Source organism: Haliotis rubra, unplaced genomic scaffold (genome assembly GCF_003918875.1).
Source record: "Haliotis rubra isolate DU_JTF1 unplaced genomic scaffold, ASM391887v1 Scf537, whole genome shotgun sequence".
Lineage (NCBI taxonomy): Eukaryota > Metazoa > Mollusca > Gastropoda > Lepetellida > Haliotidae > Haliotis > Haliotis rubra.
The window spans coordinates 366,640-486,683 of NW_025767232.1; the positions used below are offsets into that span (position 1 = coordinate 366,640).

A 120,044-nucleotide genomic window follows, 5' to 3' on the forward strand; every position below is an offset into this window, starting at 1 on the left:
CTTGGGTACATTTACATCTTACACAGGTATGTGTTATAGGGTACATTTACATCTTACACAGGTATGTGTTATAGGGTACATTTACGTCTTACACAGGTATGTGTTATAGAGTACATTTACGTCTTACACAGGTATGTGTTATAGGGTACATTTACATCTTACACAGGTATGTGTTATAGGGTACATTTACATCTTACACAGGTATGTGTTATAGGGTACATTTACGTCTTACAGAAGCTCACGCGAAGTATTATATGCTACAAAACACACTTTCCCTCCCATGAAAGAAACAAATGGACTTGTAGCTGTTAAAAGGAAGGATGGAGAGATAACACACAAACACATGCACAGGCATACATACACAATAGCTTTCGGCCGTGGGAGCTCAATTTACACTTGTCAGAGGGGTACACGAAGTACGTCATCAAGAGTGGATCTAGATGTCAGACTTCCATTTCTAGTGGAAACCGCGGTTGCTGAGTGGGGATCGTCGACTTTGTGTGCTGGTGATTAGCTGTCAATACCAGTGAAGATCCGGGTTAGAATTGATCTTCAGTAACCCATGCTTGTTGAGGTGACTAAAGGGATCGGGTGATCAGGCTGGCTGACTTGGTTGACACATGTCATCACATCTCAATTGCGTAGATCGATGTTCATGCTGTTGATCACTGTCTGGTCCAGACTCGATTATTTACAGACCGCCGTCATATGGCTGGAATATTGCTGAGTGCTGCGTTAAACAACAAACCACAACAAACCAAACAAACAAACGAACACACCTAAAGCAAGATTTATGGATGTCAACTTCTTTATTGTGAATAACACGACGTTTCGGAGTGTATGCTTACTCCTTCATCAGGTGAACACCTGACGACGTGTCGGAGTGTATGCTTACTCACTAGCACTGTTTGATAGTGGTGCATGAACACATGCTAATGATATAGTGAATGCGTTTAGATGTATGTAATGCAGATATATGGAAATGTTATGATTTGAAAATGAAGATGATTTTCTGAGAGGTAAGAACAATAAATAAGTAAAACGTGCCGACAAATTATCAAACTTCTGAATAATTAGAAAATGGAAAATGTCCTTTTCTTTCGTCTTATCCTTTCCAGTGGCATTTGTTCACAGAAAAGGCGCCAGTAGGAAGTCAATTAAAACTGTCAGATACTTTCGTATCATTTTGTTTTAAAATTCTGTAATGTAAAATACCCCTCTGAGTGTCCAGATTTACACCTGACTGGTTACATGGAGATGAGGCGTGGTCTGGTAGTGCAGTGGTTGAAGTGTACGCTCGTCACACCGAAGACCCAAGTTCGATTCCCCACATGGGTACAATGTGTGAAACTCATTTCTGGTGCCCCTGCCGTGATATTGCTGGAATATTGCTGAAAGAGGCGTAAAACTAAACTCATTCATACATACCTTGCACACGTGTGTATGTTATCTGAATTTTATGTTATATCATCAAACCGATTTTTATCAGTTTTTATGTCGTAGCTGATAGGCCACCATCGTTCCCTGTTGGTATAAATTGTTGTTCATGGTATCAACCATCGGTTCGCCTTGCCAGGAGATTATTATGCACAAGCTACCATGTTATAGTTGGAACATAATACATCGGTATATCTCTCACTTCATTGTTGTGTGTACATTGTTTGTAGGGCGTTGGGGTAGTCTAGTGGTTGAATCGTTCGATCGTCACGCCGAAGACCCGGGTTCGATTCCCCACACGGATAGATATGTGCGAAGCCCATTTCAAGTGCCTCTATCGGGATATTGCGTGAATATAGCTAACAGCGGCGTAAAACCATACTCACTCACCCGCATCCACTTCCAACTAACTCTATATGTTTATTGGCCAACGAAACTGGCAGCAGTAACACGACTACTACACCTTAAAAGTGGCTCACGAAACGGAAATTAAAACGTGACGCCGATCAGAAACGCTAGGTGCCGTGACAATGACGGCAGAAAAGTCTTTACGCCACAACGACAGATCCGACTACTCATGCAACTGGCTAAGGCAGCTTGTGTCTCTCGGGGGTATCTCTTAATACTTAATGTCCAATCAAACAAAAAGGGGAACAGGCTAACTCGCCCGGAGGAGCCAGGGTGACGCTGAGACCTGGATGTATCCGTGCGGGGGAAATGGCGCGTCCCTCAACACAGGGGGAATTACCAGAACGAGAATAAAAACCCCAGGGAGTAGGGTGAGCGAGAAGAATGATTTGTAACACTAATATTTTCCAATTGTGAGTTTTATTCCCGAACCGTGGGAAAAATAACACCCTTAATAAAAGCGGCATATATACGCGAGGGTCTGTCCCGTAGCGCGCCGTGGGTAAATTGTACTTATCATTGACACGGAAACCCCAAGGACAGTGGTAAAAGTTATTGCTGCCTGTTTGTGGACGTGTAGCCATGATTGTACACACAAGTGACTGATCGCTTTCACAATGGAGGACAAGTCTGAGCTTGACTGTCGACGTGTTTACAAGGGTTGGTGTTTACAGGTCGACCTGGCAGTAACTTAATTGTTTTGAAGTGTGTATTTCGCATATCTACCGTACACTTTTGTATCTTTCAATCTCCACATCACTCTCCCTTCCCCATCCAAACTTCCATGCTTAATTAAGCCAGATAATAAATTTTGGGTCGACTTAGCCTTTGCAAATGTGCCCTCTTTTATCCTCCAGACATGAATAATTCTTTTCTCTCAATTTACTAAAATAAATTTAAGAAAAATTAAAATAAAATAAACTCACAGAGAACATTATCCTAGTCAATTTTCCAAGACTTGAATTCTCGTAAATTAAAATTGTTTCAGGATCATAACGTATCCTTTATTGGAGAAAATATCCTTATGAAAAACAAGATTTTACCCACGCTTGTTCCCGAACTAGCATAGCGTTTCGTTAATGTGGTGAATGGTTCCGTGTACCGATCTAGAAATAATATGACAAGATGTGCAATTGTGTGAGAAAGAAGTGCCACACGTAATTGCTTCAAAGAGATTTTCAAATGCTCAGCGTCTTCAGGGTAATGTTTAAATAACCGTGATACAAGGTTTCAAAAGTAACCAGTATTAAATTTTCACCTGGATTAAAATCTCTTTTACCGAGCTTAGCCCAAGCACTTATAGTCCGCTGACCTTATTCAACTCGCTCAGCCCCCATAGGGGATATTTCCTAAACATTTAAGTTTCTCACCATTGGAAATGTTTAATTTTCGTTAAAATTACTTCCACTTATTTTTCAACTCTGGGGCTGTGTCTGTTGTTGGGAGATGATGGACGTGTACGTTGTGATGGGAATATCATATATCATGTCGAGTGTCCCATATATCCTGTATTGTAAGAAGCGGTACTACAGGCAAAGATGTCAAATAACCCAACGCGGGAAACCTTATCGCTGTCTTCGGCTGTGATACACTACCGGACAAAGAAGTATCCCCTTGATAATTGAATGTGACCAAAAATTACAACCGGTATCAAAATATTACAAGACTGAAAACTGTGTCCGAAACATCCCAAACTATAGGTCCGAAACACATATAAGATGACAGTATTAATTGTATCACCACAAAATAACCGTTCTTGTATGTTTTGTTTTTTTCATTTTGAGCAACCATTAAACACTGGTGTGGACTCGGGTTGAAATAACGGGTGTCGAATATCGAATGGAGTGATATGGAAATTTATTAAAAAAATAAATATGACAGCAAAAATAAACACAATATACTTTTAACTGATTATTTACTTGACTATTAATCGTTTAATGTATTTTATAATATTAGAATAATTTCCAGTATCCCCTGGAAATACAATCCGTACAATATGGACCATGACACCACTATAAAGAGGCTCTCTTGACTTTCCTTCGTTCCGGAGCGTGGGATTGTGGCGAAAAAGAACAAAGCGGTGACGTGTCTTAGAAATTTCATGTTACGATTTAATGTGAAATGTTTAAACATTCAAACGCGTAGACATTGTCACAGATGATGATAAAAACTTGTTAATTCAAACAGTTAGGACTTCATGTTTATTCGTGAATATTTATCTCTGGTTGTAAATCAGAGAACCGTTTCAGAATGTCGGTATCATTAACAAACATCGACAAGAGCAAGCGTATATATAAGCTATTTTTTATTTCTGTATCAGCAACATTAAAAAGTCATGGTTAAATATAATAAACACTGCACAATGTTTTTTAAGAACAGTATTTTCGTTAACATATTTAGAACGCACTGGAGTTGAATAATTAAATGCATAAATATTAACGATTATTTAAAAAAAGAAAGTTTAAAGTTTATATCAAACGCTCCGAATTACATATTCTCCTCGGTTAAATGTTTCTTACAAGCATCAGCAGCGATCACAATAAATTAACGAGCAAATACATATTCGTAAAACACTTTAAAACCCTAGAACCCGGAATCAAACATACATTTCTATATGAATCAAGATAAAGTTTATTACTTTATAAGTAGAATACATCGGGTCGAATGCTATTGAATTAATCACACGACATAAACGGTGTAACATTTGGACACTTAAACAGTCCCATATTTACCTCACGACTCCCAATTAAGATTTAATACGTCTTTTTTCTTAAAACATTATGATTGTTTTCAGTTTGACTGACGTGACCTCAGTTGACCCTAGCTATCCCATGGGAGTACGTCTGAATGCCTAACTTACAGTAATGACAGGCTTTTAGGGGAGCCTGGCGTTTAAGAAACCGTGGTAAGATAATGGTGAATTAACTTCACTCGGTATTGTTAAAATTAAACTAACCCTTTTTAATATCAATTTTAATCATAACATATGTTAAAATGCACCTAATAATCGGCCACTGTAAAAGTAATTATAGCAGGACTGGTACGCGTCATTGAACATTGCCTTGTGCAAAAAGCAGCGCTGATGTTAACATATTTGCGCTGCTGGTAGAAACAAATAGGGCTTAAAGTGACAGCCCTGCCGAGGCCAAGTGGAAAGGGCGCGTGGTGTGCTGACTCTGCCACTATGGTCAAGGAGCCGTCGTACAATATGTCGGGGTGGATGCTCGTTTTGTCGTAACGGGAGAGGACGTATTAGTGCCGCGACGTACACATGTGATTTTATAAACCGAAAAATTAATAATGAACTACAGCAGTTGAAGTAGTTAATCATGCTGGTATTAATGATATCATATGACAACCTGTGTGAATGGTGACAAGTAATATGTTGAAGTGATAATTGACAAATTGAAAATTATAGTTTTGAAACTTAGAATCATGAAAAGAACGGATAACAGAGGTTGTGGTTAAAACAACGATAATTATACTCGCATGCACTATCAATCATCCACGTGTCTCCAGATACAGAGGGATATTTCATCGTGCGCATTTATCAACCGAAGTCAATGACTATACTATCGATAGTCACACATGCTATCGATGCATCGATAGTTTTTCGCATATACCATCGATTAATTGCTATTGGAGACTCAACAATTGCAATCCATCGATAGTTCGATGCATCGTTACAAACCTATTATTTACATAGAGAGCAGATGTCGGTTTGAATTAAGTTGGCCATTAGCCTTCGTGTTTCTTGCGAGTGAGTGAGTGAGATGGGTTTAACGCCACTCTAAAAAATATTCAAGTTATATCGCTGCATGTTAACAGGGGAACCCAGAAAAGATACTGCTTGATAAATATATGATGAAAAATGCCCATGTTGAAATTTGGTTTTGAGCACAAGAAGACAGGTGTTGAAAGCCCAAGGGGCGCAACTCCGCACAATACATTGTCCTCATTCAAGACGTAAAGTTCCTCCAAATCTGAAGCTACACATTGGTGGTCAGGACATAAAATTTGTTTCTGAATTTAAATTTTTGGGTGTAATCTTTGATCAAAAACTCACTTGGTCAAACCACATCAACTACATTTCATCAAAATGTACTAAAGCTCTCAATTTACTGAAAAGCGTGTCTGCCACAAAGTGGGGTGCTGATAAATCTTCCTTGCTTCTTTTGTACAAAGCACTAATTTTGTCTAGATAAGAATATGGCTGTCAAGTTTTCATGAATGCTGCAAAATGTCATTTGGCTAAACTTGATCGTGTTCAAGCCAAAGCTCTTCGGATATGCACTGGTGCTTTTCCTACTACTCCAGTTTCTGCCCTGCAGGTGGAATGCTCAGAACCTCCTTTGCAATATCATCGTCTTAAAGTTGCCCTTAAGTACTATTTATCCTTAAAAGCTTCATCTAGGTATCAACCAGCAACTGATATATTGTGTGATTGTGTGGAATATGTCATGTGTGATTGGAATCATGGAAAACCACCGTTTGGATTATTTGTACAACAATTTGCATTATAGTACAAGTTGAACAATCTTCAGTTGAATGCTGCTCGATCTCTCCCTAAAACGGTTCCATGGACTTTAACACAACCTTCGATTTCACAGGATTTATCGGAGCTTGTAAACAAACAAATGTCACCAAGTGTTATTAAAATCCTAACCCAAGATTACATTCACAGCAAATATAGCAATTTTACTCATATTTACACTGATGCTTCAAAGGATCCCAGAACCGGTCATGTTGGTGGAGCTTTTTATATTCCTGATATTGGTTTATCCAAAAGATTTAGATTGACTGATCATCTGTCTGTATTTGCAGCAGAACTGACAGCCATACTTCAAGCTTTAAAATGGGTAAAAGATAATGAACACGAAGCAATAATTTTTACTGATTCGTTGTCAGCTGTACAAGCAATTCAATCAGGTGTACAAGGTCCACGCAGTGACATACTATCCGACATCTTGTATCTTGATACTGTTTTAAACTCCATGTACATCAGCTGTGATATTGTTTGGATTCCTGCACATGTTGGTGTAGCTGGAAACGAAGTAGTTGACACACTTGCTAAGATGGCTTGCAACAGACCACAGCCAGATATTCATTCAATTAAGCCCATTCCAAGAGATTACTGGTTTGTCATTTCATCTTCAATAACTGAATCTTGGCAAAATAAATGGGATAATGAATCTACAGGTAGACACATATACTCTACTTGTCCTGTTGTAAACAAACATTTTAAAATTCGTCGGCGTTGTCGCAGAGATGAAGTTGTTTTAACTCGTCTCAGGCTGGGACATTGTGGATTAAAGGCATATAGAAGTATTTTAGATAAAGACCTATCTCCTCTGTGTGAAAGCTGTAACTTACACTGCCCAGAAACAGTTCAGCACTACCTCATTGAATGTGAATGAAACCCCAGCTCTCTTAAAGAAACTGTGCTAAACAAAACCAAAAAGGCTCTTCAAAGAACGCACTGTGCGATAATTTAATGTATGGTTGTAACAAAAGCCATTAAAATACTCGTTAAAACAATGAACGACGTAATAACTGGCGATAATTTTGTTGTATGGTTGCATATACTTTTAAAGAGTTGTATCTTAGACTTTCCTCGTTCAAAGAAATGGTGGGAAGTATGGTACCTTTAACAAATTTAACTGCAACAAACGACTGCCTCCACAACGCCTTCTATTTGTTAGATTGTTATCATTTAATTATTGAATATTTAAAAGAAATAGGCCTTTAGATAAATTTTGATTAAAGTTGTGTAAACTGATAAATCTTTTATGCTTGGTAGTTTTACCTAAACAACTGATATTAGTCCCAAAACAATTAAAGTAAATTTAAACTCACTACGGTTTTAACTGCAGTATATATGTTATTTTAATGTTATGGCATGATTGTCTAAAATTGTTGACAGCTGAAGGTATGATGTAAATCCAGCTAGGGTCCATGCAGGAAGCAAATGTACTGTAAGTCCCCATGATCCCTAGTATGGTGATCTACTTTCAGTTGTTGGCAATCTATAGCCTGTTTCTTTATGTTGTATTGTTTTTCCTACTTAATATGTTTTAGAATTTCATCGTAGTTTTAGATCTATAACTATGATATTCTAGTTATTTTACTGTCCTTTGCAGACAAGTAAGTATATTATCTAAATTTGTTTTTATTCATTTATAAATTTACAACTCTCTTAGTCACGATACGGCTGAAATACTGCCGATGTGACTAAGTAACTCACTCACTCACAACGCCTTCTTCTGATATTATTACTCCTGCTGCTGTAATATATGATACTGCAGCTGCTACTATTAAATATCAAAAATACACCTATTAAATATGTTAAATATTACGAGTACTTTTGTTTCATCAACAGAAAGCACAAACAGTCGTGTCGTCAAAAACAGTTTGTTACAAAGAGGTACAACGTTTAGAAACCATAAAAGAAATAAATTCTACCTTTATAAGTGAAGTACACAATGCTTTCAATAGATCGAATCAACCAACTAAGGTTGTCAATGATCCGATGGTAACGGTGTGAATGACTAACCCATTCATTCTACAACAAATACAACCATGGGTACTACATTTACCACCTCGGGTACTACATCTACCACCTCGGGTACTACATCTACCACCTCAGGTACTACATCTACCACCTCGGCTACTACATCTACCACCTCGGGTACTATCCATCTACCACCTCAGGGTACTACATCAGGTACAACATCTACCACCTCGGGTACTACATCTTCCACCTCGGCTACTACATCTACCACCTCGGGTACTACATCTTCCACCTCTACATCTACCACCTCGGGTACTACATCTACCACCACCTCGGGTACTACATCTTCCACCTCGGTACTACATCTACCACCTCGGCTACTACATCTACCACCTCCGGGTACTACATCTACCACCTTCGGTACTCTACATCTTCCACCTCGGGTACTACATCTACCACCTCGGGTACTACTACTATCTCGGGTACTACACCTCGGGTACTACATCTACCACCTCGGGTACTACATCTACCACCTCGGGTACTTACATATACTACATCTACCATCTACCACCTCGGGTACTACATCTACCACCTCGGCTACTACATCTACCACCCTCGGCTACTACATCTACCACCTCGGGTACTACATCTACCACCCACGGGTACTACTACATCTACCACCTCGGTCACTACATCTACCACCTCGGCTACTACATCTACCACCTCGGCTACTACATCTACCACCTCGGGTACTACATCTACCACCTCGGGTACTACATCTACCACCTCGGTACTACATCTACCACCTCGGGTACTACATCTACCACCTCGGGTACTACATCTACCACCTCGGGTACTACATCTTACCACCTCGGCTACTACATCTACCACCTCGGGTACTACATCTACCACCTCGGGTACTACTCTACATCTACCACCTCAGGTACATCATCTACCACCTCAGGTATATTCGGTACTACATCTACCACCTCGGGTACTACATCTACCTCCTCGGGTACTACATCTACCACCTCGGGTACTACATCTACCACCTCAGGTACTACATCTACCACCTCGGCTACTACATCTACCACCTCGGGTACTACATCTACCACCTCGGGTACTACATCTACCACCTCGGTACTACATCTACCACCTCGGCTACTACTACATCTACCACCTCGGGTACTACATCTACCACCTCGGGTACTACATCTACCACCTCGGCTACTACATCTACCACCTCAGGGACTACATCTACCACCTCAGGTATAACATCTACCACCTCAGGTACTACATCTACCACCTCTGCTACCTCGGCTACTACATCTTCCACCTCGGGTACTACATCTACCACCTCGGGTACTACATCTACCACCTCGGCTACTACATCTACCACCTCGGCTACTACATCTACCACCTCAGGTACAACATCTACCATCTCAGGTACTACATCTACCACCTCGGCTACCTCGGCTACTACATCTACCACCTCGGCTACATCTACCATCATTCCACCCTCGCTACATCTACCTCATCTACCACCTCGGCTACTACATCTACCACCTCTCTACATCTACACCTCATCTACCACCTCGGCTACTACATCTACCACCTCGGGTACCTCATCTACCACCTCAGGCTACTACTCATCTACCACCTCGGGTACCTGGTACTACATCTACCACCTGTACTACATCTACTACATCTACCACCACTCCGGCTACTACATCTACCACCTCGGGTACTACATCTACCACCTCGGCTACTACATCTACCACCTCGGGTACTACATCTACCACCTCGGGTACAACATCTACCACCTCGGGTACTACCACCTCGGGTACAACATACCACCACCATCTACCACCTCGGGTACTACATCTACCACCTCGGGTACTACATCTCGGGTACTACATCTACCACCTCGGCTACTGCATCTACCACCTCGGCTACTACCTCGGCTACATCTACCACCCCGGGTACTACATCTACCACCTCGGGTACTACATCTACCACCTCGGGTACAACATCTACCACCTCGGCTACAACATCTACCACCTCGGCTACTACATCTACCACCACTACATCTACCACCTTGGCTACTACATCTACCACCTCAGGTACTACATCTACCACCTCGGGTACTACATCTACCACCTCAGGTACAACATCTACCACCTCGGCTACTACATCTAACACCTCGGGTACTACATCTACCACCTCGGGTACTACATCTACCACCTCGGGTACTACATCTACCACCTTGGCTACTACATCTACCACCTCAGGTACTACATCTACCACCTTGGCTACTACATCTACCACCTCAGGTACAACATCTACCACCTCGGCTACTACATCTAACACCTCGGGTACTACATCTACCACCCCAGATACACCGCCTACTATCTCGGAGTCCACAGTAACTGTTTGAACTACCACCACTATTCTACCTCTGTAAGTAATATGTACACAGGTTTCCATGGATCAAGTCAACAAGCTTTGGCAAGCAATACGTATACAAGGTAAGCGCATTTCAACAACTATTAACACTTTTTAAGTGATGAAATAAATATGTTTACCCAGTGTCTAGTCGATTTACTTGGATTAAATCTCGAACCTAGAGATCCGAAAGATTGCTTGGCCAATGTTGTTTCTCCTGGCTGCGTCCTGTCTGTGTGCTGTTGATAACAAACACAGCACGGCGATATAGCCTGGGTGGGACAGTCGTCACAAACTTCTCGTGTATTGTAATGGAAATACTGCATTCTGCAGGTAACAAATTGTGTTTGTCACTTCTAGATAACCATCTAGCGTATTAGCAACATAAACTTCGGGATTAATCATGTACAAGGCGGCTAAATTAGGATTACATAGATTTCTATCGATGAGTTAACACCAGCGCTGAGAGCACGGAGCAGCGAGGGTAGTGACGCAGAGATTGTAACGTAACACTTTCCCCCAAACTGTAAGGGGGGCTGCACAAAGGATTTCAATCATCCCCTCGCTGGTACGGGGACACGTTTCAATCTGATTTCAGTAGCTTTTGTTATAGTTTTAAAAAACATTAAAAACACAGGTGAAAGGGTGAAGAAATCTCTCTGAACATTTTACGAGAAAAAATGCAAAATGTCTCACCTGCATTGGTGAATGCCCTGTAATTGCTACAGCCACATCCCCCATAGTCCCCCTCCCAGATTGCTAGTGGCACTGTTTAGAATACAAACATACCCCTTGATTCTTGAACACAACAACAATGCCCGACCACATGACGCCAGAGCGTCCTCGTCGATTTCATGTATGTTTCATTAATCAAATTTTAACGGAATATATCAAGTCTTAATAATTCCTCGTCAATTTCAATCTCGTTAAGTTTACACCACGGAAAGATTTTATCATCAATTTGTAATCTGATGTTGAGATTTGAAAGCGGCCTGTGAAGGTAACGATATAATGTGATACAACTGTGTGGTACAATCTAGATCGAGTCCAGGATTAATCATAAAATAATACACAGAAAGTGTTTGGGGAGCCAAGTAGAAGCGTTCTTCTGATTACCGATGTGTTACAACACGAATTAATCAGTCCTCATACTTTGTTTTCATCAACTTATTAATTGGAAGAAAACACGTTTTTACGAAAAAATATATTTTCGGTGATACGTAATTTAATGTTGCAGGATTGGGTGTTTTGATGTGTGTAATGTTAAAATGTTATTTTGACCGGTGTATTAACACAAACATTTTCCATCCTTGAACGACATAATTTATACTACTTAAATTGGGTTTTTATCCCAGTTAATAGCATCTCTTATATCTACTAACCAAAAGAAGTTAAGTGCTACTCTTTTCAAACTGCCTACAGATATTACGGCATGACAGATTAACCATTGTGTTATGAAAAATCGGGAAGTCAACGTTAAATGAGCAGTATATTCGGTGAATTTCTTATCCCAAATAATAATGTACACAATACAAAAACATATTAACATAGAAATGTTAAACTTAAATCCTGCAACAGGTACCATCAATTATCAATGCAAAATTTCACATTTATATAAGACTCAAAATTCGTACAAGGAATGTTTAAATTGCTATTCTTCGCATTACTCAATACATCGAGGTATAGTTCCCCTCGCAAATATAAACTCCACACATGAAAACTGAATTTAACAGAAAATTACACACGTTATGAAAAGGTTTATAGGCTAAAAACAGTCGCAGGTATGGTATAGTTATGGTCCAAATTAGAACTATGAAAGCGGTATCTAAAACATCTCCATCAGATAACCATTTCTTGTTTGTTTGTTTGTTTCATGTTAGCACCCTAAAAAGTAAATATCCCAGTATTTGCTACTATTCAGAACAGAACAGAACAGAACTTTTATTACCCTCAAGCCGGAATACTCGGTATGAGAGGTAGAAATATACAGTTGTAAGCGAACATAGGATGGCGAGATAGTTTACATGGTGGATGGTAACAGAATATACATACATATGTGGTTTAAACCACATATTTGTTTACAGTTAAACAATTCGTTCAATAACACATTGGGATTTTTAACATAATGGTTTGAGATATACTTTTTTCCGATGATGTTTGAAGAAAGGGCTGAGAAAAATGTAATGAAATTAATCGCCAACATCACACGTGTCGCAGAGGTTACTCATTCTTTCTTCGGGTGGATTTTTGTGCCACCTACCTACTTCTATAGGTAAACGATGGCAGGAAGTTCTGAACAAGAGGAATTTATAGGGAAAGGGTTATATGTCAAATATTTTTTTAAGGACAAGTCATTTTTTAATACGCGATACGTGGTACCTTTAGAAGAATTCGAAATCTCTCCATGTTTGAGATTTGATATCATGTAACATTAGGGCATTGCGTATTCCTAGAGGTATTGTAATTTGGTTACTAAACATGAAGTAGAACTCGAAAAATAGTCCTGTTTCACAAGAATGCAACAAAGTATTGGCACTAAATGCTTCATCGTAAAACAGATGCTTTCATGTTACCAATAGCGTAAGCTAATGGTTTCATGTTACTGTGAGGCTGGTCAAGGCCTGCTTCCGGCAGAACCGGACATACTTATTCTTTTCGCGAACATCTCTTGTCATCACTGATTTTCAGGGACGGTGGGGTAGCCTAGTGATAAAGCGTTCACTCGTCACGTCAAAGACCCCGGTTTTATAGCCAACATGGGTATAATATGTGAAGCCAATTTCTGGTGTCCCCCGCCCTGATATTGATGGAATATTGCTGAAAGCTCCGTAAAACCTCACTCACTCACTCACCCATTGATCTTCAGCTGTCTGTTCATATTTCGTTATCAATATTTTTCTTTTAACGCCACAAGCGTTAGATGTAGGCTGTTCATTGCTATTTTTCTTTGGTGTTTTATATTTACATGTGCTCTCAGATATTAACCAATAAATACATGACGATGTTAACACCTGTCTAATATCGTTCACACGGAGTATATGGAAAGTCTTTCATGTACCATGTCAAGCGTTATTTAAGTATCAAATACTATCACCGGACTCTGGCATGCCCAAGGGACGCAAATCCGCACAGCACATATTGTGTCGCCTTGTGGGCAACAATATAATACCGAATGATGAAAACAATATTCATGACATACACCCAAGAACGTCATTTTACTTCACCGTTATGTCACAACAGGTTGAGAAGGGGCTCGTGCTGCCCTTCACTGGTTTGTCTGATCCAGATTCGATCATCTACAAGTCGGTGATATATAGCGTCAAATAACAGTGTGATTTTCTTATTCTTCAAGTTCTAAAATACTAGGCAAAAGAAATATCTACCTGAAAATTTGGACTGAAAGCGATCGTCAAAACGCTGCAATAGTAAACTTCAAAACACAACTATATGTGATACCACCATTAGATATACACCAAAAACCCTTTTGCATTTCACTTTTAGACACTTTTTGTATGCGACAGTATTTTGTATTATCTTTTCAACTTTAACTTTACCTAAGGCTGTTTCAGTGTACCGGGTATTCAGCCCACACAAGAGCCACGGGACTTGGTAAACATCGTCCAAAGTGTTGTTTAATGTTTGTATAAAGATCATTGATATCATCAAATAGCCACCTTCGGCTATCCTTAATCATGTACAGCGGATCTATATAATGTCCATATTTACGTAATTTCTAGTTAAATAATTTATTCACGAATGTTAAGCATACTTAAAATGTTTTTAATGCATCACTCTAAATTTATGACGTGTTTCTCATCACGTCGCATGAAAGGAGTACTTCAGTGCCGTGTCAGGAAGAATTATTTTGTGAATACATTTTGTGAATAAGGGGTGCTGGCGGTAGAGCGGGCCATGCTAACCCTTTTGGCGAACACCTGGTGCCATGCTTACCCTTTTGGCGGACACCTGGTGTCATCACTGATTTCAAGGGTCCAGTCATATAATTTTCATAGCTATGTTTCATTTTTACACCAAATGGAACGTGTTTCTGAGGATAGTGAAGACTGGGTATTATTTTGCACTGATGTTCCGTACCTAACATGTGCGAGATCGAAAGCTTTATTTCCGGTGAGGAAAATCAAATAAATGGTCTAAAAATATATCACGTTTGATTATCTCGAAGTTGGTGTCTGGAATTTTAACAATTCCTTCACTTGTCCTTCATTGGTCTTCAGAAACCCATCCGTGCCGTAAAGATGGGATTGACGGAATCAGGTGATCAGGCTCTCATCGGATGGTGCGCCTCTAATGACAAGCATGGGTTGCTGAAGTCCAATTGTAAGTACGATCTTCACGGGGCTCAGAAATATCGATAACGATCGTTAAAGCAGGTGGTAAAATATAAGTGTCTTGGATTTCATAAATAGACTTTTCATCTATCGACAGACAATTCAAAATAAGTGTTTCTCAATGATATTGACATGATACACCCTTATGTACATCTATATTTGCCATGTTAGAAGCTAGTTAAATAAAGAACACTCAACTCTTTCAGATTACCTTAGTAATGTGAAAGAATCGGAAAAGGAATAGGAAAAGTAATACTTTTTCTTTAAAATTTAACATTTTTAGTGGGCCCAATATTAAAATTCGTTTTTTTTATGTAAATCGATATGCTTAGGCACCGTATCTACTTAACTCGTCACAACAACTTCTGCTTAAAACAGTGAGATCCGCGAACCACGCACAGTTTGTAGTTTTGTTTATCCCGCGGAGCGATATCTTGGAGGTCCATGTTTTACCTTAGATGGCAGTGATTAGCCTTGTCAACATCCGATATTCTTCTCCATGAGAAACAGACGAAGGAAATGTAGGCCTTTATCAGGCAACCGCGGGGTGAAATTAATGAAAGTGTTACTCGATTAGATCTTGGTTTTGCTTGCCGTTCAATAGTACTAAATTGTATTTGAATTCAAACATAGTCATTAGTGGTGATTAGCGATCTAATAGCTGTGGGGCACGTGTACCAAGCAGGGCGACATGGAACCCGACTGAGTGATTAATTTCAGGGAGCCCTATCACCGCTCCTTCCTGGATCCAACACTACCGAGGTACGGATTGCGCCGGTGCACGTGCGAAACGCCAATTCGCTGTCCTCGACTGGAGTACTGTTTAACATTTATTACACCGTCGATTACCGCCAAGCCCTCCAGCGATCGAGCAAGAAATAGACGATAGCTTTGATTCTCATTAGAAATTTATGATCTCTCCTAGTCCTGACTTTCGCCATTGTTGGCGTTAACAAACAGTGGTTCTCTTCTTTTAGAGAACTCCTTGCTTCAATATTGATAGGTTTTTACGCTGGGTAGCGCACGTGTTCAATTCGCAGGGTAAAATAGGTGTTTCCGCTGGGTTTTTAAAGAAAGGGGTTAGTTTAGGCTCTTATGATAACATCACATGATTTCTATCAAAGCTATAATCTGAACGTACATTATTGATGATCACTTAGTGACAGTGTGTATATATACCATATACCATACCATGGCAACGAAATGTTAGAACTTGGGTCTGAACTGTGAATAACAGTAACATGCATGTTTTGTCGTCTAAGGATTGCAGAAATTTGAAATAAGTGAAAATAGCCTTTTTAGGTTCCAAAAATAGTCTTTTAAATGACAAAAAAATTCGATTGATTTGTGATTGATGTAGATTGTACAACGTCCTTTACTCATTATCGAACCGGGAAGTCCTGATGGGTGGGGTGAAAGAAAGGAATGGGTGTGCCGGAGCAAATAGAAGAAATAGTGTTCATGTGGGGAGGGTAGGAAAAGCGAGACTTAGATAATCAACGTATGAGATGTATGCACATACATATAGTTACTGGCTGTGTAATGTGTCTGATGCACGAGGTACGACATGCAATTGAATTCTTTGACTTAAAACACAATGCTACGGTAACAAACATACCTGTGAATTATTACCGTCTTGGTACAGTGTAATCTGAAATGTCTGATATTTGTTTATGCTATTAAACAAACCCAGGTTATATCCTTGTAATCAAAATGGACTGACTAAAATCGTTAGTACCCGTAATGATTAACAGCTCCAGTATCCTGAAGGTTTCTGAGAAGATACTTATTTCTACCATTTTTCCATGGCTTTTTGTGTGTTTTTTGGCATATTACTTAGTACTCTACTAGATATTCATTTGAAAACTGTATTTGTTCGCATAAAGTTCTGTGGGTTTGTGGTAGCAAATACTTCAACAATGTCACTAGCTTGACAACGACGTTAGAATCTATGTCGCCTTTCACAGAATAAAGAAGTTGTATATCCATAAAATTATCAGCATTCTTCATCATCTCAAATTCTAAAATGCCCATCAAAGAATGTCAGAGTATTAACTTTAAAAATATATCAATGGATTTTTTCTTAAGGTATAAGCTATCTTCACAAAGTTTAGACTTTCTAGTTATACGCACTTCTTGGCCATATAATAGTGATAGATAGCCTTACGGAGAGGGTTTGTGTCGCAACTCACGCAGCCCCTCAGCTTACTTGAACAGACAGGCAGGGTGATGTCAAAGAATGGTTGAAAATTAATTTCACCTTTTTATGACAAAAGATATGACACTAATGTATCAACGACAAATTTGGCGTCAAAAACCTAGTGAGTAAGTATGGTTTTATGCCGCATTCCCCACCTTCTAGGCAAATCACGGGGGAACACCCAAAATAGGTTTCTCTCATTGTATCCATGATGGAATACAAAATCCCACGTGACGACCGTGTAGATCATTTAGTCCACTCACTGCTGATTAGTGATCTTATACAGTTAATGGAAAATAGTCCTGGCAAACTTAACACTTTAAAGAACTAAACAAATACTACTAGGATAAACATAAAAAGAAATAACTATCAGGATAAACCGATTCGTGTTATACGTCTAACATCGTACTGAAATTTTGTGAATTCATTCCAGTCGAATAAATACTCAGATATGCAGTACGATGCTAGACGTATTGGACGAATCGGTTCATCAATAGTTATTTGTTTTTGTGTTTCCTTTTTTCACTAAAGCCTTTCCTCAGTTATCGCCCCAACCCTCACAAGTGAAGGATTCCCGTTGACCACAGATGACGACGTCCGTACCTAGTTTCCCAAGTGTATGGGATAGCTCCTGGCGGGGTAAGGCTCTACTCCTTATCACCGACGGATACAGGTGCCCGTTGACTCTTTTAATTGCCTCATGCGTGAATATTTTGTATCGGTAAACTACTTTGAAATACAGCTATGTGATGGACCGAGCATCATGTAGGGTTCTACTGATAGGACACCTGTTTCATCGACACCTGGTGACGTCTTTGTAGTCTACACGGATTCTTGAGTGTAGATGCTTTGAATTTGTCACTCTTTGTTCGCAGTAAAATTCTGGACAAAATGATATATACATTTGGAGAAAAGATGTGACCAACAATTACAAACTTTATCAAAACGTTACTAGGAAAAGGTCCAAACACAACCATTACAGCTTTATCCAATTGAATCATCATTGAATAAGAATTTCATGTTTCATTATAACTACCACGAAACATGGATGTATATTCTTTAGCAAAACATCAAATGAATACATACCGATGTGAAAACATTGAATTATGAACGTTCCTGATTATCAGCAATAACGTTATTGACCTAGAATCTTAACGTTACTTTATTTTAATCCCCAAATTCTGTATTATGCAGCATGTTTTTTGCACCAGTGATGATTAAACCACGATTATACAATAGTATCGAATTTCAACAAAATATTTACCTCAAAAGAATATGTGTAGGAGTATTGGGAGGTGGAATTTTGAATTATAAGACCTGTATTAATATATTTGCACGACAAACGAAGTGAGTGATTGAGTAATTAAGTGCATAGTATGCGAAGGTTAAAACACTTTTGACATTATTTCACGAATAGGAAGATGAGAGCAAGTTTTGGAATAAACACACATCAGTAATGCATAAAATTATATTGAAAAGTATATGGTGAAACATATATCACCATAGCCTTGCTTCTTGTGACGGATCCCTACATAACATAACACAGATTACTAGACACCGGACAGTACGATGTGCACATGCAAACTGTCATATGTTATGATGTTAGACATGGAGAAGACTGCGAGGTTAACAGGGATACTGTAGCTATGTAGAGCATACAGTTTGCACTAAAGTCACCTACCACACGCATATGCTAGTATTGTTATCGGAGATAATTTGTGGAACAAACTGATGGTTCACATCTCGAGACTACACATTGATATGACAGATATTTAATTTGCATTTTTAGAAAATTATGTACCCAGCCACCTTTCACTTTTTCTCACGCGCGCTGATCTCTGGAGAGCAAATGTGTCGGATAATGTGTGTTCACATGCTCTACATATAGATGGGATCAGGTTACCGAAAATGATTGGCTTTATGCTCTACGCTCGCTACACATATGCGTTAGAAAATGAATGTATGCTACATACTTAGTAAGGGGAAGATTTCTTTACAGTCTTAAGAATTTTCTGAGTCATTATTTGACTCATGAAACGTCCTCCCATAATATTATCGCGGTAGGTATTCCAAAATAACGTTTACACAGAAATCATCATGGTCGATTTCCTCCTTTCATACAAGAACCCTTATCTGCCCACAAAGGAATTGACTCGATATGTTAATGCGCGTGAGTGTCACTTTCAGATGAGGTGTTGGCATTCTGTCAAGATATATATCACAATTACGATCCTTACAGTTGATTAACTACTCAATTAAGCACCACAGTTAATTGAACAGGTAGAAGTTTATCTTGATAGTTTTTTATGTCTCCGAGAAGAACAGTTGAAAGAAAATGTTACAATATCAAGTTAATGGTATCCAACTTATTTCACACAAAAATAATTATGAAAAGAATCTGTTTACTGCATTATAATTTCTAGATTTATAGGGGTTAACTGGTTCGTTAGGTGCGAAAAGCGCTCATCGGTGTGTTGTTGCTGAGATCTTGATATATGGCATAAAAGAGATAACACCTAATATATCACCTTGGTTCACTCAACTCCATACAGTAAATATTTTGCAGCGGCCCAACCGGGTTTAAAAGATTATCGTATCGATGCCATATTTCATTTATCTTACATGGTATAAATAGTTGTAGTTTTCACTTGAGAAAGCCTGGAATATTACCATATATAACCACTCACCTAGTGGGAAATATCCACTCGGCCCTTTACAGTTGAATATATTTGAGTGCTTGATATAATACAATTTTCTATTTAGTCAAGATGGTAATATAGTGTTCTCCAGGTGTCAGGATGTTGTTGCTCGATTGTCGAACAAATATACTCATCGTATATCATTTGTTTGGACATGACAAATTTCACCTATTAACAGTTGAGACTATGTTTACCAAAAACCTTAAAATTATCTTACAAATATGTATGGAAACCTATATATTTTACTGTACCAGTCACACTAAAATGTGTGTTGTATGCTTTGTCACTAAGTATCTCAAGTACTTGTGTAACTTAATGTTAAACAATACCATAGAATGTCTTTTTGTCGTTACAGACATTCCTCGTCGTGAGCAACCTTCAATTATTTTCGTGATTTTTAATGTTGATCTTTGGACTGCTATTTGGGCAAATGAGACACGCAGAAATTCTGCAAAACCGTCACTTGTCGAAGTTAATTGAATGTTTGAGCAATATTGAGTGTTTTTAACAGGAACAAAGTCATTTAGAAGATAATCTATTTATTTGCTTCCGCAGCGATCTATAGTGATATGCCTTTTTATGATTAGAACACAAACAAACATATAAAGAAATGGTTAGAACGCGGTGCATCTATGTCGAGTCGGAAAGGCCTTTTGTGTTTTGCTGTCAGACTCATCAGATCTTTAAGAATAAAAAAGGCATGACTGCAAGATTTCATTCAGATAGATTTTTAAGACCAACGTTAACGTTTGCCTGGAAGGTAAAATGTGTCATGATATTGTGTAGATAAATGTTACTTGTTTAAAAACTCCAACTTCTATTATTGTTAATTATAATAATAACATGAAAGTAAACGTTTTTCTCCATTAAAGCTGGACGTCCATTACAGTGTATTGACTACTTCAAATGTTCAGACTCACGACGTAAAATTACATATAAACGCCTGGGATTACTTCAAAACGTATTGTCCCTCGGTGTGTTTGATAGGAACGTTAGCTGTTAAATGGAGCCGGTGAATTTGTCGGCACTTTGACTTGTGTCAGCAGTCGCCACCTTATTAACGTTTACTGAGAAAAGTAGATAAGTTCCCACCGAGAACTTCATCGGTTATTGTTGAAAATACCCACGGCATGACTGGCCCAGAGAGCTATTTGTCTTGAGCCTGTAGTTAAGGTGCGATGGATTCATTATATACCACTACCAACAACCATTTACTTTCAGTATTTTAAATGTGGCGAAAACGGACAACATCATAAATGGTAGAAAGAGTATCGCGCAGTGTAAAGCGAGAGGTTGAATTGAAGATCGCTAATGTAGTGTGAAAAGACAAGGGGAAGGAGTCGTCCCTTGTCACAGCGGTATCCTTGCTCCGAGCCGCTGTATAAAAGGCGAATAGCTTGGCTCACCCGGGCGTGCAGACTAATGTTTATATGTCAACGATTACGGATTTATAGGTTTAATTGAAAAGTTTGGAAACTGTAACTATTTCCCTAAATAGTCCCTCGATTGTCTGCTTGCTTGTTCATCTGTGACTTTGCAACACAGATGGTTTTAATGTTGCTCGAATCGCAAACACTTTTGAAGTGGATTTAAGTAGATCGGTTGTATAATTTATGCTGGAACGGTGACCTGGGTCTCTCGTTTTTGAATCTGCCTTAATCCTTAATGAGATAATGCAATGACTCCTTCTGACTTTTGACTTCATAACGATCAGGAAAAATGTCGACGCAAACCCCTTTTTATGTAATATTAAAAATCGGTGATAATTCAAATATTTATTTATTATGTTGAGAATGGTTAGCTCTCGGTTCCGCGTATCGGGTTTAAGACGCAGGGCAAGTATAATTACGACCTGAGTTCTATCTTCATAAAATTATGGACCATGATCTTCTAGCCTGATTTAACAAATGCTTTGTTCCTACAGAGAATAAAGCCCCCATTGACAATTTTGAGTACACGAGGAAAATTTATGAACATTTCTGACACATTGACGGATAATGAACTCTCGAATAGCCTCATGTGTTGTGCACAATTAACAAGTCTTAACGTCGTTTTCATTTTCACTATATATGCATTATTGTTCAAGGTTAAATACTAGTAAATTTGAATCAATGAAACGAATTCATATTTTATGTTCGTGGTGGCAGTAAAAGGATGAAACTCACGTCGTTTAATTTCAGAACGATTAATGCTTTAATCCTACACCAGTGTAATTCGTACACTGTGCCACCCCATAAAAATATAACAATATCTGCGTAACAAGCATCGGAACCACTGAGTTCATATGTGTCACCGAAGCGACTGTCGACTGTCAACGATATAACAGAGTAGGGGTCTCCCTCAATGGGAAGGATAAGCACATAGCCTACTGGTTTGGTATGCCACTGAACGTAATGCTAAGCTCTTGGTGATGTTATGCTAAAATTCATGTATGCTAAAAATCATGTATGTTTTTAATAAGATATAGACTGTAGAAACAAGTGTTTATAGTTTTATAACCTGATTTTATATTAGTTTTATTACCTCGACAAGCTGAGTTTATTTATGAAAAGTGTCAAGAACTTGTGAATGTTTCTAACTCTGACATATTATTATCTGAATTAATTTTGATTCAATTTATGAAAAGTAGGCTTTTATATGTTTTATGGCCTGATATACCATCGTCTTAAAGAACAAATTTAGATTTAAATATTCATAAATCTTTATAAACTGATATATTATGGTTTTAACAAACTGATATGAAAGTAGGAATTAAGATGCAACTAGTCTGTATCTTTGTAGCCTGATGTATTGTTGTTTTCTACAATCGTGGGTTCGAATCAGATACTTACTCGATCGTTACTTGTTTCCTCGGTATCAGTGAGTCTGGATTACACAGGGTTTTCACTGGTGAGTGTTAGAGTTAGTTTTACGCCGCTATTAGCAATATTCCAGCAATATCACGGCGGGGGACACCAGAAATGGGCTTCACACATTGTACCCGTGTAGGGAATCGAACCCAGGTCTTCGGCATGACAAGCGAACGCTTTAACCACTTGGAATATTCTAAAAGGGATGTAAACCTAACTCGCTCACTCAGTCTTAGTCGTTCGATCCTTTATCAAAACTATTAATCAATCAATATAACGGAATCAAGTCCTGGGCTTAGAGGTGAAATGCGAATGGCTGGTGAAGCATCGTTTTAGGAGTTTATCTGTTTTTATTATTCCATCAGCGTGTGGAGTTTTACGCGGCTTTTAGTAGATGTTTACCAAAAGGTTACCCTCTGTCGGTATTCCATCAATATCACAGCGTGGACACAAACACTTGACTTGACATTAAACCCACTAAGGGAATCAAACTCGTTTCTTAGGCGAGACCAAACAACACTTTAACCACTATGCTACATAACCGCACATACAGGCGTGATGCCAATTTGGCATTGAAACCACGCCGCTTCAGTATTTTATCGGTTACATGACAACGTTTCAATTTAATGTTTGAGAAAAGCCACTATTGATACACACTGTACATGTTCACATCAGAGAATAGGGCGATGGGGTAGCCTAGTGGTTAAAACGTTGGCTCGTCACGCCGAAGACCAAGGTGCAATTCCCGACATGGGTACAATGTGTGAAGCCCATTTCTGGTGTCCCTCGCCGTGATATTGCTGGAATATCGCTAAAAGATGTGTCAAACTAAACTCACTCACTCACAGTAGGCGAGATAATCATAGACTCCACGATAAATTCAATTTTACCAGAAACATTATATACATTTTACACCTGAAACTGAAACAAGTTTCTTTAAAAAGACAGTGTACATATTTGATAAACATATGCAGTCAAAGCTACATTGATGCAAAAGTCCGAAGGCGATATATGACGCCTCAGCTCGAATCGTCCTTGATGAAAGCTTCCTGTTTACGCTCAATATAAGCGTGCGGATTTTAGGCTCAACGTCATATTGGACTGAAGCCGTACATTGCATTGAAAAAACATGGCGCTAAAGGTTTATTTTAAACTCGAAACGGTACAATGAATTTGTAAGAAGCATCCTAAAAGTTGTCGAGACGTCTTTATTACCCTACCAAATTACAGGAATTATGTGAAGCATTATTTCCTCAATTCATATCGTATGACGATCATAAGGGTCACATTTAGTAGGCCTTGTTGAACTAACACTAAAATTATAATGATTTTGTTTTTTATGGGTTATTTGTGTTTTTGTTTTTAAAGGCCAATTTCAAACCGTTTCATAAACAATGGCTTGATTTTTTTTCTGTGAAATCGAGTTTCGGCGATGCATGTAATGGCCTGTTGTCTCCACCTGTCTGGACAAACAGCCTCCATAGATACAGTTGACACAGACTTTGTCTACAGAACCGTGGTTAAGAACCCTGTTGGAAAACGGATGGAGCCGTTGTGAAATGGTGGAGACCCCCGAGTAGACGCTGACGTTGACTATGGTGCACGTGTCGGCGATGCTGCTCCCGCCGGGAGAAAGCCTTTCATACCATGTGAGCTCATACAAGGCATTGATGGCCCATTACTTCGTTCCGCTTTCCAGTTCTACTTTTGTAATTTAGCGATAATCGTTCCGGTATCCAGTTTAAGTTTTAGAATCTTAAGCGGAACATATTTTTTGAGAAACATATGCCCCGCACCTGCCTCGTGCTTCTACTTGGTTTCTGCATGAGGTACTCCACAACAGGCTTAACTCTCTTTATTTTGGTCCAATTCATAAAACCACCTCTTGATGGAGTGTGCCTTTTGCAAACCTCGCAAAGAGCGACATGCCCATCATATTGCGGCAGTCGGCGCATGCACGTGTCCAGCACGTGTTATGGGTGTTTGATAATGCAAGAAGTCTATGTAAACATACATATAAAACGTCAACGGCGGAGAATAATCAGTGTCGATTACCTGCCCAAAGAGATTCCATTGGGCGTAAAGGGCATATTAGCAATGATAATTATGTCAATTGCCCACTGATAGTCAGCGCTGACACCAGGTGTTCCTGGAAAGAGTAAACATGTCCTGCCCACCGGCAGCAACCTCCGCTCTTACAATTTGAATTTTAAAATTATCGTTTGTTGCCTGATATAGCAAAGAAGAAACCCTTCCACACGAGGGCGGCCTTATACAATGGAAGTCCTGACCAGACAATCCCGTGACGCCCCAAGAAGGTCTTACATAGTGGAGATGGTGATTTGTAGAAACGTTGTCATCAACAACGCAACAGCTTACGGACTTAAAACAAATACTATATTCTAAAATCAGAAAATCTTGCAAATCCGGTCTAATTTAAGAAAACAGCCAATAACTCATGAAACAAACACTTACATTCTGGGACAGGTAGCTTTTCTAATTGCCTGTCCACCCCAACAAAACCCACGTCACCCGATTCATCCATGCCTCTAGTTAATCACGACGTATCCTGACAACGATCATCCAAATCACCGCCAACATTTTTGCCAAAACAACAACAAACCAACCCCCAAATAATAATTAAAATCAACCTAGGTCTATCTGTCCAATCCCATCTGAACAGCTTCAATATAAGCCCCAGCCGTTTCAACTCAAACTTGTAAGTACAATCTAAATCCTAATCCCATCCGTATCAATGTAATCGACCAATGAATCAATCAATTGTTCTTCAATGACAACCCCGGTTCTATCAATCCAATTTAATCCCTACAGCTTCAATCCAAGTACCATGGCTCTGTATCTTTCCAATCCTATCACTGTACAGCTTCACTCCAAGTCCCAGCGCTATAAATATAATTTCATTAATACAGCTTCAGTTCAGGTCCCGGTTCTATCAATCCATTCCCACCCCTGCAGCTTCAATCCAAGTCCAAGCTCTATCAATCCATTCCCGTCCCTACAGCTTCAATCCAAGTCCCAGCTCTATCAATCCATTCCCGTCCCTACAGCTTCAATCCGTCCCAGCTCTATCAATATAATTTCATTACTACAGCTTCAGTTCAAGCCCGATTCTATCAATTCAATCCCATCTCTACAGCTCCATATCTTTGTCATTTTCCATTAGGATTCTTTCAACAGCCCTACCCTGAAACAGAAACAATCAAAGCGTTAAACACCTAGGTACCTGGTTCACCCCCACCCCCATTCCCCGGTGGCACCCCCCACCCCTTCCCCTCATTCCACTTAGAGGCAGGGGTCACCAAGTCCGGGCGGGATCCGACCGAGCATATCGTGTTGGCGCAGCAGGCCGGAGAAGGTGTTATTTGGATTAGGACTCTAACAAGCTACATTTCTGGAGCGTTCTGGAGATAGAACAGGCTAAGCAGTGTGTGTATCCTGACAAACGTGCCCATTTTATAGTACAAAAATAGTCTCAAACGAGCGCGAAATAAACTTCGCTTCATTGAGCCCTATTTTTGACTGCTTTCGCCCCTTGCCATAAAACGGCTATAAAGTGATGGCGCGACAATCGGAGCCCCTTCAACGAGTGTATGCTCTCTCGGATCCCCTGCGGCGTTTCCCCGGGGGCGAGGGACCCCAGCCATTCTCAGCCACTTCCCCAGTTGGGGACACAAAGACGTCGCCAAATGCAGTCTCATTTACATAGTGAATTTATTCTCTCCCTTCCATGTTCGTGTTCATAGAGTTTCCGTAATGACTGCATGGGGCATATGCTGGAGTCGACCGCTCCCTTACATAACGCCCTGAAGGTTCGTTCACACACTATATAACGGTATCAACATAGCGAGGCTGTAGATACACATTTAATTAAAACATTGAGATGAGTAACTATATTTCTTGTGTAATCATACACTGTTCAAATGTTTCATTGATGGTTTACTTAGGTTTCATTAATGGTTTGAATACATTTCACTGATGGTTTAAATAGGTTTTGTTGGTGGTTTAAAAAGATTTCACCTATGGTGTCAGTGAGTGAGTTTAGTTTTACGCCGCTTTTAGCAATTTTCCAGCAATATCACGGCGGGGGACGCAAGGAATGAGCTTCACACATTGTGCCCACGTCGGGAATCGAACCTAGGTCTTCGGCGTGGGAAGCGAATGCTTTAACTGCTAGACTACCCACCACCCCGATGGTTTTCAGATATTCCACACTATAAAATATGTTTTGAGCAGGGTCTTCCATCATTTACGACCAAAATCATTACTGGAGGATTTACGGTTATATTGCTTTCCTAGTAATATTATCTACGCTTGAAATAAAACAATACCAGCGTCGAGGAAGGGAACCCATGTCCTGCCTGGAAGGTTTCTAAATATTAAAGGACAAACTGACAAGTCACGAATTCCAGGCGGAACAGATTCCATTGGGCGAAAAAGGTAGAATAGCGTTGAAAATTATTTGAACGGATCACTGCAGTAATAACTCCAGCTGTTATATGTAATACGTGAATAAACGTCTACGTCAGACCCACTTGGACTCAAGTCCACGGTGCTGTATAAATTAGACATTAATCCTTTAATATATGACCCCACTTGCACTCTCTACAACCGATTTTTGTATTTGGCAATAAGTAGACGATCTCTTTATCCACTCACAGGTTCATCGTAATGAGTGGCCGGGAATGTGTTCGCTGTTTGCAAGAGCGGAGCAGCTGCGAAAGGCATGGAAAATGTTATCTCCCTTTCATCTACCATAATATCGGCTTGGCCCGAGACAACACCCTCAGTAAAAGCGCTGTGCGTTACTCGTTGCCCTATGCTTCCATTGTTATCTGCCCTCCTCAACCTCTGGGAAACCTAGCATCATTAAGGACCTCTGAGACAAAAAGCAAATCATTGTTTGCCGTGATCGGTAACTGATAATCACGTGATTTTTCACCTGTTAAGGCATAACAACTCGTACAAGAACAGGCACGTGTAAATGTTTAAGCAGTAAACCTACGACGGGAGTTGATTGGTAAAAGCTCAACTGCTCTTAAAGACCAATAGCAATCTCCTTGGCATGTTGGTGCTAAATGCAAGATACGAAATCAATGGCGTCCACTGCGTTAAAAGTCGTTAGGGGGCATTGTGGTGTTACAGATTTAGTGCACTCTTAAGATTTTAATCGAATCTCGATCTAGAGTGCGAATTAAACTTTTACGACAAATCACAGGTGTATTACTATGACCCCGCTCTTTTCCTTCGATCAAGGTCGCCTTGTTCTGATCACAAAGGGCGTGAGTAGGAAACCGTTCACACGGTGTGACAACCACTCTCGGAGACTAATCCACGTGGTTAAAACTCGCCAATTCATAAAAAATATGCTCCTTCTGAAACATTGAACCCACGTCATCTAGCAGACTTGATGGAGCTGCCAGTACAGTTGGTCAAGGATACGGACTCAGTATCTTGTCATTCCATGGTTCCCATATTTATATTTGTCCTATAAGATCCGACCGCCGTTATGGAGTGCCAATATTTGAAACCCATCTTGTGAAGGAGTCTTAGGTATTAGCATTCTTAACATTTAAAAGTTTATGTTCATCTTAAACATTTTTTTAATACATCTTAAACATTGCGCATATTTATTAACTTGTGACTGTCAACTACCATGCATAGTTGTGTTCGTGTATTGTATTTGACTATTCGATAGTCTCTTTTATAATAATCACGTGTTGATGCTTTGCTTTGTTGCCTTTACACTCTCACTGAGGTTAGAAAGTATTATGTTATCTACCTTAAATCTTGGCTGAAGTTTAGAAAATTCATTTTTAACGATAAAAATGCAACAAATCAACTGAAGGAAAAAAGAAAGTATGAATGTGTGTTGGTGGACTAAAATAAAACAAATAATAAACGCTTAATCGACATTGATATATTTTTTCGTCTGCAGCGCGTCGGTGACTGTTTTCAAGTCAGTATATAACGCTTTGATAATATTTATATTTTCAGGTCAAATCCAATTTGAAGTGTATTTCTCATACCCGTCACGTTAACAAAAAAACACCAGTTACTAAAGAAATCCTTTCTGTACGCCTCTCCTTATGGTCCTGAAGGCATGTTGGGATCATATTTATCAATCCAAGTACCTATTCTATCAACTCGACCCCGTGGCTACAGCTTTAATCTATGTACTGACTCTATCAATTCTACAAACATACTTGACATGTGTTTAGGTTTTTAAGTAGAACAGAAATAGTGTGTCTATATCATCAAAATATTGATTAATTCAGGCGTATTTGTGAAAGAATTGAAATTTCTAAAGAGACAGCACAAAACATCTTCAGTTAAATATTATTCTTTATTAGGCACAGGTTGCCCTACGAACCAAAGACTCACTGGGGTGTTGCAGAGAAGCGTTCCGCCAACGTTATTTGTTGTCTTTCCAGTATGCGCAAAATGGCCAACACACGCTGCACTTATAGAAAAAGTCGAATTCAAAAAGAGTTTATTAAAGTAAAACATATTGTATTAAACAACATCCACGAAGCGCCACAAAGACTTCTCCGACGTTCAAATGGTAGCTGGCATTCCTATCGGCAGTTAACGATCCATGGTGTAATTATAAGGAGGTTTCGATATTGTACCCCGAGAAAGGCTTTTATGGACATAATGTCATGTGCAAGGTATGCCCAGTGTCTATCACCTGTCGGGGACAGGTAAACGTCCCGATGATTCTGTCCGATGTTATGCCCATTTCACATATACAGTGTTTGGACTTCTGTCATGGTGGAGCAAATGGGAGTGTTGCTGATGAATGTCTGTTGACGGTTGAACTCTGAAATTAAGTGCTGAAGAATGATTGAAGACTTAACAATTCAGGAAAACTACTATTTTTATATTTGTGTAGTTTTTTCCATGTGTAATCATATCATCAAAATACCTTAGCACAGGTAACAGCAGCTCAGTTTCAAGTTTAATCTTTTTAAACTGTTTAAATGGAGTGGAGTGTCTGTGAAGGATAGTTCCATATTTCACGCATCAGCGGTCAACATAATGTCAGATGCAATTTCCCAACTTTGTCCTCGTGATTTTCAGGCGAACAGTTGACGTACCTGTGCATGTATTTATGACCTTTTCATCCAGCATCATCACTATATGATCAGGGTGATGATACAATGGGAATCCTGGATATGGAAATGTATTCCATCGCTTCTGTTTATATTCATTCTATATATTCTATGAACGTATTTAATAGTATATAATTGCACAGATCGATGCTCATGCTGTTGATCACTGGATTGTCTGGTCCAGACTCGATTATTTACAGACCGCCACCATATAGCTGGAATATTGCTGAGTGCGGCGTAAAACTAAACCCACTCACTAATAGTATATATTTCTCTGTGTGTTTAAATAATGATCAAAACTAAACTGGTACCTGCAATATTAGAAGTCGTTTACCTATATTTTAAGTAAGATTTGTATCAAATCAATATTACACAAATATTGCGTGTGTAAAACCCATAACTGAAGTATAATTGTAATTTATTAAAATTAGATACGCTAACCCAATTTAGTTCAGTGACTGTACGTGCAGTAAATATCCCAGAATAATTAGGTGTTTTTCATAAAAGAAAAGTGATTTTAACACGCCAGATTCAGACTCAAAAGCAGAATCAAAAGCCATATGCAGTATCATTTTAGCTGTAATAATCCCCGATAATCCTGTGCAGATTGAAGTAATTGTCAACATTCTTTGAAGTTCGCAATGCTATAATTTAAAACTCCTGACTGTGCCCTACGCAACTGCATTTATGTGGATTGGGCGGTGTCTCCTTACAGGGTAACAAAGTTCAGATGATATGTATTTGTTCCTTTCTTTGAGTGGCATTTTAAAAGCTGATTATTATATTTGTTCCCGATTACAATAGATACATGGAATGACTGTTAGTATAGTTTGAATATAACAATAGATAAGTGTAATCCATTAAATATAAATATGAAAAGAGCTCAGTCGCAAAACTAATACTCCGCACATCGCGAGTACATGGTGTGATACCTTTAAGTAGGCTACTGTCGCGTGCAGGTGAAACAAGCTCCACACAGAGTCGGAGATAATTAGTGTCGCGCGGCCCGATCGCCAGGCTGGCAAATTGTCCGTGGCATCAATGGACTCCCGCTAAAAGAGATAGGATCGACACCGATTATCAGATTCCCGGAGTTGCTCTTAGATTGTAATGACACATTAATTTACACCAATTACATCTTCTGGGTGATTTTTCGAAAACACGAAAGAAATTGTTAGAGTATCGATCTGTTAGCAGATAAAATGAAATTAACTATTCATAACATTTTAAGGACATTGGGATTGTTCATTCGTGGGCAAGAAGTCAGATCAACATGCTTGTCAAATGGTTAGAGGTTCATCGTGAATAGTAATTAATGAACTTTTATTGCCTGGGCCGTGAATGAGACTACATAGATGGTTCCTTCAATCTGTCGGTTTCTCACAATAAAATCTGTGATGAAACCCTGGCCCGGCGTCCTGCGAGCTTGTCGCTCTTTTATTCATTACCCTCTCAAATTGACAAGTTTCTTTAATATTTCAGTAGGTGGGCTAATATTGGTCGTAAAGATTGAGTATGTTTAAACGATATGATTCAATGGTTTAACAGTCAAAACAAAATTAGTAGTGAAATGAGTTAAGCGTGAACCAGCGAAGCGGCGATTCTGGTCATGATGTGGAGTTGTTGAAACTGTATTTCACCCTTCGCTGGAGTGTGTCGGTCATGAATGTTTGTTTTAACGTGATGAGGATTTCATTAAAAATTGAAACATTTCATCGCGAACTCTCTCACCCGAGATACGGCTTTGTGCATGGTCAAGCGTGACTCGTCTTGATTCCGAGAATATGAAATCTGGTGTCCTTCGCCTTTGTATTAAATTATTTCGAATAGTTACTAGTGATTAAACATGAATTTTAGATTTACGCTTCACATTTCACATCGGGAATTGAAATAAAGAAGTATAATCCAAAGTAATACAGTGAGTAAACTTTAACGTGACCACGTCGGCAAGATGTCTGTCAAATCGTCACAAGAACAATGTCAGTATGAATACGGAATACACTTAGAAAATACCTTTCGACAAAGCACAGTAAAACAACTCGTGTATAACATATCTTGGCCTTTTGGTCGTCTCTACATGTACTTTTCAGCAACCCTGTTTAATGTGTTAGATATGACATTTAAATAACCCAATCTTTGTAACATCTATATGCACATATATATATGTATTGTTGTTTTGAAATGAATGGAAATGTAACCAAAAAGTGGAAATAAAAAATAATAAATAAATAAAATATTATATGAACTAGTATGCCATCATTAAAGATGATATCATTCGGATATCACTATACCGAACGATACACTATAATAACGGGCTATCGCCAACAACTGAAGGGACTATGAATCCAGTAGCTGGGGTCATGGAGCCAATGTAACAGACTTTAAGAAGTCGTGAGTATAGCTACGAAGCATTAACATGTCTCCTGTTGCCCTTCATATTATGTTGACCCGTAAAGGTCCGGGTTAGAATGTGCCTTCAGTAACCCATGCTTGTCGTAAGGGGCGACTAACAGGATCGGGTGGTCAGGCTCGCTGGCTTGGTTGACACATGTCATCGGTTCCCAATTGTGCAGATCGATGCTCTTGCTGTTGATCACTGGATTGTCTGGTCCAGACTCGATTATTTACAGACCGCCGCCATTTAGCTGGAATATAGCTGAATGCGGCGTAAAGCTAAACTCACTCACTCACTCACTCATACTATTGTGGCTGGAAGTAGCCTGTTCCCTTCGTTGATGTTTAATTTGGAATGGATGAGTGACGAGTGAGTGAGGGTTTACCACCTATTTAAACACAATTCCAGTTGTATTACGGAGACCATGACTATGGTGCTGACAAACCCAGGAACATGGTCAGGGATTCGAACCCATGAACATGGTTTCTGACTATGTTCCGGTCGAAACTGGGGAATACCGGTTCTAGAGGGTCATACGCTCCCCCTAAAAGTGAGTGAGTGGTTTAACGCCGCTTTTGGCAATATTCAAGCAATATCACGGCGGGGGACACCAGAAATGGGCTTCAAACAGTGTATCCATATGGGGAATCGAATCTGTAGCTTAGGCGTGACGAGCAAACGCTTTAACCTTACCACTGCTCCTTCAGAAGGACCACCAGATCGTTTGATCCATTACAAGTGGAAGTTTTGTGGAACTGGAACATTAGCGACACCTAACGTGTACCAGCCATTGACAACTATCCAGCGGTTAGGGTTGCCTCTGATATCAGCGAGTATGACTGATAGTCAAAAGCTGTTGTATTGTAAACATGGAATTAGAGACAGATATCAGCGACTATGATTGACAAAACACTAGCTGTTATGACTAACATCAATTTTAGAAGTTAGGATTGCCACTTATATCATGATTATAATCGGCACATTTCATTGTTTATTACTGACATTTCTATAATTTATTATGATTGGCACATATCAGTGATTACGGTTGATGCATAAATCATATATTATCATTGACAGGAATATCAGTCATTAGGAGTGAGTGAGTGTGGTTTTATGCCACTTTTAGTAATGTTCAAGCAATATCACGGCGGTGAAAATGTCGGTGTGGTGATATCATTCCAGAAATGGGCTTCACACATTGTACCCATGTGGGGGATCGAACCCGAGCCTCCGGCGTGACGAGCGGACACTTTAACCATTAGGCTACCCCACTGCCCCATCAGTCATGATGATTAAGACCGATATCAGCATTTAAGTCAGTGAGTGAGTTTAGTTTTACGCCGCACTCAGCAATATTCCAGCTATATGGCGGCGGTCTGTAAATAATCGAGTCTGGACCAGACAATCCAGTGATCAACAACATGAGCATCGATCTGCGCAAATTGGGAACCGATGACATGTGTCAACCAAGTCAGCGAGACTGACCACCCGTTAGTCGCCTCTTACGACAAGCATGGGTTACTGAAGATCAATATTCTAACCCGGACCTTTACGGGTCTCAGCATTTAAGAATGACAATTGTACAGTGATTATGAATGACATTCATACATGTATCAATGACTGATTCCCATATCAGTGATAATGACAATATCAGTGGATACATTAGCGATGATATAAGCGATATCGCTTTGTTGTATGTGGTTACGATTGATACCGTTAATCGACCGGTTGTGACGGATGTCTATACGGTTATCGTTTTCAGGTGTATAAATGGTTATGATTGCCAATATATCCGTGGTTATAAATACCTGATATGTTAATGATGTTGTAGTACACCCTGTCGCGTGCCCTCCACACGCTCTCGCTGTCGTATATGTGTAGTCGACGTGGCTGCATCTACGGCCATGTGTGGTTAATTACTTGATCAGCGTTCGTGGCGGCGTCTGCAGACATCGCCTTTGTAGTCCTGGCCCACACTCGTGAAATTAATTCTCAAACGGAATTGTAGTTCTGGAGCCCAATACCTCATTTCCTGCGAAAATACGAACACGTCACACCCCAGGCACGCACATACTACACTTGCGACTGTTTGGAGATGACAATAAATCTTCACTTAACTGTGCAAAATTGTCTCAGTCCACGCAAAGATAACAACATATCTCTTCTCGCAAGGTAATGGGAGACCGTACCTCGCATTAATACGCCCGTTCTGTCTTCAGCATTTACCATGTTGTTATTCAGCGTCCCTTAGCTGTACCTAAACACTATTCTGGACGAGTTCAGTTTGAAGTCGTTGAAATTTAATTTATGCATATATTTTTGCCAAACCGGTGTCATTATGATGATAAATAGAAGTCATGGTTAATTTATTTTGGAGAATATGAAATATTTTTGGGACATCGTGTAGTGCGTTTGCTCTTGTCTATATCGTGTTGTGCGCCTATTTGTTTTGGCTATTGAGTTATGCGTTTCTTGTTGTCCACATGTGGTGTGTTTGCTACTGTCCACATGTGGTGTGTTTGCAATTGTCCACATGTGGTGTGTTTGCTATTGTCCACATGTGGTGTGTTTGCTACTGTGCACATCTACATGGACGGTGGAGAGCCAAATGGTTAAAGCGTTCGCTCCTCAAGCCGAAGACGGGTTCGAATCCCCACATGGGTACAATGTGTGAAGCCCATTTCTGGTGTCGCCCGTCGTGATGTTGCTGAAATATTGCTAAAAGTGGCGTAAAACCTCACTCACTCTTGTGTACATCATGCTGTATGGGTTTGTCTTCATTGCCCCATGCACTTGCTGATTTCAACATAAAGTAAAACTAATCTGTTGCTAACAGCCATGTCACACTGTCTCCGCACACGCCCCTCTCGAGGTAGCCGGGGCTCCTACTGCATGAATAACGCTACACCTTGTTTAGTACAGTCCGTCACCAAACATCTGACGGAAGAAAGAATATTTTATGAGCTACTCTGTCGCTAGTTGCATGCTTCTGCCACCCTCCACTAGAAGCTCATCAAGTCGCCATGCTTTGTTCGGCAGCGTTAGAAACTTTCACGGAAATACGCTGATTAAATATTCATTCGAAGATGCGCGTTTTTCTCCTGCAATTGATCCCAAGAACGGTCATCACCGAAAGCGAATACTATTTTGTCGAAAATGATTATTTCGAAGCGTGTGTTGAGAAGATGGGACTAACATGAAATATGTATGTACGATTCCGGTGCTGGGGCGTGATGGCGCCAAATGAGAGACCATCCAAGTTGTACTGCTAAACGACGCCAATCGAATGGGCAAGGGCGATAACTCGCGTGGGGAGAGAATGTCATCGCTTGCTGAAACAGGATCCTGGGCAATATGCCGTGTGATTAAAGCCGGCTTTATAAAGTGTGGGCCCCCACTGCAAACTGCAGCGTTAGTAAATCTGATGATGACAATCAAGATGGTATCATTCGTATCACCTTTCAGAGAGAGTGAGATTATGTTGATAAGGATTCCATATAGTTTGCCCCCAAACATTCCACGTCAGAAACTCTATATCGGCCACCTGAGAGGTGTTTTCTGAAGCGGAAGTATCAACAGTTTCGTAAGTTGATAAGTTCAGTTATTATTAATCATTTAGAATTAAAATTACAATATAATTAAAAAACATTTACTGTTTGCAATTTTCAGCTGCTAACAGAATCACAAACAATTAATGATAACAATTACGCTCACGTCTGCAAGACAGACTATTTTTTTGTCTAAGCACAGAACACGAAGCATGCGAGATATTGCTGAAGATAGGAGGAGTATTTATTTTCCTTTTTCCGGGTTGTTATCAAACTGCTACTCCGTTTGGGAACCAGTGAACATCCGGGTTATACTTGTTCTTCAGTATGCTTGTCGTAAGAGGCGACTAACGGGATCGGGTGGTCAGGCTCGCTGACTTGGTTGACACATGTCATCGATTCCCAATTGTGTAGATCGATGCTCATGATGTTAATCACTGGATTGCCATTTCCAGAAACGAGTATATACTGACCGCCGCCATATAGCTGGAATATTAATGAGTGCGGCGTTAAACAACAAACAAACCAACAAGTAATCGGTATTAAAAACACCCTGGCCGCCTTGTTGGTTCAGTAGACAGATCATGTGGTAGTGGAAGATACCCAACCTCGCTATACCAAAACTTTCAACGTCCCAGTTCTTTCAGAGGAGTGATGGGTGGGGTTTTCGCCGAGCAATATTCCAGGAATGTCTGTGGGATAATCGATGACCAGACAACCAGTGATCGCTATCGACCAATTGGGAAAACTTTCAACGTCCCATCCCTGTTCTTTCAGAGGAGTGAGTGAGTGAGTTTGGTTTTACGCCGCTTTTTGCAATATTCCAGCAATATCACGGCGGGGGACACCTGAAATGGGCTTCACACATTGTACCCATGTGGGGTTTCGAATCCGTGTCTTCGGCTTGACGAGCGGACGCTTTAACCACTAGGCTACCCCACAGCCCCTCTTTCAGAGGAAATGAGTGTCATTTTTCAAGTGCTGATTCTAACAAACATTCTAGGGTTCAAAACTATAAAATGGTAGATCCTTTCAAATACATTCGCTGTCTGGAGTTGCGTCCCTTTGGCACGCCAGAAACGTAGTCTAGTGGTTTGGATCCTGGCTTGCCCCGACTGTTTCTTCTTCTGTATGATCCATACCCGAGCTCATGTAGGTTTTCCTTTCAAAGCTGTAGATGTCTCAGTCCAGCATCACCTTGGGCTTTGATCCCACAATACGCCGTCATGCCGTGAAAAAACTGAAACACTTTTCAAAACAAAACATCCATCATTCACGCTGAGCAGAACATCCGTTATTATTGCTCACACGGTGGTGGGTGTTAACCGTCATATCGCCGTAACAGCCAGCACGTGGTGAACGTGCGAAACATGCGTCGTGTCATCCACGGCAGACTTCAGCACGTGCATGCGACATGTTGCACGTGGCACGTGGAAAACTACCTCTTTCACTTCAATGTTTGTGACGGCGACGGGGGTTGAGTTTCACCACGGAAATGGCCGGTTTTCAAGAGCCAGTGAATCGATCTTCATGCATATCAGTTGCATAAAGTTTTGTTTGAATTGAAATACGATAAATGTTTAAGTCCGTAATCTGATACATGCCTGCTCAGAAATCAAAATATAATAAAGTTTCGTTCACGTTTTTAGCAATATTCAAGCAATATCACGGCGGGGGACACCAGAAATAGGCTTCACACGTGGTACCCATTTGGGGAATCGAACCCGGGTATTCGGCGTAACAAGCATTACTTATTGTCTCCGAGTGTTTAGATACAAATACTCTGATTTCGGTAAAGAATCATAACGCTTATGAATCTCGATAAAAAAATATCTCGTTTTCGTGCTAAAATCTATAAAATATGTTTCAAAAGGAGTGAACAGTTTTATTGGGCAATAAAACGAAATACAAGCTCTCCCCTTCCGGTTGAGCGATTCCGAAGGTGAGGCATAAGTAGAAACAAACGAAATAAATCGTAGACAATCTGTCCCGAAATATTATGCCTGCAATCATTGGTTCATAAATAACATGTTTTTGAGAATAACGTCAGCGCCCTACAAACACGGCTGGTGGCGCGTGGGCGAAACTTTTTGAAGTTGCTTGCCTAAGATTGTCGGCTTTCATAGCATTGTCACGCTTTTGGGTCAACTATTATTTCATGAACTGGTAATGCTGTCTTATTGGTGACTAAATGATTATAATTCAAGGGTAACGTGACGCTTGCAGCTGTGAACATTCATTTTCTGATAAATACAATTGGCAGGTTGTATCTATTCAGTGTTTGTCATGTATTTACTGATTCTATCACAATTCGGTTTCGCAAGGGGATCTAAAGGATTCAAACGCCGAACCACCATACAGTTACATAGTGAAGCTCCGTGAGTGACGACACTCTTGTGCATGTGGAATTTGATCCAGAGGATGAATTTACAAGGGTAAGCACCATGCAAAAGTTTAACGACGCTTTCAGCAATATTCCAGCAATATCACGGCAGGGGATATCAGAAATGGGCTTCGTACATAGTACTCATGTCAGGAATCGAAACCTGGTCTTAGGCGTTAAGAGCGAACACTTTAACCTCTAGGCTACTCCACGGCCCCGCCAAAGAGGAAAGAGCTGATGGGGGGTGGGGGTGGGGGTGTTGTTGTCCAGGGGGTACGACCCCTTTTGAAAAATGACTTAAGACCACATCGAATTTTGGGGGCGTTGGCGGAGCCAAGAGGGGTTCAGGGTTTTTTAACACACACACACACACACACACTCTCTCTCTCTCTCTCTCTCTTCAGAATTCCTGGATCCGCCCATGCCATTTCAGTCGTTTACCGATCTGGTGAAGCCCACTTGCATGGGTATGGCGCAGACAGACCTGGAAACATAATCAGACCGAACTGGGATTCGAACCAAAGATCATTGGTTCCGCACGTGAATTGCCTTAGACGAGTGGGCCAACTGTGTCTCCCGTTAATCATATAAACGTATTGCATGTATGTATGTGGTTTGGGTGAGTGAGTTTAGTTTTACGCAGCTTTTAGCAATATTTCAGCAACAATCACATACGGACTTCACAAATTGTATTCATGTTGGGAATCTTCGGCGTGACCACTCCTTGAAATAATTAAGAAAAATATAAAAATTCACCGCCTTTTTTCTCTCATTTGAAAAATATCGCTCGAGAGACGTCCCTTGTGATTTACAGAATCAACCTTTATTCCATGAGAGGGTCACACACTGTTCTCGTGTTTGGGAATCGAACCTGAATCTTTGGCGAACGCAAGGCTGCATTCTTCAATGTTCCAAGTCGTCATCACGAGACGGAAACTACAGGAACCTGCTTAATGAGCATGTTCACGAGCTCAATTCATTTTCAACATAAATAGGTGCTCAATATTTGTTAATAGTTTTTTAAATAACTAACTGCATACTTTACACACTTTATTATAGTGAGTGAGTGAGTTTAGTTTTACGCCGCACTCAGCAATAATCCAGCTATATGGCGGCGGTCTGCAAATAATCGAGTCTTGACCAGACAATCCAGTGATCAACAGCATGAGCATCGATCTGCACAATTGGGAACCAATGACATGTGTCAACCAAGTCAGCCAGCCTGACCAAAAGATCCCGTCAGTCGCTTCTTACGACAGGCATAGTCGCCTTTGTGGCAAGCATTGGTTGCTGAAGACCTATTCTACCCCGGATCTTCACGGGCCCACTTCATTATAGTCTGCAACAAAAAGGCTCAATATTTTTGCCCTCCAATGCTGGGCAAATATATTTTTAATAGCATGGAAGAGAATTCTTTGAGGAACAACTTCCACTCTTTAACCCCGAAAGTATTTTCTAATCTAACTACCACTTACTAATACTCTATTGTAGACGATTCTGGACTCAAGCGTTGGCTAGAGGCACCAGGCCTGCGTTATGTCTATATGGATATCAATTCTTAAATTTTTCGAGATTGTATTGTTTGATAACAAACTAGGGCAATCGTTATTTATCACATATTCAAAATATATTTGGATCCCCACGATAATTAACTAAAACGCATTAGGCGTGTCAAAGCAGCTAACTCATGTCGTTACGTTTGTTTCCCAAACATAAAATACATCGAACCGTCGGGTCCCACGGGGGCTCACTGAAACTGCCAGGCGCCTTATTTTCGTGTCATTTAACATTGATTCGTTTCTACGAGTGCACATGAAGAGGGTTGAAGAGAAGAAAACCTGAGAAAATTGCGAAAAAATCAAGACAAACTATTCTCATCTTTTAAATGCTTGCCACTTGAAAGGTTTGAAGTCGGGTCATAGTTGCATGTACTTGTCAAGTCAAACGCATGTTCTTTACAATGCCGGCAGTGCACGTGCTGCATGTTTTTCCCGTGCAATGATCGCATGCCTGTGACATTAAGTACCACTGCGTGCTGAAGAGTTATAAACAGGGGACACAACTACTCCTCGACGTCGAGGACGACTGAGGGGCCATTCGAATTGCTTCCAAAGATTTTCCGTTAAGCGACAAGAAACACATTGTTTTCTGTCCATATGAATTTTTTATTGGAGTTATCATGAATATTTAATATCAAGTGCCCATTGTTAGGTCATAATCTATACTGTTTGAATAAGGGCGTAAAGAGCGGGTGTATTGGTAGCGTCACCTGGCCTAGTCGGGCCTAACAAGCACGTCATCACAAGCGCTACACGTTTGTCAACGAAATCAAGGGAAAGGCAGACCATTTCAGTTAGGAGTAAGTGCCTTTTCTTTCCAAACAAAATAGAACTGGCCACTTTTCGCTTGCGAACTTCCAGCTGAGCTCCGAGTGCATGTGAATATAAGACCGGCCCATGACAAACCGAAGGCAGAGTTGTCGATTTTCATTCTGATTTAAGTTTTATTATTTCTAGTTTTCTTTTCAATTATACCTTTCTTGGAACTAAAAGTGTGATCACTCGAGTGACATTCTCCGTACCCTGTTCCGTGTGGGTGGAGCTGAAAGCGCCACTCGAATGTACTTCGCGTTGTAAAGCGAAGCCGAGTGGTCGAGCATTATTGTACAATGTTATAAGTGGCCTTGCAACGGCGCGCTGAGGAATCAATGAACAGAGAGAGTAGCGATTCATCGTCATAAGCTTTTGTTGGCGGGCAGGGAGGGGTTGGCGCAGGTAGGAAACATCACGGAAGTTGTGGCGGAAAAAACGTCTATGAATGGAAGGAAGCGCCGTAGTTGGTAGTGCTAAATGTCTGTTAGTGTGGACACTGATGTTCTGATTAAATAAAACCGCACGTCCTATTAAACATTTCAAGTGATGAATTGACACGGCATATTATTTCAATTATGAATTTACACAAATGTAATGATTTTTTATCTGTACTAATTAGAAATCTTGTGACAAATCTAGGACAGAGAACTGTATCGCCGGGGATTTCCTAAAAGGAATAAATTGGCAGTGTGGGATGAAATTGCAGATGGCATGAAATTTGATATAATTTCATAAATAAATATTGAATTAATTTATCAATAAAACTCAAAAACAGTTTAATGTAATCAGTAAGTTGATGCGAACGACTCTTCAGACGGTGAGATGTTTCGAAAGATCAGCAAGAAATAATCTTCTTGAACGTAATTTGAACTTTTAAATATAATATATTTCCTTCCGTATATGTATGAAATACACAATGCCATTTTAGAAAGTGTAGTTTCCGTATAGTTTTATTCGTACCCAATAAATCAAGTTCATATTTTACAAGTAAAGCTTATGAGGAAACCTCTTAAGATATATTGAAAAATCAGTAACGTTTAGATCACACATTGGACGATGAGGGAATAAATATTAGCGTTATGTGCAAACCAATAAATAATATATAGAACAACGTTCGTACATACTGATTGTAATATTGATTATTTCTTTCATATCATCGTTAAGAGCCAACAACGTATTCAATGATAAAGCATGGTTCAAGCATGGATTCAAAGATATAGCAGAGTTCATTTTATTCAATGATTGTACATGGGTCCAGCCTTTTATTCAAGTACAAGTTATCACCACAAATATTCACCCTTTCGTTTCACAATCAGGGCAAAATAGGAAGCGCGGTAAATTAAAGGAGAGTGAGTGATTCAATGCTTCGTCCTAAAGCAACTCTTTATGAACAGAAACGAAAAGGGGCAACATTTACGGGTTGACAAATAGTTTATGCAATTTAACGGCTCTAGTTATTTCAAAATGTCTTTTGACTTCCTTTTAACACTAATATAAAAGCAATAAGAAAGCATAATCAATGTCTAGTATCTATTACAGGAAATGTAAAAGGATATATGTATGCAAATATAACAATTTCATTGAAGGAAAGAGTATGTATGCAGTCTCTCAGTGATTGCTACTCCTACAACTGACATTCTTATTCAAACTGAACCGAAACAGCATTCAATATAGGCTACATAGAAGTAATGCAATATTTCTCGGTCATATTTATTAACAAGAGTTGTGTACAATTGTTTGGTAACATTTAAAAAATAAATACGATTGAAGTAAACATTCCTCAACTGAAATTGTAAAAGTGGAGGTTTTAGCCCTGCCCATAAATAAAATACCAAATTGTCTGTATCAGGTATGCAAGATATAATGCTCTGTAAGACTGAAGCAGATATAAACGATGCAGGAAATCAGCAATTTTAATAATATAAATAATAATAACAATGATAATTATTTTTTCATTTTTTTGTGATCACCCGAACCCTCTGTGCTGCAAAATGTATTTTAATCTGTAAAACATAATAATTATTTTTTAAATTCTTCCTTTTTCAATGAGAAACAATCCTTATTATTAGCTTAATTGACGGCCTACTATGCATTTCCTCCGTGAAGATGATTCTGCCTGAAACACCTGGCCACAGGAGACACGCACGGTACGAGATTTGATGTATGTGTGAGATATGAAGGACCTCACCCCAGGGATCAATTTGGCAGACCCACACCCATTGTTCGTCACCCCACCCACCACTCATACAGTCACGGGCCATCCTGATTTAAAGCATTGTGTCTTCCGTGCAAACAAACTCAACATTTCCTGTCTGTGGGTCTGTAACGAACCGTGTGTGCTGTCATATGCCACTTGGAGTGACTCGTATGCTGACAGCACTGTTGATGTGATTGGATGTGACGTGGCGCACAATGGTGTAAATACTCAAGTGTTTACCACTGGATCGACCCATACATTTACCACTGATTTATAATGGTGTTCTGGGCACGAGAAACACGATTTTGTCCTGACTGCATGCATATTGATGGACTTGATTTTTAAGGGATCCCAATTTAGAATTTCTCAGCTTTCTTACTGAAATTCAACTGTTTTGTCACATGACTGATCTGTCTGACTGACAAACATTCCCTGATATCAGGTTAAATAAACTGATCTGAATATTTGTCGTGCCACTTGTTATTTATTAGTAATACATCATGAACTATATTTGAATGTAGAATGAACATATGGTTATGTATATTATTTCCTCCTCGGTGTCGTAACCCAACAGTGAATATTGCTCTTGCTATCAACCACGAGTTTACACATTGTTAGGTATGAACTGCCGATGGGAAGTTTGTGGAATTTCGATGAATTTTGGGCGGCAGTCATAAGTTATAATATTTCCGGTTACAGCGCTGAACGAAACTGCACCCTCGTTCTTATACACCCACTCATTTACTCACCCAACCCATCACTGAATATTTCACTCACCGGGATGTTCGGGTGATGGTGTAGTTACAAAGAAGGAACTCGCGAAGACTTTCCGCTGGCAGATATCCCTTACAGAATATGACGTGTCGTGATTATATGTTTATCATCCAAACCTGTGTTCAACAGGAGATATCGCTTGTGTGAGATCATATGATATCTCCTAGGAGATATATCGTTTTGACAGATTTTGTACAATGCCTTGACAATGTTATGACGTCATGAACTTGATGACGTCACAATGCTATGACATCGCTTCACTGCAAGTCTAATGGTAGTACAGTGTTGAGAGATGTACATTTTCCATTGAAAACTAAGGAAGAGTGATTTTTTATGATAAATAGAATCTCACCCTCGTGTCTACTGATATCAATTATATCAACACTCGTTGATAAAGGTAAAATTATCCTCGGTAAGCCTCGGATATTTGTAACTTTATCAACTTGTGTTGATATAATTGATATCAGTAGACACTTGGGTGAGATTCTCTCTATATTTTTATACATTGATACATGAGTTATGAAGAATTGTTTACTAACATTTACAAAGGAATAATACGATGGAAGTCAATATTCCTTAACTGAAACTGAGAAAGTGACTATGTTTAGCATTGTAGATGACTAAAATACCAAATTGTATATTTTACATTCCTTCGTGCGGAATAAATGTTGTTGTTTTATAATCTATTCTGGGTTTTTTATGTCTTTAATGTTTTTGGTTGTTGTTTACATAAGCAAATACAAAGAATTTGTTTTCTCTTTATATTCTTTCGTCTTTGGGAGCCAAATAATGTTTTGATAATTCATTTATTTTTCAACATCTACCACCCACCCCATTCATTATCAACCTTATTACCATTACATCGTCGAAATCAGTTTTTCTAATAGAAACCAGAAAGTTGTTCCCACAGAAAGTTTACGAGGCTTTTTGTCTTAAACTGAGGCGAATGAAGAGACCTGTTACTGGGATGTGCGTTTTACCAAAGTGACTGTTTCAATCGTATCTGTTAGTATATTTTATGACATGGGCTAGAGTATAAAACGCTGACTCCCGGTTATTGTCACCGGTGAAGATCTGGGTTAGAATGGGTCTTCAGCAACCCATGCTTGTCGTAAGATGTGACTAACGGGATCTGATGGTCAGGTTGACACATGTCACCGTATCCCAGTTGCGTAGATCGATGCTCATGCTATTGATCCCTGGACTGTCTGGTCCAGACCCCATGTCTTATCTACAGACCGCCGCCATATAACTGGAATATTGCGGAGTGCAACAAAACAAACATAAGGCCACTTCTAACCAGATCTTCATTGATGTTTTTAGGTTATCATCGGTTAACCATTGGGTACCCCAAAACAACAAATGCCAGAACATTCATGAAATATATTATTTTTTACGTCTTGTAAAATACCTTTGCTGTGAAGAGTCACGTAGGTTAGAGTGAGTGAGTGAGTAAGGGTTGCGTGACGAGAGGGCGCTTTAGACATTAGACTAAGCCACCGCCCCACGTAGGTTACAAACATTTACTGTTTTATACACCTTGTGCAAGTGGCTGCTGTTACCAGAAGGCCAGGACATGCTTACCCTTTGCAAGAACACCTGGTGTCATTGCTGATGTTCAGTGATCCATTCATTCAATTTTCACAGTTTGTTTTCCCTTTTACGGCCAATGTTGGATAATCGAGGCTGGATTCTGTGGCGTTGATTGATTGTACCGACATGAGAGAGTGAGTGAGTATGGTTTTACACCGCTTTTAGCAATATTCCATTGTACCCATGTGAGAAATTGAACACGGGTCTTCGGCGTGACGAGGGAACGCTTTAGCCACTAGACTACCCCACTGCCCCTTGTACCGACATGACGTGCACGTGGGCACTGACTGCTGAGAACATTTTCAAATTTTCGAAAATTCAGGTAAGGTAGTAAGCGAACATATTGGCATTATGAGATGCGAGTATCCTAATGAGGTTCATGTCAATTCCTAATGGGCCCTTGAGTTGTAAATCTGTCAGATCAGCAAATCGTAAAGCGATTAGTGCCCGTAGTCCTTCCCAACAAAGGCCGTGTCGTGCCTGTATTGGCTACATACTGTAACAACTGTTACAGACCGGGCAGACTGTTACAGTGGGGCACTATACATTGTACAGGTATGATGTAATCCCACACGCACACGCGCTATCATTATTAAGCCAATTGACTATCTTGACTACGATGTTGTTAGTTACAAACCAATTACCGTAATAAATATAAAACTTGGAGTGTATTGAAATGCTGTCATGATATTGTAATGTAATGGTATTATTTAACCATTTTTTTAATTAGTCAGCAGGGCGGGTCTTTTCTCCATATCGTATTTTCCCTGGTCCTGGATTTCTGGCAGACGGTGGCGTCTTGAATTTGAGTGATCGGGAAACCATGCAGTAATTAAATGATATCAGCTTGAAATCATTTGTGTTTGTTTGTTTGACGACGCAGTCAGCAAAAGTCCCTGGATGGACTAGACAATCAAGGGGTCTATGCTGTGAACAAATATCCACACGTGATGACACACAATCAGCCACGTCTTCTTGAAAGCCCGACTACCTGATCCATTTGGTTGCAAGGAAATTGTTCGGAGTCGGAATCACAAAGGGGTTGAAATGTTTCATCCTTGATTTGTTTGTTGTTTGACGCCGCACTCAGCAATATTCCAGCTGTATGGCGGCGATCTGTGAATAATCGAGTCTGGACCAGACAATCCAGTGATCAACAGCATGAGCATCCAAGTCAGCGAGCCTGACCACCCAATCCGGTTAGTCGAATCTTACGACAAGCACGGAGGGTTCGAATCCCCACATGGGTACAATGTGTGAAGCCCATTTCTGGTGTCCCCCGCCGTGATGTTGCTGGAATATTGCTAAAAGCGGCGTAAAACCAAACTCAGTCAGTACGACAAGTACGGGTTACTGAAGACCAATTCTAACCCGATCTTCACGGGTCCTTCCTCAAAGGGGGTTAAAGTATCGTGATATTATTGTCCCCCTGAGAGGGTACGTAAGTCCCAAGACATCAAAGTCAATTTAGCTCTACCCAACTTTTAATCGTGGTATATTTGTTATTTTTAATAATGGCTAAAACTCAGCATACTCGTGGGCAGTTGAAGGCATGGTGTAAATCCAGCTAGGGTCCATGCAAGTAGCAAAAGTACTGTAAGACCCCCATGGATCCTAGTATGGTGATCTACCTTCAGTTGTTGGCGATCTATAACCCGTTTATATTTTGTACTGTCTATACTGATTTAATTTTATGATAGTGTACTAGTTTTAACTTTATATCTGGGATGCTCTAGTATTTTTACTATCCTTCGATGACAGGTTGTTATGTTCTAAATTTATTGATTTTCATATTGATATAAATTAACTGAAATAGCCGATATGGCTGAAATATTGCGATGTGACGTTAAATATTAACTCACTCACTTCACGGGTCCTTTCATCCTTGAGCAAAAACACCTGTGGCTGACAATATGACAACGGGACATGACACAGTACGCTTACTAGCTAATCCCCCATGGTAGTCAGCAGTTACGTTCAGCCACCTAAGGATCTATTCCGACCCAGACTTCCACGGAAATGTAGCCAGTGACTTTTGCATGGATGTTTGCAATAGGTCATCACTTGCAGATAGAATTTGTCAAGTTTTGTCTTTATATTTGTTTGGTCCTTGCCGCACGCTCCGTCAAAACTAGGTCAGCTATAAGAATATTTAATTCTGGATTGAGCAAACCGATGGTTGATAGCATGACCAACGACGAAACGCAATCAGACAGCACACAGAACCTGACCATCGGACAGCCATCTCAGACGGTTCTTACAAGGTAAAGGATCTGATGACATGTTCTCTCCAAGAATCCCAACAGGGTGTGTGCGTGGTGCTTGGTATCCCAATCCGTCAACGCCAACATGGAAGGAAACCCATTACTGAAACCCATTTGGGCGGTGGTTGTAGCATTCGCTCGTCAACCCGGAGACCCGGGTTCGATTCCCTACATGCATGGGTACAATGTGTGACGCCCGTTTCTGGTGTCACCTGCTGTGACATTGCTTTAATATTGCTAAAAGCGGCGTAAAACGATACTCACTCATTGTACCCGATTACTTTATCGTAATGAATCTTTTCCCTCATTATGTTGCTACCCCCACACAACCACCTTTAATGTTTTCTCAGATTTGCGGGTGGTGGGGTAGCCTAGTGGTTAAAGCGTTCGCTCGTCACGCCGAAGACCAGGGTTCGTTCCCCACGTGGGTATAATGTGTGAAGCCCATTTCTGGTGTGCCCCCGCCGTGATATTGCTAAAAGCGGCGTAAAACCAAACTCACTCACTCACTCTCAGATTTGCTCTGTTCGTAGAATCCAATATTTGACCCTTTTTCTGAACTTTTGTTTTGGAAAAACCCTTAAGAGAACTTCTCCAAATTAGGAAATATGTACGACATGCGTCTGGTTTTGCTGTTACATCAAGCTACGGCGTAAACCCAACTCACTCATTCACTTCATTATGACATGCTTTGGCAATTTTGAAATACAGTTCAAAGAGAACTCATCACTGCCTCATTTATCAGCTGATGTGCTTAATTTACCTTATATGGCATTGCACTAGCTGCACTCGTCAGTGACAGCTTCTAATACCCGAGCTAGCAGTTACTGCACATGTTCAAGGTTCTGCGTTGAACACTGAAAGTAGAAGCCACAGCCGGAACCTACCTTCATGCGTTGCTAATGACAAGAGACGTTTCATTTCGTTTTACAGCGTTTGATATATCATCCCTTAAATCGTCGCAGCTGATGCCGAATGTATGTGAGCCAGGCGCGTTGAGCCTCAAGGCGAGCTGAGACGCCTCCAGCACTTACAACATACATCGCCACTCAGTGGTTCACTGATTCACTGCGAGCAGTTCGACTTTATTACCTTCCTCCCCGTGAGAGCCCCGGGGTTCACAATAGCACCGGTAGTCCCTTGCGTTGAGCCTTCATCTTTGTCACGGTTCCACCCGTCTGTTCAGGGCATCAAGCGTGCACTTAACTACATCCTCCCCTTGTTTCAAGCTATTTGATGTCTCACTTAATATACGTTGACAGGTATTTATTGGAGGCAAGTGATGTAGTCGAGTGCTTCACAGGGCTGTACCCCACGCCCCTGGAGTTGACAGGCCCCTCCAACACATGCCCTGTAACCAACTTGTTGTCACATGTCCGTGATTACTGTAGAGGTTCATACCTGTGTCCATTAACTTTCTTGTATATGGGCATCTGTCTATTTCTGATCTTGTCAACAGGCATATATGTACGCACTTCCTTTTCAAATATACGGGTATCTGTCCGTGTCTTCCTTTTCTTGTATACGGGTATCTGTCCGTGTCCTTCCTTTTCTTGTATACGGCTATCTATCCGTGTCCTTTCTTTTCTTGTATACGGGTATCTGTCCGTGTCCTTCCTTTTCTTGTATACGGGTATCTGCCCGTGTCGGTGTCCTACCTTTTCTTGTATACGGTATCTGTCCGTGTCCTTCCTTTTCTCGTATACGGCTATCTGTCCGTGTCCTTCCTTTTCTTGTATACGTGTATCTATCTGTCCGTGTCCTTTATTTTCTTGTATACGGGTATCTGTCCGTGTCCTTCCTTTTCTTGTATACGGGTATCTGTCCGTGTCTTCCTTTTCTTGTATACGGGTATCTGTCCGTGTCCTTCCTTTTCTTGTATACGGCTATCTGTCCGTGTCTTCCTTTTCTTGTATACGGGTATCTGTCCGTGTCTTCCTTTTCTTGTATACGGCTATCTGTCCGTGTCCTTCCTTTTCTTGTATACGGGTATCTGTCCGTGTCCTTCCTTTTCTTGTATACGGGTATCTGTCGGTGTCCTTCCTTTTCTTGTATACGGGTATCTGTCCGTGTCCTTCCTTTTCTTGTATACGGGTATCTGTCCGTGTCTTCCTTCCTTTTCTTGTATACGGGTATCTGTCCGTGTCCTTCCTTTTCTTGTATACGGGTATCTGTCCGTGTCCTTCCTTTTCTTGTATACGGGTATCTGCCCGTGTCGGTGTCCTTCCTTTTCTTGTATACGGGTTCTGTACGTGTATCTGTCCGTGTCCTTCCTTTTCTTGTATACGGGTATCTGTCCGTGTCTTGTCCTTCTGTGTCCTTCCTTTTCTTGTATACGTGTATCTGTCCGTGTCCTTCCTTTTCTTGTATACGGGTATCTGTCCGTGTCCTTCCTTTTCTTGTATACGGGTATCTGTCCGTGTCCTTCCTTTTCTTGTATACGGGTATCTGTCCGTGTCCTACCTTTTCTTGCATACGGGTATCTATCCGTGTCCTGCCATTTCGTGTATGATGGTACATGTGTATTTCCCTTTCTACTGATTTTGTTGTTGTAATCCTACGTTCAAAGGTGTAAATCAATTCGCGCTTTTCTACAATCAGCGTGGTTTAAAATTACATAGCTGAATTTGAATATTCTGGTCCATAATTGATTGTCAGCGCCCCGTGCCAGCTGTTTGTAAGAAGCGATTACAAGTAGATATCGGGAGGTTACAATGGTGTCATCTATCTCACTGAATATAGCTGTCTGGCCGAGGCTTTCAACACCAACGTCGGTACTCCGGATTTAGAATACGTCCCCAGTAACATCTCCTGGCTAGCTATTCTCGAAACGTTCGTAGCCCTACGAACTTCTTAAGCCCACATTGGCTACGATCACAATGAAGAATTCTTAGGGCTAAGAACGTTTCGAGAATAAGGGCCCAGATCGTTAGAGGTGTGTAAATTTGTCAGGCTCATGACATGGTTGGTTGTTCCATTGGACCCTATCCTCATATTATCAACACTGTATTCACGTTCTTTCATGACTTGTCAGGCTGAAGTGGGAGTGAGTGAGTGAGTTTTAGGTTTACGCCGCTTTTAGCAATATTCAATCATTATCATGGCTGGGTACACCAGAAATGGGCTTCACACATTGTACCCATGAGGGGAATCGAAACAGGGACTTCGGCGGGACGAGCGAACTCTTTACCCACTAGGCTTCCTCACCAGTCGTACGAGGAAGGCCGGACGTGACGCATGTCTCAGACTTTGGCCACTGTGGTAATACCGGGTATGGGGCTGACAAACCTTAGAAGGCCATCACGGCCCATCGAGATTCGAACCCACGACCTTACGTCCCCATAGATAATTGTGGCAGGAGTGAGTGAGTTTAGTTTTACGCCGCACTCAGTAATATTCCAGCTATATGGCGGCGGTCTGTAAATAATCGAGTCTGGACCAGACAATCAGTGATCAACAGCATGAGCATCGATATACGCAATTGAGAACCGATGACATGTGTCAACCAAGTCTGCGAACTTGACCACCCGATCCCGTTAGTCGCCACTTACGACAAGCATGGGTTACTGAAGATTGGGCGTTGGGGTAGTCTAGTGGTTAAATCCTTCGACCGAACAGCGAAGACCCGGGTTCAATTCCTGGCGTGGGTACAATATGCGAAACCCATTTCTGATGTTCCCCGTCTGTGGTATTTCTGGAATACTGCTAATAGACGCGTAAAACCATATTCACTCTCTAAAATGTGGCGGTCAAGACTACCGGGTCACCTGTACCCCTTCCAACCTCTACTTCATCATGACACCATCGATAATAATTTCGACAGTCGATTCGGGGACGGTGGGGTAGCCTAGTGGTTAAAGTGCCGAAGACCCGGGTTCTATTCCCCACATGGGTACAATGTGTGAAACCCATTTCTGGTGCCCCAGTCATGGTATTGCTGGAATATTGCTAACAGCGACGTAAAACTAAACTCACTCACTCACTAAAACCCGTATTAATATACATCGCCGCTGCGATACCGAAGAAAAGGCGCTGACACATCCACTCCAGCGTATGTACATAATCTCTTAAACGACAGCGCTGTTCGAGGTCGCCGATGCTATATAGCTAAGCTACCGGATCTTTCATCGTATCTTCTGTGTAAAATATACTTAACAATTACCCTAAACCCTGACACCTAGAATTTGACGAGACAAGCAATAGCGGCTAAATATGTACACCGCTGTGTCTATTCTTTACCACAGGATCCCTCCCCTGTCGGTTGTTTATCGTGACAAGCGAAGATGCTTATCAATGCGCCTTTGTGAGATGGTGAGATACGCTAGACATATGGTCGTTGGGATGCGGTCCATGACGAAGGGTGTCTAAAAACCGTGTAACTTCAATCTAAAGGCTCGTCAGATGAAAGGCGGACCCATCCAACACAATCAGAGATCATCCATGCATCTGTAGGGGTTTCATATTTATTTTAGGATTTTTTAAAGAAAAATCTTTTATGTTTATCTCTGAGCCATGGACAAGAGCCTCTTAGACGGTTGAAAAGGGTTGATGTTTAAAAGATGTTACCTGTAATAGGTGTTCACGGAGCTGAACGGTAGGACCTCCGTTTCAGCGTTCGCCAGACTCCTGTTTTGGATTAGACATGAGGGTAATGCTAAAAGACGTTTCAACTGGATCCATGCATACCTCCCTTAAAGTGCCAGCATGTGATTAACCAGTCAAAGACGCTGTTTTACCAGGTACAGAATCATATCATGCAATAGTTTATGGGATTAAGTAAAATCGGTTTCTGCGTTTTACAATCACTGGGAGCTTCCTTGAAGCTTCAAATACTCCAGTTGTTAATCCATGTGTAGTCCGGATTATAAGGGGTACTGTGTACCAGCCAGCAATTGGAATCCGAGCTACATCTCTTGATTACCGAGATTTTGTAAAATGTGACAAGCTAACGCTATATTTAATAGGACGATATGGTCATACCCCTGTACATACTGCCAGGTAATTGGGCGTGTGCGCCATGTTTCATAGTGGCTAAAACTGAAACAATGGTGATGGCGATGTTTCATACAGGTATCACAGGTGTGTTTATTACCTGTAGTTGACAGTGTTTCCGTGACTGTTTCAAGACCAGTGACGTTTTGATAACGTTTGTAGTTAGTTTGGTAGAATCAAGTTTTCTAGTGTATGATATACTAGTATTTACCCGTGAGTCTACTGTCCGGCATACCGATACCGTTACGAATAATCCCAACCCCACTTCAACTACATGAGGTGGTATGTGACGTCATCACAAATGGAAACAAGTGTAGATTTAAAAACAATTTTAAAATTAGTAAATTAAAAACAAAAATATAAATTAAAATAACATGCACTCTACGGAATCTGTACCCTCCAGCACATCACATGCACTTCACCTCCAACCCATATTCTACCCTGAAAGTGACGAAATTAATACCCTGCCGGCTGCATTGCCAATTAAAGTGTTAGGTTTCCTCCAAATATGCCCTTCAAAACATAAAGACCCGTCGTCTCTACTCCATAGAATTATAAGCCTGAACAAACCTTAAGTGAACTTTTTAATTAATTATGAAATTAATTATTCATCTAAATACTACATCCCCGGTATTAATGTGGTGCCGCCAGACGATTCTGCAGAGAAGATCAACTGTATTTGCCCCCGACTCGACAGTGACATACCCCGTAAATCTGTGACTTTGATATTATTCCCGTGAAAGACAGACAGCCATAGGTCTCGTACTTTAACGTGATGCACATAAAGCGATTGAAACGAACAGGAAATTTCTCATCCTCGCTCTGTTCTCTCGACCAACACCTCAGACATGTCTTGTCGCCCTAGCTTGAAAGATCCACATAAAAGCGTTGAAAATCCCCTAACTCCGTATTTCCTAGAGAGAAAATAGACAATACAGCTCATTTCCTTTCTCTGATAGTGCCAAGCGGCTGGCCATTTTACTCGCCCTGTTCGCTATTCACTTGGCCACAGTCTCACAGAGTTACATGCAGAAGGCGGGTCTTAATACCACGTCAATCACGATAAATTAAGAATTTTGTCGAAAAATACTAAACTAGATCTCTGAAAATAAGGAGTTTATCACGCACGAGCGACGCTCGCATATAGACGTATGTGCCATAACCGTGTGTAGTGGAGGGCCAGGGAACTGTCGTGGTTTGTTTAATTCATAGCCCCATTGAATACACCCTCCCTCTCTCCGCTTCGTCTTCTAGTTCGTTGAAATTCATTTCCGCATGAGAGGACAAAACATTCTATCGAAAACAAGAGCGAAGGCAACAGTCGTTCTTCCCTCCTTTAGAATTACGACGCTGGTAATTTGTACCGAACGTTTAAAGTCGAAGCGGTTTTCGTGCCGCTCGCAAATTGACTCCGTCTTGCTGCGACAACACGACTTGGCGGTCTATCTTCGCTCATACAAACGCAGGGTGTTTTTGAAATCTTCATCAACTTTCTTTTAAAAATTCATGAACATACTACGAGAAGCGTAAGTGCTTAATCTGTCTACGGAAGTCCGGGCAATTTCCGTGGCGATACAAAGACTGTGATTTGATTGGCTGGCGGGCGTGAGCGTGCGCACTGACGGTTGGTAAGTGTGACGGCCACGCGCATCCAAGATACCCTGTCAGTTTCAACCGTGACACCCATTCGCGACTAGCTCGACTGACACTCGCTGCTCCAATATTTCAGGTAAGTTGTCTCCACAACATAATTTGTATACATCACTAGTCAATGAAGTGTTTTGTGCCAGTTTCTATGTCGTAAACAGTTTCCTACCTTTTCGTTTTAAACAACTCTAAACTTTTTAAAGTTTTGATTATAATGTCATTAAAATATATACAGTTTATGAAAAAAAATGTAATTTACAGAATATTATATCTGATAATTAATTCAAGCATTTCCGCGACAATACATTCCCGTGAAGTATATTTTATACCTGACATGAAATAAAATAATTATTAAATATATTTCATACTTGACAACTTCACTGCGGAAAAAATCGTTCAATTGTCGGGAAATTTAAGTGTCTAAATTGAAAGTAATATTTTGACAACTTTCTATATCATAATAATAAAAAGGATGATAACAATGCAAAAATATATGAATACATAAGTAGCATGTTTGTAAACTTTTAATTAATGATTATTTGTTTCAATTAATGATTAATAACCATTGTTATATATTTTATCTGTTAACAACAATGCTTACTGGCTGCTTAGAATTGTATAGGATATTTCAGATAACTTTGTTTTCACATGAAAAAAAGTTTGCACGTGAGCATGTATTGAAAGGGTTTGAGATAGGGAATACAGAGTACACATTCTGTCAGTGCGCGTACATAGGGACAAAGTAGTATCCTCTGTTTCATGTGGGACTGGTATTCATCAGTAATCGACCGATGTCAGCGTTACCGTCTTGAGTTGAGACTGAACTGATTTGGTGGGTTGTCTTCATGCACTTCCCTGTGGTTTGGTTTGCACATCGAAAATCTCCCATGTATGAAAATTATTATTCCGTTCTTTAAAGGTTTTTTTCCAGGTATTTAACAAGTGTGCCATCTTAAATGTTTTGCCCTGGCACGAAATTATGTATTTATTTACTTGTTTATATCGTTGACTTAAGTGTGTTAAAATTCATAGTCGCATTATGTACACAACAGCGGGATGAGAACACGATATGGACTTAATAAAACCAAAGTTATTAATATATTAAAGACATATTTAAAAGCGTTAAGATCAAATATATTTTACAAAAGAAGTGATCAGGTAATAGTAAGTAAACAGACGTGCGTGTCAAGTCGTTTTTACATGGTCACGCTTAAGATGGCAAAACACGTGCAAAACGTACGATAGTGTAACAAACACGTGATATTATACATGCATGTGTATATTATCTACCAAATCCTAACATGATGCGACGATAGCACTGAGCGGAACGAGACCAGATGGTAAACTCCAGACCAACTTTCAACACAAACTCTTTCGCATGCATCCATCCATCTGTGACCGCAGGCAACGAACTCAAAGTTTTCTCGGCTGCTCATCGTTATGCCCGAGGTCCGCTAACTCCGTAAAGAGGAGGGCTGTTACGGTACAATTAAACACTTAACCTGCTAAAACATTAGTACAAAGCTGAAATTACCTGCGCTGCTCAATTAAACAATTGCAGATGGCGCACCGCTAATAAGCACCTAACAAAAGCCCACTCGGAAGACGTACGGCGTGGTAAAGTAGTTTCTATAACAGACACACGGCATGTATTTTCTCGAGAGGATTAAACATCATTCTTCTGAATGGAATCTGTTAATCAGGGATGATAACAGATACATTGTTTAATCAGTGGTAAAGATTTACTTTCAATATTTTAACATGGGAGGAAGTCGGCCTTGATTTGTGGGGTTTGTTTATCTGTGGGTTTCCAGTGCACGTGATTGTGGAGGGTATATATGGAAGAACCCACGTTTCTTGTCACACTATGTTCCCCACGGCACAGCAATAGTCGCATTTCTACCTGTCCCGCTTACCATCTCCGCCGTCCGCCCTTCTGCTCACACAAGGTTATCACAGTATTTCATTGCCTTCTAACACCATATTATGATCATGCTTTTTATGGTATTATTCTGCAGGTCACATTGGCAATTTAATTCAATGTAATTTAATTTCTTGTAATATTCTTGCATAGGTTTTCTATTGATCGTCGGATAAAAAAGGCCAACAGTTGTACGAAATGCTGCAGAACTATTCGACGTGTTGACAATTCCGTCTTTCATCTTACACGTTGTGCTTTTCACAGAAAGCATTGTTATTTGTTATTTTCTAACCTAAATTTAGGGGATACTATCATTCTTTAAATATTGCGTTTAAAACCAATACGGGATTGTGTTGACTTCAGTCGTACCTATTACAAACGGATAAAAGCAGTAGAACTTTCCATATTCCATTGTATTATTACCCTAACTTATAAAATATATTCCTTTTTAATTTTGTTTTATGATTTTATATGTATCGCTGTTGATATAATATTTGTAATTAGTTATTGTTACTTTAAATTTATTTTGTTTAGAAAATGTGCGTAAGGGTTCCGACAAGTGAAGGTTATTTCCTTACCTTCCGAGTAATTAATCGATGCGCTTTGGCATAGTCCCGGATAACTTTATTTCTAAAACCATATTGCCTTGCCACTTTGTTAACAAATTAAACCATGCCAGTATAAATTCAGAGTAAGAGATGGTTGTATTTTAAACAATGATTATTTGACAGAAAACGTCATCCGTTGTCTTGACTTCCTTCAGTGTAGTCAGATTAAATCACCAGGATGCTGTTTTAGTACTTCATGAAGGTATAGAACATCACATCTCCCCATTCGTTTTCGTTTTGCATCCTGTGACCATTTGACTAATCATCTTTAAGAGTTCAAATAATATACAGACTGGTATTACAGAACAGATTGGTTTTCAGGGGGTGCTTGTCGCGCAAACCTAAATGACGAACCCCTTCAAGTTGATGGTATTGCTAACAAAACTATCTTGGTTCAAATCTGTTTGGAATTAGCTATTAAATAGTTGTAAAATGGAAATCGCATTTATCAGACACACACAGCTCGTGTGGAAACAAATACCGTATTGTTTAATGACACCTTGCATGTAATTAAAATTTCAAGCTGCGAAATAATCTCCCCCGAAAATCTAACAACTTTTCACAGAACTGCAAGTCTTAAAATTGTATACCACTTGTATAATCGGCATTTCTTCCTGCTTGGTGGGAATTCCGTTAACTCAGTGGTAAAACAACATGGGTTTATCAACCAGTCTATCTGTAATTTACTCTGCCATGCGAAGTTTGATTATTCTGTAAGGAAACAATGAAAGAATGGTTCAGAACTCGTGTATGAAGTGGTTATTAAGCCGTATTCTGACCAGCATCCCGCTGGAAGACGCGAGCACGGCACCCTCTTAGCTGGTAATGGCTCCCATTGGTCGACTGTGTCTCTCACAGCAGTTCCATCGATTTGTTTCCGAGTGCTAAGGTACACAGGTTCGCAGCAATCTGTTCCCCACTAAACTGGCGTTAATTGAAGATGATTAAGTATTAAACTTGCTCTTATTTTGGTTTAGTAATCCTATGATTCCCTCCTTAAGTCGTAGCGGATTGTATATATCGCTGTCAGGCGAAGATACATTGTGTCATTAAGGAGGGAAACCATTGTCCCAAAGTAACTTTTATATCCTTTTATGACTTAACTGTTTCGGGAGCCTCCCTCGTGATCCGTCTTTGTCCCGTGGGGACTATATTCTTGGACGTCAAGCCGACAAAAGGACGCACAACTCTGCTCTAATAAGACAAATTATCGGATCTGAAATTGTCCTGATTGTTGTACAACAATGACATATAACGTTTCTTACACCCGTAAGAACGCCGCCGGGTATTGGGACTCGGCGGGTTTCGCCTCCTGCAGCAGGTCAAATGGTTTCTGGTCATCCCACTAGAAACGGGGGTGGTAATGATTTGTTACACACTGCTGTATACGGGAAGGGGTGGGTTTATAAGTTAAAGTCGATGTCCTCCCACACCCAAGGTGTATTTTACTTCGGCACCAATCTGGAATATGTATAACCGCCCCAATACATAATATCTTAAAAACATTAAAACGAATAACTGTTCACTTATTGTTCTCGTGTTGAATATTGAATTTCTGGATACATAGTTACATGTTAAATAACAATATTTTCATAAGTTTAAATCTATTTTAAGTTAAACGTAGAAATAATTTGCTCCTTATCGCTGGCCCTGAGAAGATCTGACAATGTCGACGTTAGCTCTTAAAGCACTGCAATCAAACCAAAGAAACTCAACCCGTTTGTTCTGCAAGCGCGACACGTTGTCGCGTTGTTTTGTAGGTGACAACAGCTTTTCCGTGTTTCACAGTTTCAATCATGGTGCATGAACACAGAAATCATAAAATATTGAAATTTAAAACAATTACTAGTCTCCGTAAGTTTTTAAACTATTCAACCACATTCTTTCAACAAAGCAACCCCAAGCGTTTGCTTGAGAACTGATATTTTGATTGTTCAATCTGAAGTCTACTTCTGACCCATTATTTACTTTTTCATCTTTACATTATTAAAACACAGTCGGCGGTTGTAGATAATGCGGTAGTTTATAACACATTGCGATATGTCAACAATTGTTTTCGGTTCCGTTCTCCCAGTCTGTTTGTACGAGTGGGCACACATGCTGCTCACAGTTGCTAGATTTACATCAGGTAACTAATAACAGCCGTTATGATTGAACGTTTGATCTTTTGCATGTACATTGTTTCATTGGAAGTAGTGTGTTTCGGTAAAGTTCGGGTTGACAAACTGTTGCCAAAACGTTTGTCGCGTGGTTTTGTTTTTAGTAACAGGAACGTGCCGTTTAACAGCCTGTTAACAGGTAATTAATTATTCTGTTTCACGTTTCGTTGTTTCCGGTTTGTTTTAACCCTTTGCAATGACTTACTCAGTGTAGTGGTAACAGAGGGGAGATGGCAGCATGTGTGGAAGTTTCCAAATTGTTTCAACCTGCTAAAATCTTTCATCGTCTCATAACAAACGCACTCGTCCAGTGACGAGACCGATGAAGCGACATATAATTCACTCAAACGTGTTGATTCTCAAACAGATTATTTCATCTGAGGATTAAGTTCTTCCCATGTACCAAATCCTCCATTTCACCACAGAAGGACTTGAACTAACGACTTGATAAAAGCAACATGTTCTTTTGAAGGTTATTCACGTAACGTTGTACTGCAATAGTGGTAATTGCTTCAACCGACCGTTTGATCTGACCGCGGCGAAAAAAGGTGATGAGTCGATGAGAGGCTTTTGAGAAGGGTGTCAATTTGGGAATGTCCCATACACCACGGACAATAGAAAATACACGACCGCCTCAAGCCATGGTCATTTCTTGGCACGTGTAGTCGATCTTTGTCCTTAATCGTCCTCTCCGGAGCGGCGGAACTCCTTCTGGTTCCCGCGTTAAGTAGATAACACCCTGACTAATCCCCCGTAAGGAGCGTTAGGAAACATATTGCATGAGCGTCTCCTCCCTGTCGCATCGTTGGTAGATGTCGCGCTGCTTGTGAAAGGTAACACGATTCCTTATCTCTTAAAGTTAAATATTGCCTATCGTAAGTTGGTACATGTGTTCTTTGGAATTATTGTACTTGTAAATTGTTTGTTTTGTTGTATTACCTGCATCACGTGACACACCACCTGCATCACCCGTGACACACAATATGTGTATCTCTTCACGTACGGTTATATTTTCAAACGTGTCCTCAGGTTTGTAATTACCGTTTAATAACTAACATTTTCAATGATGATATATTGAAAAGTTTCTGAAAACCACGTTGCTATAAGAGAGACAGGTACCACGTTGCTGTAGCTGTTTTAACCGAAGTAATATTACGTCAGTGTGGAGACTGGCAAAAAGGGCTTGCATCTTCATATCGAGTTTCGTCGTGACAGACAGACAGACAGTTGTTTGTTTACGTCTCACTTGTGTACAATATATTACTAAATACATATAAACATAGAACATAAGTAAGAGTACAGAATCACTCAATATGTGTTATGAGAGACAACAGTCGTTTCAAAATCTTAAAACTTAAAGCATAAATGAAATTTGGTTAATGCATAAAACTGGTAATAATTTATGAGTATAGAAGACATATAGATATTTGCAGTGAAACGCAAGCACTTGTATTATCTTTGCTCGTTCCTTTGTGTGGGGCGGTGGGGTAGCCTAATGGTTAAAGCGTTGGCTCGTCACGCCGAAGACCCGGGTTCGAATCCCCACATGGGCACAATGTGTTAAGCCCATTTCTGGTGTTCCCCGCCGTGATGTTGCTGGAATATTGCTAAAAGCGGCGTAAAACCAAACTCAGTCAGTCAGTCGTTCCTTTGTCTGATGTTTTACGTCGCAATCAGCAATATACCAGCTATATCCGGCGGTGATGATTCTTCACCTTTGCATGAAATAAACAAGCTGCTAAGAACTGATTACTTTAATTAAACTTACAGATATCTGAAGACAGATATAGTGGAGCCGTATAATGTTAACTTAGATACAATGTTGAAGTTTTGATTCTCTTCTCTGATCAGTGGGACAGCTGGGTTGGCAGTGGTTACGATGATTTATCATTGCTTTATACATGAAAAAACATACCGAAAACATTTTATCAAGGATTACCAATGATAACGCGATTTGTGGTTTGCTTGAACATATAACCTGAACGTGTACCAGTATTATCGTCTTATGTATTGATTACCGCCGTTGATAGCTGCCGCAAGATACTGTAAATACTCTCTGCCATAGTCGTGTGTATCTTGGAACGAAAACCTTGTTTCTGTTATTATCGGCCGTTTATTATCATACACCCAAACCCGTTAATGTATCGGGTAGCGATGATTCATATACTAAAATTGTACCCGATCATGCTGGAGTATGCCTACTTCACCTCACTTCATAAACTCAACAAAGCACGAAGTATATACACGGCAGACAGTGTGCTCCACGACAATGCCACTACTACTGTAGCGTGCAGAATAACACTATATGTGTCAAAATATAAAACTTGCACCCAGTAAACCCCTTAAAAATGTACCCGTTTACCAAAGACATTATCGTCAACTAAAACTCGCATTTATATGCAACAGCTCACAGAAAGAGCTTGTTTGTAGCGCAGTTACCCGTGCATGTGAGAGTAACGATATCTGATAAGGTATTTATATTCGCTCCGAGTTTGAACTTAGCTTAGTCATGTGCCCCATGCCTAAGTGCTATCGGTCTATCTACGTGTACATATTTCCCATCAATATGGTATACGCTCACAAGGATGAGGAGGATGAGAGTGTTACTTGGAGCCGCCTCGCTGCGCGTTAAATCCACCCGTTTTAATAGCTCGGGACCGCACTTATAGCTCCTAACGCTGTGAACCAGACCTTTATAATCGTCGAGGCAAGTACCACAGCGACTATGTGAGATGCAATGGACTGCTTTAACCGTTTAGAGTCTGATTTTCGAATGAATAGTTTTTCATATGTTCTTAATTCAGGATTTACTTTGTTTTCAGGTGAAGAGAAGTAAAGCCTACAACTGTGGAGTCGGCAGGAACCATGCCCCATACAGGTGAAGTTTGGTTCCTTAACTTCTTGTCAATATTCTCGGTGCCGTTGTACAACACAAACTTAGCGTTAGCCTATTGAGCCTAAGTTAAAGTACGCGAGGATTACGACAACGGCACCCATGGATTAAAAGAGATGGTTCTAATATGTGTGTGTGAGAAAGACTCAAATATGTATAGGGGTGATTTAACAGAAAAAAACCGTCATACATTTCTGTTGAAGTATATCTGACATACCCATATAAAAAGCTGTGTAGTATATTCTATATTGACCATTTATTAAGCTGATGTTCAAATTGTGCATTGAGTCACAATGTACACTGATACATAACGCTTTTCTGATGGTATAAACGGATAGCCCCTTGGGAGTTTATGGTTCTGTTGGGATTTTGAGGTTAAATAATTTTCATGTATTCATGTTTGTTTAAGTCGCCCACTCATCGCAATTGCCACGTGACGAGGCGCCAGTGTATCGTTTTTGTTAAAGCGGTCGCTCTTCACTTTGAATATCCGTGTCAGACTTCCTATACGAGTACACTGTGCGAAGTCGTTTCTTTGATAAATCCGAGATGCGTTAAATCCGACATAAAGACACGTTCGCCAATTATTTAAGGTATTCTAGTTCTGTATACATATTGAAACAGCTACACGTGCTATAACATGTCTCTAACTATTTAGATTTTATTCCCACCATAAAACTGCGCGTTGCTTTTACTGCAGAGGAAATTAGGAGATTTTATCAGCTACACATTGAACGATTACTTAACTATGTGAAATTCCCCAGTCCATCTGTCACTTGAGTAGGTAGCTTCTTATATAGCAATTGTACCATTCGATGCAGCACTGAACAACAGAATTCACACAGACACACAAAACAAAACAGAACAATGCTATTCCTCATTACCCCCGCGCAGCGACGAACGCCATCAAGGATAATGTACCGGGGAACAGCGTACCGCTGAATTGGCCATCGCGAAGTAAGAGGGGTTAACCCAGCGTTGTTCACGTACACCTTTGATCACAGAGTGAAAATCACATCCACAGTGGCCATAATACTAGACGGCATTTAACCATCAAATGCAGAAAATTTCTCAATTGGGCTGCTTCCTACAATTACACCAACACCCGCAGTAACACTCGCGGTTATTGTATATCCTCAAGAAGGCGGGTATGGTTATTAAAACGAACTCGTCGAAGTGTAAGTCTGAGAAATTAAAAGACATATGATTGTGTCGCGGACAAATGACAGGCGGGTTGGGTTAGATGGAGACCCACAAAGTACCGCGTGTTTATGGGCGTAAAACGACGCTCATCGTTCGTCTTACATCTCTCGCTTCATTAATACATCTTCCGCTGTTGTTCATTGAATATCCCCGGTTTCAAGCTGTGAGTTTGTTGAATACAGTTCTATAAAATATCATTCCATAGAAAGTCCCAAGCTGCAAAAGCTTGTTCCCTATGTGGAATGTACGGCAATTTGCAGCTTCATTTACCAAGGTAGTCATACGTAATCGACAGATATCGTTTAAGGTCAGGAAAGATATTTATATTATTACAATGGGCGATGGTTAACCGTGCTGGTGTACGCAGAAAATGTCTTCTTTAGTAGGTAAGGCGCGCAAAACATCTGATTCAAATATGTTTTCAATGTTCCCAATCGTTAATCCGGAGGCAGATCAATAATGTTCTGTAATCAGTGACAACTACCAGACGAAATATCTGTCTCTCTGATGGACGGCACTAACTGTCGGGTAGGAATTGTGTGTCGAGAGATCTACAGATGTCTCATTTTAACATAAATTGAGAAAAAGGCGGACACAGGACATGTAATTTTTAAAATATGAACTACAATGTTCATCATTTAGTTAAATGTTATGTTTTATTCCTCAGGCCAGACAGGGGTTAATCAACTGGGAGGGGTCTTCGTGAACGGCCGTCCACTTCCTGACCATGTACGACGTCGGATCGTGGAGCTTGCTCAGATGGGCGTTAGGCCATGTGACATATCTCGACAACTCCTCGTGTCCCACGGGTGTGTCAGCAAGATCCTCACAAGATACTACGAGACGGGTTCCATTAAGCCCGGGTCTATTGGCGGTAGCAAGCCGAAGGTGCGGGTAACTATAGTCCTATTTCTACCAGTAACATATAATTTATTCTGTTTAAAAACAACAAAAACATCGACAATGCTTAAATATGTCGTCTTAAAAACCCGTTTTCCTCCGAAATCTAAAATATGTAATGGTCGATCCTATAAGGTTCTCCCATTAGTCAAATTAAGACATCGTACAAGGCTAGCGCAAAGGTATCCAACACCCTGTGGTCCGAAGACCATAGGTTCGAATCCAAGATTCGACCGATTATGTTGCTTGGTATGTCGGCACCTGTCCCTTGCTCGTGTGTTTTACTAAGCTGTAAAAGTTATCGACCAGCTATTTTCTTCCCACATTGGGTGAATGGGAGATTGTCCGGTCCAGACCTGATTATTTACTGACCGCCGCCATGTACCTGGAATATTGCTGAATGCGACGTTAAACGGCAACTATTGCTGAGTGTGGAGTTAAACGACAATTAAGCAAACAAATACTGATGAGGAAGGACGGTGGGCAGACTCGTGAATAAAGGCGTTTGCGTGTCACGCCGAAGATTCGGTTTCGTTCCCCACGAGGGTACAATGTGTGAAGCCTATTTCCGTGATGCTGCTGGAATATTGCTAAATAATCGTTACTAGTATTTCCAACTTGCGTAGACTGATGATCATGATGTTTATCAGTGGATTGTTTCCCCCCGACTATATTATATCCAGGCTGAGGATAGTATTATATGATTGCTAAGTTTTGGGCTAAACAAAAAACATCATGTGACGTATACTAATATCCCTTGTCCCTCCACAGCAAGTGGCCACGCCTCTGGTGGTGCGGAAGATCCTGGAACTGAAGCAGCAGAACCCTTCCATCTTCGCCTGGGAGATCCGCGACCAGTTGCTGGCGCAGCGAGTCTGTGATGACACCACCATCCCTAGCGTCAGCTCCATCAACAGAATACTGCGTAACGCCAACGCCTGTGCCCCCGACCAATCCCCCTTTGCCATGGATCTGGCCACCAGGTTCTCCCCTGCCTGCTCCCCCAACCCCATGCCCTTTGTGTCCATGCCGTCCTACCCCGGAGCGTGGTATCCACTACCCATACCCGGGCTCTCCTACCCTCGCCTGGTCCAGCCCCTTGGGGGTGAGGCGATTGGGAAGCTGGTGGAGAGGGACGAAGAGAAGGAGAGAGAGAAAGAAAGGGACATTGAGAGAGCGTTGGGGATCAAAAGGAAAGCCGAAGACAGGGTTAAAGGTTAGTAGAGTAATTTGGAGCATCTTTACAAAACAAAACCTGAAACAAATAATAATTTCATTATTAACAGGGACATTATGTCCAATAAAAAGGTCAGAAAGAAATATGACAAGAGTGAGTGAGTTTAGTTTTACGCCGCACTCAGCAATATTCCAGCTATATGGCGGCGGTCTGTAAATAATCGAGTCTGGACCAGACAATCCAGTGATCAACAGCATGAGCATCGATCTGTGCAATTGGGAACCGATGACATGTGTCAACCAAGTCAGCGAGCCTGACCACCCGATCCCGTTAGTCGCCTCTTAATACAAGCATAGTCGCCTTTTGTGGCAAGCATGGGTTGCTGAAGACCTATTCTACGCCGAATATGGCAAGAACAATTGATTATCAATGAAAGTGTAGGTACAATATTTACCCGATTATAACCAACCAACTGACGGATATAACGAACTCGTCTCGGGGGGTCCAAGACACTTGCTGTGTATAACGAACCATGTTTATAACGAACCATGCTTATAACGAACCCTTTCAGTTCCAATCTAAGTAGTCCAATGCATGTATGCGCTGAACAAGCACGAAACATCAGGAAGATCGTTGTTTTCATTACATAAATAACATGGGTGATTTAGTTCTAAATATTTTTATTAATAGAGACCCGGAGACCATGACTAGTATATTGAATTTATAATAAATCAAGGAACTTTGTTTCAATGGGGTAATATATTTTTTCTAAAACAATTCGTTTTCTGGAAGCATGTTTTTGCCGGCCTGCTCCATGTGATACAATGGTTGTTGCTTTCGAACGTCTGTTCAGCATAAGGTCAGGTCCTATCCGAGAGAAACAATATTATGTCAAAACCATTTTTAAATAAATTAAATTAGTTTAAAAAATATTTTGAAAAATGATACAAAATATCCAAAGACAGCTTTTGTTAGGTAGTTCCTAATGGTCTCAAGGAACACCTTAAGACATAATAATTAAATTTGCATTAAAGCTACTTATAATGTTACAATATTAGTATCAATGCTTTCGTAGCAGGCCGTTATTAATTTTAACAAGCACTCCTTTAAACGAAGAAATCTGCACCTTATGGCAGACACCGGCAAAAGTGTCCGTTTTTTCTGTTTTATGAAAAGACAAAAAAGTCAACTCTGTGTATTGTACGATAAAGAAGCAGTGTTATGGGTGACCCCAGAAGAGCATGCTCGTTGTATTTGCACATAGCACCCACGTAAATCTGCGAACAGGCGCGCTGAACAGAATAAAGCTATGCACAAAAGACTCTTTAAACGAAAGGGCGATAACTTTAATTCATTTCTACAACTAAACTAAGTGATCAATCAAAACGTTCCCGATCCATCAAGCTAGTATTTCATTACATTATTAGAAATTAATAGACTTAAGGCTAATTTACTTATTAGTTTGACACGAAGCATACGCCTTAATTGAAATAAAACGCCTCATTGATTTAAGTGAAATCCTGGCGAAGAACTCGCGGCATATGGGAAAAGTAGCGGGTGGAGCCTCTCTCTAGACTAACGTGCTAGGGTTAGCAGATTGTTGACCATATTGGCGAATTAGGATGCACGGGATCCTAAAGATCTTACAAGACGCCCAAAAAACACGTTGTTCTCCACAAATGAGAAATATATCAAAGAAACAGACGGAAAAAGAAAGCCGCCCTGCACCACACTAGTGTAGGCCGGGAAGGAATTGTTTCCAAATATGAATAAATCATAACAGTAAATGTTCCCTTGGCGAACACCGAGAAACAGTTTGAAAGGCTACTTGCTGGCTGTCATTGTACAATTGCCCGTCAGTGTTAACATTGTAGCACCGGGCAGTTCGTCTTGAATATAGCAAGATTAAACATCATAAATCCAACCCTTGTCTCACACTCGACCTATCACCCGCTTCACTTTGTCAGAACGAACATAAACAAACGTTCTTTGGAAATAACGAAAAGGCTTTACGATGTTATTGATACAAGCAGATGGTAAAACCATGACTTTTTTCAAGTTTACCCTCCCCTTCGCCGAAAATTAATCTATATCGCACCTGAAAACGCTTTTCTCATTGACTAGAAAACAATAGGGCATTTTTACCTGATTTTTATCAAATTGCTTATGAATATTTAAAGCTTTGTGTCATGCTCTGACGAATCCCTAATGTCGCCCTGTTAAGCAGTAACAGCGCTGGGTAAATCTGGTATTAATTAGCCAATTAATGAAGGAATCTTTATAGTGATATTCAGCAGTGCAACAATGAATTCCCCTCAATGGCTAACACCCCTTGTATTCACCGGTCACAAATGATTTGTAGAGGTTGAACCTGAATGGCTTGTTTCATTGAAATACCCTGGGTTCGTGATTGAATTAAAACAACTAATTAGTGAACCTGTAGCAATCTTAATTAGCAACATCGATTGTTCATACGTTTCTTGAATTAAAGGGTTTGTGGCATGTCAAATAAATTCAAGAAATTTATAATGAATCCATAAGGGGAAAATGACCCAAAAGTAAATTTCAAAATTGAAATTTCGTTTATTATTCACACAGATTCTACAGTAAATGAAAAACAAATAAAAAAATGTTTCGTGTGCCATGTAAAATACCTGAAGCCATCACGGTTCGTTATGCATAGCACCAAGTCGGGACACCGATGTCGTGATCAATTCTTGACAGTTTGTGACGAAATCTCACTAAGGTTTCAGATTTAACGAGAGAAAAAAAAAACGAACACAGCAGAATATAAGAACCAGATGGGTGCGATTTTACAGAAAGTTCCTGTCGACAAAGCTATTTTGCTTTTTTGTAATTGTTACAAGAACCGTGATTTAAGGATATTAACATTAGACGAAAATATAAACATTAACAGGTATCCATATACGTGAATTCCAGTTAGTTATTTTGTATATGAAACAAATTAACAAAAAAAACGTAATGCCTCTCTTACTAAGGTAAACATGGAATTTACGTCGCGACATTTCGGTATATTCAGACTGCAAGCAATAATCGTTTTCATTTACTTGCAGTATGCATGATAACATTTATAACATTCATATTGCACTACAAAATGGCCGCTACAGGTAGGGAAGGCCATGCACACTTTTCGCGTACATCAAACAAAATTAGGGATTATGAAGTATTTTTCATAACTTGTGTATTGAACTTCACTGAAAACTAATGCACATGGTCCCTATTTTTGTCAGTGTGTAATGGCCATCTGTTTACTAAATAAAAGAAAATAATTTTTCACAATATCAACCCCTTACATCTTATCTTTAGAGACTGAACATGTCTCTAATTTTATCATTTGTCCAGTACTAAACAAATTCAATGCATGAAATATTTACATAAATTTAATAAAACATATAAAATTGTCAACATGCATGTCATAGAGTATGTTAGAGAAGAGATCATATCAACTCAAACATTTTAACGTAAGATTGCGGATAAAATAGATATAAATTCACTCGTTCAAAAAATATAGATACTGTGACTTTCAAAAAGACGAAGATCCTAAAAATTCACAGGAAGCTCGACGTTGATAGCTTGTAGTTGTGGATAAAGCATCGCATATGGCGGACAACTAGTAATTACAAAGGAATAAAAACTTGGGGCCGTGAGGTGGATAAGGTCAGAATAATGTGGTTGTCAGTTAGAGAGCTGAAAAGAGCCTCCGGGAGATGAAGACGACACCGCAATCATACCAGCAGGTGCTACAGCTCACAAGCACAGAGCAGATTAGGGCTGTGAAAAGATCCAAATGTTTAGCCAAATGATTTGATCGTAAAGGTTATAAATAATTCAAACTGAGAAGCATATTGCTTTTGTGATTGCGAGGTTTTGTAAATAAATGTTGGGGCGAGAGATGGCCACAAAGCTATCGTCACTCGCTCCGGATGTAAGCTCGCGTGAGATCTCGTGAGACTGGACAGAAGACGTGATGTTGCACCGCGATAATTATGCAGGTTTATTTATCACTTTGAGTATTTAACGCGAACCAAAATGAGAAAAATTCAAAATAACGTTTAGTGGAATTTGATCAGGAAATTATGCCTTTAATTCAGGGTCAGATTTGCAATAATCAGAAGATAAGGTACAAATATTAAACAAGAAAAGCAGACGAAGGTACGAAAACCACATTCAATGTACCCTTAACCATTATAAACTTGTGATTACTCTCATGTTAGTTTGACATTTACCTGTTTAGAAAATAGATAAATTGACGTGGTAATGGATCTCCGTGGTGTTCAACGGAACTTTGAACGCATTTCATATTTTCGACATACTACTACGGTTAACTGATGCTTAAAATGCCTGTAAATGTCAGATGTCATGTCACCCGATGCAACAGGTGCCCCCATTAACGATATTTGTTGACAGTATTCTTTTCTTATCTTCAGTTGAGGACAAACGACAAGAATCTGACGACGAGGAAACACCCGAAAAGAAAAGACGGTTGGAAAACTGTGAATCCGATTCTGAAGAACACACACCTGTGTCCAAATCCCGGACTACAAGCAGCGAGACGGCGACAGTAAGCAAGCGAGAGAGGGACAATTCAACACCAGCAAAGTGCACCTCGAGTCGGGCGGAGAGCAAATCGAAAAGTTCTGAGGACTTGTGCAGCGTGAGTTCGCTCAGTAACTCAATCGGACTGTGTGCACGTGCGCCGATTTGCTTCTCGCGAATGCTGCCGTATCCGTTGATGCGTTCCAGCTTTTCACCCTACGCAGCTCAACATCCGGGTGCCTCAGTAGGCCTATATCCACTACATGTGACTCCCATGCGCCCTGGTTTCAGTCATGTGCCTGCATCATGAAAATATCCACTACGAACATATCCAAAAACTCAAATCGTCGGTTCAAGTTGGCATCTTTATTGCGATAACTTGTGACTGGTATCCCGTGCAAACGGCCAACATTTCTGGACGGGGCGAACCTGGTAGGTACGGTAGTTCAACTGTCTTCGAACAAAACGCTACTGGCACTGAAACGTTCGTGGACTAAGAGTGACGTTGACGTCAACACGCCAGCAGGCGACGTAAGGGTCGGTGACTGTGCCTGGAACGCCTGCGGAGACCTACAGAATGGACACCCCCAGATCCCGATAGCTTGCTTTCTACGACAAGGGCTGTTAGTGTTAAATTTGTATTTATTGAGCAGCGTTGTTTCTTAGAACGAAACATGTTTGTTGATTCCTCTCAAACAGCTCCAATGCATTCGCATTATTTAAACACTTACATGAAGTATCTACACTGGTTTACTATTATTTATCTAATACTTTAAATGTGTAGTTACCAGGTATTTGAAGTGTAAATAATCCTTGCAAACTTTGCTAATTTATTTTCATTCGTATATTGCTGTCGAAGCTTACGAAATAAAACGTTAAAGAATTATATGATATTGTTGGGTTTTCAAATTTACTTCTCAAGAATCCCATTTCGTTTCTACACAGAAGCACGGACGTTATCGTGTCACTGTATTTTCTGGTTCTTCAATTCTATGCTTTATGGACGCTGACGGGAGTACTGTGTCATCATACTGTTGCTGATCCTTTCCTATTTTTCTTTTCGGTAATAATGTTGATAAAACGTAAGACCCTTCACCCTAACGTCGCTCTATGCAATGTAGGTGAACGAATCAGGAATATGTAACTGACAGTAGATGCAATGACGCCAAACGATCGTGCAGAATTGGTTAAATTAGGAAATTTCAAAAATTGCAGTTTTTTTTATTTAGTAATGGGGAATTACCTCACGAATTGTGAAAAAATTCATTCACACTACGAGGCATGCTGCGAAAGTCTCTCAATGGCGATTTGATGGAATCTGCCCTACACCTCTCAAAATTTAGCCGGGGTGACCGGCAATCTAAATTTTAAATCACTATCATGTCCCACGCGTGTCCAATGGGGCCAAAGTCGTGGTTCAGCATTGGCCATGTCATTCTGGCGATGTTGTGCAACTGAAGGTGGGACAAGAACGGGGTCAGTCGTCACCATTTTAGGTTATTTTGGGATTCTCTGTAGTCCGCTAATCACAGACTGTGAAACATTAAACACATTGGTCACTGCACGCTGCCTTTCTCCAGTTCCCGGCGTGCAAATAGCCCTTAGAGGGTACGCGCGTTGCAGACTCCATATCACTCATTCATACACAAACAATTAAGGAAATCAGCTAAATCACACCTGCGTGATAAGCAGATTCAACAAGACTGACAGCAATTATGGACCAAGGAGATTACTCGACCTTTCTTTGAAGTATCAAAATCAGGACCCTTCGCACGTGTGTGACGCTACTGTATGAATCACGTGCAAACTATTGGATGCGATTTGGTTTAAAGTTTTACAGACATAAACACTCTTGCGTGGGATTTTTTGTCAACACATACCTTTGTTCTAATACTTGCGATTAACATTTATGTCCCGACCCCTACATTTGAAGAGTATATAACTACACGTGTGACCTCTATTGTAATACGTAATCTCACAAACAGGTGGCAACATAAACAATCTACTATTGTCCAGTGCCTTACAGGGCCCACATGTAACCTCTACAGACTGACTACCCGTGAAGATCCGGGTTGGAATTGGCCTTCAGTAACCCATGCTTGTCGTAAAAGGCGACTAACGGGATCAGGTGGTCAGGCTCGCTGACTTGGTTGACACATGCCACCGTATCCCAATTGCGCAGATCGATGCTCATGCTGTTGATCACTGAATTGTCTGACCCATACTCGATTATTTATAGACCACCGCTATATAGCTCGAGTATTAATGAATCCGGCGTAAAACTAAGCTCACTCACTCTACAGGCGACTCTTGTACGTGTCCTGACCCCATATATAGAACCACGCGCGTGGCTGAACAAACTAATTCAGATAATCCTCGTGTACATGCCCACGTGTGGGTGAACATATTTGTTTATGCTTCTTACAGACATGTACAATTTAGGCAATACAAGCCACTTACGGTGTTTCACCAGACATCCTTACCGCGGATCCAACAGCCAGCGTTTTCCTAATGGATAGTCCTTAAGAGCAATTTAGGGTTTTGGAAAAGTACTCTGCAAGAATACATGCCGTTAGATATTGTCGAACAATTCTGGTCCTTGAAAAATAATATTGCGCAGAATTTCTGCAGAGTTGTATCTTCACTATCACGTTTTAAATGGTACTTGTCTTGGCGAATACTGCATTTTGTGGAGACTTAAGTGTTTCCTTATCTTATATCTTGTCTTTTGGTCACACAAAATGGCATCGTTAGCAATTATAACGTACAATCAGTGGGATCGTTTGACCGGCATTCTACAAGATGGTGGGTAAACAAGAAGGCATACGACTTTATGGATAACAAGTCTATGCAATAAACAAGAAGGTGTTATTTATTAAATCATATGCTTCGTAAAGATCAATGTGGTACAGGCATAATGAAACCCAAAAATGGGCTTCGCAAATAGAACCCATGTGGCAAACGGGTTTGGCTGACGAGCCCATCGTATTCCTTTTGCGTAGATCGATGCTCATGCTGGTGATCACTGGATTGTTAGACCAGCTGCATGTCCGCCTCTATGCATGCAACATACAACTTTAACCCTGTTTAACCCTATTTTGAACAGTAGTCTGTGTAGCATAGTCTTGCGTTTAACTCTCCCCCGGTTTCCATTATTGGTTTTTGACCGACACCAAATCCTTCACACAAACACATGTTCACTATGGACCTAACCGTCACTTAAGATTCACAATGAACACAACGGTATGTTCGATATATTCTCGGTCATCTAAACTATTTGTTGACTTTTAACCCATTTGCCTAAACATATCTTCAATATTAATCATGTTACGTAATACAGTTTAGGTAAAAGGGGTTCACTTGTCAACTACAGAATATAATTTAATATCAGTGCATTGTATTAGTCCCTTGCATCATATGACATGAAGTTGTGAATGAAAGGATAGTGAAATATTTTGAGTAAAATAATTGCTTCTGACGGAACATTTCGTTCGAGATGAAATCAAACCAACAATTTATTTGCAAAATGTTAAGAAAACATGCATTCTGACAGACCCGTTCACACACATTATACTTTCGTCCGAAAAACATTTTCTGTGGTAGAGTGAATATTAATTATTAATTTCCATGTCCGATTCTTTTCTTCCCTGCCATCTACCTGATATTTACATACAATATACAGTTGTTTTCACCGAACATCTATGATTCAGATTCAGATTCAGATTCTTTATTCTCCAATGGACCACCAAAGGTGGTATAAGAGTGAATTACAAGGTATAATAATACAGTATGATGTGCAAGATGGCAGTACATATAATGGGTACAACAAACATGATAGTGAGAGGTTATGACACTCGTGTTGCAATAATATTTATAAATGTTGCAAGGGATTTCAGTTCCTTTCTTTTACTGGATGAAGAGTAATTTGAAAGAATGGAGGCTGGCATTTTTGGTATATTTAATTAGTATAAGATTTTTTCTATGACTTTCAAGTGATGTACATCGAAAAATGTAATGAAATTCGTCTGCTATGGCTGATGAATTACAAAGGTTGCTGGTTCTATTTTCTTTTGGTGTATTGGTCCAGCGACCTTTTTCAATTGGTAGTTTATGATATTTAGTTCTAAATTTAAGTAAGGGATACGAGATAGAATTTGGTAGATAAAGGTAATTTTGTATATCCAATTAATTATTGCTGTATTGCTGTGAGCCAGTTGCTTCCACCAGCTTGATCTTGACGGGCATGGTGTCTGATTATATACGCATGTCTTATTATAATCGTAAAGATTTTAAGAATTTTAGTATTTGCATCTCTGTCGCATTGAACACGAAGATCAACGAGCGAAATAAATATAATGTACTTCTGGAACACAATAGCAATGCTCGGATATACAGCGTCTTGCGGTGCTATGCAACCATTCTCCATCGAGGAACCACGACATATTTAGCACGGACAAATGCTACAAAGGAGCACCTCGTAAGGTAAAATTGTTTACATGGAAATCGGTTTTCTATGTAGACGTTATTTTCTTCATGTTTCTCGCTTGTTTCTTTCCGAAGTGTAAGCCAGGGAATTACTACCAACTGGAATCAGCGCCACTATTTGTCGCTGTACCATAACAATGCGATAACGACTCATTTCAAAACGGAATATTTACCATAAATATTTATTTAATGTCCACAGTATGAGCCAGCGAAGACGCTGTAAGACGTTCATGTCGATGGCGAGACGATCGTATTAAAACAACACGAGCAGCTGATTTAGCACTGATATCCTCTCATCCCGCCTCCTTCCAACACTCAATGTTAATGACAAGTTAATCAGGGCGGTAGCTTCTCTTGTCGCCTATTAGGATATCACACAGGCACAACCCAATGGAGACGTTCATTGATACTGCCCCTTTAATTAGCTCGCCCTCCGCCGTGATGTCCCCGAGATGACAAAAGAATACACCAAGCCGCGATAGCCTTCATTTATTATTAAAAGCGACTGTGTCACAACTTGAACAGTTAAATGACACAATTAAGATGAAATGGTGAAGTTTGAAAGGTGGAAGCGCTGAGGACGTATCTGTCTGCCCGAGGGTCTCCGAGCTGGACCGGGGGCTGCACGACAATAGAACCATGAGTCCTAGGGGCTCATCATTTGATACTTTCTAACGGGGACAGATTGGAATTGATTCGTGGTATTTGTTCACAATTTTATGTCTTGTTTAAGCACGGTTTCAAATATTTGCACCCGGTATTTTTCTACACATGTCTATTTGTCACTGGAACATCAACACTTTGAGGGTCTATGGCGGTAGCTTCAGATTTGTGAATGAACCATGCGTGACGCGACATTACACGTGGGTTATACAGAACCTTGAAACGGGTGTTAACATATATAAATACAAACATTTGAATACGCATACACGGACAATAACAACAATTAAAGTGCCCGAGCTGTATTTCATTGAATATCGAAACATGCACGACATCTATTTTTAAAATATCTTCTGAAACATAAGTTCGAATAATTAGTGTTACATTTTCAAAATTCTATTTTTTCTTGATATTAATGTTTAATTACAGTGTTTGTTTTCAGTTTATTATTTGCTCTGGAAATACGTAGAGTTTCATTATTGAACTGAACTGTGCATATGTACTTAAATATGGAAAACTATTCATATGCATATAGTTAAAAATAAGTATTAAAAATGTGTAGGAATTTCACATTAAACCTTATAATTTATACTTTTGTATCAGTAAATATCGGGGCTAGAGGTGAAAATAGCCTTACATTGCAAATCACTGTTCATTTCACTGACACATAATACTAGTATCTTCTTGTCAGTGTAGTCCTAGAAAGTATGTCTGTATTGTTTTCTAAACAATGAGGTATTATTGTTGGCCATAACAGCATATATAAGGAAATATATACACTAAAAGAGCTAAGTTCGTTCAGTAAACATTTGTCACATGGACACTGGATTATTTATGCACTTTATAATGAAATATTGTAATCTAACAAAATATAATTGATCTCCCATTCGAGGGACCTAACACCAATATCGGAACTACTTTCAATCTGCTTCCTGACATAAGAGTCTTTGGAGGAAGACTGTGAAGGTCAGTAAGAAAATAACTCACGTGTTCTTTCTTTTCATATAACGTTTATCTTAACATGTGGCTAGTTGACATATTCCAAGAAAAAACAAAGAAACACTATAGGTTCTCGAAAATATTTGAGGGTGCCAGCAAAATGTAAATGCTTCAAATGGGGGAGATTTGAAGTGCGTCTTTGACTGTACTATTCTACTTTACCGCAATGGTGAGTTCTATTCTGGAAATAAGAACATGTCCAGGATAAGGTCATATAGCACAAAAGAATCGTTTTGTGTACCCTCCTACACACACACCTTATTTTCAAGCACCACCCATGTTACCTGCTATCCGCCTCTGACGTGGTATCGAAACGATGATAACTGAATCAAACTACACACAAATATACACGTATTTACGCAGCTCCCACCCCTCATCACGTGTTAGGTGTATACTTATTTGGTTTTAGTATACAAAATTACACATAACAAAAGCATTTGAAGCAAATCAGTTACGATATTAACTTCCCAACATCTGGCAAAGACATGCATTTTCCCTAAATTATCGGTCTATAGCGTGAATATACTGTCAAATTGTAAGACACATTCAAACATATTTTCAACATTGGTTGACAGATAGTTCAGAAAGAAAACGCACTAGTTGAAAAGGACAACATAATAGGCATCATCCTAAGTGTGTAATGCGATCTAAATAACCTTTCATGAAATGAGCGTAAATTGGATATGTACAAGAAGAACGCTGAAGAAGCCGGTGGGAAATCAAGGGATATTACTGACGTGAGATACGATACACTTGCTTCATGTATGTCTTGTATCATGAGTCAAACGCGGACTTGAGACATTGCGGTATATATATTATCTAATATAGCTTTCGAAGGTTAGAAATTTTATCATAAGGATATAAAGTTAGAGATACATGCTATAATTCAAAAGTGACGGATACGCATTTATCGATAATAATAATATTGTTTTGATCATTTGATGGAGTGATCTGCTCGACAGACTGGCGCTGTGGTAATGGGAACAAGGGACAAAAAGTACCTCACGTCTCAAATTGTATTTTCCCTTCGCTGTAGTCGTTACATTGCTGAGGGGTAGCAATAAGCTGTTTATCCCACATGTCTTATAAACACGATAATAACCAGATATTTAACCATTGCTTGTGCAAAAGCATAATATTTGCTAAGCAAGATATTTATTTCAAAGTTTTTAATATTGACTTCGATTCATTTAAAACATTAAAAATAAATTTCAATTCAATGAAATACTAAGAAACTCGTCAATATATTAAAAAGCAGGATATCCGTAATTACATCTGAACAATCTCAATGGAATAATTACTAATGTGTCGAGTACGTAATTTTCTTCTGAATTTTGACTGGCTGTCTAGAATAAGGTTTGCTTCTGATGGTTTGTTACCGTGGACCCTACTGGGTGCTGCTTCGTCAATTAGGGACAAAACTGTCATTGAACATTAAATAGACAACACTTCCTATCAATTCTTACAATACGATGACATTCCTGAAGAGGTCATGAATAAATGCAATTAGTCAAAATACGTATCACCTCTTTGGACAAGTATTGCATGGATACATCCGTGTTTCAGCAGTATATCACACTTAGAAGCCTATCAACAAACATGGTCTCTGCGAAACACATATTACATTACATTTTTAAAACTAAATACAATTATGAACTACCTCAAACCCCCACCAGAAGATATTCTGAAAGCCAGACACACCTTCATATGAGCTGCGCATTTATGTAAAGAATGAGAACATACTCACCATACTGAGCTGCTTGGCATAACCATGATAAATAACTCTGTATGATTACTAGTACCCAATCTATTCTTAGCGAAAATGCAGTTCTTTGAAGGTCTTTATATACAGTTATCACAAAACTATTACTTGAACTACTTCATTAAAAGTGCATAGAGAAGGCATTGTGACTGGCATGGAACGTTGCTGATTGGACATGCTAAGCAGATCGCTCTTGTGACTCCACATATGAGCTGCGTACAAATTAGATATCACCTGAAACAGTATTTTAAGCAGAAATATTATTTTTCAATAAAAAAGTAAACTCATGATTGTGAAATACTCGATGTATGGTTGCCCAATTTATTCTTTGCGAAGATGAATTTCTTTGCCGTGAATAATGCATAGGAATGACGTGCATGTTGATCTTGGGAATCCACATTTGAGCGGCCCACGAATACATAAAAATCAGATGAAACCTGAAACAGTATTTTAAGCAGATTCTTTTAACAAAAATGTCAACTCACTGGTGTAAAATACACGCTAGCTTGGACCTAAAGAAATAAAACACATTGAATAACCAAGGGAAGAAAGCTATGAACACCCAGTGTGGATTATAACACGTGAGCTAAAGCTCAATGTCTCAAACACTGATCTTCAGCCCTGGTCTGATAAAGATTCGTCGTTGATACGATGTTTACCATGGGCAATTCACACACTGTTTAACTGAATCTTGTTTTCGAAGCCAAAAGAACCAAACCTTTACATTCGCTTCATGCATGCAACACACAAATATAAATTGCACTTCCTATTTTATGATAATAATGCAGTAATCTTGAAAACTATGTCAACAATGAGTTTATCCATTCCCCCTGGAAATTACCATCAGATGTGGATGAATCTCTCTGTAAATTGAACACGTGTATGTGAAGGTCGTTTCTCACAGCCGCTGTTTTAGACAGTCGGTCATAATGTAACACAGCGCGCTATATATGGTATGGTATGGTATGGTATGGTATGGTATAGTACTGAAAGCCCATTTCTTTCAAAAACAAAGATTTTCAGATGACCGAAAAATATATATGCCACTCTCTCATGTGTCTTGAAATGAAATGAACACACCAACCCAAGTGATCATTATGTGAGATCTCTATTCATCAGACAGTCATTTATGTGTTTTTCCAAACAACATGTCTTCGAATCTACAAAAGCACTGTTTACATACGAAAAGGACATATCAATCTTTCATTGTACGCTATTAAATTTGTCTTTCATATGATGCACAGAAAAGACACATAATGTTTGAAGTAATTAAATATACGGATATATATAATAAATGTTGAATGGTTTCGCTAATGTCTCGGTCCAATCTATTTGTACACACGGGTAACAGTTACCGAAACTCACGTTTAGCACGTGCAAAATGGCGCAAGTGAGTTTGTTTTAGGCTTCAACCTGCCATACTGTCTTGAACGCAAATTCTGTTGTACACGAGCACAGATCACTCTGTGTGGCCATGAAGAGATGTCACACAGTTGCACATATACGGTTTTCAGGTGGGTTATAGCGCGGTAGTGATCAAAGCAACGTAGCTATTAAAACTGGATTTCAAAAAACAAACAAAAAAAACCAACAAAAACAACGTAGCCCCAAACTCTATTCTCCCAGCTCTCGTTAACCTATCACATCCTGGTGGTCGTTATATGGAGGCGAGTGAATTATCACGCTTGTTTTTCAGAGGTATTCCAAAGCTGTGGGAGAATACGGCCATGTAATAATCCGTGCAGATGTTTCCTCTAAACATTCCTGGTTTGTGTTTTACGCGCTTTGCAGATAACAAAATCTTGCTAAATATTTATCCCCTCAAGCATAACTCCCCTGCACTTGGTCTAACTTTGTGTCATATACCCACATAAACGATGTTGCTAAGACACATCTTGGGTTCAAACTGAAGCTAGCGACAAGGTATTTACTCTCCTTCCGTGTGAGATAACGTGCCAACAGTGTTAGTCATACTGCACCTAATGGTGTCAATTTTATGCGATAGCCATGATAACTTCTACGCCTAAAATCAATTACAAAACGTACAGTAAGTCATACCCGTTACAACTAGAGTTGAACAATGTTTACCTGGTAATAAACAGATTAAACTCGTTTTGATTTTGAAGCCATCAGCTGAACAGGACAAGGGGGGTAACTCCTTTTTACGACCGATCTCGTTATTAGCATCATCTTTACCTCCCTTGATGTCCGATTTAGCACATATCGCAATTATAACTGTACAACGATGAAGTAAATTGTTTATATTTCGAGGGTTTATATTTTCTAATTCACGACCAAAAATGCAAAGTACATATATGTAGTATAATTTGTTTGCAAAGTATATTTGGGATTTGTGCCAGAAAAACCGCTGAAATACAATTTTTGTCTCTGATATGAAAACAAAATCCCGTGGTATAGATACATCTGGTGGTATATATTTTGCCTGTTGACAGAATCCATCTGGTATCCATATCTATGTCGGTGGAGTTACATCATCAGATAAGCTATCTCAGCACCATATAGTTGACCGACAATCATTACCATACAGTGGCGGTTCCAAGGGGGGTTGGGGTGTGTTCAGGGGTTCGAATCCCCCCTTTTGAAAATGACTTAAGACCACATTGAAAAAAATAAATTGCGTTGGCGGAGCCAAGGGGGGTTCAGGGGTTTTAACCCCCTGAAACACACACACACACACACACACACACACACACACACACACACACACACACACACACACACACACACACACACACACACACACACACACACACACACACACACACACACACACAAATTCCTGGATCCGCCCATGCCGTACATTTTAATCTTGAAGCCACACTAGAACCTGCGACAGCTGCCATAAAATAAATCTAAAATCTGACATAATGGTGAGAAAGCAACTAAGGAGACCTGTGTGTGGATTAAACTGAACATAACTAGGTTGACCTGTGCTTTCAAGAGCGCGTGCTCCTCGCAGCACTTGAAGCCGATTGGAGGCCAGGGTCAGGAGAGTACAAAGTCAAGAATTAAGTAGGGAAACATGCAACTTTCTCGTTCATTACATGGACTGACCTGTCGCTGAAGATTGTTACATCGTCGTCAAGCTGTAAGAACATACATGACCCTGTCATCCCAAACGTTGTTTGTTTCCTCATTTCCTGCAATGAGTATTTATCGAATATAGTCATTTCATGGCAATATACAACAACACAGGATAGCCAAGTGGTGAAAATGTTCGCTCTGAACGATTAACAATGGATATCGGGTTCGATTCCCCCATGGGTACACTGCATGAAGCAATTGCAAATTTCTGATAAACGGTGTCGTGCCATTGCTTGAATATTGATAAAAGCGTTGTAAAATCACACGTACTTACGCCAGTTACATGAACGCTGATATTTTAAAATCAATTAAATCCTTGCTCGGACTGGTAAACGCAGTCCGGTATTTCGAGAGCAGAGGTACAGAAAAGCTGGGTATCTGCGTAAATTACGCAAATTATTATGTGAAAACTTACTTCCTATTAAGTCTGTTGCGTACAATTACGCACTGTTATTTTTGGTAAAAACTCAATAAATTTGATCTTACATGCGTACACACAAAAACGTCAAATTTTAGCTTGCGTACCGGTGAATTAGTTTCTGTTACCAAACCTACTGAATTTGGGGTAAGCAAACCCATGTGCTACAGATGGTGGCTACCGAGGATGGATAAAATAACTTAGGTATATTGAAAGGTTCTATTTCAGCACATGAACTTGGCAACTTGCAGTCTTTCCTATCGTTTCTCATATTACAGATCAAATATAAATTTTAAAAAACACATAAACCAACGTCATAACGTTCTACACATTCTGAACTGCCCGCAACTCTTTCCTACACTTCACCATGCATGCGGAGGGTTATACTTTTCCCGCTACTCGGAACATTCTGAACAGCAAATTACATCCCCCTATATCTACTGACCACGTTCTTCACAGGGAAAGTCCAGCATAACATGGCTTTCTCGGAAAGGTGACCACGGACAGTTTTAGCTTGTAACCCATGTCCAGGCACCTTGGTCGTCCAGGTTTAACCTACAAGCTAATTTACATTGAAACGTCATCAAATATGAGTGAGTGAGTTTATTTTTTACGCCGCACTCAGCAATATTCCAGCTTTATGGCGGCGGTCTGTAAATAATCGAGTCTGGACCTGACAATCCAGTGATCAACAGCATGAGCATCGATCTGCGCAATTGGGAACCGATGACATGTGTCAACCAAGTCAGTGAGCCTGAGCACCCGATCCCGTTAGTCGCCTCTTACGACAAGCATAGTCGCCTTTTGTGGTAAGCATGGGTTGCTGAAGACCTATTCTACCCCGGATCTTCACGGGTTTCATCAAATATGTCGAATAACGCGCCTATATGTAGTGCAGGTTTGAGATCATAATGCCGAAAACGATTGTGCCAGGGCAATATAGCTGCATCGATTTATACAGCGATACATCATCGACTGAATGTTGGTGGAGCTGATGGAATAATCTGAACTTAAATCCTCAACGGCGCCTACATTATCTTATTTACGAATTTGTGACCAATGGCTTATGGACGATTGCGCTATGATCCCGTAAAATCCCCTTTGATGTGTTCAACTAAGCTTTCAATAGTTTGTAACCGTTACACCGACATCCACTGTCTATTGTAAATGCTGTAATTGACTCCGGGATTCTTTGTTAAAATATCGTTATTTTGATTTAAATGAGAAATAAATGGAATCCACGTATAGAAGATACAATGTACAATTTTATTCTGTACTAATCTCTTTGTACTAAAGCAAATACTGTACAGTTGATCCATAACAATCTGGTAAAATGAAATATAAAAGAATGCTTGTAATAATGTTTTCTAAGTTAGCATTTTCTCGATATAAACACGAGTTATCATATACGTTTGTACCATATGCTAGGGGACCCTGTTAGCGACGAAGAGGTGGTGGGGTAGCCTAGTGGTTAAAGCGATCGCTCGCCACGTCGAAGACCCGGGTTCGATTCCCCACATGGGCACAATGTGTGAAGCCCATGTCTGGTGTCCCCGCCGTAATATTACGGAAATATTGCTGGCGTAAAACTAAACTCACTCACGTAGCGACGTGATTATCTGTTTTTTGCTTAGTTAAAGTACATCATTGTTTATGAATGAATAATATGAATAGGTTCTTATTTGACTGTATTTCCAAAATGATCACCCAATAATTATTTTGGAGGGTTATGTTTAGAATCTGGCAAGGTCTGCGCTGCGCAGCTATGAATAAAACATGTGATTCCATGTGAAGCATTAATTCCATTCCGGTTTTTTATGCAGTGTTGTGCCCAGGATAGTGGGCTAGGGTATTGATTTTACAGTCGCTTCCTATGAAACGTATCTCGTCCATTGAGGTTACGCCACGCTGTGACTGATTACAATTACTTTTTTTTGTAAGCAACATGCAATATACTTGCATAGTAAAGAAAATGCTACTAGATTGGGTCCGCTGAGCACCTTAACTGTTTTAGTATAGCGTGTATTCCTTGAACAATGTGTTTTACACATTAACCCCCTGGATGCCGAGGTGTATATTTCTGATGCACATTTCCATAACATCTACAAGGGGAATATTCTAAGACGTTTAGTGAATCCGGCCCCTGTTTCTGTACATATATTTTGACCACGGCTGCACCATTACTAACAGAGTACTATCCTAATCTTAAAATGTAATGAAATAACTGAAAGAATTACACCATTTTAGATGACGCCATTGCTTGTTTAATGGTTTTGAGGAAAGAGAACATTGGTTAGTTTAATAACTTGAATAGTGTATATCTTTTTTATAAAAGGTCTCCTTTTTGTCTGTTAAAATTTGACTCTCTTTCGACCGAATACTAAAGGACTGATTTTACCATTTTAATGACGTCATGAATAGATAAACAATCAGACGGTTTGACTGTGTATCTTAATGTAGACAAAACTCGCATCTGTTTGTCATCAATTTAACGTAGATGAAAAGAATATAAAAAAAAGAAAACATATACACAAATATATTTTTAGGATAAGATTTAGTTCATGATTATGTGACTATTTACCTTCATAAGTATACAATGAAAGATGCAAAATGACAGGTCTTTTTGTATAGAACTACTAGAATAATGATGTTAGATTTGTCGAAAGGAAGGCATAGCGTGGTTCATATTTTCTTTTACAATTCGTGTAGAAATATAGTTACAGTTTGATATCCTGTCATCACAATATTTTCTAATCGAATATGAATTGACTATATTAGGGAAGGCAATGAGAATGAATCCTAAAGCGTTTGTGACAAACGCGCACCTGGCCAATCATTCGTAATTATTTTGTCCAAAAAAGACATCAACAAATCATGAACAAGACAAATCCTTTTAAAATGTGTGCATAAACATTTCATAAAATATCATTTTCATTTATAATGTCTGGTTTACTTACAAGGCTTAATTAAATCGCTGTCATATGAAAATACAATGATGAATAGTGCACATCATAAGAACTAAAGTACGTGTACCATGTAAAGGTTATAAATATGGTGTACCACGCTGAATTCAAATGTGTCATTTTCTTATGTAAATATTGATCAAACAAGCAAAAATATGCAAAGGATAAGAAATGTAAAGCCTATATGCACGTATATGATACTGAACAAGGTTAGATGTAGATAATGAGATTTGTTTCGTATTTCGTATTGAGCCAGACAAATGAGAAAATGCAACAGTATAAATACTGAATTTTTCTTGATTTACATTTACAAGAAGCCCAGCTGCAGTCTTACGAGCACATCCTACGTTTTAACACCCAATATGTTTCGTTTGGTTTCATCAAGACACTTGATTTTGATTCAAAAGACCATTGTAATTTGTTAGTTGACTACCCGTGAAGGTCCGGGTTAGAATATTGATCTTCAGTAACCCATGCTTGGCGTAAGAGGCGACTAACGGGATCGGGTGACTTGGTTGACACATGTCATCGGTTCCCAATTGCGCAGATCGATGCCCATGCTGTTGATCACTGGATTGTCTGGTCCAGATTCGATTATTTACAGACCGCCGCCATATAGCTGGAATATTGCTGAGTGCGGCACAAAACTAAACTCACTCAATTGTTAGTTGACTCTAAAACGTTTGAGGTATTCAGTGATATGTTTGTCGCAGCTGAGTGTGAAATATACGTGATGTGTGTTTTGTAAACACTACTGCGGTATCCAATATGGCAGAAAACTCGCTTCGACGTTCGTGTATTTTCCAAAACATCCCATTCTAGGTTTATCGGTGACGTTTCAGAATTACCATTGGTGATTTGATGAAAACCAGATATCAGCGATCATTAACATGCTATTTTTTAAATTCATTCCTCCGAATAATTATCCGATTTTCACATTTCAAAACATACAGTGGTAACACCAATATATAACGCCTTGACGACTAGCAATTTCGTAATGTGTCAACAATGGCGACATTTACGATGTTCCCAGTTTTCAGAGGTGATTTTCATCATTTCTTGTCTGCCTAAGATCATAGTGGATGGCATAAAAAACAGGACATTTCTCGCAGAATTCACAACTGTTAACTGCATTTGTGTGCGTGATTTATGTTGAAGTTTATTCGACTTCAAAGGGGCGGTTGAAGAGGACGGAAATGTATCCCTCTGGCATCCATCTACGAGCAATAATACGTTCAGGACAACGCAGAGTTTTCATGTTCTCAAAGTTAATGACACACGATACATACGTGTATGTACATGTGCTGGCAAGGTTTAGTCTAGATGTCCTACTTCATCAGAGGGATGCTGACATTACAATGGTGTGAGCGCCCTTGTATATACTGTCGCAGAACAAGGTGCAAGCATGCTCTTCACATAAACACATGCGCAGTGATGTCTAGCATTATTAAAAACAGTGGGTGATAGATAGGTTGGCGTGTTTATATGTCTGAATAATACGGGAAAGCAAACCCTACCCTCTTCCATCCCTAGTTATATATAGACACTTACCTGCACTTACTTCTTTCTTACTTCCAACCTTCCCTCAAAAGTCAAAGCAAGACGAGACATTGCCTAGAAAAACAAACGTTTTCGTAGATGGTCTCCACAAATTACAGTACAAACAAACCAAATTTCATTAAAGTTCTTTAAAACGCGTGTGTTATGGACACAACAATAGTAGCATTTGTCTTAGCTTATGTTCTTCGCCGGATTAAAGTAATATTCTTACCTGCTTGGTGGAATTAATTTGATATTCGCCGATACAAACGCCACTTCTGCTACCGTAACGCCTAGAAATAAAACGCATGGAAAACTCGTGCATCAGAAGTGAGCCCTGATTGGCTGAACTCGTAACCATGACATCACGTGCCAGAGCTTGCGAACACCTGCATGAAATATACAAGGCATCGAAAGTGATTTGACATTCGTTTGTGTAAACAGTCTCAATCCTCGAAAAACATAAGGAATATCTTTTGGCCATTTTCAGGTAGACTAGGTTATTAACTAGTGCTGTGGTTGTATATATCTATGTATCTAGTATTAAGGATTATTGTTACAATAACACGCAAGATATGCGGTTTGATAGATCTTGTGTGGTTGCATGGTTGGGTGGTTGTTTTACGCCACACTCAGCAATATTCCAGCTTTATGGCGGCGGTCTGTAAATAATCGAGTCTGGACCAGACAATCCAGTGATCAACAGCATGGGCATCGATGTACACAATTAGGATACGATGACATGTGTCGGCCAAGTCAGCGAGCCTGACCACCCGATCCCGTTAGTTCAACTAGTTGTGTCTTATGACAAGCATGGGTTGGCGAAGATCAATCCTCACGGGTATATATATATATCTTTTGTGTTCGGAATGACCTAAATAAAATCTGTCATTTGTACCCATATCAAGTGTTTTGATGTTATAATACATCTTTAATTTGTTGTCTGTTTTCGATCCTCGATGGAGGCCCGGGGGGACCAGTCATCAAAGTAACGAAGTTCCTTTTACAGAGTTGCGTCCCTTAGGAACGCTAAACCCAATGTGGATTCGAATCCCAATTCGACCTGTGCTTGTGAGTTTCACCAATGCAGCGAACGCCTGAGACCTTCATCCAAGATGCCAGGTGACTCGCGGTAGTATGATTCAAAGACAGTTAAATATAGCGTTAAGCCTAACCGTAAAGTGACTCATTAACACGACCCTCTATAATACAGTTTATCATTTGGCAAACTAAAATGATCTCTACCATTGACTTATTTACCACTTTTGTGACTATAGCTTAAGTGTGTGTCTGGCACGAGAAATGACATCCATTCCAGAATCACTTAAATTTCACTTTTTTCGTACCTATGATGAAATCGGAATTTTGTTCAAGAACTTTGCATCCGATTTTCAAAATGGCAGCCATGTCAAAATGTTCGTGTATGGTTGTTACGAATTGCCTCTGTATGGCTATCTTTGTTGCATAATACGTGTAATACACCACTGGAGTAATCAAACCAACATGTCTGGTTTATGCCCATTAGTGATAACATCTGAATTGTATCAACATGTAATCAGACTTTCAGACCAAGCTGGTCATACAGAGATGCCAACCCTGATTTAGCCCAATTAGTATTTTGGCCAAAAACTGATGCAAAAATTAGTATTTTGGGGGCAACATTAGGATTAACTTTTCCAAAGAATGTTCATATTTTTTTGCAAAATATAGATATATTCTAAGAACTTGTTATTAACATTGTATTCACCTAAATCAGTAGTAAGTATCCACATGATACTGAATAAAATGTGGTTGAAATTTATTGTGTATGGTAGGTATGCTATTTGGTAATTTAATTTAATGTATTTTTTAAAATTCATATATTAAAACTGCTATCGTAGAAGTGTATCTTGCATTGTTTTTTCGTAATGACTAATACAATTGTATGGGTTGGCATCTCCAGTGTTTGAAAACATGATGGGTGAAGAAATGTTTGTCTATATTTTTGTTTTGAAGCAGTGATGCCACCTTCCCAGCAAGGCTAGAGTTAGGGGTGGGTCAAGCATAACAGAATTTGAAATACCATACCTAGGACAATCGAAACTGATCCCTTAAAAGATTACACCTATTATTATACAGGAAATAATCATTATAAACACAAATCAATTCTAAATCTCTTTATTTCACACTTTAAAAATGCTTTTATAGTCACTCTACAGAAAAAATATGAAAATGCTTTTACACCCATAAGCTAAATATACAGCATCACAACACACACGCAATGCAGCACACAGATAGCTGGCCAGGTACTTGAGAGTAGTTTCCTCATTCAAATGTAATCTAACTAACACCCTTTGGACAAGTTGTCTATTATATAAACCCTTAACGAATAGACTGCAAGCCCTGCAACTTGCTGCTGTTGTAAATCCTACAATTCTGAAAGTGTCAGAGTAGTTAATCAGATGACAATGAGGAAAATGCCCTGCACTACCAAGGATGGCTGCCTGTCCACAATGATAAGCCTGCATTCATATTCACTTTTATATCCTGACACTGAAGTCCACATCTAACATTTAACCAATCAGTAAAAAGTACTGAACACTAGAAAATAGTACGATAAAAATATCCAAATATCTATTACATCAAATAATTTAAAAGTCTTTACACATATGTAACTACTGGTGAGATGTACCAGAAATAATGGTGATACAAACTCGTGAAACTATGGATGCAACCACCGAGCTGCGACAACCCAGCATGTGAGTGATGGTGTTAGTGATCCATCCTAGCTATTCTAGGGAATACTATTTCCACTCACTCCAGATAATACCATTGGGAAGTAAGAGTCCAGTAACACTGTGACAACCCAGCATGTGAGTGATGGTGTTAGTGATCCATCCTCGCTAATCTTGGGAATATTATTTCCACTCACTCCAGATAATACCATTGGGAAGTAAGACTCCAGTAACACTGTGACAAACAAATCACATAATGTAACCATTTGTGAAATCAAACCAGTGAACGCATAATGTCCATTTTAGGCTCAAACCCCTGAACGCGTGTCCCTCTATATGCTTCTATGGGCATGGTTAGCCCTTCGAGAGGATGTACAGTGATTCTACGCTACCTGACAACGACAACAGGCGATATGACGCGTGCATAACATACAGTCAGCAGATACAGGATGAGGGGTCGGGATATGTGAAATCTAGAACAGTGATTAATAGATTGGACGTAAAGTGTCCATACAGCTAACAGTTGCTTAAGACAATTGATGGAAAAATTGATGAAAATGACATTAAAGTACAAATATGGGTTTCGCTGAAATATGATCAGTCATTTTTCTGATCATATTTCATGTTTTTGAGAGCTATGCCTCCATCACTTGTAATGACTCATTCAAAAGTGGTCCAGTAATCAATTGGAATTTTATGTTTAAATTAAAAAAAAATCAACCTTGACAATTTTATCAGTGTGCAAGTTGATGAGGCATATAAACATTTGAAGCATTTCCAAATTCTACTTGAAGACCTCTGATAAATGGCCAACCAGTCAAGGGAGATAATCGAGTCAATATCTCCAGCAAAGGGAGGTAAGCAGTCAAAAGCCAACAACCCTGGACAATGTTACTTCAAATGTAGCCACTACAAGTGCGAGTACAACATGCTTCAAAATTTCAGAAAAGATCATACGATGAATTTATGAAATATACAAAGGAGATAACTAGTCTAGTCTCCCATCACAGTCCCACCGATGAGCCAGTCAGTTGCTATTGCAGCAATGACCGAGGTGCCCCAGTGTGCTGACGCCTGGCTGTGTGGCCGGCAGCACGCACACACCTTGGGTTTATCACAGTCATGCTAAGCTGAAGTGCACTAATTACTGTCTAAAACAGGTACGGAAAATACCAAGAGCTCCCCGATTCTACATCATATTAATTACACCTTAAGTAGTTTCGCATATGTTGATAATTCATAAAAGTATTGATTTTAAAAACAAAAATAGATCAATGTCAAATGTGAATTTTATGCAAGAACAAGACAATTTAAAAAGAAATTCTTTTATTAAATAGTAATGATTTTTTAAATTTAGTAACTTATTTCGTTCCATTGAATAACTATAACCATTGGACTAAATTAACCAAGCTTCTTTTAATAAGTAATTATGAAAATTAACCAAGCTACTTTTAATAAGTAATTATGAATTATAAATTACTGAATTACGTTTTCAATGATAATAATTTTCAAAATTCTTTTACATACATGTTAATTTTCCTTACAAACTTATCATAGCTTGAAAGTCGACAGACATGTTTTTTACTACTTTCCACTTAAAGCGTGTATAAACCATGAAACACTCTTGATAATTTCCATGCCTGTTGAATAAAAACAAAGAATTGACCCTGGTCGAGTCGGATATGGAAGAGTGTCTATGTCCTCAGTAAAGAGCTACTTGGTGTTGTGTGTAACGCTCTGGTTACAGACAGTGAAGCAGTCATCATGGGATGCTGCACACACAGATATTTTGGATGTTGAACTTTTCCAGCACTCACTCCGTCACATAAAATACATACTGACATACACAGATAACCTTACTCATGGAACAAGAATGTTTTATACCTTCCAGAATCCAAAGACACTTTAATAAATTTTTATAAAACTTCATTTTATTACTTCCGATTTGAAAATTATAACTGATGATGTTTAAAAAAGGCTGTTTAAGTTGATGAATTTTTTGAAAATTATAACTGATGACGTGTAAAAATAGCTGTTTAAGTTTTCAATTCAGAATTAAAAGTGTATGTGAATACAACTACTTTATGGAATCTGAACCATCTACAACTAAATACTAATGAAACAATTATAAAACTGGCTACACAATGGCATACCAACACTATAATATACTGTGTTCTATATATACAAGCATTGTGAACAGACTGAGAGGAAACATTGTCACAGCAGTCTATCTCAGTGTTAAGGGCCCGAGTAACGGCTTTCTTGTCTCACACAGACAACCCCAGATCAATAACACTGGGCAATTTGGAAAACTCTCGTGATCCAGCAAGGGAGATAATTCTGTTTCCAAATATGAACACTGCTGATGATGGTTATGCTGAAGACATATTCCTTCTCATATTCTGTGGTACCTCATCTCAATGCATCCTTTATTAACCATGAATGCCAAACACAAACAGGACATGCAATTTGAAAATATGTCAGAATAACCTTTTTAAGAGACATGGATGCATCTTAAAAAATAGTTTCATAATATACATTTTAAAATTCTCAAGATTCTCTTAATGATTCAATAATTATGGTAATTTATATATTGAAATTATTTTTAGTCAAAATTATTTTAGAAATATGTCTGCATTGAAATATGTTAATGAAACAACTTTAATGCTTCACTAACGTTTTTATTATTGAAAAATGACCTGTCTTACAATATCCTGGGCATGTAATGGCATACATGATGTTTAAGGGGATGCATGGAGAAAGTGGTGTTCAAGCTACAGTGATTATATACAGCTATGGACAATATTACAAATCAATTTACATATATATACAGAAATAATTTTTCAGGCACACATGCCTTAATTTTCATACACCATTTGCCCTATAAAAACATTTTTCAGGCTGATAAATGCAAAAATAGTGATTGAAAATATGAATGCTTATAGAAATGTCATGGTCCTTGATCAATGAGGATGGAACAAAAGTCATTATAAAAGCCTCTGTCTAATGATCGCAGGAATTACACAGTTTGAAGGACAAGTTCTTCATGTTTTGTTTCTTGTCATGTAGGGCAGTAGGGTAGCCTAGTGATGAGAATGTTTGCTCATCTTGTCAAAGACCCGGGTTCAATTCCCAACATGGGTATAATGTGTGAAACCCATTTCTGGTGTACCCCGCCATGACATTGCTGGAGTATTGCTGAAAGCATCATAAAAACCTATTCACTCACTCACTCGTGTCATGAAATGCATTGGAAACTAATCCACTACTTCATTCCAGGTAGTGAGTATGTCGTGTTAACTCCACTTTCCAGCAATATCACAGCAGGGGACACCAGAAATGGGCTTCACACACTGTACCCATGGTGAGAATCGAACCCAGGGCTTTGACATGACAAGTGGATGCTTTAACTACTATGCTATCCTAGATAGAGATTATCAGATATGTCATTCTATTTAAATGTACACTTGACATATGTGAATCATGATAAAATTGTTCTATCAAGAGCAGAGCAATATCTAGAAAAACTGTTCAGGTTTAAACAAATCATGTATGTGTATAACATTCAAAAAGGGTTTTACATAATCTTATGCCACAAATAAATAAAAGATGTATTTATTAAATGAAAAAAGTGAAAAATGATTGTTCTTCACAAAAACGTGCTATCATCAGCACGTCAACCAAAAATATGTTAGTAAAATAAATAAATCGGAACCACTTTTAAACACCAGTAAAAGAAACAAACATCTCTCCCAAAATAAAGAAATATATCACAAATTGAAAAAGGTCTGAACAACATCTAAGAGTTTTGTTTACTGAAAGCAAAAAAGGAAACGTAATACGAAACAAAGACAAATAGTTAATCTTATTAACAGGTGTAAATATGGAACTTGCAAAATGATGAAATATTTTGACTTGCATAACAATGAAATAACAAGAACTGTTATAATAACAATAATGAAAACAAGAGAAAGAAATAGCACTTGATCTAAGTTCACAACCTGTACAAGTAACTACTGCTATAAATGTAAGAACATCAACAAAGATTTGCTGGTAAAACTATAATAAACTATCTGTATGCCAACACTTACAGTAAAATATATAATAAAATACTAACTTCTATATCAATTTAAAACACTAACAATTATATATTAAATTGTCAACTGTTAATGAGTTTTCTCCCTTGTTTTCATTTGTATTGCAAGTTAACAAGTAGACATGCTAAATTTGTCGTCATCGTACATCTTCATACACGTGAATCATAACCTTTATCGACATACACTTTCAATACTTATCATATTGCAAAGCCTTGTAATACCAGGAATTATTTTTGCAATCTGTATTTTTTATGCGTTTCTTATCTCAAAACACAACTAGTAAGAGAGCAGGCAGGTGGAAAGAAAAAAATATATAAGCAGGGCTGTTTTTATTCAGAAGTTTGCCAACTCAAATATTATTCTGCACCTCGTGCAAGTTAAAATAATAACTAGGTTGCACTTTGTAATATTGGGTTGCACCAGTGCAAGTAACAAAGCACTCAATCGAGCCCTGATAAGAAACATGCTTTTCCCAAATTGTGGATTTTCTTTAGATGAAACTTAGATCACATGGTAATATGCCACTTCTGTCTAATTGACGTAGAAGGACATGTTTTTCTTGGAAACAATTGTTTAATGGATGTAGAAAGATTGCAAGGACAGTCATGACTGAAAGGGTAAGACTTTTTCCTTAATCACATCAGGGAATACATTTCCTAGCGGAGAAAACTAAGACTTCTTATTTCACGTCAGAACAAAAATTCAGTGAGGGCGGAGATGGGAAACAGTGAAATAGGTACAGACTTCCTAATGGTGGTAAATAACTCATTAAAAGTTTAACTTAAATGCTTTGAAGATGACAGATTTTCAGTACATATAATACTCTGTGTGATGCCTTAACGAGACGTGGAAATGTTGATGTTAAGCTGGTGATGTTAGAGTTGATGTTAAGTTGGCGATGTTAAAGTTGATGTTTAGTTGTTGTTAAAGCTGTCGATGCTTGGCTGGTGATATATGAGCTGATGTACAACTGACAATGGTCACTTGGTGATGTTTGAGCTGATGTTGATGTTCAGTTGTAAGAGCTGACGATGTTCAGCTGGTGATGTTTTAGCTGATGTTGATGTTCTGTTGAAGCAGATGCAAAGGCTTCACCAATAATGTATAGATGATGTTCGCAAGTGATCGTTAATAAAGCTGACACTGACGTTTGGCAGGTGATGTTAAGCTGATGTTGATGTTGATGTTCAGTAGGAGAACTCCATGAGAAGGAGGTACCGGATCCGGTTCTGGCTCTCCTTGTATACAAGATATTCACTCTGAGAGAAGCTGCTTCCTGAAAACTTGGATTGGTTCACTGGCTTGCCTTGTGGAACCGTCACCTTGCCGCCATCAATGGTAAGGACCGTGTCGAGCTTGGGGTCTGAAACAAGGGGTAAAGGCTCTGACAAGGTCATTCTCAACATGGTTTCTTTCTGAATGTGTAACAGCAACACCGTTACTGGAACGTATCTGAGCTTTCGTCGGGGTAGCCTCGTGGTTAAAAAGTTCGCTCGTGACACCGAAGTTCCAGGTTCGATTCCCCACATGGGTACAATGTATGAAGCCTGCCGTAATATTGCTAAAAGCGGTAAAAACCATACTCACTCACCAAGCGCTGTTTAACTGTGAAATATTAATAATGAGTCCATTTCTTTGGGGACTGTTTTCAGTCCACCATGTGGTTGCTCAAAGAGCACTGTATGATGCAGGATTGTAAGTAATTGAATCTGGACCAGACAATCCAGTGATGGACATTATGAGCATCAATCAATGCAACTGACATGTAATTGAGTAAACCTGGCCTTCACTGCTTGAAACCAATTCTAACCCAAATTTCCCCATTGTTATATGAGAGAACAATGTCTGTGGCAGCAATGTGCCCAGTCATACAAAACTGCTGTGCAGAGTTACTTACCTTGGCTGTGGCATAATCCTATTATCATTATTCAAATCCCAGATTTACCCTGATTGTAATCCTTTCCTTTCAGTAGCTTTTACTGCAGGCCTTACTCTTACATTAAGCTACACACAGATACATTGTATATATACCCTTCACTTTAGACTAACGCTTAGTCTCGGAAAATATATAGGTTTGATGGAAACAAACAATTCCTTTTAATTTGGAAAAGAGCCATACTGAGAAGGGAGATTCAGAACCTGAACCTGAGAAAATCTAGACTTGCTTCATTTATGGTTTTAGTGTTGCAGAAACGGTAATACAGAAGGGAAAACAATGTGGTTCAGGGACTGTGAGAGAGATTACCTTCACTCATGTGAAGTTGTTTCAGGTGGTACCCTTATGGAGATTCCGAGTTAAAGTGAGTGAAGATGGTTTTACACCGCTTTTAGCAGTATTCCAGCAGGGGGCGGGGAACACCAGAAATGGGCTTCACACTTTGTACCCATGTGGGGAATTGAAACCGTGTCTTTGGCGCGAACACTTCAACCATTAGGCTACCACACTGCCCCTCTGGGTTAAAAGTGCTCCACAACTGATGCTGGTCATTAGAGATGACCTTAGGGACCGTTCATAATTTATGGCTAGCGGGGGTGATGATGATTTTAAGGGGGGCTCACCCATTTTGTTCTGTGGAGCTAGGGGGGTCAGCAATTTTGTACACACATACTAGGGGGGTTCAGCAATTTTGTACATAGAAATATGTTTAAAATTATGGTTAGAAATTATGGGAAGGGAGTGGGGTCATTGATTTTGTACATGACATGCAGGGGGGTCACTTATTTTGTACATACATGTGGGGGGGTTGTCATTCACATTGTACATGCTTCTCCACAAAAATCATCATCATCCCCCCAGCCATAAATTATGAACGGTCCCTAATGGATTGGAAGGTAACATTTGGTGATGAGGGTTGGGTTGTTTGTGAATCACCATACCTCAACAACATGGATCATTCCATATCCATCACTGGATTGTCTTGATTATTGACAGATTTCAGTCTACAGCTCGAGTATTGTATCACTGCGTTCATCACTCACCTGGTTCGGTCCTCCCCTTGGCTACAATGGAGTCGAATCCTTTGGGTGCCTGGACCAGGCTGGAGTTGTCCCGGTCGATGTGCTTCTCCTTGCCGAGCGCGACTTCATTCAGGAACATGATGCCAGTCTTGCCATTGGTCCCAACTGGGGAACAGAAACATGTCTGCTATAGATAAACATTTCTAAACATGTAGTGTCGTAACTCCCATGCTATAACATAGAGTTACGACAGTCTTAGAGCTAAGACGGCTTTGTGAAACAGGGCTCAGGGTGGTATGGTAAAGCCAACACATGACATCACACATAAAGGATACTAAATCCTTGAGAACTTCCAACTGAAACCCATCAACATTGTCATAAAAACAATAATGACATATAATGCTATATATTGTGGTATTACATGTTTATCTCATTGTAAACATTCTCCTTTGTCAAAACAAAGGTGATCATGTTGGTTGGATGGTTTGTTGTTTAATGTCGCACTAAGCAATCAAGTGATCAACAGCATGAGCATCGATCTATACATTTGGGATGCTGTTTTAGCATCAGGACACTTGTGGTCTAGTGGATTCTAGTGTTGGGAATTGGTTAAAATCTCTTAACTGATGTTTGGTTCATTACAACCAATCAATCATCGAAAATAATTGGTTAGGCCAGACCAATTCTATTTCTTGTTTAACAGATTTTTTTCCTCAGAAAACCTAAAGGCAGGAGGGAAAAAAATAACAAAATAATCACCAGTCAAAGTAATATTCCTTCTAAATACATAAGTATTTTACTTTTGGCAGTTTATGAAGTGTATATGTGGCAAAAACAATCTAAAAATATTTTCTCGTAAGTTTACATTTTTGGCCATTACAAACATTAGGATTTTATTTTTTGAGCGGGGAAAATTACTTTTTATTTTTTTTCTTATTCTTGAACAAATACAACCGGTGGATCCGTAAAAAAAAGAAAAAAATTGTCTGGCCTTAGCATGATTTATCAATTTTTCCTGGTTATGATTGTAAATGCACAAAACACTAAAGAAGAATCATTTAGCTCTTTCGGGGGGTTTTCAAATTGTACAAAATGCATTTACAAATTTAACATCTTTAAAGGATGACCAGGATGTTAGGAACATAAATTCACTGAGTCTTTAAGATAAATTCAATCATGACTTGGAACAAGCTTGTAGCGCTTATGAAATGTAACAGACAAAAACAAACTTGTGAAAAATATTGTTAATTATGAGAAAACATGATCGACTGCTTGGTCGTTTAATCACTGCAACCATTCTTTGATTAATTCAATTAAACGGACCACAAGTAGTGGACAGAGCTATAAGTGAGGACAACACTTTGTTCCTCAGTTGCTTCAAAGCAAAGACAGTAAAACTGGTGCTCATTACTCTTCTATACATGCATGCATGCAAACACATGCATGCACGTGGACATCCCTAGCAAATTATCATGGACCCCATTTCACCAGACATCTTCAGCATCAGACTTCACTGTACATCCATGGGATGGTTGCCTCCCACTACTCACCATAACCAGCAGATTTCCCGTTTTCTGAGGCGAAGTAGATGCCCCTCCCCACTCTCCCCCCACTGTGGGGCATGATGCGCAGTCCGCTTTTCAAGATGGCTGCCACGACGGCCACATTGGTTCCGTGCCACAGCAGCTTCCTGTTGTCAAGAGCCTTATGAGTTGAAAACCGAGAAGCCTGCAAAGCAAACAGTCAATTAACTTCGAGAAAGATATTTTATTCAGACATGTGGAAAGTTTATGAACATCTCGCACCACTGCAGTAAGCTAATTGTGACAGAAAATTTCATATTGTTAACAAATATACTATTCAAAACAAGTAAAGGAGCACATGATGCTTTCATATCACTGTAGTAATACCACTCAAATCAAATTAAGCTCAACACGATTCTTCTACATTATAACAGTAAATCTGTGATGATATGCCACAAACCAGAATCTTATCAAGGATTCCAAAGTTAGATTTTAGAACCACTGCCACGTACATCTTTGGGTGTACAAATGTCAGCTACACATAACCTACAGTCCACTATTTTGAGTTTCTTAATTCATACAAAAATAACCTTGCCCTTCCCCTAAACTCAAAAACTATAATTTCCTAGTATGCATAGTGTGCATGGTGCATGGTAACAGGACACAGTACTGACCTCGCCATCCCTGTTGACCTTCCAGATGTGCTGAATCTTGACCTTCCTGTAACCTTCAGTGGCATCCTTGTACTTGTTGAGAATCTGCGACAAAGGGAGGGTGGATTGTCATATACCTCAGGCATGTCATAGTAGGAAGGGCTGGTACCAGTAGATTGTCATATAGCTCGGTCATGTCATAGTAGGAGGGGCTGGTACCAGTAGATTGTCATATAGTTCGGTCATGTCATAGTAGGAAGGGCTGGTGCCAGTAGATTGTCATATAGCTCGGTCACGTCATAGTAGTAAGGTCTGGTACCAATACATTGTCATATTGCTCGGTCATGTCATAGTAGGAAGGGCTGGTACCAGTAGATTGTCATATAGCTCGGTCATGTCATAGTAGTAAGGTCTGGTACCAATACATTGTCATATTGCTCGGTCATGTCATAGTAGGAAGGGCTGGTGCCAGTAGATTGTCATATAGCTCGGTCACGTCATAGTAGTAAGGTCTGGTACCAATACATTGTCATATTGCTCGGTCATGTCATAGTAGGAAGGGCTGGTACCAGTAAATTGTCATATAGCTTGGTCATGTCATAGTAGGAAGGGCTGGTACCAGTAGATTGTGGATGGAATATCAACATAATTTCAATACAAAATCTACCAAACTGGAACGTTTTCTTTCCATAACCAGAACTTGGTGTCTTTGACTTAATGATTTTGTTTGTTATGTATAAAACTTCCTTCCCTGACTTTCAATGCTGAATGACCTTTAAAGATGGTGCTTGTTGTCACTGTTCCTGGGATTCAGCAGACTACAGACATACTCCTCACCTTGAATTCCTCACTTTTAGGATCAACAAGTTCAAGGCCACACTTGAGAAGGCCATAGTTGACATCAATGGGGTTCGGAAGAGCTGCATCCTTAGACTGAAATAACAAATCCACAGATGAAAATTTATAATCTCTTTATGACATGACATAAAAAAAACACACTTTAAATCATAACATTTTTCTTATATTTTTTAGTTTCAACAAAATCAGTAAACGTGCTATCATGTGAATGGCCTTGTGGTCCATCACTCGACTTTCTTGAAGGACTCCACCACTGCAGTGCCATCTAGGACATTCTTCCCCATACACTCAGTGGACAAAAGGAGTACTATACTGAGAGAGTGTAATTGTAATCCACAAATAACATATGTAACATTTGACCACAGTGGAGCAATGTACAATACCAGCATCCCAGTTGGAAATTACAACCAAACAAAACATAACAAAGTACATCCAAAGATGACTTACAGCTGCCATAGCTTTGTCCTTGTCTTTCTGTAGACTTTGAGCCAGCTCGATATCTCCCAGCACCTGAAACCCACATCGTAACATACATTAATAGTACCAAGTCCTGCCTTCATTCAGGAGCTGTGGAGGTCAAGGTCAAGCAAGTCAGTTGTTGTAGATACTTAAGATTTCTACAGGTCTCACATCTCATCCCTGTTATTGTATGTTCACTTCAGAATTCAAGATGAAAATGAGGATGAATTCAGACCATTTCATTCAGATCATTAGATGCAAATTGTGATGAAGTAACATCACTCATATACCACAAAAACACCAGCACAGGTTTACAATGAAACCAAAATACTAAACTTTGAGCAGTTTGGTATCAGTTATCTTTACTTTCAATAAACATGATAAATGGCAAATCATTTCTCTTACACCTTCACCATACTCAAAAGAGGTTTATTCATCAATTTATAAACATTAAGGAAGAACCAGAAGTCACAACTTACAGCCAACATGTCCATCTTCTTCTGAAGAGTCTCCGAGTCAGCAATAGATGGCGGAATCTTGCGACCGAAGTCATGTGGAATCACTGTGTAGAACCTCGACGACAGTTCCCTGAGTTTAGCCGCCGCTGGCTTGCTCTTCTTCAACTCGTCCTCAATCTCCTCCAAACACTCGAAGCCTTTAGCTATCTGTGCCTTGCTCAGTTTACCCAGTGGCATCTTCTTCACGTCAATGTCAAAGCTCTTCATGGCGTCTTTGAACATGTCAAGGTCGAAGATGAGATTCACCAGTTTCTGTGTGGTTACATGTAGAGTGCTCTCCTCTACCTTTCTTCCCTTGGTGTCTATCACAGGCTGAAACACAGATTCATAGGTAAAAAGTAAGTAATAGGGATTGTAAGTCTCGCGAGGTGCTACTTACAGTACTAAGCTGGTTCCCGGCAACCTTTGTGCAACCAGCTGACGATATGTGAGACGGGGCCAAGCTTACTTCCGATACCAGATTTCAAGTGACAAGCGTTTATTCAAGAGCCAGTTCAGGTTCCAAATTGCTTGACTGACAAATATGACTTTACTTGACCGGACCAAGTGTACAACCACGCTTGGCTGTCACAGCTGTTGAGAGTCTTAATAGTTGGCTAATTTGGGGATGGTTAGATCGGAAATTTGTTAATCCTGCAAGGATTATCGGTTCCTTACTGTCAGCTGACAACGATGAGACCATTCGAAAAGGTATGAAATGCTGTTTGTCACCGGAAGTTCTAAGGTCTCGCGAAATGCCATGACCTATTTATGGGTCCTATTTTCCCTGAAGTCCCAAGAGAGAGTGAAATGGGTTTCACACATTGTACCCATGTGGGGAATCGAACCCGGGCCTTCAGCGTGATGAGCGAACGCTTTAACCACATGGCTACCCCACCACTCCCTGAAGTCCCAAGAACAAACTATAGAAGTATATATGTGACACCTGATGAAGGTGTAAAAATATCCTCCAAAATGTTGTGTTCCTCATATTACAGAGGTTGACATCCATGAAATGTTCCCCTTAATGCATATCACTTCTAAATGTCATTCATGAACTTAAATTTGAACCTGCTGGTTTCATTAAAATTGTTGATAGGACTTCTTGTGACTGCAACACTTTAAAGCACAGGTGATTGGTAGTTAGTTATTCAGGATTTCAATGACAACAATCAGAAGGACCAGATTAGAGTTGGTCTACACGTCATGAGTTAATCCATGTTATAAGAGGCAACAAAACTTAAGATGCATAGATCAAAGCTGTTGCATTCAGTCACTGGATTTTCTGGTCCAGGATCAGGTGTTTATAGAAGTCCCTAACAAAGCTTGAATATTGCTGAATATGGTTTTCAATAACAAACAAGCATCGTATGTATCCTGGTTTCCGACGAACGCCACATCAACTGAACCTGAATGCCTGCTACGTGGCATGCTACCTGAGTGATACAACATCGTCTACATGAACTACTTACAGCATCAACTTCATCCTCCTCATCATCATTCGCCATCTCGATGAGAGTGTACTTTCCTGGCACAGGCTTGAAGCTGTCGCGGTTGGCCCATTTATTCCTGGTTTTGTCTTGAAACTTTTTCTCAAAATCTTTCGCTGCTGCATCTAGGGCCATTGGTCCCTTTAAGGCATTTGCACCAGACTCCCCCTTTAAAAATAAAACATGAAAATTCCATCATTTTTTAAATTACTCTCCACTCTTCAACAAAAACAGGGAAAAAATGATAACTTTCAGTGAGTAGATGCTGCGAGCTTTTAAAAGTATATTCAATAGTTTCATAGTAATAAATCTTATTATAGCCATAATAGTTTATTATAAAGTCAGCCGCCTAACCCGCTCAGCCACCGCCACTTCTACAAGTTAGGGTTAAGTAGCTGACTTTGTGTGCTGGCGATTAGGTGCCTGACTCTGAGGGTGTGGGTTCAAATCCGGATGGGACTCAACCCAACAAAAGTACTAGAATCTGTACTCCCAAATATAACATATGTTCCATTCTTGTCTTTAAAATAAAATAAAATATTGTAACATATCGACTTTAAAACATTTCTTTTATACACCTCTGGTATTGTCAGACATCACTATTTCATAGCCGGGTATTACCTCGACTCCCAAACAATCATTAGTTTTAACGGTCCCTACAGACACACTATGAGGGTCTCGTGAAGTAACAACTGTACGTTTTGATAACTTCCTTGGAACCTGGAATGAATCATTGATCATGTGGACTGATGGATGAAATGATGCACATGACTGCTATGGATGAAACAACCAAACACTTAGCAAAGTAAGAGATGTGTTGTGGGTACAGTGAATAACATTGTGCGTCTCTGTGGACAAATTGATTTTTTTTTCTGCAACCATTCTCTACATTTGTGCAAAACCCTGGATAATGATTCATAAACACATGCTCATGACATATCCGGAACTGTACAATCAACTGCTGTGTAGGGATATAGAGAGGGTTTTGTCCCTTTATATTCAACAACCTCAGTGTTTTCTGTCAGGAGAATAACAAGCCAAACCAGCCAAAATACGTGAGGAAGGCTCACTACAGTACTGTCGGAAATAGAAAAAAACCTTTTTCACATTTATATCTACAATTTAGGTAGTTAATATATGAAAGTGTGAAATATCTGTTAAACTAAATTCGGCCTAACTACAGTATCAGCGGTAGGGAGATAGGAAACTTAAAATAAAAACTATACTGAGGAGAGATTAGTGCAGAAATGAGCAATGCGGGTTTCTTCTAAGTCCAATGCGACTTATTTAGAACAGACAATGACTTTATGCAGATTAATGTGCGATGATATTGTATTACAAATGACACTTTTTAAATGCCCATTTTGAAATTAGACTTAGCTTCATTATAAACGATAGCCGACATAAAAAATAATAACTTTGAATGCTGAAACTATTAAGGATGTAGCTACCATGGAGTCTCACTATCACTATAAAAAGAAACAGGTAGGAGGGGTCGTCTCAAAGAAAAACCAGGAAGGGTGTTGCAGACGGTGGTTGGGGTCGGGCTGGGGGATAGAGATATCAACTATAAGATAAGATAATCAATAGAGACATATTCAATACACATGAAAAAGCATAAAATATGTTTGAGATGATCCCTTGTGCCTGTGCGCAGCACGTGCATTTCAAGCCAAGTGAGTCGAGGGTCCGTCGTTATACCTGGCTGAGGGACCTAATTGCCATCTATAGTCTGATCTATTGTTTTCAGCAGCTATTCGTATTTTTTCTAAGTTTTGTCCCATTTTACGAGTAAACATGCTTTTCTGGATATCCTAGCTATTACGCATCCCACTGAACGCCTAATTAGGCCGATGTGGGTTATTTCGACACATGCTATTTGCAATTGTTTATATTTTAGGGATACAGAGTAACAGCCTAAAAACAGTTTTTTTCTATTTCCGACAGTACTCTAATACCCCGATTCCCAACTTCAGCTGAACAACACTTAGGAATGACTATCCTTGACAAACATACATGATTTGTATCAAACTTCCTATAAACTTCCTAAAGGCCAATTCCCAAATCTGAAAAATACATTCACTAAATGATTATAAAGTTATTGGTTGAACAAATTTGTTGTGACACTATTTCCTGAGTTCAGGCGATGTAATTTGTGATAAGTCTTGATAAATGAAAAATATCACTACATAACTTTGCACTACACCTCACCTTTAGACAAAAAGAGCTGTTTTCCAAATTTGAAAACATTTTGAACAATATTTTTTAAGTTATTGGTTTAACAAACTTTTCAAATTTTTAAAATGCTGTAATTCTTAAAAATATATAAATATCATGATCAAAATTTGAATGGCACCTCTCCTTTAGACTTAGAACGCGGTCACCAAATTTGCTGGCTCTTTTCATATTTTACTGAAATAATAAGCAACTTTACTGAAAAAAACATCTCATCTAGTGCTAAAAGTTTCATAAACCAAAATCAGTCACTCCGAGAAGTTGCAAGTAACAGGACACCATCGTGCCACACTTACCACCCTGCCCCATCTGTTCCAGGTGTAGTACTTCCCACCGAGGGTCAGCACCTGTATCACGTAGTACTTGTTGTTGTTGTGGCCGATGTTCGTCTGGTTCAACATGCAGTCATAGTCATCCTCCACCTGCAGACAACATCGGCATATAGCAACTACTTCAACAATATTGGAACATGTTCACAGATTACACAGATTCCATACTGGTTGCCCTTGGGAAAAAAATCATTATTTTTATGAAAATCAGGATTATTAAAAGTTCTTATTTTCCAAAATTCTGAGGTATTTTTAACACTGCAATAATGGAAAAAAAACATCACTGAATCCTCTTCCTCTTTATTTGGCCAGGTGTCAGTGATTAAAGTCACCTGTACAAGGCCAGTTATAACGCCACTAACATGAAGTGGAATATTGTAATTCCAGTTTGGGAGTTTTTATGAACATTTGCACATTTGATCCAGGGTTGGNACTGGTATGGTAGATTATGGGACTATGTACTAGTATTGATATACCCTCCTGCACTATTTGATGATTCATAGCACCTGGTGTCATCACTTATTGAATCATTTGATAATGATTCATTGATGTCATCACTATTTGGTGTCATCATCATAAACACCTGGTGATACACCTGATGTCACACTTTGATGATTCATAAACACCCAGTGTCATCACTATTTGATATTGATTCATAAACACCCAGTGTCATCACTATTTGATATGATTCATAAACACCCGTGTATATTAAACACCCAGTGTCATCACTATTTGATATGATTCATCACTCATCACTATTTGATGATTTGATGATTCATCATAAACAATTCACCCAGTGTCATCACATCACTTTTGACAATGATTCAAAACACCTGATGTCATCACTATTTGATAATGATTCATAAACACCTGATGTCATCACTATTTGATAATGATTCATAAACACCTGATGTCATCACTATTTGATAATGATTCATAAACACCTGATGTCATCACTATTTGATAATGATTCATAAACACCTGATGTCATCACTATTTGATAATGATTCATAAACACATGCTTATGATATAGTTGGAATCATACAATTGTGTTTTGATAAAAAAAAGATATCATATATGGATGGTTTTGTCTGTTATATTTTTACAACATACCACTAAATGGGCCCTGGGTTTTCGTAACAGAATAGTGAATAAATGCTCTGGATACATAAGGATGGAACGCTCTCAAATAGGTTTTGTTGTCTAAAATCCCATATTCAGTGATATCCCATGGGCAGTGGTAGCCTAGTGGTTGAAGCATTCCCACGTGACGAGAAAACGCTGTTCGATTCCCCACGTGGGTACAATGTGTGAAGCCCATTTCTCGTGTCCCCTGCTGTGATATTGCTGGAATATTGCTAAAAGCATCATAAAACCTTACTCACTCTATTGCAAATATACAACGGTGGTCAGTACATATTGAAGTTTGGTCTAGACCATCCAGTGATTGATATCATGAGCTTGAATCTAAGTGTCATACACTTCTATGCTGAAGATCAGTTATAACCATGATTTTCACTGGGGAATGATCCCCTACTTGTCAGCTTACCTCATAGGAGGAACTGGATGGGATGAAGGAGTCGGGCTTGTGGGACTTCTTCTTGCCCGCGTCCGCTGCCTTCAGCGTCTTGATCTTGTCCTTCAGCGTAGTCGTCTCTTCCTCTTCCTCGACCTCCACCTCCACCTCGACCTTGGCCTTCTTGCCTCCAGCCTTGCCCTTCGCCTTCCCACCCTTCCGTTTTGGTGGCATGTTGACAATGTACTGTTATCTGTAAACCAAACACAGGTGCTGGGATATGGTCTTGTGGTATCCGTAACATTGTAGAAGGAGAATTTGGAATTCTCAGCATAAGAACTGTGAGGGTAGTGCTATATAAAATAGTATTGTGTAAAGATAGCATTGAATAACATAGCATTGTGTAAAGATAGCATTGAATAACATGGCATTGTGTGATGTTAAGCATTGTATAACATAGCATTGTGTGATGTTAAGTATTGTATAACATAGCATTGTGTGATGTGTCAGTTGAATAACATAGCATTGTGTGATGTTTAAGTATTGAAGAGTATTGAATAACATAGCATTGTGTGATGTTAAGTATTGAATAACATAGCATTGTGTGATGTTTAAGTATTGAATAACATAGCATTGTGTGAGGATAGTATTGAATAACATAGCATTGTGTGATGTTAAGTATTGAATAACATAGCATTGTGTGATGTGTAAGTATTAAATAACATAGCATTGTGTGAGGATAGTATTGAATAACATAGCATTGTGTGAGGATAGTATTGAATAACATAGCATTGTGTGAGAGTATTGAATAACATAGCATTGTGTAAGAGTATTGAATAACATAGCATTGTGTGATGTTTAAGTATTGAATATAACATAGCATTGTGTGATGTTTAAGTATTGAATAACATAGCATTGTGTGATGTTTAAGTATTGAATAACATAGCATTGTGTGATGTTTAAGTATTGAATAACATAGCATTGTGTGATGTTTAAGTATTGAATAACATAGCACTGTGTGATGTTTAAGTATTGAATAACATAGCATTGTGTAAGAGTATTGAATAACATAACATTGTGTGATGTTAAGTATTGAATAACATAGCATTGTGTGATGTTTAAGTATTGAATAACATAGCATTGTGAGGATGTGTGATGTTTAAGTATTGAATAACATAGCATTGTGTGATGTTTAAGTATTGAATAACATAGCATTGTGTGAGGATAGTATTGAATAACATAGCATTGTGTGAGGATAGTATTGAATAACATTGCATTGTGTGAGGATAGTATTGTATACGATTGCATTGTGTGAGGATAGCATTGTGTGAGGATAGCATTGTGTGATGTTTAAGTATTGAATAACATAGCATTGTGTGAGGATAGTATTGAATAACATAGCATTGTGTGAGGATAGTATTGAATAACATTGCATTGTGTGAGGATAGTATTGTATACGATTGCATTGTGTGAGGATAGCATTGTATAAGATAGCATTGTGTGATGTTTAAGTATTGAATAACATAGCATTGTGTGAGGATAGTATTGAATAACATAGCATTGTGTGAGGATAGTATTGTATACGATTGCATTGTGTGAGGATAGCATTGTGTGAGGATAGCATTGTGTGATGTTTAAGTATTGAATAACATAGCATTGTGTGAGGATAGTATTGAATAACATTGTATTGTGTGAGGATAGTATTGTCTACGATTGCATTGTGTGATGGTAGCATTATATGAAATCACATTTGGTGAGGTTAGTAATGTATAACATAGCTTAGCATCCCATGTAGATAGTATTGCATAAAATAACATGGTAGCTGTAAATCATTGTACAGCAGATTTGTATCAGGGTAGTGTTATGCAAAAGTAGTGTTGTGCTAAGGTAGTGTTGTGCAAGGATAGTGTTGTGCAAGGGTAGTGTTGTGCAAATGTAGTGTGGGTGTGGACTTGTTAGTGACAAATACTCATTTTATTCCATTTTACCTTACCAGTCAGACAGGTTATTCCACAATTGCCAATACCCCATATTAAACTCCAGTTCTCAATGCTACAAGTTCCTTCTTTCAGGACATTCTATGGTGGACATGCTGGGAATGTTATCAACACAGTGTGTATAACAAACACACTATGTACAAGGAGGTGATTATCTTCAACTACCTTATCATGTTATTGCCAGTTACAGGGGCAAAAGGGGCGGTGGGGTAGCCCAGTGGTAAAAGCGTTTCCTCCATGCCGAAGGCCTGGGTTCTATTCCCCAATATGGGTGCAATGTGCCAAGCCCATATCTGGCGTCCTCTGACATTGGTTGAATATTTTGAAAGCAGTATAAAACCCAACTCACTCACACACAAAAGTAGCCAAAAGCGAGGTGTTTGGGGGAAGCAGTTTGCCCTGGCTATCACTCTGAAGGCCTGGGTTCTATTCCCATGCTCAGTAAAAAGTGTCAAGGGTTGGTTTCATCCTGCCCCATGATGTCATACTGCTGGAATGATGCACAAACCCATCTTACTCACTCAAGGGCCTAATATATACATAAAATTATTCTCCTAAAATTTTACTTCAGTTGAACTAAAATTTTAGTAAAATCTTTACCCTAACCATGAGCAGGAAGTGCCCTTCTTTAACGTCTGTCACAAGAAACTATTTTGCAATACGTTTCAAAATGTGAGTCCAAGCATAAACCTGTAATTCAGAGCTCACAAGTTTTCAAAATGTTCAAAAATTATTTCACTGATAAGGTATTCAGTATGAAGCTTTATGTAAAGATAAAATATATTTGTGAACAATATAAACAGATACTCTACACTAACTACACGATGTTATTATTCAATGCATTGAAGATTCATGGCACCGACATGTATTATGTACCAACTAAACAGGTGAGCCTTCATTCTGGATAGCAAGCCTGTGTTTGTGTTTGTGTAGCCATGTTACCCAGCACTCCATAACCACCTCGTTATAACGCGGTTATCTGGTTGTGCAACACACACCAGTTAATTATGGAGACAACCACACAGGGTCACAATCATATAGAGGGAATGCTTTAACATATTCATGTAAGAGTGTGTCATGGCATGTGAATGGGCTAGCACTATAACACAGGAATCAGTCTGGACTAGCACACACAAACAAACTAACAAACAAAACACAAACAAACACACATATATGCAAAAACTTAGATGTAAGATATTTACTGAGATGAGGAATACATATGTAATTCTTGTCACTGTAATTAATCTCTCTTTAATGTTTCCTTTAATTATTGAACATTCTCACAATTCAAATGAAGTTAAAAAATGCTAAATGTTCTTCACATCACATTATTGTTTGTTGTGTTTAATGCTGCATCCAGCAATATTCCATACAGACCAGACAATCCGGTGATCTACAGCATGAGCATCGATCTACACAATTGGGATACAATGACATGTGTCAACTAAGTCAGCAAGCCTGACCAACCAATCCCATTAGTTGCCTCTTAGTGTTATGACAAGCTTGGGTTACTTAAGGCAAATCTAATCTGGATTTTCACAGGTTGATATCACATTAATGAACAAAATGGTAGAGTTTAGAAACACAACCACCAGCACAAGAAATTGTTGCTTAGGACTCACTACACTCCCAGTCCTTCAACCACATTATTATCCTGTCCGCCAGCCCTCCCTGCAATGCTAAAGCCCTTCATGAAGCAAGTCTAGATTTCCTCAGGTTCAATCTCCCAACTCACTGTGGCTCCTCTTCAGTTTAAATGGAATTATTGATTGTATCAAAATTCTATATACTAAGAGACTAAGCATTTGTTAAAGAATTCACTTGCCAAAGCACTTAAAAGCAAAGCTGTAGCCAGAGATTGGGAGATTGTGTGAACTGAAATGGATGGCTGCTATCTTGGGAGGGTTGTTGTGACACCCCAGTGTTCAGGAAGCTGTGTTATTTAACTGTGTGATAAACTGAAGCACATAATGTATAGATTTATAGGTATCTGGGTTGTCCTTGTTGTATGATATATATGTTTATAGATTTATAGGTATCTGGGTTGTCCTTGTTGTATGATATATATGTTTATAGATTTATAGGTATCTGGGTTGTCCTTGTTGTATGATATATATGTTTATAGATTTATGGGTTGTTTATATGTTTATAGATTTATAGGTATCTGGGTTGTCCTTGTTGTATGATATATATGTTTATAGATTTATAGGTATCTGGGTTGTCCTTGTTGTATGATATATATGTGATATATATATGTTTTTATGATATATATGTTTATAGATTTATATATCTGGGTTGTCCTTGTTGTATGATATATATGTTATATATGATTTATAGGTATATCTGGGTTGTCCTTGTTGTATGATATATATGTTTATAGATTTATAGGTATCTGGGTTGTCCTTGTTGTATGATATATATGTTTATAGATTTATAGGTATCTGGGTTGTCCTTGTTGTATGATATATATGTTTATAGATTTATAGGTATCTGGGTTGTCCTTGTTGTATGATATATATGTTTATAGATTTATAGGTATCTGGGTTGTCCTTGTTGTATGATATATATGTTTATAGATTTATAGGTATCTGGGTTGTTGATATATATGTTTATAGATTTATAGGTATCTGGGTATATATATATTTATAGGTATATCTGGGTTGTCCTTGTTGTATGATATATATGTTTATAGATTTATAGGTATCTGGGTTGTCCTTGTTGTATGATATATATGTTTATAGATTTATAGGTATCTGGGTTGTCCTTGTTGTATGATATATATGTTTATAGATTTATAGGTATCTGGGTTGTCCTTGTTGTATGATATATATGTTTATAGATTTATAGGTATCTGGGTTGTCCTTTTGTTGTATGATTTATATATATATGATTTTTATGGGTTGTCCTTGTTGTATGATATATATGTTTATAGATTTATAGGTATCTGGGTTGTCCTTGTTGTATGATATATATGTTTATAGATTTATAGGTATCTGGGTTGTCCTTGTTGTATGATATATATGTTTATAGATTTATAGGTATCTGGGTTGTCCTTGTTGTATGATATATATGTTTATAGATGTATTATATGTTTATGGATTTATATATGTATTATAGGTATCTGGGTTGTCCTTGTTGTATGATATATATGTTTATAGATTTATAGGTATCTGGGTTGTCCTTGTTGTATGATATATATGTTTATCAATATTGGGGCCAGATATGATGGTAGGAGCAGGGTTTCACCTTGACCTTCAAAACTAGGGTACCAGAGGACCCCTGATTACTATTTTCAAGTATAGTAAGATTAAGATTTGATATTTATTTATAATCACAGGAACATTATAATACTTGTCAAGAATCTGGTTCAAGGTATGTTATTGCGATTCCTTCAAGACCTACTATATTCGTTCCTGCACCTATTCTATACATTTCTGCAAACTGTTTAACACATTTCTAGGGGGTGTAAAACCCAATAGGTGTAATTGAAGTACAGTGATCACCAGTGTTTTTAACTCCTTTGAGTAGTATTTACCTGCATAACTTAAATCTATTCTCTGGTTATTGTATGTGAAATATGAATTAAATATTGCTAAAACTCATCCTTAATGCATCTAATTATAAACACACACAAGGGTGCAAGGTCATAGTGCAACTACTCTAAGTTCAGTCCCATGAACACAAACTTCAAGTGTATGAATTCATATCAATTAATCCGTTAAACCTTTTCGTCAACCGCTATGTGCCTGGCATTTGCCATTCAGCTTGTTGAAATATCAACCAGGAACACTACATTGATATTCCGAGAATCTCGTGGAGCTGTGTGTTTGCTGGGATGTGTGGCATACTGTGCATAATAATCTCATTCTTCACGTGCAGATGGAAATCTATATGCATGTACAGTTGAATGACCTAATAATGCAAGCAACGGTCACATTGATCTAACGGTGACCTTGTGCCCTATTTATCATTCTTAGACGTGAACGAGCAGGACGTGTGCATTTCGCGCGTGCGTTATAACGAGGGGATATCCTGGAGCTGTAACCCGGTGAGAACTAGCCGCAGACACACCTTTTATCTATCGTCTCTTGATAAAGCGAGATGTATATATCCAGGCCATGTTTACTTTGATCCTTTCAGCCTTTGCCCCTGCATATCAGACAAACACTGACCGCAGTGGGGCCTCATATTCCAGCTATCGCTTACACACATCCTGAACAGTTGGCCATACAACGCCGGCCACAACAAGTGCCACGCCCACCATTTGGAGGCCCTGTTGAGGTTGGCAGAACGGGTTTTATGAATGGTTATATCAGTCTTATGCGAAGACATATTCACAAAGAAACAATACATACATACACGCTGGGATATAATCAACGACATTTGCACCAATAACTTTGAAATATGTATATACTTCAATAGATCAGCTAGTATTAACGGTGCAGTGAGCTTTCGGGAAGAGAATTAATCAATACATTTCTGCAATCTACCACATCTTCAAGTGGTGGCGTTTCTCCACCATTTATTCTAAATCATATACTTAATGCAGATAATTACACACAAAACGCATTACCTTATCGTTAGACAACGATTGTTGAGAGAGAAAATATCCACAGGCTGAAACACAACCGGCAGCTGGAGTCGTTAGCTCGGCTCTATCGCTCTATATACCGGCCGGCCCGACATGTCTATACACGATAGCTCTCAGCCAATCAAATTGGAGGGATCGGGCGACGTCACGATCGGGTCTCTACACGTACAGAGGTATGTTGCAATACCTGTGTTTTTATTTACTTGCACGTTGTGTGGGAAAATGGCTGAGTCTCAGCTCTACTACATGGCCTGTGACGATAACTTTTCATATAACAAATTACATGTGCTATTAATAAACTCGAGGTAATTCGTTTGATAAAAGTGAGGATACTCGTCTGGCGTGTGGGAGGGAATCAAGTGGTCACAATGGCCGCTCATTTTGGATAATGCTTGAATTAAAACACTCTCTGGGTGGCGTTCAACGTCCTTTTATTTTGTATATATACGTACACATTACTCTCCAGAAAGAACTCTGCGCTCATCACAACAACTGTTACTTGCTGTCCCGAGCTAAAATCTAAAATCATTTGGCTCAAGAACCTTTTCATATGCAGCAGCTTCTCTGTGGAACTCTCTCCCTATCGAGTTAAAATCATCTCCTTCCCTAAGTACATTCAAAACACGACTAAAGACTCATCTATTTCTCCGCTACAAGTGACTTCCAATCATCCGTACCAGCCAGCTGTATATAGTTTTAACTTGAGCTCAGGAAGCACTTTGAGCATATCCCTGTGACGTGGAAAGGCGCTATATAAATGGCCTATTATTATTATTATTATTATTACTACACGTCTGTTATATAAATCAGAAGAGTTGTTGAATGTTGATTAACACCGCAATAAGCAAGATTTAAACGGTATTTATATGAGATACATCGGCAGGCTAGTGGTCGATAACATGAGCAACTACCCACGCGGTCTGTGTACAGTATGGTGACCCAGCGAATCAGGTTTCGCCATCAAGAGGCTATATTTTGCAGTATTACTCGGAATGGGAGGAAGCTTTGTGGTTAATGTGTCACCCAGTTGACTATCAGCTACCACTGGTATGTCTGCTCCAGCCTCGAGGACACTTTGTTGGCTGTCGTCTTGTGGTGGATATCATTTTATGCCGCTTGAAGCAATAATCCAGGAAAACAGGAGTGAGAATGGTTTTACGCCGGTTTCAGCAATACTCCAACATGAAGGCCAGGGACATCAGATACGGGCTTCACACTTGTATCCAATGTGTTGTGGGGAATCGTACCCGGGTCCTCGACGTGGGGAACGCTTTACCCACTAGGCTACTCCACCACTCTCAGGGAAGCAAGAACTGTGTTTGGAATTCGACTGGTGGTGTATACTATCAGCCATTAAAAGTATACAAGTCGTAGGCCTATTCGGGAAGTTACTTGAATTAGTTGAAATACAGCAATTCAGAGGTACAGATAAGCTGTGTATCTGCGTAAATTACGCAAATATTTATGTGAAAACTCAATTCCTATTAAGTCTATTGCGTACAAGTACGCTTGAATTTTTGTAAATACTCAATAAATGTGATCTTACATGCGTACACACAAAAATGTCAAATCTTGTGTACCGGTGGATAGATAATATAACATATAAAATAACTGAGGTATATATTGAGAGGTTCTATTTCAGGACATGAACTTGACAACTTGCAGTCTTTCTTATCGTTTTTCATATTACAGATCAAATATAAATAACAAACACTAACATTTAAACTTTATTGTATGTTTAAAATTAATGGAAAATGGCAAAATACCCAATTGAGTTTGAGTGAGGTGAGTACAATTTATTTGGTTAGTCAAAGGAAAATTAGGATACTCAATTGAGATGAGTGAGTGAGTGAGTGAGTTAATATTTAACGTCACATCGCAATTGAGATGAACACAAGAGAGTACATAACTCAATGACCCAAAATGTTATCTGCAGCTCTGCAGTGAGTGAGTTTGGTTTTACGCCGCACTCAGCAATATTCCAGCTGTATGGCGGCGGTCTGTAAATAATCGAGTCCGGACCAGACAATCCAGTGATCAACAGCATGAGCATGAATTGGGAACCGATGACATGTGTCAACCAAGTCAGCGAGCATGACCACCCGATCCCGTAAGTCGCCTCTTACGACAGGCATAGTCGCCATTTGTGGCAAGCATGGGTTGCTGAAGACCTATTCTACCCCGGATCTTCACGGGTCCTGTAGCTCTGAGCAATGCATTGTGGTGACAGGTCTAATGGATCCAATGTCTGTCCGAAGATACAACGTATATCGTGCCACGCTAAAAAAAACAACAAACAAATGATCCCGAAGTTGCGTCTAAAGAAGCAATTGATTTTATCATAAATCAAGACCAATGGAAACAGAAATAGGGCTTATTCATTGGGAAGGAGCACATCATTTCAAAACAGCTAAACGCCTTAGGTTCAGTACACCGGTGGAGAACACCGATCGAATGGCTTGTATAGGCAGATCAGTGGAGTCCTCGGGGAAGGTCGAGGTTTTCCCTATCTGTCTCGGACACGCATCTGACAGAACTCCAGATAAGCTTAACGGTGTTCGATATCGGTGTAGGGAGCCGGAAGCAGGGGTCGCGTGTTCGACAGATCAGACTAGTCTAGAGCTATACGCGTTTCGCTCAATAGACGGGGCCCCACATATCCCAAGAGATACATCTATCAGAAACACAACGGAGACAAGCTGGAATTCGAAACGGTGGCTTTTCGTATACCATGAACTAAATCCGAATTTAACCCACTGGATAACAGCATGAGAGTTTTAATATACATATCAGGGGCGTAGCGGGGGCTTATCCCTTTATCCCCCACTTTTCAAGACGAAACCATTTATCTACTTTACCATAACTACAATTTCATTTTGATTTTCAATACTTTTCAAAAATAACACACACACCCATCCCCCACCCTACCCCCCGCTCTGAAAACCGTTCCTACGTCCCTGCACATGTATGATGTATATTCACTCTAAGTGTGGCTTGGTCAATACACGTGAAGATATTTCGCTAAAAAGTCCAGTGGTGAGTGAGTGAGTAAAGGTTACTTTAAATCTCATCATCATGACTGAAGCTATTCCCGGCTACCTGTGGTAAGAGAATGGGTGGGTTGTATTTTGTAGGCAGTGGTTGTCAAATAATCTGGCTTGGTTTGAAAATACGATTGTTAGACTGTTTTTGATTGACCCATGCGACTTGACCCTAGGTCCTAAACTAGGTCAACCAGATTACCCATCAAACTGTAGCATGTTTCATACTTAAAGATCTTCCTGCTCACCACCCGTGTATTGGGGCGCGGATTATTGTAGGGACTTTTGCTCTGGAGTCACTCTAAATGAGGGTACCCCCTTACTCCAGGTATCCAGAATACCACTTAAGGTATCCTGGTATCCAATTAAAGAACTTTTGAGTCATATCAATGTACACAGCTGGTATTAAGGAGGCCAACATTACACTATATGTTTAACCTAGAACACATTACTATTCGCGCTCATGAATATATTGATTTGTCATTTTGCAAGAGCAGGACGCGACCAGACTGACCCGGTTGTCAAGATCGATGACTCCTACTTGAGTCCGGTGGTTGGCTTGGTGACATCGTTGGTTACGTGACTTCATGAAAAACTGGCGTGAGTTGTTGCTCATAATGTTGATCACTGGTTCAGCTGGAGCAGACTCGATCATTTACAGGCCACCGCCATATAGGAGGCATATTCCCGAGTGTCACATTAAGCAAACAGCCTGTTCTCGTGTTCTCTGAAATACAAGGTTATCCTTGTACGACATATCTACAAAGGGAGGAGAGTATAACATGTCTGCAGGTAACAGTCGGAAAACATAAATTCCTAAAAACACGTTGTTTGTGCGCATGCGCATATCTACCTTACTACAAGTAAAGCAGTTTCCAAGAACAGACATATATTGAAGGAGTTAAAAGCGACTTTTATACAGGCCATGATATGAACTTTTCCAGATGAACGACGTATATTCGTCTTTGTCCAGATTAAAAGCAGATTTTGAGGGTCAAAAATGTTTTTAACATTTTCACAATTTTCAGTTTTCGTGCCTCTTCTCGTACTTGGCTGGCTGCTCTAGTGTCACAACGAATGTTTGTTGCAAGTTTTAGCGATAGTGCCCTTGAAACAAGAACTAAGAGATTGAGTCACGCCCAGCGTCATGGGCTTTGTCCCCGACTTGGACATTATAAGTGTTTCACTGGTCACGAGGGGGGCATGGGTTGATGTACCCTCGATGTTTGTTCGGGTTAGATTGAATCTTCAGCAACCCATGCTTGACATAACGGGATCGGGTGGTCAGGCTCGCTGGCTTGGTTGACATGTCATCGGTTCCCAACTGCGCAGATCGATGATCATGCTGTTGATCACTGGATTGTCTGGTCCAGACTCGATTATTTACAGACCGCCGACATATAGCTGGAATACTGCTGAGTGCTCACTCACTCAGTTCCAAAATTGTAATATTCGGTTGTCTTGAGTGAATAGCTGCTATTTTAAAAACAAGATTATGCGCATATGACATATTTAGAGGAATACGTATACAGCAAAAAATGAATATTAATAGTGTCTAAGAACAGCCCATTTAAAATAAATAAATAAAACAAACATGACATTTCATGACAGCTGACGCCCGTGTATGTTCCTAGTCTGACTATGTGCCCAATGCATCATGGATGTTGTACCAGCCAACCACTATGTGGATTGGAAGGATTACCCCTGTGATTCGGTTGATTGCTCGTCGTCATTCAAAGATGACATCTTACTCATTCAGCCTCTCTATTTGTTCCGTCTTCTGTACAGAGCGAGTCATCGGTGGTTTGTGGTTTTAAAAAACACTCCTCACTCATTTACAACCAGTGGGCAGGGTGGCCCCGTCGTTTCTCCCCGTACAGTTGCCTCCCTTGGGTATGCCAGAAACATATCTGGTTCGAATCCCGGTTAGCACTGATTATGGTTTGACGGCACCTATATGTGGTTGTGGATTTCACCAAAGTGGTACACGTCTGAGACCTACATCATGTCACGTGACTACATGATGTGACACGCCGAGATGTAACTGGAATACAGTTGAAAGCGGCGTTAATGAAACCCAGCACACCCACCTGGCCCTGGCCTGGGCCCCGTTCCTCAAAACGATCGTAGCGCTAAGATGATCGTAACTTCCATACTTTAACATAGACTTACGACAGTTGCAGCGCTACGATCACGTTGAGGAACGGGGCCCAGCTCATTTAACGAACATCATTTGGATGAACAAACACAGCACCGGAAGTAGTTTTGGAGACAACTACTTTCTCAAACGGAAGTGTCACCGGAGACACAGCCAACTCATTTCGACAAGGCTGTTTATGTTGTTTGTGTTCACGATGAAATTTTGCCATTCAAAATAGGGTTGGTTTGTTCCAGCTTCAAGGTTAGTTACCGAATATTATTTGTAATGTGAATAACAGCATTCCTTTTGTTCACCCAGATCTCATGGTATAGCATTTCAGGAGATGTGGCGGTTCGGGTCGGGTTACAGCTCGTAATAGATTAGTTTGCTCAAGCCTTAACAGAGAAATTGTGTTAACGTAATATATTCATAATATATCAAACCGCAGTCACAATTGTACGATTATGTTTTTATTCATCTGAAAAATAGAAGTACTAAAGCACATGTTGTTGACAAACACCTCTGCGGTCTGTAAATAATCGAGTCTGGGCCAGACCATCCAGTGATCAACAGCATGAGCATCAATCTACGCAAATGGGATACGATGACGTGTCAACTATGTCAGTGAGTTTTACCACCCGATCCCGTCAGTCGCCTCCTACAACAAGCATGGGTTGCTGAAGACCAACTCTAACCCGGATCTTCACGGGTCTCGAGATGGAAGATGCGTAACTTGTTTGATAAGTATATGGAGGTAGACTTTCGTTGGTCAGATGTTGGTCCGTGAACATCAACAAGACAAACTCGAGATAATAAAACAGTAACTGGTTTAATAAAAAATATCAGAAAAAGCGAAAGATATCAATGAAAGACACTGCATCACAACCCTTTAACATTTTCTAACAACACCTTCAACATCAACAACAATGGCGATACAACCGTTTCGTCACTTTGGAAAAAAGTTCATCAACAAACAGCCTTTTGCTGCGTGTAACAGATAAAATAGAGTAGAAAATAATCTACATGTAACAGAGACGCGTATGTTTGTACAACAATAATTCCGTAAATTCAAATTTGAAAACAACTGTTTTAAAAAATATATCCATCGTTGCTGTCAGCCTGTCACATATCATTCACAAGTACTCGTGTCTTTCCGTAACTCGGAATGACACGAGTGGTCACGAATGACACCGAGATGCCATACACTTGTATATCACCAGCATCTGTGATGGAATATTCAAACACATCTGGGTCTAACGATATCCTCGCTCATGTAGACATACGATCATAACAATTCAACCACTGTTTCGGGAAAATTTCTGTTTTTTGAAAGAAGGATTTAACCAAAGTAAACTATTTATGTAACGAACCGTTTCATTATAATACGACCTGGGTGCCGTTGTACAAGCGATCTTAGGGCTAAGGTGATCGTAACTCCCATACCTTAACATAGACTTACGGCTGGCATAGCGCTAAGGTTGCTCTGTACAACAGCACCCTGGCCACTTTCTGTTATATTACTCCAACTGCATATAACGAGCTACGGTTATGACGAACTAAAATTAGTGGTCTCTAAACCGGAGTTCACCGTATATCTATGTTTGTTGTTCTTTAAAGGTCTGAAAGTAAGCTTGACTCCATCTTCGATAATCAAGGGCATTTTATCTCTATTAAGTAATGATGATTACTGATTCAGAAGAGACGTCCCTTCTCCATGGCTGTAGCCCGGACATCAAACATTCTCTCATTTGGTTGTTATTTGAAGCATTTCTTCCGCGCCATGCTTTTCAAAATCGGAAGTAAGTACACGAATAGTGTATTGATCACAATAGAACTGAGACATAATACACTTGATAGCCGAGGATGGTCGACCCCGAGTGAGTGAGTGAGTTATTATTTAACGTCACATCGGCAATATTTCAGCCACATCGTGACGAGCGGTCGACCCCGAAACAGTCCCAATACTAAATTCTCAGTTTGCTGTTTCTCATCAAAGAATTGCTGCAGAGGATCCCGCCGTAGATTCTGAAACTCGTCGTGCGCCTCGACAGCGATTTCTGCAGCAAGATTCAAGTCCAATAATAAGGGCCACTGTCTAAGCGTCACTTGAACTCCATTTTTGTGGAATCCATATTGTTATTGAATTAGTGTTCATTTGAAAACTTATTAAGTTTCCCGAAAGTGTCTCCGATAAAAGTGACAGAGAAAAATATCCAATATGTCAAGTTGAATTAAGACCATTTCTTCCCGAAGATCCACAAATTCAATGCAGCTTCAAATAAGGCCATCCTTCGCCTTAGTTCTGTAATTCTACAGCATCGCTCAACGGGCTTGATTACGGGAACTGTTGGGCATCATCGACCGACGGGATAATACGTTTATCAGAATTCTCCGTCAATTCAGCCGGTTTAATCATCATCCAATAGCGCGGAAAGAAAATGTACGCTATTTGTCTGAAACCCAAATCTAAAACATATTCTTTCAACATTACTGTTGCCAAAAGACAGACCCCATACGTTTTGAACAAGTTATGTTAAAATATATATTTAAATTTTAAAAAGTTAAAATACATTTTCAATTTCAATTTACTTGCTCTCTTGTGAAGGTGGAGTACAAGCTTAATGTATGCAATTCTCATAATCGCTGTAAAGTTGTATAAAACGGAAGAAGGTTTTACGCTTTTACTTTTGTCCGCTAGGCGGCGCTGTGGGTACAGTTTGACCTTGTTCAATTGTCTCTCTCACAGTTGCTGAACATCAATACTTTGCCTTCCACCCAGCCAATACTCTAATGCAAACGCCCGAAATGAAGCAACTCTAGCTTTCCCTTGGGTTCAACATCTCCCAACTCACTGTGGCTCTTTTTCAACTGAAATTAAGTTCTTTGATTCTATCAAAATTCTAAATATTCAGAGACTAAGCGCTAGTCTACTCTGTCCACTACCAACAGCTTAACATATACACCATCAACTACAGATATTCCTAGTCTACGTCCATTCACTAACAATGGAGCCTTGCTACAGATAACCTAATCTACATGACCACATCTGTTGTATACAGTGTCACCTTGTTAATACGGATTACTTCACAGTACTGATCACATCCTTTGAGCACAAAAACAACCCAAAATCCTTCAGACCCAAATAGATGCAACGGAAGTGACGTCATCACACAGATTCGCACTATATATCTTTGGTAGACAAGAGTGTCCCACATGGACACTTCTATTCTAAACTCTGAAACCACAATGTTCTTACTGCGAGATAGACTCAGGTCAGTCCCTGCAAGTGTTATTACTACTTACTAGAAACACACGCTGGTATTTCTGCCTATAACATTGTATGACGTCATTTTGTCTCAGTTGTTTAATGTAACACTCAGCAATATTCCCATATGACGGCG

General features: G+C 39.5%; 2 protein-coding genes and 2 long non-coding RNA genes across 9 annotated transcripts; 1 reads left to right on the forward strand and 3 right to left on the reverse strand.

Moving 5' to 3' along the window:
* Positions 1–28,878: 28,878 nt before the first annotated feature.
* Positions 28,879–48,008, reverse strand: LOC124253276. The gene is made up of 3 exons (XR_006892153.1): positions 47,891–48,008; positions 40,227–40,230; positions 28,879–28,889 (listed from the first exon to the last, which is right to left on the reverse strand). It is a non-coding gene; the product is annotated as an uncharacterized LOC124253276 (long non-coding RNA).
* Positions 48,009–52,109: 4,101 nt separating this feature from the next.
* Positions 52,110–70,500, forward strand: LOC124253278 (paired box protein Pax-2-A-like). 5 transcript variants are annotated; one of them, XM_046687020.1, is made up of 5 exons: positions 52,110–52,296; positions 61,707–61,762; positions 63,648–63,874; positions 64,652–65,096; positions 69,506–70,500. In XM_046687020.1, exons 2-5 carry the CDS (start codon positions 61,750–61,752, stop codon positions 69,922–69,924), a joined length of 1,104 nt encoding a protein of 367 aa, XP_046542976.1. In that variant the 5' UTR covers positions 52,110–52,296; positions 61,707–61,749; the 3' UTR covers positions 69,925–70,500. The 5 variants fall into 5 exon arrangements, with proteins under 5 accessions (XP_046542976.1, XP_046542980.1, XP_046542978.1 ...); XM_046687024.1 differs by having other exon boundaries at positions 52,111–52,296; positions 63,648–63,868; XM_046687022.1 differs by lacking the exon at positions 52,110–52,296 and adding an exon at positions 53,891–54,278.
* Positions 65,721–85,850, reverse strand: LOC124253280. 2 transcript variants are annotated; one of them, XR_006892155.1, is made up of 4 exons: positions 85,778–85,838; positions 81,489–81,605; positions 80,596–80,681; positions 65,721–65,924 (listed from the first exon to the last, which is right to left on the reverse strand). It is a non-coding gene; the product is annotated as an uncharacterized LOC124253280 (long non-coding RNA). The 2 variants fall into 2 exon arrangements; XR_006892154.1 differs by lacking the exon at positions 81,489–81,605 and having other exon boundaries at positions 85,778–85,850.
* A 6,995-nt stretch (positions 85,851–92,845) lies between these two features.
* LOC124253277 (protein mono-ADP-ribosyltransferase PARP3-like) lies at positions 92,846–111,561 on the reverse strand. Its single transcript, XM_046687019.1, has 11 exons — positions 111,445–111,561; positions 104,908–105,127; positions 103,326–103,451; positions 100,777–100,962; positions 99,287–99,637; positions 98,796–98,858; positions 98,328–98,423; positions 97,512–97,595; positions 96,865–97,042; positions 95,336–95,479; positions 92,846–93,719 (listed from the first exon to the last, which is right to left on the reverse strand). The coding sequence occupies exons 2-11, from the start codon at positions 105,106–105,108 to the stop codon at positions 93,544–93,546; spliced, it is 1,605 nt and encodes a 534-aa protein (XP_046542975.1). The 5' UTR covers positions 105,109–105,127; positions 111,445–111,561; the 3' UTR covers positions 92,846–93,543.
* Positions 111,562–120,044: the final 8,483 nt, after the last annotated feature.

Bases quoted from the DNA above. Each gene is read 5' to 3' on its own strand.
- LOC124253278 (XM_046687020.1), top strand. The intron at 63,875-64,651 runs GTAACTATAGTC...GTCCCTCCACAG, and splicing joins GTAGCAAGCCGAAGGTGCGG to CAAGTGGCCACGCCTCTGGT. The intron at 65,097-69,505 runs GTTAGTAGAGTA...TCTTATCTTCAG, and splicing joins AGCCGAAGACAGGGTTAAAG to TTGAGGACAAACGACAAGAA.
- LOC124253277 (XM_046687019.1), bottom strand. From the start codon at position 105,108: ATGCCACCAAAACGGAAGGGTGGGAAGGCGAAGGGCAAGGCTGGAGGC. The intron at 99,638-100,776 runs GTAAGTAGTTCA...TCTGTGTTTCAG, and splicing joins AGGAGGATGAAGTTGATGCT to CCTGTGATAGACACCAAGGG. The intron at 98,424-98,795 runs GTAAGTCATCTT...TTGTTATTTCAG, and splicing joins AGGACAAAGCTATGGCAGCT to TCTAAGGATGCAGCTCTTCC.